Raw genomic sequence first — 121896 nt, forward strand, 5'->3', positions numbered from 1 at the left:
GACTGGACCAAATATCTGGGTACCCTATGGCTCAGTCAAGTTGGTACATAAAAATTAACCATCATAAATATCCTCTTTTGTGAAATACTTATTCAAGTTTTTTGCTCATTTCTATTTGGATTGTCCGTCTTATTGATTTCTAGAGTTCTTTATACATTCTGGATATAGTCTTGGAGAAATGTAGATTTCTTCCAATTCCTTTGCTCTCTCAATGGTATCTAATTTATCAGTCTTTTTCTTGTAGTTAAGGATTATTGTGTCTTATTTAAGAAATGCTTGCCAATCTCAGGTTGTGAATTCTACTATATTATCTTTCAGAAGTTTTATTGTGCTTTCTTTTCACAGCAGATCTATAATCCATATGAAATTTATTTTGGGTATATGGTATAATGTAGGGATGAAGTTTTCCCACCATAGTCAATAGGCTCATACTACTTACTGAAAATTCCATCCTTTCCCCCTCTGAATCACTTTTGCCATAAATCAGGTAACCATATAAGTCTGGGTCCATTTCTGGTCATTGGTTTATTTATCTATGCTTGGGCCAATTCTTTTAAAATTATTATAGCTTTAAATAGGTCTTAATATTTGGAAGTATAAAAAAGTCCCCTTCAACATTGTTTATCTTTTTTATGAATGTCTAGAAGGAACATTCTTGGCCTTTTGCATTTTCCAATACATTTTAGAAACACCTTATTCATTTTCTTAAAAAACTTCCTAGAATTAAGACTGGAAGTGCTTTGAATCTATAGATCACTTTAGGGAGAATTGACACTTTTATCATGGTGTGTCTTCAATCCAGGGAGTTCCCATTGTAACTCAGCAGGTCAAGAACCAGACATAGTGTCCATGAGGATGCAGGTTCGTTCCCTGGCCTCACTTAGTGGGCTAAGGGTCCAGCATTGCCACAGCTTTGCAGTGTAGGTCACAGGTGTGGCTTGGATCCTGTGCTGCTGTGCCTCTGGTATAGGCCAGCAGCTGCAGCTCTGATTCAACCCATAGCCTGGGAACTTCCATATGCTTTTTATAAAAATGAAGAAACAAAAACATAGTATATCCCTATGTTTATTTAGGTTTTCTTTTGTTGCTCTCAGCAGTGCCTTATAGTTTTTAGTACTGAGATTTTGGAGTTCCCCTTGTGGCTCAGAGGTAACAAACCTGACTAGTATCCATGAGGATGCAGGTTCCATGCCTGGCCTCACTCAGTTAAGGTCAAGGATCCGGCATTGCCGTGGCTGTGCTGTAGGCCAGCAGCTGCAGTTCTGATTGGATCCCTACCTGGGAACCTCCATATGATGCAAGTGTGGACCAAAAAAGAAAAAAAAAATTATTATTTATAATTGCTTCACCAAATAATTCCTTTGAAAAAGGGATTCTACTGTTAAAGTGTGTTTGGACACCAATAGACTAAATGGAGGAACTTAAGGATTCCCTGCTGCTCCCAGATCTCTTTAAGGAAGAAAGAGTGTGCAATTCCCAACTCTGGGAGAAAGGGCAGGTCTTACAAATACCCGGGAGCACATTCAGAACAATCCTCAGCGATGCTTGAAAGGTTCTGAACTCAGTTAAAAGCAAAGTTCGAGGAAACTCTAACAGACAGAAACAAATGACGGTGATAGTAACCATGTCATCAGGAGAAAGAAACTCGTGTCTGTGACATTTGGACAAGAAGACAGTTCAAGGAGTGGGAGGTACGTTTGATATCCTCAAAGGAAATTCTTTGGATTTTATATCTGAGAAGCTGATGGTAGTTTTAATTCTTGTGCAAACGAAATGCAAAGCCAAGTTTTTGTTATTTTTTCTGATTATGGGAGGAATGCACGGTCATTTCACTGGTGAGCTTTGAAAAGTGCACCAGCTTTTAAGGGCCTGTGAACCCTTAGAGACTCCATTCTTTATCATATTTCTTTCTCTCTCCTTTTCTAATGGGTATTTCTGACAAAGTTGAAATTATAGCTATATTGTTCTGCTTTTTTCTTCTTGAGAATTTTTCCCTTATTATTTAAAAATATTTTAGGGAGTTCTCCTCATGGCTCAGCAGTTAGAAAACCTGACCAGCATCCATGAGGACATGGGTTCGATCCCTGGCCTCACTCAGTGGGTTAAGGATCCGGCGTTGCCATGAGCTGTGGTTGTAGGTTGCGGATGTGGCTCGGATCCTGAGTTGCTGTGGCTGTGGGTGTAGGCTGGCAGCTACAGTTCTGATTGGACCCCTAGCCTGGGAACCTCCATATGCCACAGGTGTGGCCCTAAAAAGACAAAAAAACCATAAAAATATTTTATATATACAAAGTTATTTATATGTAATATATAGATAATAAGGAATAACAATGCAATCAACACCATGAACCAATTACCCAACCTAAAAACTAGAACATACGTTTCTTTCTTTTTTCCTTTTTAGGGCTTCACCTGTGGCATATGGAAGTTGCCGGGCTGGGGGCTGAATCAGAGCTGCAGCCGGCCTACACCACCTATGCCTTGTGGCAAGGCCGGATCCTTAAACCACTGAGCGAGGCCAAGGATGGAACCCACATCCTCACGGACAATGTTAGGTTCTTAACCCAATGAGCCACAGTGGGAACTCCTAAAACATATCTTATGTCTTCCCAGGTGATCCTCTCAATATGTTTCTATCCCTAGAGATACAGTCTTAAAATTCCTATTATTTCAGTGTTTTATAGTTTTATCACAATTGTATCTATGTATACATATATGTTTGGTTTTACTTTTTAGCTTTATTAGAATACTTGAGCTCATATTATATAGTCTTTTGCTACTTGCTTTTACCATTTAACATTATGTTTCCATGATCCGCCCATGTTGTCTTTATAACTATAGCATACTCATTTTCACTGCTGTGTGATAATAGTCCACTGTCATAATATCCACATTTTATTTATACTTTTTTTGTTAATGGACATTTGGCTTGCTGTTTTTTTTCCTCTGTCAGCATGCTGCTATAAAGATTCCTGCAAATATCTCCTGGTGCACATGCGTAAAAGTTTTTCTTGGGTGTGGATCAAGGAATGGAATAGCTGGGTTTTACAATATTGAGATACTCACCTTCAAAAGGTAAATGTCCTGATTTTTCATTTGGCAGTGTTACTTGAGTATTTGTCTCATTAAAAATTCTTCTTTACATAATGGAAAAAAAAAACAATGTAAAGGGATAAAACATTATTCAGATGCAAGATGCTGCTGTACTTGTAGTTATCATCTGACCACAACAGGATCTGGATATATTTGATAACTTTAGGACAAGGGCCATACCCATACATATTGTCAGTCAGCAACAATCATTTTTACAGAACCCACAATATGCTGGTATGAACTGTTAAACAAAGCTGGATACTAGTTAGAGTTGTAAGGACATATTTTAATCAGCAACGTACTGTTGCAGTAGGGAACAGAGTCCAGCATCAGTGGAACTCAACTTTGGTTTGCATAGAGATGACTGAGCTTTCCCCTTCCTTCCTCCCTCCTACTTCCCTCCCTCCCTTCCTTTCCTCCTTCCTTCCTTCCTTCTTTTTAGGGCTACACCTGCAGCATATGGAAGTTCCCAGGCTAGGGGTCAAATCAGAGCTGTAGCTGCTGGTGTATGTCACAGCCTCAGCAACACCACAGCCAAGGTGCATCTGTGACCCACAATGCAGCTTGTGGCAATGCTCGATCCTTAACCCACTGAGCAAGGCCAGGGACTGAATCGGGATTCTCATAGATACCAGTCAAATTCTTAATCTGCTGAGCCAAAATGGGAACTCCATGACTGGGCATTTCATAGGGGGAATCAGGGAATAGAGAGGGGGCTGAGCTCCACAGCATCCTTACATAGCTCTGGTCACGCACTAAGCACGTTACATGGAAATATACTTTTAAGGGGGAGTTCCCATCATGGCTCAGTGGTTAGCAAATCCAACTAGGAACCATGAGGTTGCGGGTTCAATCCCTGGCCTTGCTCAGTGGGTTAAGGATCCAGCGTTGCCATGCACTGTGGTGTAGGTCGCAGATGCGGCTCGGATCCTGAATTGCTGTCACTCTGGCATAGGCCGGTGGCTAAAGCTCTGATTCAGCCCCTAGCCTGGGAACCTCCATATGCCACGGGTGCGGCCTAGATAAAAAGACAAAAAAAAAAAAAAGATATACTTTTTAATTCCTGCTTTCTCACCGGATCATGACTGGGCCTTGTTCACTCTTGGCACATTGTGAGCACTAACATATGTTGTATGAGTGGGTACTGTGACAATTCTAGTCCCACAATCCTTATGTGTTGGACAAAGCAGTAGTCTCCTAGCTCCCATCTGCTGCCTACTGTCCATTCTCCACTCAGAGAGCTAGACGATTGTCCAGTGGCTTCCATTTGCACGAGGAATAATTTCAACTGCAAAGTCTGTCTTACTCCACCTAGCCTGGAGCATCCTCTTCCAGTCAAATTCTGTTCTTCAAACTCCATGGAGCCTTCAGTTTTGTTCCCTCTACTTGGAAAGTTCCGCAGCCAAGACTCAAGACTAGGCTGACTCTTGCTCCCTTCCTCCTTTCCTTTTCCTTCCTTCCTTCCATAGCCGCAGCCGCATGGTATGGAAGTTCTCAGGCTAGGCGTCAAACAGAATCAGAGCTGTAGGTGCCGGCCTACACCACAGCCCAGCAACACCAGATTCAAGGTGCACCTGCCACTTACGCTGCAGCTTGCGATGAGGCCAGATCCTTAACCCACTGAGCAAGGCCAGGGATCCAACCTGCGTCTTTGTGGATACTAGCTGGGATCTTAACCCGCTGAGCCACAACAGGAACTCCTGGGCCGCCCCTTTCTCATCAACGTTTCAGCTCAGCGGTCACCTCAGAGAAGCCTACTCTGACCATGTAGGCATTCTCTCTCCCATCACCCAGCTTTTTCCGAAATTGTCCTTAACAAACTCGAAGTGATTTATTCTATTGTGTTTTCCCTATCAGCCTGAGAACCTATTACGGCAGGATCTTGCCTGTCGTGATCACCACTGTGCCCCTCGGGGCCTAGAATAGTGCCTGGTACTCTGATGGCGCTCATAAAGGGCGAGAAATCCGCAGGCAATTGTAGAATCGCTTTCTCAGGCTATAGCTGACTAACCACTTGGGCGGGGTGAGGGCAGGGCCGCTGGCGTTCGGGGATTGACAACTCAGCCGAAGGCCCCGCCCCCACCCAGCACCCAGCTCCGCCCCAACCCCGTCCTTGTCCGTGTCTCCTCCTTGGGTCTCCATAAAGTTCATTTGGCGGCGCGCCGCGCGGGGGCTTCTGGGAAAGTCGGCCTTAGCCAATCAGGAAGCGCAGGCGCGCGGCGCGAGAACCGGCGGCCGCGTTCTCAAGCCCGGACCTGAGCGCGGACAAAGCTGCAGAGCCAGGTAAGGGTGGTTTTGGCCGGGTCCTTCCGACTCGAGGCATGTCCTTGAACCCAGGGCCCCGAGGCTAGGTAGAGCCCAGTCGCTAGTCTCAGAGCGGTGCTGCGCACACTTCCCGTTCGCCTCATGGCAGCCGGCACGCCTGACGCCGGCGACACAGCGCCCTGTCGAACCCCCCCCCCCCCCCCGCCCATTACAGCGTTAGGCTGCGCTTCAGCAGTGTCTTTTATCTGCCCTCATTCTGAATACAGAGCCTTGGCCTTCCGACTGCCCTCCTCCCGCGCTGCAGCGCTTTGCCGGCGTGCCACGCCCACCCCTACACTGCCAGCCCACCCCTCCACCACACTGCGCCTGATAACTTTCGTGCCTGCGCCCTGCCAACTCGCTCGCCCCTCGGGGATACACCCTGTTGGCAGGAAAAGGTTCTTTAGGCGAGGGTGATGACTCCGAGCCTTGGCCTGTCGTCTCTGTCTGCATCCAGGGGAAATGCTCCTTCTCATCCAGGGAGATAACTAGTGATTAGAACCTGGAGGTGGCCTTTACTTTCTCTGGGTTCACAGCACCTCATCCTCTGCAAAGGCAATGCCTATGTTTACCGGATCTCTTTTTAAGAAATTACGGGCCGACCACAGTGGTCTTTGTTCAAAATTTGGCTGACCCATTGACAGAGCCGCTGGTCGGGGTTTGCCCTTTATCGGGTGTGAGAAGACGGTTTCGATTTTTTTTTTGTTTTGACAGAAATGTCTTTCAGCATGAGTAAGGGTCACCTTTCTTTTCTGTCGTTGGGGGGGCGGGCGTGAGAGGATGTCCTTGGACATCTTAGCACATCTTTCTTTCAGCTATAATTCTTTGTGCATTTATTTGTGTTTGGGACATTTTCATTTTTCATTTATGGTGATCTCACTCAAAGCTTATAGTTCTGAATACCTATGTGTTAGGGAACAGGTCTCACATTTTAATCTCCAGCCTGAGCCTTTCCTTGATCTATATCCAGTTGCCTACTTAATATCTTCATTGAGATGGTTGGGAATCAAACGGAACCTATCAAGATAGCAAGCTCCCTTCCACCTCTCTTTCCAGACTCCTCTTGCTGTTTTTCCTTTTCTCAGTAGTGTAAAAGGCTCTGACCTATAACCAGTGAGTCATGCTTGACTGCTCTCTTTCTCGCCTGGATTTTTATTTATTTATTTATTTAATTTTACCACTGCACCTGTGGCATATGGCAGTTCCCGAGCTAGGGGTTGAATTGGAGCTGTAGCTGAGGCCTACGCCACAGCCATGGAATGCCAGATCAGAGCTGCATCTGCAATCTCTACTGCATTTGTGGCATCGCCGGATCTTTAACCCACTGAGGCAGGCAAGGGATCCACCCTGCATGTACATGGGTCCTTAACCTGCTGAGCCACTATGGGAACTCTCTCTTGGATAATTGAAATAGTCTCCCATGTCACCTTCTGACTTCTCTTTTAAACACAGCAGTTAGAAGGATCCTTTTATTTATTTTTTTAGGGCCACACCCGAGGCATAGGGAAGTTTCCAGGTCAGGGGTTGAATTGGAGCTGTAGCTGCTGGCCTATGCCATAGCCACAGCAACGCGGGATTCGAGCTGCATCTGCGACCTATACCATAGCTCATGGCAATGCTGACTGTACAAGGATCCTTTTGATACACAAGTCAGATCATATCACTCATTTACTTAAACCAACCAATGGGTCTTCTTCTCATTTAAAGATGAACTTACACTGAGCTGTAAGGTTTTATGTGATCTGACCCACTGATACTTTTCCACCTTGATTTTTTGCTACCCTCCTCTTCTTCTACATGGCAGATACACTTCAGCCTCAGACCTTTGTGCTTGCAGTTCAGTACTCATGGTTTGCTTCCTTAGTTCTTTCAGGTTTTTATTCAACGGTCATCTAGCGAGGCTTTTCTCGCTTCCTATCTTCCTTTACCACTTAGTTCTTATATTTTATTCACTTATCTTGTGTATTGTTTGTTTTCCCCTTCTAGAATGTGAAGTGGGTTTTTTTAAAATTATAACTTATTTATTTATTTTTTTGTCTTTTTGTCTTTTTCTAGGGCTGCACGCACGGTATATGGAGGTTCCCAGGCTAGGGGTCCAATTGGAGCTGTAGCCACCGGCCTACACCAGAGCCACAGCAACGTGGGAATCCGAGCCCCGTCTGTGACCTGCACCACAGCTCATGGCAATGCTGGATCCTTAACCCACTAAGCAAGGCCAGGGATGAACTGAAACATCATGATTCCTAGTTGGATTCATTAACCACTGAGCCACGACGGGAACTCCAAGGTTTTTTTTTTTCTTTTTTAATCTGTTTTGTTCCCTCATGTATCCTCAGCACCTAGACCTGGCACACAGTAGGTACTCAATAAATAGGAAATAAATCCGTGTACCTGGCACTGTTAGAGGCTTGGGGATCCGGCAGTGACTGAGATAGCCCTGCCCTCACTGAGCTGCTGTTTCTGTGGAGGACACCACCAGCAATAAACATGCAGGGATAGCATGTTGCAGCAGGGCTGTTTTTTAAAAAGATGACAAGTTATCTGAATAAAGACCCAATTGAAACCAGAGAGGGGCAAGAGCATTCCTGGAAGGGAATAGCAAGTGCAAATACTTGGAGATGTGGTGAGTTTGAGTGTCTCAACCTGCTTCCTGATGGACTGAAGTAGAAATAAGGTAGAAAGACAGATGTGCTAAGGAGAGGGAGGGCTCAGATCAAAGACCTGAAGGTGAAGACCCTAGGTATGTTTAGGGGTCAGGTCACTTTAATTCAGCAAACATTTATTTGGTACCTTTTTTTTTGGCTGCACCCACAGCATATGGAAGTTCCCAGGCCAGGGATCAAAGCTGAGCCTCAGTTGCAGCAGCACCAGATCCTTAACCCACTGCCCCCAGACAGTGCGGCTCCTTAACCCATTATGCCACAGTGGGAACTTCACATTTGGTATCTTTTTTTGTGCTTAACTTAGTAGCTGAGCAGTCTGTGGACCTTACCTGCAGGAATTCTCCATGTAGAAAGGAGGACAGACTTAGGAAGAAATCATCCTACGTCTTCCAGCTGGCCTGGGAAGAACAGTAACACAAGGTTCAGGATAGTGTGGGAGGGTTTGTGGTAGGTGGACTGTCCCAGCTGACTTTGCAAGATATATAGGAGTTCCCCTGCGACAGGGTGAGTTTGTGTTCTAGTAGTGTGTACCTGCATGTGCTGGGGTGTGGAGGGAGGAAACAGCATGGAGCACCCCAGGGAGTGCATTATTAGGGTGACTGCGGGGGTGGGGGGAGGGCAGTAAGATGTGAGGATGATAAGGGTGGCAGTGCCCATTATTTGGAGGGTGCCCTGTTTGGCCATGGTAAAGTGTGAGTGCTTCTCCTGTAGAGGATAGATAGAGTCCCTGAGGGGATAAAAGCAGGGGAGCACTTCAGAAAGACCTTTCTAGACAAGGGGAGTGTGAGTTAGAGGAATGAAAAGGTTTAGACTATTGATGTAATCAGGAGAAAAGCGAGAGGTTAGAGTGGGGGCAAAAGAAATGAGGGTTCACCTTTGCAAAAGATTTGAGAAGTAGAGCTGGAGATTGGCTCAGGTGACTCTCAGGTGGTTTCTGACTGAATTGACTGGGTCCGTTTTGCCAACAGAGATCACAAACGCAAGAGGAGGAAGTGGTGGTGCTGGTGGTGGCGGTGGCAGCTGAGAGGAGGGAGAAGTGAGGAGCTAGGAGTATGTGTAGTTCGAGGCACCCATTGATCAGCCAGGTGCAGGTGTCAGATGGACAGTTGGAAATAATTGGCCTGGGGAGAGCAGGGCTGGGCATAGAGATATGGAAGTCACCTTTGTTTAATGGGTCAGGATCCTTGCCTGACTCAGAGGTCCTTGGATGGACTTGCTGGGGAAGGGCAGTGTTGAGCCTCCTGACACTGCCTGCTCAAGAGTATGGGTGTGGTTCTGTTGTGTGCAGGTGTATGTGAACAGATTCAGAGAGGTCTGTAGCCATTGGAAGAATAATGGCCACTGGTCAGAATTGTAGTTGAAGCCATGGCCCAGGTGAATGTTATCCAGAGAAATACATAATGTGAGAAAAGGAGGTCCAAGGATAGAAGCTCGGCATATGAGAGCCCAGTAGGTAAAGAAGCCACAGCAGAGGAGGCTGAGAGAGGGAGGAGCTGGAAGAGCAGGAGAAGAACCGGGAGAAGGTAGAATCTCCAAGTCAAGGGAAGAGAGAGTTTCAGGAAGATAGGACTGGTCAGGTTGTCAGAGGGTATGAGAAAGGATTGACGAGTCCATTGGATTTGGCAGTTAGGTCATCGGTGACTGCCCAGGAATTCAGGATATGGGAGGGAGGCAAGCAGAAGTTAGATTGCAGTGGGTGATGAACGAATGAGGTATGGCAAAGAATGGCCATCTCTTTATGAAGAGATTGGGAGCCAGAGGAGGACATGGGGTTTAGGATTTTTTTTTTTTTTTTTAATATTGCTTTTTAGGGCTGTACCTGCAGCATATGGAAGTTCCCATGCTAGGGATCAAATTGGAGCTGCAGCCGCCATCCTGTGCCACAGCCACGCCAGATCTGAGCTGTGCCTGTGACCAGCTCGGGGCGATGCTGGATCCTTTAACCCACTGAATTAGACCAGGGATAGAATCTGCATCCTCATGGATACTAGTTGGGTTCTTAAACCGCTGAGCTACATTGGGAACTCCTTTAATAAACTTTTTAGTTTAAAATTAATTTAGATTTACAGAAAACATGCAAGATAGTATGGAGTCCTCTGTACCCCTCACCCAGTTTCCTCTATTGTGAGGAATTATTTTAGGGAAGGAGAGACCTAAGTTTTAGAAGAAACTAATGACAGTAGAAAAAAGGACAACAGTCACTTTTTGAGCTCTGGCTACATGTGAATCTCTGCCATGGGCTTTACTTATGTATTCTAATGCCATCCTCATGGCAGCCCTCTGATGCCAAGCCCGCTGCTTTTCCCATCTCCCCCATTTCAGTAAATGGCACGTTCATGGTCTGAGTTAATCAGGCCTAAAGCCTTGGTATTGTCTTGGACTTCTTTTTTCCTCTCACACTCAATATCAACAATTCACGTCTATACTAAATCTACTCTTAAAACATATGTAAAACATGTTCTTTTTTTGGTGCAGGGCAGGGGGTCTCATCTACCGCTGTTACTCTGTTCCACACTGTTCTCATTTATCGTGTCTTCTGAATGATAGATTAGCCTGGTTCGTTCTTTGTCCCCTCCCTCCTCTGGTCTCACACAGCAGTGGGAAGGAACCTTGGAGAAGACTCAACCCTTCACTAGCTCTCGTCACACACATAGGCTGAAATCAGAGTCCTAGCCTGGTACTGGGAAGCCTGTGAGGTCTGACCCTGCCCTGACCTCTTCTCCCACCACCCTTCCCCATTCCCCATGATTGTGTGCTTCAGCCCTCTGGCCTCCTGCTCTCAAAGAGTGAATACACTTGCCTTGTGTCCTTGATAGATGTCTCCATAGCTTACTCCCTTACTTCATTCAAGTCTCTGTTCAGAGCTTTCCTTTTTTTAATTTTTATTTTATTTTTTTGCTTTTTAGGTCTACATCTATGGAAGTTTCCAGGCTAGGGGTCAAATCATAGCTGTAGCTGCTGGCCTGTGCCACAGCCACAGCAATGCCAGATCCTGGCCGAGTCTGCCACCCACACCACAGCTCAGGGCAACCCCAGATCCTTAACCCTCTGAGCGAGGTCACCGATCAAACCCGCGTCCTCGTGGATACTAGTCGAATTTGTTTCCACTGCGCCAAAATGGGAACTCCCAAAGTTTCCTTTTAAAAGAAACTTCTCAGTTCTCTGGTGGCACAGTGGGTTAAGGATCTGGTGGTGTCACTGTAGTGGCATAGGTTACCGCTGTTGTGTGGGTTTGATCCCTGGCCTGGGAACTTCCATATGCTATGGTGCAGGCAAAAAAAAACAAAAAAAATAAGAAAACAAAAAAAAAACAAAAGCTTTTCAGAACACCCCAGCTAAAGCAGTCCCACCGTTCACTTTACCACATTTCCCTATTTTAGCTCCTTAATAGCACTTATTATTACCTGGTATCATGCATCTCTTTATGCATTTTTATTGTCTGTTTCCTAACAGACTTAAACTCCTCAAGACTGGGAACCTTGTCTGGTTTTTCCATAGCTCCACTCCTGTTGCTTTGAACAAACAGTATGTAGTAGATGCTCAATAAATATTTGTTTAATGAATGAAGGAAAGAAGGAAGATGGAGCTCTAACTTTGGTGGACTTTACAAGGCCTACAGGAATTTAGAAAATGAGTCAATTAGACATTTGGGGGAAGGTTTGCAGAACGTTATACTTACAGTTATTGACTGTATTGAGGACCTAGCTACTGTATTTAAGGGCACTGTTGGAATTATATATTTACCGAAAAGGAAAAGCTACAAAAATTTTTAAAAGTCGTTTGGGGGAGAAGGAATCTAGGTATTACTAGACAATGACATGAGGCAAGTTAGGAGAACGACGTCAGCAGGATGGTGGACGTACAGGTCCTGAATTGCTTGTCCCCCCATAAAAATGACAAAAACATCAAATAAATATATATTGATGAGAATAGCTCTGTGAGAGCTCTAGAACAAGGAGGCTGCAGAAACCCTGCGGAGCACAAGAATAGAGGATTTGGCCATATGAAAATGTATATGGCAAATAATAAATGTAGTAGAGAGGAATTTAGAAGAGGGGAGATTCCTGTGAGCTGGTATCAAGGAAAACCATGGAGGACCTGAGTTTGTTGTAAAAATGATGGCTAATGTTTGGTTACTGTGAGGCAGGTGGGAGAGAGACAACTATTTTTCCATTTCACAGATGAGGCCCAGAGGGAGTAATTAATTTGCCCAGAGTCACCCAGCTGGGGAGTAGAGTTCCTGGCTAGATCTCAGGGGTGCAGTGGAAGGTGAGCAGATGTTCCTGGTTGTGAAAAGTGGATGAGGAAGGGCAGAGCAGGCATGCTCAAGGATGGTCAGGGACAGAGTAAGTCACATCACTGATACACAGGGTTTTTCCAAGAGCAGCATCTCATCTGGATCCTGTGAGTGGGAGGCACTGAGGGCTTTGGAATGAGGGCAACATAGGGAAAATGATGGTAGAAAGATGAAGGTGGCCACACTGAGCAGAGCAAGATGTGCAGTGGCAGGGGCTAGAACTTGCATCTAGTAAGAACTTGGGCTTAAAGGGGTGGAGGTCTGGCTTTGAGTGATGGTGATGAGAATGGAAGCAACAGACTAGCGTTATTGTAATCATTTCACAGTATGATATGTCTATCAAATCATCACTTGATAGATGCCTTAAAATTCTACAATATTATATGTCAGTTATATCTTAATAAAGCTAGCAGAAGAGAAAAAAAAGCAACAGAAGATACTTCAAACATAAAGTATCTTTTGCTATCTCAATCTGTTTAGGTAATGAGAGATTTGGAGAGTGAGGGATAACATGTTACCTGAATCTCCAGTACTTGGTTTCCTGAGAGTAGGGAGTTAGGGAGGAGCAATAGTTTGGATAATGAGGAATACCTTCCTGCTTTCTCTTAAAAATGAATCTGTATCTTTTATGGTTTCTAAGCCTGGAGAGTGGAGTATAACCTGTAAATAAATATTACAAGGTCATGCACAGATGCCAGAAAGGGTCTTTTAGAACCTGAGAGAGAGAAGCCAGGATACAGGTGGAGGGGTTTAGGAGGGCAGCTGATGGTTGTGGCTGTGGGTGGATAACTGCATTTTGAGACATGCTGGGTGTGAGAGTTATGGGTTTGGGTGGATATGCATAGGCAGTGCCGGGAAACTCTTGGCTTGGAGTGGGGTGCAGAAGCAGGATGGGGATGTGGATTTAACATTCATTGCCATCACGGATTTAAGGGGCACTGGTGAGACAACATTCTGAAGCAGGGAGTTTAGAGGTTTTAAAATGAACAGGTTATTAAAAATTAGAAAAGATCACACACACTTATGAAAAAGCATTCGGATTGACAGTGTATGAAATGAAAAGTAGAAATCTTCCAACTCTTAGCTTTGCTCTTTCTGAAGGTAACGCCCAGCTTCTTTATATGCTGATGTTATGTTTCTTGCTATTTCTTCTAAATGGTGTCTGTAAACAAACCTTAATATGTGTATGTTATACCTTATATATAATATATATTGAATGTAGAGCTTGATTAATTTTTAAATATTCACTCATGTGACCACCCCCTGTATTGAGATACAGAATATTTCCAATACCCTAGTGTTCTAGCTTGGGCTGCCATATAAACTGCCATGACTTGAGTGGCTTAAACAACAGAAGTTTGTTTTTTTTCACAGTTGTGGAGACTGGCAGTCTGAGACCAGGGTGCCACATGGTTGGGTTCCTGTGAGGGCCCTCTTCGTGGCTTGGAGATGCACTACCTGTTCTTTCCTGGGTGAATGTGTGTGTGGTGTGGGGGAGGGAGATAGAGGAAATAGCCTTCAGGTGTCTTTTCTTAGGGCACTAATCCCATCCTGAGCCCCCCTCCCTCCATGACCTCATCTAAACCTGATTACCTCCCAAAGGCCCCTTCTCCAAATACCTTCACATTGAGGGTTAAGGCTTCAAAATATGAATTTTGGAGGGACATGTTTCACTTTCTGTAGTGCCAGGGAAGTTCTGTTGTGGTGCCCCCCAGTCATTCTCTTCCACTCCCCAATAACCAGGATTCTGATTTCTAGCACTACAGATTCATTTTTTTTCTGTTCTTAAAATCCAAATAAATGGATTCATGCAGTTTGTTTTTGTTGTTTTGTTTTTGTATCTGGCTATGTAGGTTTTTTGTTTTGTTTTGTTTTTTGTCTTTTTAGGGCCACACCGAGGCATGTGGAGGTTCCCAGGCTATGGGTACATCACAACCACAGAAATGCCAGATCCGAGCCACGTCTGTGACCTACACCACAGTTCATAGCAATGCCAGATCCTTAACTCAGCAAAATCGGGGATCAAACTTGCGTCCTCATGGATACTAGTCAGATTCGTTTTCGCTGAGCCATGACAGGAGCTCTTACTTTAGTTTTATGTCTGTGAGTGAGATGTGTCCCTTATTGTCTCAAGTAGTTGTAGTTTGATTTTTTTCATTGTTCTCTGGTATGGTGGGGTATGAACGAACATATCACTATAAAAAACACAAATGGTGTAATTCTGTATATACAGTGTTTTAAGATTATTTGGGGCAGGGAGAGGGACTGGGGACTAGACTTTTGTTAGAATCTGATAATGGCTATAGTGCTTTTCTTATATTTAAAAAAAATATTTCCAGAGGTGCCTTTGATGCTGTGTCATGGCTTTCAGGACAAGAAGCCTTCCTTAGTTCACAGCAGGGTTTCTCAACCTTGACGCTATGGATATTTTGGGCTGAGTAATCCTTTTTTATTTTTTTTTAAAGTTTTGTTGAACTATAGTTGATTTACAGTGTTGTGATCATTTTTGTTGTGTAGCAAAGTGACTCAGTTATACATACATCCATTCCTTTTTAGATTCTTTTCCCTTATAGATTATCACAGAGTATTGGGTAGAGTTCCCTGTGCTGTGCATCAGATCCCTGTTGGCCGGTCATTCCTTATACCGCAGCGTGCATATGCCAATCCCAGACTCCCAGTCCATCCCTTTTCCCCCTCCACCTGTCCTCTTTGGTAACCATAAGTTTGTTTTCAAAATCTGTGAGTCTTTTTCTGTTACATAAATAAATTGATTTGTATCCTTTTTAAAGATTCCACATACAAGTGATATCTTGTGATGTTTGTCTTTCACTGTCTAACTTAGTATGATAATCTCTGGGTCCATCCGTGTTGCTGCAAATGGCATTATTTCATTCTTTTTCATGACTGAGTAATATTCCTCTGTGTGTGTGTGTGTGTGTGTGTGTGTGTGTGTGTGTGTGTGTGTGTGTGGATGTCTTTATCCATTCCTCTGTCAGTGGGCGTTTAGTTTGCTTCCCAGTTTTGGCTATTGTAAAGAGTGTTGCAGTGAACATTGGGGGAGCATGTGTCTTTTTGAATTGTGGCTTCCTCCAGGTAGATGCCCAGGAGTGGGATTGCTGGATCATATGGTAGTTCTATTTTTAGTTTTATGAGGAACCTCCATACTGTTTTCCGTAGTGGTTGTACCAGTTTACATTTCCTAAGTGTAAGAGGGTTCCCTTTTCTCTGCACCCTTTCTAGCATTTGTTTGCAGCCTTTTTTTTTTTTCTTTTTAAGGGCCGCACCCTCAGCATGTGGAATTTCCCAGGCTAGAGGTAGAATCGCAGCTACAACTGACAGCCTATATCACAGCAACGCAGAATCCAAGCCGCATCTGCAGACTACACCACAGTCGACAGCAACACCAGATCCCCAACCCACTGAGCGAGGCCAGGGATCGAACCTGCATCCTCACGGATACTAGCTGGATTCGTTTCTACTGAGCCACAATAGGAACTCCCCTTCATAGTAGTTTTGATATGCATTTCTCTAGTGGTTAGTGAGTTGAGCATCTTTTCATGTATTTTTTTGTCATCCATATGTCTTTTTGGAGAAATGTCTATTTAAATCTTTTCATTTTTTGACTAGGTTGTTTGTGGGGTTTTTTGTTTGTTTGTTTGTTTTTTGATATTGGATAATTCTTTGTTGTGTAGGCTGTGCTGTGCATCATAGGTTGTTTAGCGACACTCCTGACCTCTGCCCTCTAGATGTCAGTAGCACATGGTCTCTCCCTCTCTCTCTCTCTCAGTTGTGACAACCAAAAATGCCCTAGATATTGCCAGTGCTTCCTTGGGAACAAAGCTGCCCCCATCTGAGAACTGCTGGTTTAGAGAAAAGAGCCAGAGCCTTTTGGAGATGGACTTGGTGATCCTGCCCTCTTTGTGCATATGGGGCCCATGTCTTTCCTAAGGTTCTATATACAGGTAATTTTCATCATCGCTAAAGCGGGGCTGCTCCTTCCGAGGACACATTCATTAAGTGAGTTGAAAGAGTGCATTAAGACATCCCTCATTTGTAAATTCTTCATGGCAAGCAGGACCTTAGAACTCACTTGAACCAACCCCGTCCTTCCACTGGTGGTGAAACTGGGATCCAGAGATGGAGAGGGACCAGTCCCAGGGTCAGAGGGCTGATGTGAGGCAAACCAGGGAGAGTCCACAGCTTTATCCCAGCTTTATCTATTCTGCTTAGAGCATTTGTCATAAAGTAGCCTGTGTGGATAGTTTCTGTGTGATTCCAGATTGCTTCTCTTTGCTCATTGAAGATGAAATGATACAAGTGTTATTTTATGTATCAGGAAAGCTGATACTACGCACTCCTTACTGCAAACACTGAGTCATCCAGGCCGGCATCTGTACTGAATCACCCAGGTCTTTAATTTCTCTTCTGTCTATGGTAATTTATTTTAGTTCTTTGTTTTCTCCAGAAGTCTCCCTTATGAATAATGATTAGGTCTAACTCTTTTAGTCTCACAGGACTATAAAGAATTATCCACAAGATACATTTTTTTTTAAATCATCTTTTTCCTCCTCTTCCAGAGATGTCTGAAACAGTAGTATCTGTTAAGATGTAATTTTCTTGTGGTTGTTGTAATTGACAGCTGACAGGTACAGTACAGAGTAGAATGATACTGTCATTAATCCATAGTTCATCTATTCAGAAGAGAGGAGAGCAGAACCAGCCTTCAGTTTTTGATACCTCTTGTGAAGCTTCCCTAATTAATCTTGGTGTTGAACATTGAACACTGTTCTTGTGTCTTAATCCTATTACAGTCCAATTAATAAGAAAGTTTGAGGGCAAGATTTCCCCTTGAAATTCGGTGCTAAATTTCTTTTGACTCACACCTTCATTGTGGAGATTTGGATTTGTAATAAAAACCATATTCGATAATGGATTTTCTTTTCTTTTTTTTGTCTTTTGTCTTTTTAGGGCTGCACCCGAGACATATGGAGGCTCCTAGGCTAGGGTTCTAATCGGAGCTGTAGCTGCCGGCCTATGCCACAGCCACAGCTACAGCAACGCCAGATCTGAGCCACATTTGTGACCTACACCACAGCTCATGGCAAATGCCAGGTCCTTAACCCACTGAGCAAGGCCAGGGATTGAACCTGCAACCTCATGTTTCCTAGTTGGATTTGTTTCCACTGTGCCTCGATGGAACTCCGATAATGGATTTTTTTACATTGTACATTCAAAAATTGTAACGGTCTCCCAGAAGTTCTTACTGAATGCATATGATGCTGTGATCAAATAAGTTGTAATTTAGTATCACATATTTACGGGAAGATTATTCGAAGCAGAGATGCTTATAATTAAGTGAAAAATGTTGCCAAATTGGCAAATTTGGAAATAAGCTATAATAGCATTTTACAATGACATAAATCAGGAGTTTATAAAATACTTTCTGTGTGTTATCAACCCTTTGAAATTGATAAGCATTATCATTTCCTTTTTAGCTGGATTGTTAACCCACTGCACTACAGCAGGAACTCCTGAAATATTTTTAGATTTATTTTACTGTCACATTAAAACTTCAAAAAAATAATAAAAAAAAGCATTGTACATTTTGAATAAAAAAGGTATAAGTAGCAGCATCAGTTATTTCCTCTGATGTAAATGAAATTCCCCCCTCTGACAACATTCGAAAGACAGCAGTACTAAATGTGCATTTGTTAGATTGTGAGATCTTTGTAATTGAAAGAGGTAGTATTTAGGTATGCGGTAAAAGCAGAATTCCACAGTGAGCTGTAATAAGTAATTGTTGGGGTATACTGACCTGCTGCAGGGAAAGTAGCTGGTGTCATCTCCCTGTGCACGTCAGTGAACTGAGAGAGAGAGTCTTTTAATGCTGAAGGAAAGACAGATGACCCTGTCTTTACCCTTTCATCTCTTTCGCAATCCACGGTATTTCTTGGATAACTGGTCTGTTTGGATGGTGGGCGGTAAGGAGAAGGGAAAGTTCACCTGGGTTGTTGAGTATGTTGTGGTGTCCTTGAAAAGGGCTGCGAGTTCCCCCTGGCACTCTGTGCTGGGTCAAAAGAACATGTACTGGACAGATTTCATCATTTACAAAACATTTCTTCTCCCACATATACTCTCTAAGTAAACAATTTAAAGAGGGAAGGGGGACTGGGGAGGGGCCAGTCCCAGGGTCAGAGGGCTGATGTGAGGCAAACCCGGGAGAGTCCACAGCTTTGGATTTTCCATACATCAAGCAAGTGTCAGTTTCTGGACAGCGGCTGGGTTCCCTACTATTTAACTCAGTCCTGACACTATCTGGAGATAGCACTGGATCCCACATGTTAAGGATCCAGTCCCATAGCCCCCACCCCCTTTAGATGCCAGTTGCCAAGTCCAGGTTGCTACTTGTGCTTCTGACCAATTGGCTACAAATCAGAGGTTCTCACCACTGCCCCCACCCCCTCAGGTTTGATTAGATTGCTAGGACAACTCACAGAACTCGGAGAACATCTAGTTTATTTATTTTTTTTGTTTTAGGGCCGCACGTTCGGCATATAGAGGTTCCCAGTCTAGGGGTCGAATCAGAGGTGGAGCAGCCGGCCCACACCACAGCCACAGCAGTTTGGGACCTGAGCTGAGTTGGTGACCTACACCACAGCTCACAGCAGTGCCGGATCTTTAACCCGCTGAGCGGAGCCAGGGATCAAACCTGTGTCTTCATTGATGCTAGTCAGATTCATTTCTGTTGAGCTACGGTGGGCACTCAAGAACAGTTACTTAACATTCACCAGTTTATTATAGATGATACAGATGAGTGGCCGGATAGAGAGGTACACAGGGCGAGGTCCGGAAGTGTCCTTAGTCCTCTGTCTCTGTGGAACCAGGGTGTGCCATTCTCCAGCCCTGAAGCTCATCAGATCTCATTGTTCAAGAGATTTCATTCAAGAGTTCCCTCTGTGGCCTAGCGGGTGAAGAACTCGACTAGAACCACGAGGGTGTGGGGTCCATCTCCGGCCTCGCTCAGTGGGTTAAGAATCCCACATTGCCATAAGCTGCGGTGTAAATCACAGATGCGACTTGAATCTGGCATGGCTGTGGCTTAGTCTGGCAGCTGCAGCTCCATTTCCACCCCTAGCCTGGGAATTCCCATATGCAGCAGGTGGGACCCTAAAAAGAAAAGAAAATAAAGTTTTCATGGAGCTTAATCTGTAGGACCACCGCCCCCCACTTCCCTTGGTGGGTGGGGCCGAAAGTTCTAACCTTCTAATCACTTGGTCTTTGTGGGGACCAGCCATCCTGAAGCTATCTAGCATAGCCCCTCCAGGTCACTGGATTTACATAAACTCAGGTGCACTTAAAAGGGGGGTTCCTTCTGAGTTACAAAAGACTCCTAACTTCAGGATGTTCTAGGGGTTTTAGAAGCTTTGTGCTAGGAACCCAGGGACAAAGACTAAATACATTTCTTCCTATACTAAACTACTCTTTTCTGGCTTGATTAAATATTTAACACGGTTATATTGGGAATGTGGAAATGACCATATTTTTCATAATTAAGGCATGTTAATGGCCAGTATACCGAAATTATTTAATGCATTTTTTTTTGTTCTGCCTTTTTTTTTTTTTTTTTTAATTTATTTCATCCTATGTGCAGCCTGGGGATTTTTTTTTCTCTTTCTTAAGAATGTTTATGTGCCCGAGAGGAGCAATTTTTTGGACACTGAATGGCAGGTGAATGCTGACTAATTTGAGGAAATGGAAGTCTGCCCAGCCTTTGGTTTTAGCTTTAGGTAGGAGCTGTCTCTCTAAAGCTGCAGGCTTTAATTTTTACCTCTAGTTAATTTTCCTTGCATCCTTTAGGTGTGGTGAAGAGGTCTGGATCTTGGAAATTTCCCACAAAGAACACCCACCATTTCTAATAGAGCAGGGTGTACTGCAGCCTCTGAAAAACAGTGGGTCATTGTCCTTTGTTTTGGGGGTGGGGGACCTTTTTTATTGAAGTACGATACGCAATGAGAAAAGTGTGTAAAATCATGAATCTAGCTCAATGAATGTTCTCAAAGTGAACACACTATTTATTAAGCAGAACCCAGAATAGAAAACCAAAATTACCAGCCCCCCAGAACCCTCCTTTCTGCCCTCCTCCCCCCAAGGGTAGCCCATCTTGCCTTCTGACAACAGTGGTAAGTTTGCTTTTCACTTTAATGCTTGTGATTTCCCGGGTGTCTGAGGAGGTCTTTGGAGGCTCAGTAGGACTTTTACCTAGAGGCATAAAGAGCAGTTTGTTGCTCAGGGAGCTGGTAGCCTGTGATGCTCTCTGCAGCAACTTCCAGTGTTTCTAGAGACCTCTCAACAGTCAGGCTCACAGTCATAGTGACAGCTAGGAGGCACCCTTCCCCTCATGCTGTGAGTTTGTCCATGCTGGCCTTTTCCTGTCCAGTCCCAGTTTTGCTGCATTTTATGTTCCACATACTCCTTCTAGGGTTCTCAGTGCAGCTTCTTCCTGGATCCCACCTCCATAGCTCCCCAGGGGTGCAGCCGGCATCCAGTCTCTGCATGCGTCCTGGCCAGATTTTCCCAACATCAAGCGTAGACTTCCCTCTCACATCTGGCCTCCCCCTGATCATTTTAGCTCTCTCTATTGGACAAAGCTAATGAGGTACTTTCATGATCAGTTTTCAGTATCTTGGGTCAAAATTGATATTTGGTTGGTTTAACCCCTATGTTTTGTGGCTAAGTTGATGTTTAAAATTTGTCTTTAATTTAATTTTATGCTTTTTTTGCTTTTTAGAGCCGCACACGGGGTATTATGGAAGTTCCCAGGCCAGGGGTCGAATTGGAGCTGCAGCTGCCAGCCTACGCTACAGTCACAGCCATGCGGGATCCAAGCCACGTCTATGACCTACACCACAGCTCATGGCAACACCAGATCCTTAACCCACTGAGCAAGGCCAGGGATCAAACCTGCATCCTCAGGTATTAGTCAGGTTCATTCAATTCACAACAGGAATTCTGTCTTTAATTAAGTTAATCATACATTTAAAAATTTTAATGAAATAGGATGATGACTACATCACAGTATAGATTTGTAAACTTTAATAACTTTTTTTGTAAATCAGTTTCCACTTGTTGAGTTATAATGCAAGACAGATCCAGTTTTTCCCAAATAGGGTATTATGTACATTTTTCTCTTCTCTCAGACAGACATGGAACAAGCTTATTTTCTACTCTGAAGTTACATAGCACAATTCTCCATGTATGTATATTCGTTCTTTTAGTTTGGAATTTGGTCACCTGAAAACTGGGCTATTCTAAAATACCACTGGGTTTTTGTCTGGGTATTTAGAGGGAAAGCACTAGTCTGCACCAAGTGTGATCTGAATTCGTGCCATTTGTACTGTCACTGCCTTATGCTGTGCAGCCTCAGAAATGTTAACTATCAGTTGGTAGTCAGAAGGAAATGTGTTTGCTCTGGTCTCTGCTTGCCAGTGGGTGCTGATTTGGCAAGGGTGTGTAGGACGCCTTCAAGAAGAACAGACTCTCCACAAATGGAAGAATAAAACTCCTCTGAGTCATTCAGCAGATGAGCACCTACTATGTGCCAGGCACTGTTCTAGGAACATGAGGTACCTCAGTGAACAAAACAGGCAAAAATCCCTGTCCATGTGGGGCTTACATTCTAGTCAAGGTAACAGACAGTAAAGGAGATGGGGGAGTGCTGGGGAAGTGGTTGCAGGTTACACTCATAAATATCTTGTTCTTGGAGTTCCCGTCGTGGTTCATGTAGTTAACAAATCCGACCAGGAACCATGAGGTTTCGGGTTTGATCCCTGGCCTTACTCAGTGGGTTAAGGATCCATCATTGCCATGAGCTGTGGTGTAGGTTGCAGATGCGGCTTGGATCCCGCGTTGCTGTGGCTGTGACGTAGGCTGGTGGCTACAGCTCTGATTGGACCCCTTGCCTGGGAACTCCATGTGCCATGGATGCGGCCCTAGAAAAAGACAAAAAGACCAAAACAAAACAAAACAAAAAATTGTTGGTTAGCATCAAAGGCAAAGTGACAATTTAGCTGAGAGAGTTAGGGAATGAGCTTATCTTGGACGGGCACTTTCCAGGTAGAGGAAGTAGGGAGTAGTACAAAGAAAGGCTCTAGGGCAGGAATGTGCTTGACCCATTAGGGGAGCAGCAAGGAGGCCCCAGGGTGACTGGAGCCCAGAAAAGCAAGGGGGACAGGCTGAAAATGAGTCTGGAAGGTCAAGAGAGGCGGGTTGCCTCTGTAGGGCTTCACTCTGTACAGAGGATGGATGTGATCAGACTTTTAAAGGATCACTGGTTGCTGGGTTGAGAAGAGACTATAGGAGGCAAGGGCTGAAGTGGGGAAGCCAGGAAAGAGTCAGCAGTGACTTGGATGGGAGGAGATGGTGGGAAGAGGAATATTCTGGATGTATTTTGATGGCAGATTTGAAAGGCTCTGTTGGCTTGTTAGGTGTGGGGTGTGAGTCATAGAGGCCCCCAAGGATTTTAAGCCAAGCAATTGAGTAACAGTCTCCACTCTGAGAAGGCTGAGGAGCAGGTTTTGTAAGCAAAAGGTTAGAGCTCAGTTTGGGGCATATTAAATTTAAGATGTTGTTTAGAGATTCAGCCTTTATTTACCGTAGTCAAAATTCTGTTTAATTAACTAAAAAAATCTTATTTATTGGACCATATTAAAGTAAATCATGACTTTTATTTTGCCTTTACTACTTAAATCTGTCACTTTAAATCTTTGTATGGGCAGGTCATTTGAGAAACAGCATTTTCTCTGTCTGAATTTGTCTGACTTGGAAATGTTATGTGAAATGTTAAATATGTTAGATGTATTTCTTTTTCTTTTTTTTCTTCTTTTTTTTTTAAACACAAAAAAGTTTTGTTTCATTCAGTATTTTATTCAGGGAGTTCAAAAATTTTCCTTATGGGAATTCCTGCTGTGGTGCAATGGGAATGGTGGCATTTCTGCAGTGCCAGGATGCAGATTTGATCTCCGGCACTGGGAGTGGATTAGAGAATCCCGTGCGGCCACAGCTGTGGTTTAGTTCACAGCTGCGGCTAGGATCTGATCCCTGATCCCCAGCCCTGGTCTGGGAACTCCGTATGCCGTGGGTCAGCCTAAAAACAAAAACAAAAAAAAATTTTTTTTTCCTTGTGAAGGAAAAAAGTATTTCCTTCTCCTTGACTCTGTTAGACAAATTATTTTTATCTTAGAATAAAAAAATGTATGGGGTCGGGGGAAGAGGCAGCATACTACTTTTCTTTCCTCTTTCTGATGAGCAGCCATGTTTCTGGTAGTTCATAGAATGGCATTGGCCCTATAGGTTTCTGAGGAAAAAGATCTGTCCATCAGGCAGGAGCCTTTGTTTAATAATACTCTTCTGTCTCCTGTCTCTGGGAACATCTTTCTTCTTCTGCCACCCCCATTTTCTCAGGTAGAGATAGCTAGTTAGTTACAGCCTAATTCTATTAGGTCAAAAAAAGGGACAATGATTATCTAGAAACTTTAGGTGAAGAGTTATAGCATATGTGATTTTTTGTCTAAAGATTAAAGTCAGCGTGGCACTTTAGGAAGAATATCAAAATGTTTACTCCAGCTGAGCTATTTTTGTGCCCTTGCCTTTAAGTTTAATGTCCTTTAATGTTCATTTTAAAAATAATTTATTTTTTGGAGTTCCCATCAAGGCTCAGTGGTTAGCGAATCCGACTAGGAACCATGAGGTTGCTGGTTCGATCCCTGGCCTTGCTCAGTGGGTTATGGATCCGGTGTTGCCATGAGCTGTGGTTTAGGTTACAGAGGTGGCTTGGATCCAGCGTTACTGTGGCTGTGGCGTAGGCCGGTGGCTACAGCTCCGATTAGACCCCTAGCCTGGGAACCTCCAGTTGCCTTGGGAGAAGCCCAAGAAATGGCAAAGAAGACAAAAAACAAAAAACAAAAAAACAAAAAAAATTATTTTTCTGCTGTGGATTTATGGCAGAAACTATGCCCTTTTAACATTAACTTGAGTTTCGTAGCTGAGATAAAATTAGACATTACATTAACATTGTAACTACAGTTCCAGACCAGAGGGATTTCAAAAGTGCAATAGAGCCATGGGTTTTAAAACAAAAAGTATAATCAACGTGAGCTACTATTTAAAGAATTTTTTCTTTTTTGGGGTAATGATTTTGTTAGCTTTTAAGCAATGTAATTTTTTTTTTTTTTTTTTCTTTTTTTAGGGCCATACCTGTCACATATGGAGCTTCCCAGACCAGGGGTCTAATTGGAGCTAGTTGCCAGCCTACCCCACAGCCATAGCAATGCCAGATCTGAGCCATGTCTTCGGCCTACACCACAGCTCACCACAATGCCAGATCATTAATCTACTGAGCTTGGCCAGGGATCGAACCCACAACCTCATGGTGATTAGTTGGATTCGTTTCTGCTGCACCGCAACAGGAGCTCCCAAGCAATGTATATTTTTTAAATGATTTTTATACTGTTTGTCTTTTGTTGACTAAATGGTAGTAAGAGTTCAAAACATTCTCTTGGTCAAGAACCTTATACAAGGATGGTAGAGCGTATAGACGATTCATAAATGTGTAATATCCATAAAGTATCAACACTGTAGGGCTTTTCTCAGTTTTTGAAGAAACAGGTGATCTTGCTAAAATTCATGGTCTAGAAGCCAGCTGCTGTTTATATTAGTAGAATTATTAGTAGCAATGGTATTTCTGTAAGTAGTAGGTATATTATAATATTTTGAAAGTCATGTATAACAAGACATGAACTCTGCTCTCAGTACCCTTGGAAGCTAAAGATCAAGTGAATGAAGACTTGGACATGAATTTTAAGACTGTCTTTTCTGTTAGCAAAGGAGCAGGTGTGTGAGACTAACATGGGATTAGTCAGAAGACCTGTGTTCTTCTGGTCTCAGTTCAAGCTCATTGCCGCAGAGTGTTCTGGGTACAGAGCTGAGCTCTGTGGACTGGAGTTGCTTCTCTGTCTTCTCAGGATCCTCATAGAGTTGTTGGGAATCTTAGGAGATAAGGGCCTTATAAATTGCCCAGCCCTCTGCGGGTGGCGGTGGTTTTCTGTCTAGGACAGGAGGAGGGAGAGGAGGTGTGGGTGATGGTAAGCCTCCCAGAGGTGGCCACCGTGGCTTCCGTTTTCTTGTTGGCTTTGAGTCTGTGGAGGCAGGCAGGAGTTCTCTCTGTGGCTTAATATCTTTATATTTGTCTAGTGGCAGAAATCAATCTTGGGGCTGTCAGTATGCACAGAAATGATGTACTCCGTCCCAGTCTGACTCATTTTCTCTGTCAGGCCTGTTGTTCTTGGGCTGTGTTCAGGAACAGATCCTGCTTGTTGATGAGCTGTCTTCTTGTCTGTTTACAAAAGTCCTAGTGTTTCGTTAAGCTGGTGACAGGTTCAGGCAGTGTTTGAAGCCCATCTTTCCCTTGATTTAGATCTTTTTTTTTCTCCCCGCCCAGGATCTGCCTCTCCAATGGATACTGATGGGTTTGGTGAGCTCCTTCAGCAAGCTGAACAGCTTGCCGCTGAGACCGAGGGCATCTCAGAGCTTCCCCATGTGGAACGGAACCTACAGGAGATCCAGCAGGCAGGCGAGCGCCTGCGTTCCCGTACCCTCACACGCACGTCCCAGGAGACAGCAGATGTCAAGGCGTGAGTACTGGTGGGGAGGCAGCACTGGTACTGGGTGGCTCGGGGGCAGGATCTGTTTCTTCTTTCCTGTCTTGGATTTCGATGCAGACTGTCAATGCAGGCGCAAGCCAGATTCTCGGGAATTCAAAAGAGGTTTTGTAAACAGGCCTTACTTTGTCTCCCTGCCTCCTGGGTTTTCCACCCTGTTTGCCTGCCCAAGCGCCGAGCCCCTGTCACAGGCAGAGATGATCATAGTGGGAAAGGGCAAAGAGCTTTGGGCCCCAGTAGTTCCTGCTTGGGTTGGGTCATAAATGGCTCACATAAGTATGTTGGTAAATGTAGGTCACACAGGTAAGTGTTCTCTTCAAAGCCAGAGAGCACTCAGCCGGGAGTAGAGTTTTTAAGAGCACTTGGAAGAAACTGATGAGCAGTTAGTGATAAGCCATCCAAGTGAGGTGGAGTTCTGTCTGCTTATTGTCAGTGACCCCAGAGGCTACTTCTGAAAGGCCTTAGAAATGCAGCACCTGCCAGTTGATTGTAGAAGAGGAAGTGGGTGAGCCCCAGGAGAGTGTAGCTGGAGAGCAGTGCAGACTGTCCGCCAGTGGTTGCTGCCACACAAATTGGGTTGTGGATTCCATGGACTTGTTTGAGGTCCTCAATGTGCCAGGCCTGGGCCATGTCTGGGGCTATAGCCATGAGTTAAACATGGTCCTTGCCCTCAGGAAACTTACAATTTGGTGAGGCAGAAAAACAAAACAAAACAAACCCACAGAAATGTAATTTACTCATTACTGAACTGTCTGTCAGTAAAATTTTGCTTAATCCTCACAGCAAATAGTAGGACTGTGGTCCGTGTGTTACAGTTGAGCAGCTAAGGCTTAGAGATGACACAGCTGGTGAGTGGTGAGTCAGGAGTCAAGCCCAGTGAGGTTGACCTCAGAGCATATGCTCCCTTAGCCCTGATGGGAAGATCATGGGAGGATGGAGGGGTGCTGTGATCATGCTGGTCCTGGAAAACAGCTGAGATTCTCTGTGGGAAACACTCCATGAGAAATTGTCAGTTGTCTGAGATCCTGCTTGGGAAATACTGTGTAAGAAATTGTTAGTTATCTGTTCAGTCTTTATTCCTTGAACTTGAGAAAGACCCAAGTGCTGGTGTGAAAGTGGGGACATTGCTTTGGATACATAGTAAATGTCATAGGCATGAGTATAAGGGCTATATTCTTTTTCCAACTAATGTTGAGAGTTGAATGTTTTGGCTTTTCTGCTGAGTCAGTAAGGATGTTGTGGAAATTCTTACGTAGGCCTTCCCAGAATTTTATTTTTTAAAATGTTGGTTAGTTGTTTGGGTTCTGTTGGTATTGGTAAAGGCAAGTCAGAGGAACTTTATTTTTTTAATTTTATCTTTCTTTTACTACAGTTAAAAGCAGCCAACTGCTCCCCTGTGCTATCCCCCAACACCCCAACCAGCCTTTAGATATTTCTGCTAACTTGCCCACCCTGCAGGCCCTTACTGCTATTGCTGCTTCTGGTTGCTTGCAGATACCTCAGGTCTTGAGCATACAGGCTTTTTCTTGTGTGCAAGGATGCTGCTGGAGCGAAAGGACTGTGATGCCAGCTGAGTTGCTATAGTTATAATTTAATTGCATCAGCCTTACAGCTTATTAAGAGCAAAAAGGGAAAATGTTTTCTTGGTAACAATTATCAGTCATGCTCTCTTTCTTGTAAATTTCCATTCTTCCTCTTCTCTTTCTACCTTAAATTCATCATTTTAGGGAGGTGGAAGTTGGAACATTTAAAGAATGGGTATAGGGTGGGGCAGGTGCTTAAAAAGAAACCAAAGGGCTGATGATTGTATTTTTCCATCTCCTTGATAGGCAGAGACATAAAGTGTGATGTGAATATTTTAGTACAGAATGAGGGCAGAGGAGAGAAGTGAATAGGGAAAATTTTCTTACCTGAAATAAATTGTGAAGGAAATCTTAAAGATTTTAGTTAAGATTAGATTGTAGGTTTGAGATTGAATTGTTCTATGCTGAAATTCATTTGTTTAAATATATTTTTTGGATTTTTCATTTTAGGGAACAGATTTGATTTTTTTCCACTAAAAGTTTCACTAAAAATTCATTTTTTTTTTGCATATGTGTTTGATATTTTTAAATTGTTAAAAATTTCTTTACACATAAAGAAGATTGTGTAACATAAATAAAGGTATAAATCAGGGGTTGGCAGACCAAGACCTAGGAGCCAAATCCAACCTATTGCCTGTTCAAGTCTTATTGGAACACAGCCACACTTACTTGTTTATGTATTGTCTTTCCTGCGTTTGTGCTACAATAGCAGTTGAGTAGTTATGACAGAGACTGTATAGCTGGCAAAGCCTGAAGTATTTACTCTCAGCTTTTTATAAAACAAGTTTGCTGACTTCTAGTGAAAATTGTAGTAAAATGAATGAATACCTCTGTGCACATTACACAGTTAGGACACAGAATATCATCAGTAGCTGAAAAGCCCTCCCTGGTACGCACCATCAGTTGCATTTCTCCCCGCCCCTTTCCCATCAAAGATGCCTCGTTGGATTTTTCCATTCAGCTCAGACGTCAAACAGTGTAGAGATGTACAAAGAAAAGGGCAGCAATCACTCTCCCTGACTTTACCCTCCAAGATAACCAGTGTTACTCATTTGCTCATTCTTTCACACTTTTCATCATGTTCGTGCAAAACACGCACATTTATTTGCCCAAAGTTATACAGCAAATTTTTTTGTGTGCTGATGCTACTAACCTACCTTTTGGAGCACTTAATATTTATCAGGCACTGTGCCAAGTACTTTAATGCATTATATACTTTCCTCTTAAAATAACCCTGTGAAATAAGTGTTACTGTCTCTGTTTTATAATTGAGGAAGGTCAGATAGCAGGTGGTTATACCAAAACTCAAATCCAGCTTGGGCAGTAACAATTTTACCCGGTTCATATGGCACTTTCAGTTTCCAAGGGATTATCATGGGCCTGAGAGGTGAGAGAGGCAGATTTTTCTTCACATTTAAAAGGGAGGAAAACGAAGCTTGGAAAAGTGATGTGTCCAAGATTTTCATTCTGTAAGTGACAAGGGGACTAACCCAGGCCTCCTGACTTTTTTCTGCTCCCCATGTGTACTGACGGAGAATAGCTTTTGTCCTCTTGTTCTGGGGCTGGAGTGTTTGACTCCAGCCTCTGTGGCTTTCTGCTCAATAGGACTGCCTGGCTTATAAAAATTGGGGCTGGTTGGGGGCAGGGAACCTTTGGATTTTTCCACTTAGAAGCTGAATGTTTTCTGGTACAGCCTTTATTTGTAAAACCATCCCTACCCTAGATTCCTCGCCTCCTTCATCATTCCTCCCTCGGCCTTCCCCTGTCAGGACTTCTGCAGACACATTGCACAAGCCATGTACTGCACAGTTCCTCCAGGCGCCAGCCACTTGGATGACCTTTTTTGTCTCATAATTTTAATAGCTAATTTTTAAATTCCAAGGTTCCAATCCTGGTATGCTTTAAAATCACTGGATGCTGGATACATTCTCACATATTGCTGGTAGAGATATAGTGCCTATGGGACAGAATTTGGCAATATCTAGTGAATTTACTTTTGACCCAGTAATCCCATGTCCAGGGATCTCTCCCAAAGATGCACTGGCAAAAATATGAAAAGATGTGTGCACATTATTTATAATAGCAAAAATTGGGAACCATGCCAACATCCATCAATATGGGACTGGTTGAGTAAATGTGGTACCTGTACAAAGTAGAGTGCTTTTTGGTAACACAAAAAACATGAGAATGTACATTACCATGCAGTGACTCCAGCTCATATTGTTAAGTAAAATAAAAATGCAATGTGGAAGAAAGTAGATAGTACTCTATCATTCCTATCAAAATCCCAACTGGCTTTTTTTCTTCTTTTTATGGCCGCATGTGGAAGTTTTCTTTTTACGGTGGCATATAGAAGTTCCCAGGCTAAAGGTTGAATCAGAGCTGCAGGCCTGTGCCACAGCCACCGCCACACCAGATCCGAGCCCCATCTGCGACCTATGACAAAGCATGTGGCAAGGCTGGATCCTTAACCCACTCTGCGAGGCCAGGGATTGAACTGTGTCCTCATGGATACTAGTTGGGTTGGTTACTGCTGAGCCACATTGGAACCCATGCTTATTTTTATTTATTTATTTTTTGTCTTTCTGCCTTTTCTAGGGCCACTTCCCGCGGCATATGGAGGTTCCCAGGCTAGGGGTCCAATAAAATCTGTAGCCGCCGGCCTACGCCACAGCCACAGCCACAGCCACAGCAATGGGGAATCCAAGCTATGTCTGCAACCTATACCACAGCTTATGGCAATGCTGGATCATTAACCCACTGAGCAAGGCCAGGGATTGAACCCACAGCCTCATGGTTCCTAGTCAGATTCGTTAACCACTGCGCCACAACAGGAAATCTGGAACCTCTGCTTATCTGTTTTATATAGAGTAGTTTGTATTTCTTAATCCCATAGCCCTAATTTGCCCCTCCGTCTCACCTCTCCCCTTTAGTAACCACTATTTTGTTTTCTATACCTGTGAGTCTGTTTCCATTTTGCATTTACATTCATTATTTTTCAGATTCTACAGATAAGTGATATCATACAGTATTTATTTCTATTTGTTTCTCTGATTTGTTTCACTAAGCATAATGTTCTCTCAGTCCATCCATGTTGCTGCAAATGGCAGATTTTTTTTTAATAATTAATAGTCTCTTGTATTTATATACTGCATCTTCTTTGTTGTCTCTGGATGGGGACTTGGGTTGCTTCCATATGTTGGCTATTGTAAATAGTGCTGCTGTGAACATTGGGGTGCATGTATTTTTTTGAATTATTGTTTTCCTTTTTTCTGGATATGTATATCCCAGGGTGGAATTGCTGGATCATATGGTAGTTCTATTTTTAGTTTTTGAGGAACCTCCATGTTGTTTTACATAGTAGCTGTACGAAAAGACAACCAACACAATTTTTAAATGAGCAAGTGATCTGAATAGGCATTTCTCCAAAGAAGATATATTAATGTCCAAAAAGTGAATGAAAAGATGCTCAACATCACTAACCATCAGAGAAATGCAAATCGAAACCGCAATAAGATGCTATTTCACATCCACTAGGAGGCTATAATTAGATGATAACAAACGTTGGTGAGAATGTGGAAAATACTGAAACCCTCATATACTGTTGGTAGGAATGTAAAGTGGTGTAGCCACTTTGGAAAATAGACTAGCAGTTCCTCGAAAGATTAAATATAGGGTTACCATTACAACTCATTAATTCCATTCCTAGGTGTATACCTGAGAGAAATGAAAACAATTTTCTGGAAGTCCCATCATGGCTCAGCAGAAATGAATCTGACTAGTCCACAAGGACAGCAGGTTCAATCCCTGGCCTCGCTCAGTGAGTTAAGGATCTGGCATTGCCATGAGCTGTGGTGTAGGTCACAGACACAACTTGGATCCCATGTTGTTATGGCTGTGGTGTAGGCCGGCAGCTACAGCTCTGATTTGACTCCTAGCCTGGGAACCTCCATATGCCATGGGTACAGCCTTAAGAAGACAAAAATTAAAAGAAAGAAAGAAAACAGCTTTCCACAGAAAAACCTGTACATGAGTATTCATAGCAGCATTACTCATAATTGCCAAAAAGTAGAGACAATCTAAATGTCTAACACTTTTATGACTAAAAGTGGCATATCCATATAATGGAATACCATTTGGCAATAAAAAAGAGAGAACTACTGATACGTGTTCTAATATGGATGAAGCTTGAAAGCATTAAGCTAAGTGAAAGACACCGGTCACAAAAGACTGTATATCGTATAGTTCCATTTATGTGCAGTGTCCACAATAGGCAAATCTATAGAAACAAAGTAGATTAGAGGTTGCCATGAAAGTGGGTAGATTAGGGGACATGGGGAATGACTTCTGTGGGGAGGGGGTTTCTTTCCTGGGTGATGAAAATATTCAGAAATCAGTTGTAGTGATGGTTGCACAACCCCAGTGAATATGCTAAAAACCCTTGAATTACACATATTAAGTGAGTGATTATATAGTATGTGAATTTATCTCAATAAAGCTGTGTTTAACAAAAGCAGATAACACAAACATATAAAAAAGAGGGAACGTGTTTAAAAGTACCTGAGATTTGGTATAATCAGTTATAGTAAGACTTGCACACATGGAAATGACTAAATACAGGAGGCAGGGCATGCCATGCAGGACCACTGAAGAAGCACTGAAGTTGGTCAAAAGGGGCAGAAGAAGCAAGAGGAAAACGTAGGCAAAGCCTTCCCTGTGGTTTCTGCAAGGAGGCAGGGCAAGGCAGGGTGAGCAGTTCAATCCCTAGCCTCGCTGAATGGGTTAAGGATCCAGCCTTGCCACATGCTTTGTCATAGGTCGCAGATGGGGCTCGGATCTGGTGTGGCGGTGGCTGTGGCACAGGCCTGCAGCTCTGATTCAACCTTTAGCCTGGGAACTTCCATATGCCACCGTAAAAAGAAAACTTCCACATGCGGCCATAAAAAGAAGAAAAAAAGCCAGTTGGGATTTTGATAGGAATGATAGAGTACTATCTACTTTCTTCCACATTGCATTTTTATTTTACTTAACAATATGAGCTGGAGTCACTGCATGGTAATGTACATTCTCATGTTTTTTGTGTTACCAAAAAGCACTCTACTTTGTACAGGTACCACATTTACTCAACCAGTCCCATATTGATGGATGTTGGCATGGTTCCCAATTTTTGCTATTATAAATTATCCATTTTGAGTTTATTTTTGTGTATGGTGTTAGGGAGCGTTGTAATTTCATTCTTTTACATGTAGCTGTCCAGTTTCCCCAGCACCATTTATTGAAGGGACTGTCTTTTCTCCATTGTATATTCTTACTTCCATTATCATAGATTGGTTGACCATAGGTACATGGGTTTAATCTATATTTCTGTTTTTGTGCCAGTACCATACTGTTTTGATGACTGTAGTTTTGTAGTATAGTCTGAAGGCAGGGAGCATGATTCCTCCAGTTCCATTTTTCTTTCTCAGTATTGCTTTGGTTATTCTGGGTCCTTTGTGCTTCCAAACAAACTTTGAGATACTTTGTTCTGGAGTTCCCGTCATGGCGCAGTGGTTAACGAATCCAACTAGGAACCATGAGGTTGTGGCTTCGATCCCTGCTCTTGCTCAGTGGGTTAACGATTCGGTGTTGCCGTGAGCTGTGGTGTAGTTTGCAGACACGGCTCAGATCCCGCATTGCTGTGGCTCTGGTGTAGGCCCTGGCGTAGGCCGGTGGCTGCAGCTCTGATTCGACCCCTAGCCTGGGACCTCCATATGCCACTGGAGCGGCCCAAGAAATGGCAAAAAGTCCAAAATAAATAAATTAATTTATTTATTTATAAAAAAAGATACTTTGTTCTAGTTCTGTGAAAAATACCATTGGTAATTTGATGAGGATTGCATTGAATATGTAGATTGCCTCGGGAAGGTATTGTCATTTTGACAATATGGATTCTTCTAATCCAAGAGCTTGGTATATCTTTCCATCTGTTTATGTCATGTTTGATTCCTTTCATCAGCATCTTATAGTTCTCACAGTACAGGTCTTTGTCTCTTTTAGTAGGTTTATCCCCCCACCTTTTTTTTTAAATTTATAATGATTTTTACTTTTCCCACTACAGCTGGTTTATAGTGTTCTATCAATTTTCTGCTGTACAGCAAGGTGACCCAGTTATACATACATGTATACATCTTTTTTCTCACATTATCATGCTCCATCATAAGTGACTAGATATTCCTCTTTTTGTTTTTTATGTGATGGTAAATGGGATTGCTTCCCTAATTTCTCTTTCCAATGTTTCATTGTTAGTATATAGAAATGCAGTCAATTTCTGTGTATTGATTTTGTATCCTGTAACTTTACCAAATTTCATTGATGAGTTCTAACAACAGTTTTCTAGTAGCATCTTTAGGATTTTCTAGGTATAGTATCATGTCATCTGCAAAAGTGATAGTTTTACTTCTTCCTGTCCAATTTGGATTCCTATTATTTCTTTTTCTTTATTGAATCCCATAGGATTTGGATTGTTGGGTCTTTGTTATCATTTGCTTCTAGGTGTATTTATTTATTTATTCATTTATTATTTATTTGTCTTTTTGTCTTTTTAGGGCCGCACCCACGGCACATGGAGGTTTTTTTGGCTAGGGGTCGAATCGGAGCTGTAGCCACTGGCCTGCACCAGAGCCACAGCAACTTGGAATCCAAACCAGTGACCTACACCACAGCTCATGGCAATGCTGGATCCTTAACCCACTGAGCGAGGCAAGGGATCCAACCCACGTCCTCATGGATGCTAGTCAGATTTGTTAACTGCTGAGCCATGATGGGAACTCCTGATTTCAATTTTCTTAAATTTATTTATTTATTTATTTATTTATTTTTTTAATTTTTTTTTTTTTTTTGTCTTTTTGCTATTTCTTGGGCCGCTCCCGCGCCATATGGAGGTTCCCAGGCTAGGGGTCGAATCGGAGCTGTAGCCACCGGCCTACGCCAGACCCACAGCAACGCGGGATCCGAGCCACGTCTGAGACCTATACCACAGCTCACGGCAACGCCGGACCCTTAACCCACTGAGCAAGGGCAGGGACCGAACCCGCAACCTCATGGTTCCTAGTCGGATTCGTTAACCACTGCGCCACGACGGGAACTCCAATTTTCTTAAATTTATTGAGGCTTGATTTGTGGCCCAGAATGTGATCTGTCCTAGAGAATGTTCCATGTGCACTTAAGAATATGTATTCTACTGCTTTTGGATGGAATGAATTGTAAGTATCTATTAAGTCCATCTCTTCTAATGCATCATTTAAGGCCTGTATTTCCTTGTTGATTTTCTGTCTGGATGATCTGCCCATTAATGTAAGTGGGGTGTTAAAGTCCCCCACAATTACTGTATTATTGTCAATTTCTGCTTTTAAGGCTTTAGCAGTTGCCTTTTATATTGAGGTGATCCTATGTTGGGTGCGTATGTATTTACAATTGTTATGTCTTCTTACTGGATTGATCCTTTGATCGTTATGTAATGTCCTTCTTTGTCTCTTATAATATTCTTTAAGTCTATGTTGTCTGATATGAGTATTGCTACTCCAGCTTTCTTGCGATTTCTGTTTGCATGGAATATTTTCTTCCATCGTCTCACTTTCAATTTGTATGTGTCCCTAGAACTGAAGTGGGTCTCTTGTTTTTGTATCCATTGTGCCAAGTGTATGTCTTTTGGTTGGGGCATTCAGTCCAATTACATTTAAGGTAATTATTAATATGTATGTTCTTATTTCCATTTTGTTAAATGTTTTGGATTTGTTCTCGTGGTTTGATGACTATCTTTAGTGTTTTGTTTGGATTGCTTTTTCCTATTTGTGTGTGTATCCATTGTAGATTTTTGGTTTGCAGTAACCATGAAGTTTTGATGTAGGATTCCATATATATACAAGATTGTTTTAAGTTGTTGGTCTCTTAACTGCAAGTGCATCTCCAGTATCCTGCATCTGTACTCCCCTCATCTCATGATTTCTGGTTTTGGTAGCGTATTTGGGTGGATAATTTCCTACCTTTACCACATGTATGCCTTTACCGTGAGTCCTGTAATTTGTGATATTTTTGTTTTAGTTGTGGCCTTTTCTTTTCTACCTAGAGAAGTTCCTGTAGTATTTGTTGTAAAACTGATTTAGTGGTGCTGAAATTCTCTTAGCTTTTGCTTGTCTGTATAGCTTTTGATTTCTCCTTCAAATCTGAATGAGAGCTTTGCTGGATAGAGTAATCTTGGTTGGCGGTTTTTTCCTTTCATGACTTTAAGTATATTATGCCACTCCTTTCTGGCCTGCAGAGTTTCTGCTGAAAAAAAATCTGCCAGTAACCTTATCAGGGTTTCCTTGTATGTTGTTTGTTTCCTTTCCCTAGCTGCTTTCAGTATTTTCTCTTTGTCTTTAATTTTGGTCAGTTTGATTAATATGTGTCCAGGGTGTTCCCCCTTGGGTTTATTTTATATAGTATTCGTTGTGTTCCTGGATTTGAATGAATGATTCCTTTCCCATGATAGGGAAATTTTCAGCTAGTATCTCTTCAAATATTTTCTCTGGCCCTTTCTCTCTCTCTTTTTTTCTGGCATACAGTATCATGTCATCCACAGACGGTGCATTTAACATTGTCCCAGAGTTCTCTTAGACTGTCTTCATTTCTTTTCAGTCTTTTTTCTCTTTTCTTTTCCACATCAGTGATTTCCTCCAGTCTGTCTTCCACCTGGCTTATTCATTTGTATGCCTCCTGTATTCTGCTGTTGGTTGTATTCTGCTTCTGGTAAGTTTTTTATTTCAGTTATCATATTTTGCATCTCTGCTTGCTTAATCCTTAGATCTTCTATTTCTTTGCTCAGTGTTTCTTATATCATCTTTGCCACCAGTTTATTTCCAAGATCTTGAATCATCTTTACTATCCTTAGTTTTAAGTCTTTTTCATGGAGGTTGGTAATCTCTGGATCACTTAGCTCTTTTTCTGGGTTTTTTCCGTGTTCTTTATCTGAGTGATAATTTTCTGCCTTTTCATTTTGTATAGATTTTTGCTGTGGCCTCCTTTTGCAGACAGTAGGGTTGTAGCCTCTCTTGCTTCTGATATCTGTCCCTTTGTGGTTGAAGTTGTTATGGGGGCTTCCTGCAGGCTTCCTGATTGGAGGGACTGGTGCCTGCCCACTGGTATGTGGAGCTGATTCTTATCCCTTTAGTGGGTGGGGCTTTGTCTCTGGGTGAGATTAGAGATGGCTGTGTGCTGGGGGGTCTTTAGGCAGCCTCTTTGCTGATGGGTTGGGCTGCGTGCTCACCAGATTTGTTATTTGGCTAGATTTTTCCAAAGTGGCCACCTCTAGAGTTCACACTGATGTTGATAATTATTTCCAAGACCTTCACTTCCAATGTTCTTCCCCCACACTGAGCCATAGTCATCCCCTGTTTTCCCAGGAGATCCTCCAAGAACCGAAGGTAGGTCTGACCCAGATTTCCATGGAGTCTGTGCTTTGCCCTGGGACCCAGTGCACATGAAATCCTATGTGTGCCTTTTCAAGAGTGGCGTCTCTTTTTTCCCCAGTGTTGTGGAGTTCCTGTGCACAAGCCCTGCTGTCCCTTAACACCAAATGCTCCAGGGGTTTACCTCCCAATGCCAGATCCCCAAGCATAGAAACCTGATGTGGGGCTCAGAACTCTCACTCCCCTGGGTGAGCCTCTGTGACATAGTCACTTTCCAGTCTGTGGACTGCTCACTCAGCAGGTATCGGATTGCTTATATCAGGTAATTGCCCCTCCTACCATCTCCATGTGGCCTTCTTTGTCTTCTGGAGTAGGATATCTTTCTTGAGTTTCCAGTCTATTTTGTTGAAGACTGTTCAGCAGCTGATTGTAATTTTGTTACTTTTATGAGAGGAGATGAGCTCCAGTCCTTCTGTTCAGCCATCTTAATTCCCCACCCCCAGACTTTATGTTTTTAGTTTTGAATTGGAAGTATGAGTATGAATTCATATGTAATATATCTTAAGGAAACTGAAACAAAAGTAAAAACTCTTTTTAGCTTTCCCTATTAAAAAGGCTTAGATACAGTGTATCATTGAGCAATCCTAGTACCCAAAGAGGGGTCTCTCAAAATCCATTTATTAATAAAAAGTAACTGGGGCTCTTGGAGAGTTGGCTGATTCCAGGTCTGGGGCAGGTCTTTGTAAGAGGAACATGTTTTGTCATACTAGATGGCAGGGCAGTTATGATGGTCTACTTGAGACCTGTCAAAAGAACTCAGAAACCAACTTGAAAAGGCTTCTTCTGGCCAAAGATGACATGACTGGAGCATTGTAGGGATAATAGCTGCAATGTGTTGAAATACATCAAATAGTTTAAATTCATGAGTTCATAATGATACTGAAGCAAAACTCATCAGTCACCTTTGGAGGATGCTAGAGAACCAACTCATTATTCAGAGTAACCACATAGTTGATGAAGAGGGTGTCTCTGAGGGGAAATATTGCAGCTAATAAAGATAGAATACCACCATTCTGCAACCTCTAAGGAATTAATGAATCTAAGCAATTTTTATCAATGTCTGGTAATGTTCCAAAAAGAGGCAATCAGACATGACGTGCCTCTTGATAAAAGTCTCAAGTAATCTAACCAAAAAATAATGCCACCTGAACCTGATCAAACTGTTAGAACTTTCAATTTACAGGAAGTTGGTTAGGAGAGGCCAGAGTGAGATGGTAGATTATATCTTGGGGATGCAATCTGTAAAACCTGTTATGTGGGAAACTACATCTTTGCTACATTGAATGTGGTCCATGGAACAACAGCATAGGCATCAGCTATGAGCCTTTTGGAAACAGAGAACCTCAGGCCCTATTCTAGACCTACTGAAACAGAATCTTATGTGATTTTAACCAGCTTCTTTTGTGATTCATGTGTACATTTCAAGTTTGAGTAGCACTGCTCTACAGGACAAATGATCCAGAGTCTCCAACAAAGAAATTGTAAGGGAGTTCCCATTGCAGCTCAATGGAAAAAAATCTGACTAGTATCCATGAGGACACAGATTCAATCCCTGGCCTCACTCAGTGGGTTAAGGATCTGGCGTTGCCATGATCTGTGGTGTAGCATGGCTCGGATCTGGCGTGGCTGTGGCGTAGGCCAACAGCTACAGCTCCAATTCGACCCCTAGCTGGGAGCCTCCATATGCCTCAGGTGTGGCCCTAAAAAAGACCAAAAAAAAAAAAAAAAGAAAGAAATTCTAAGAAAAAAAGAACTCAGATGGAAGGGCAACCTATAGATTAAAAGTCATTTGGAGACATATCAATTACTCACAAGTAGAGAACTTCTTTATATTCTATTCAAGCAAACACAAAATTTAAAATTATGAAATAATCAGGGAATGTCTTGCATCTTTTTTGAAATAATCTGGGTGGTGGAGAAAGGAAAGTAGGTAGGGATGTAGGTGAAACAGTTCGTTACAGCATGCTAATTGTGAAGCTGAGCAATGGGTACAGGGTTTATTATTTTAATTTTGTATTAAAAGTTTTTTTCTATAATAGTTTAAAAAAGGAGGGTTACTAAAATGGCAGTAATCAAAAAAGGTAATAACAGGTATTGGCAGAGATGGAAAAAAACTTGGAACCATTGTACTTGGCTCCTGGGAATTTAAAATGTTATAGCTGCTTTGGAAAGCAGTCTGACAGTTCTTCAGAAGGTTAAACAGGGAGTTAATGTATGATCTAGCAATCCCACCTCTAGCTATATATTCCCAAGAGAAATGAAATATATATACCCAATATATAATATATATATTTATATATATATATATAATATATAATTTATTATATATATTTTATAACAATATATATGTTATATATATTATGTAATATAATATATTATTTATATTATATAATATATATATATATAAATATATATACCCAAGAGAAATGAAAACATACGTTCACCCGAAAATCTGTATGTGAATGTTTATAGCAACTTTTTAAAATAATAGCCAAAAAGTAGAAGTAACCCAAATGTCCTTCAGGTGATGAATGCATATGTTCATAAATATGAAATGTAGCCTGTCTGTATAATGGAGTACTGTTCAGTAATAAAAAGAAATGAGGTACTGATACATGCTCCCATGGATGAACCTGAAAACATTATGCCAAGTTAAAGACGCCAGTCACAAAAGACTGCATATTGTATGATTTCATCTAGAAAATGTCCATAATAGGCAAATTTATAGAGACAGAAATTAAATTACTGGTTGTGAGGGATTGGGGGAAAGTTGGAGATATGAGCATTTTATATTCCCATGATGCTGATGGGTTGAGGGGTACTTTGAGGGGGTGATGAAAATCTTCTAAAATCAATCATGGTGATGGTTATACGACTCTGAATATACTAAAACCCATGGGATTCTATACTTTAAGTGGGTGAACTGTGTGATATGTGAATAATATCTCAGCAAAGTTGTTATAAAGAAGGAAAAGAGCGTTATACTGATAACCACGCTCCAGGCTTCCCCCAACACTGATCAGAATCGTGGGAGGAAAGTTGCCTAGGTGATTCTAATGTGTAACGAGGACCAGGAACCACTGTACTACAAAGTTATCTATGAAGGATTGTTAGAAGAAAGAGGCAGATTATCGGTTTGAAATGATGGGCCTGGAGGAGAAGCCTCAGGGATGGCACGGTAGCCGACCAGTGTACGTGGAAGAGAGAAAAACAGTGGGGAGCCTGCTGGGTGCACCTCATCTTTTCTCTAGTAATTGGTAGAATGGAAATAAGCACGAGAAGTCCTTTCTTTTATCCAGTAAGTCTGGTAGTTCAGAATTGGTCATCTTACCATAGATGTTAGGGTCACTTGTGCTGCCAGGTAGTCTGACTTCTTAGTTACTCAGAATGAACACTTTGTCAGTGGGATGTTGGGGTACTAAATCATAATCTAGAAACAATGTTCTAAACAGTTAATTTCCCTAAGGTTCTTTCTTCCAGAGAGTGGTCTAGATGTCAGTGAGACTGTAATTTTTTTCTCTCCCATTGTTAGATTGCCTCAGATGAGTAGACCTAAAGCCAGCTGTATTATTCCCATCTTTTCAAAAGGATTTATTAGTCAGGGGACAGCTTCCTGTTGGACTGGGCAGCAGAGAAAGAATTTGAAGGTGTGCTGCACATGATGTTTGGCTTTCGAAGAGAAACTTTGGAAAACTGACCTTGGATTCTGGTTTCATTGCCCTTTGTGACTTATTGATTGCACTGGACTTTTAGTTTCCTCAGTTAATGAATGAAGTTTAGACTGGGTTACTCTTGAAACTGCTAAAATTTGGTGGTTCACTGTATCGGTCTTTACAGAGGCTATAAATATAGGGTGGTGGTTAAGCATCTGTGCTCTGGAGCTTGGTGATCTGGCTCTGCTGCTTTATGGCTCTGTGACTTTGGATAAATTGGTTAATGCCTTTGTACCTTGGTTCCCCATCTGTAAAACAGGGATTGAAAATAGTATCTACCTCATGATTTTCTTTACTGTGAAATATTTGGAGCAGTCTAGCCCGTAATTGAAATACTGTAATTTTATCTGAGACAGGTCCCTCACTCTACTTAAGGCATGATCAGAACTCTCTCTTACTACCAAAATGCAAGGTTGTGTCTGTTATTCCAGGTGGTAGATCTTTTTGGAAAGGTGTACAACAACCATCCAAAAGTGTTCGGGCAGTATAGGAAGTTTTGAATTAAAAATACTCTCTAGCATTGTAGGAAGCATATTTGAAGTCCTCATTCTGTTTTTTCCTCCCCGCCCTGTATCCTCCTATAGGTCAGTTCTCCTTGGGTCTCGGGGACTTGACATATCTCACATCTCTCAGCGATTGGAGAGCCTGAGTGCAGCCACCACCTTTGAGCCTCTCGAGCCTGTGAAGGACACAGACATTCAGGTAAGGGCTGCCTGGAGCTGGGACTGGTGAGCTGGAATCCTGAGCATGCCACCAAGGCAGAAGGCCCTGGCCCTTTGCTGATCAGCTGATTTAGGAATTCCAGATTTCTTTGCTAACTTTCTTCATCCTCTGATATTAAGAGAATGGGAGGCTCAGCTTTGGAGGTATAATGAGGAACTTTGGATTATTTTCAGAGTGCTCTCTAAGACTGAATTTAGGAAAGCAGCTCCAACCTGTACTTTTAAAATTATTGTATTTGTGAGAACAGATTTCTCTTCCTTCTTTGAGCTTAATCCAAGGCACAGAGACATTAGTTGTAAGTTTCTCTTGCTTTCTTTGCTAGATCTCAGATAATTTTACTATTCATCTTCCACAATTTCTTTTCTGCATTTTGCCTGTATCAGTTGGCAAAGAACTGGAGGAAACTTAAAGTACTATTTACTGAAACCTACTCATCGATTTCTAGGAAGTATTTGGCTCCATTAGTGGCACCAGGAAATGGTCTAATAGAGCACTCCAGTCTCATTTAACCTAGCATGCCACTGGCACAATTGATTGCTATTTTAATCTAATCAGAAACTGATTTTGTGTGTGCGTGCGTGTGTGTGTGTGTGTGTGTGTGTGCGTGCTGTGTGTGTGTGTGTGTGTGTGTGTGTGTCCCTGAAATTAAGGACAATCTTGTAGTCCATTTAGTTTTGAGGAATTAGGACAATGATTTGTGTTAGAGTGAAGGGATGGAGGGATACCATTTTTACCATTGATTTACTTTGGAGATGAAAGGGTGTAGGACCTACAGAGACAAATCCCAGTACACATGGTTCTGTTATTTATTATTTGAGATCAGTTTGAATCATATTCTTTATCCTACTACTCTTCCCAAGAACTGTTTTAATCCATATAATGGTCATAATTCTGCATTTAGTCCAGTTGAGAAACCTAAGACTCTAGACTTTGAGTTGAAAGTTGAATAACTATAGATATTCATTATTTTCACTGTTACTGATATGTTCCCGGAGTATGAAAATCCAGTTTTGGAGCTCCCGCCATGGCTTAATGGGATCAGTAGTGTCTTGGGTTCAGTTGCCAGCCCAGCACAGTTTGTTAAGGGTTCGGCATTGCTGCACCTGTGGCTTAGATCACAGCTGTGGCTCGGATCTGATCCCTGGCCCAGGAGCTCCATATGCCGTGGGGGTGGCAAAAAAAAAAAAATAGATTCAGTTTTTCCCCAGTTTTATGTACTATATTTTATTTGCCTATCATCTTATTTCCATGTAATCTTAACATGGCATGTGTACTTGCATCACCCACCTCCCCCCCCCCTTTTTAAGTTTTAGCCATTTTCCCTCTACCTTCTATTTCAATTATTTGATGCACTAAAAACAGATACTTATAACAAGATTCAGGTGGGTGATTGAGCTAACGCTCAGGTAATTTGAATAATCACCATATATTTAGGGGATCATCCCTTATAGTGTGGAAAGAAATGGCACTTGCGGAGGTTGTTGTTTGTTTGAGTTGTTTTTAATGTTTGAAATGCAAAGTACACTGTTTTAAAAACTAACTGCTTTTAAGATTTTTTTTGATATATGTGTAATATATATTTGGACTACCCAGAAAAATTTAGTGATGCCCATCATGAATTCCCACTGATGTGGTGCATTCTTTGCTTTGAGGTATTAATGACAGGTTTATAAATGTATTGGGTCATAATGATCGTTTATCCTAATCTACTTAATGCATGCACACTGTCCTTCAACAGCCCCATTAGACAGCTTCCTAGCAATGCACATCAAAGAGTTTCTTAATTTGGAATGAGTATGGCTAAGAGCTTTGGTCCTGGCACTACTGGGAAATCTTTGAACTTCGGAGGAAGGATGCCTCCATTTCAAAATTTTACCTCTCAGTTGACCTTTCCTGGTATAGCTTTAAAAATGCAAAATAGTCAATCACAGATTAGTTTTGATTAATGGGGAATTGATTATCTACACCTTTTAAAGGAAAGATTTTAGATTATCTGCTTTCAAAGTAAAATCCTCTGTTGACTTCATCCTCTTGCCAGCAAAAGCTTAAAGGAGAAAATTAAACTTTTAAAGGATTGAGCCTTTTGCTTGATCTGCAATGGCTCTAGTGATTGATAGGGATTGGAAGTTTAAGTTGTATCGTGTGGCTCAGCTGACCTATGTTTGAATTCCCTATACACACGGTAATATCATGTCCTTGCCTGACTTCTTGTATAGTAGTCAGTATAGTAGTCAAACCAGCTTTTGACCTTAGGGTGAAGTTGTCCACCTTCTAGTTGTTCTCTTAATGTGTTGATTATCCAAGAAGAGTTAATTTGGACATTTTCCGTTTTTTGCTTTTAGAAAAGTCAAATACTTTTTTTTAAGGCCACACCTGTGGCATATGGAAGTTCCTGGTCCAGGGGTTGAACCTGAGTCGCAGCTGTGGCAACACCAGATCCTTTAACCCACTGTACCCAGCTGGGGAATGAACCCACACCTCTGCAGTGACTCCAGCTGCTGCAGTTGTATTCTTAACCCACTGCACCACAGTGGAAACTCCCAGGTATACTTTCTTTCTTTTTTTTTAACTCAATGAATTTTATTATATTTATAGTTGTAAACGATCATCACAACCCAATTTTATAGCATTTCCAACCTAAACCCCCAGCCCATCAGGTATACTTTCTGATGGATTTTTTTTTTCATTTATTTTTACGAGGTTTATTGAAATATTATTCACCTACCTTGATTCTTCATAGATGGTATTGAATAATATTTCATAAATGGATTTTTGTGTACAAATGTTTTCTTTCTAACTAATGCAGTTTTTGGGACTTGAAGGCACCTGAATCCCACATCCCAAGTATCAGTCAGAGTGAAGTGATTTTAATTTATAAATTCATAACAGGAAATGCTGAAGGATCCTTTGATAAATGCTGTCCAAGACTTTGTACCTTCCATTGTCTGTATTACTTATAAGCTCGAAAAGGCATTTTCCCATGAATAGATTGTCCTTCTTTGGTAAACACTGATTATATTTCCTTCTGTTTCTAATGGAGCTTGAAATTAATACTGGTTTTTTGTTACTGTTTTGTTGTTGTCATAATCAGTGATGTTGGCATGCGTTGAGAATACATTTTTAAAAGATTGCTGTGGTTGATAAAGGTAACATATTTAAATAAAGCCACTTAAATATATGTATGGCTGATGCTGCTAGAATTTTTTTAAATGTTTATTGATTTAATTTTTGAAAGTTGTCATAAAGAAGGCCTACATGTTTATGTAACAGAGGAGAAGAGCAGTAACCATTAAGAGGACATGGTGCTGAAACAATTGACATGGTGCTGAAACACTCTATTCTAAGTGTTAGAATAGACTCTGAGTACAGGTCCTCTCACAGAGATGAGCTTGCTTGTGAGTACAGGTCCTGTCACAGAGATGAGCTTGCTCACTTCTGTCCAAAGAAAAAAGTATCAAGGGCAGACTGCACTTTTTTACTGATGTCTGAATAGACCTAATGTACCATGGCTGATGTGTATTATATAGTAATAAAGTGCACAGTTACACAGTTCAGTTACATTCTGGACTTTTTCACTAGATTACATGTATCTTTCAAGAAGGCTGTGCAGAAATAGCCTGGATTGGCCATAAAAATGGGAGCTGCAGTTTCTTGGCATTAGGCTGTAATATTTCCAAATGACATTAGAGCAAAATATGATAATATTATTGCTAAACTTACTGTGTAAGATTCCTAGGGCTGCCACAACAAGTTATCACAGACTTAGTGGCTGAAAAGATGAGAATTCATTCTTTCAGTGTGAAGAAATTCATTCTTTCACAGTTCTGGAGCTCCGAACTTTAAATCGGGGTGTTGACAGCACCCTCCGAAGGCACTCCGGGAGACTCGTCCTCTCCCTCTGACTCCTGACATTCTTGGGTCTGTGGCAGCGTAAGTCCAGTCTCTGTCTCCATCTCTTTTTCCTCATGTATGTCAAATCCACTTCTCCCTTCTAAGGACACTAGCCATTGGGTTTAAGTCTCACCCTAAATCCATGGTGATCTCATCTTGAGATCCTTAACTTAATTACATTTGCAAGACTCTATTTCCCAATAGTTCTCATTCACTGGTACTAGGAGTTAGGACTTAGATCTTCTTGGTGGGACACACGCTTCAACCCACTATACTTACAGTGACAGAAAATTTAAAACTGTAAATTAACTGTAATTAGTGAAACATTTTCAAATCTAACTCTGTTTCACAGGTGAATGGAGTATTGGAATAAGGCACCTACTGCTAGTTGTTCCAGTAACTGCAAACCTCAACCGAGCATCTGATCTCATCCTCAATACTCTCTTTCAGGCCTTTGGAAAGTGAAGCTGACTACCTACCCCTGTCTGATTCCGGAGTTCAGCTGTAGTTACTCTGTCCAAACGGATTAAGACTCTGTAAATATGTTTAAGAGATTTCTGAAGAGACACTTTTCAACTAGAAACAGTCTGATTTTTAAAAGTATTTTTTAAGTTCCCTAGTTTTCAGGTTAAGTATAGGTGCATGTGTGTGTGGAAGGGAAGAGAGAGGGATTGATTTCTCCTTCAGCTAACCAGGTTATCTAACCCTTTCCTTTTCCTTTTATACCTTGGGGCCTTCGTTCCCCACCTTTGTCTAGCTTGGAGTAGCACCTCTGAAATGTCTGAGCCCTAGGCTTTCCTTAGATGCCACATCTTTCATAGTCTTCTCATATGTCCCTTTCCATGACCTTCAAATATAGCATGTTGGCTTTACTGCTTAGGAAAAAATAAAGCTTTCTGAATGTCACCCCACAAAGTAAACAGAAATTTAGATTGTGTTGTTGGAATTGACCTAGCAGCAAATTCAAATCTTGATTAATGAAAATTTAGCCTCTTCTATCAGAAAGACCAACCCTTTACTGAACTGAAAGCCTTCATAATCTGCTAAATTTCGAGATGGAAATCTGTTCTGTGTAAAGAGAAAAAAGTCTTAAAAGAGGATAAAGTAACTATAAGAAATTATAGTCAGAGAAACTGATCTATCGCACGTAAGACCAGTGGTGCAGTAATAATTGACCTGAAACTTGTTCTGCTTATCACACTGTATAATAAAATATTCATTATTTCCTTCCTTAGTCCTTGGAAATGTAGAATGTACTCAAACCACTCTTAGCTTATCTTTTAAATAATCAGAAGAAACTAAATGGCTTTGGTAAGTGTAAAAATGAGTCACGGGTGGTATAATCCCATATCATCTAAATCGTTGTTTTTGTGGTTTATCTTTTAATTTTATACCTTCAGAATTAAGGTACTGCTGCTTAAGTGCAGCTATTTACAACAGCTAAGAGGGAAAGTAGCTGTGTGGCTTACTAATTCTGTGTTTGTAGTACTGGCAAGTTTTTGATAGTGAATTGGTTTCAGAAATCCTGTGTTAGTCTGTTGAAGAGGGGGTCAGACTTGCCTAGAATGATAAGTACGCTAATAGCAGTTCTCAAGGATTAGTCCTGGCTAAGTGTTAATACTGAGGAAAAGTTGTGGTGAGCTTTCCCTTGCTCTAATTAGTTGAGGGAAGGTGCATGCTGAAACAGTATCTTAATTCTGGGATTATTTTTAAAGAAACAGTAGTTGTCATTTTCATCTGTTTCTAGAAATCGAAATGCTAAGTGTGTGTACCAGGGAGAGGTTTTGCCACAGATGCTTTAGTAAATTAGGGAAGAGAGATAGTTCATTCATAAGAGCTACATCTATTTGCATACTGATAATTTGTATAACAATTCTGAGAAATGGTTTAAGTAGACAAAACATACCTGTCTTCCTTATTGTTTCTGCTTCTAATATGCTTAAGCAGGCTTTTCTGCACATAATGGTGATCTCACCCAAAATGATGGTTAGAGACTTTTTCTCTCTCTCTCTTTTTTTTGGTCTTTTTAGAGCTGTACTCGCGGCGTATGGCAGTTCCTACACCAGGGTCGAATCTCCTGGCTGTAGCTGCTGTACTATGCCACAGCCACAGCAATGCCAGAGAGGACCCGCATTTGTGACCTACCCCACAGCTCACGGCAATGTTGGATCCTTAACCCACTGAGTGAGGCTGGAGATCGAACCTGTGTCCTCATGGATACTAATCAGATTGGTTTCTGCTGAGCCACGACAGGAACGCCAGAAATTTTCAGCTGATGTACTCTAAAGGAATAAGACTTTGTTCTGTAAATGTTTTCACATAATACAAACATGTAAGAGGAGTTCCTGCCATGGTGCAGTGGGTTAAGAATCTGACTACAGCAGCTTGGGTTGCTCTGGAGGTGCAGGATCAATCCCCAGCCCAGAGCAGTGGGTTAAAGGATCCGTTGTGACCACAGGTGTAGCATTGGTCACAGCTGTGGCTCAGATTCAGTCCCTGGCCTGGGAATTTCTATATGCTGCAGGTGTGGCCATAGCATTTTTTTTTTTTTTTTTTTAAAGAGACTGTTGCATGGAATCTAACAGTGTGAAGATTTTTAGTTAAGCATTTGTGTTTATTGACCTTTTTTATATTCCTCTTGCTCCTAAGAGAGTCATTGGGAGGTTCATGGTAACCTTATTTTGTATTTTTAAAAATTAAAAAGTAAGGTTACCATGTACCTCCTAGTTTATAATAGCTGCCTATCTTGGACTTAAGACAACCTATAGATAATGCTCTTGGGTTCACTAGCATTCAGTTCCCACCACATCCAAAGCGTATTAGAAACCCTTTCCTGGAACAAATACCAGGTAGGTTTCTGGCCAAAATGCATTTGTAGTGGCAGAGCTGCATGTGGAAAAGACACACATCTAACCGTGCCCTGTGTTCTTGTTCAGGGTAGTAGCTGTGCTAGGCTTTGTCTCTTATGTGAACACTGTGGTGCCCACATCACCCCCATTTAATAAACATGTTTGCTCTTCCTTTTCATTAAACCCTGACCCAGAGTAAATCTCAGAGCTGGTAAAAACCAGTAAATATGTAAAAAGGAAAAAATAGTGTCTTCACAGGGCAGGTTAATGTGCCATCCTATTTTGTGTTTATAATTAGGGGTAATGCTGATTACTGTGGTGTTGAAATGATTTCATTTTTCTGACTGTGATAAGGATAAAGGTACGCATTGTGGTCTGGTAGCAAAGTATGCAATTATTGTAAAGTGTCCTGTGAATGGAATTAAAAATGGTAACTTTGGAATAAAAATGGCTGTTAAAGGCATCGTCTGTGGAAAATGTGAAAAACTGCTTTTATGTGAGCCAAGGATATGAGATTTCAGCCTTTTTACTTATCCATTCACACTTACTTCTGAATGCAGGGCTTTCAGAACAAGCAAGTAAATGGATGCTGAATGCATTCTGAGCAGGCAGGAAATGACAGGCTTTTTTGTCTTCTCAGAGGTTTCTTATATCCTGGTAGTGAGCAGGGGAATATCAATTACCAACTTAAAGAAGAAAGAAGTTGGAATGGTTCTCTAAGAGTATTTTGGAGGAAGCCTATGGCTGAAATATTTATCTAACAATTGAATAGAGCACTTCAAATATTGGCCAGGCCCTGGTGCCTTTGAAGTGGACTTGCATCATCTCCTCCCTCCTTCACTAGCCTTCTCTTAACCTGCCAATATCTATTGATGCCCCAGTACTCTGGAGATGGGGAAACATCTGTTGTTATCGTCAGTGTGGTATATTTATGTTGCTTGGTTTCAGGAACCAGAAATGGGCTGAACTGTTTGATTTAAATGGAGGTTAAAACCTTGTCACATATTGAATGCAGTACCGTAGACCAGTCTGTCATTCTCAGATGGCAGCCCTTGACCCTGTGTGCCACTTTGATTTGCTTGCCACAGTGCCCTGTAATCTCTTATTTCTGTTTTGGAATGTTCCACCAAAAGCTTTCCAGCAGCCTGATGGGGCTCTTTCCATTGGTGGTGGTTGCAAAGTATGGCTCCCTAGTTACACAACTTTGGGGCCCAGGCTCTCACCATCTCCACTAAAAATCCACATTCTGTGAAGGACCTGAGAGAGAGGCTCAGACAGAAGAGACTCTTGATGTTGCTTCTTGTGTTTGTTGTTTGGTGAGGACAAAGAAGCTGTCAGGTAGAATGGGCAACATCCTCTTACTGACAAGACCGGTACTTAGGATTTCTTTTGCTGCAGAGCTCTCAGGACCAGTGTGTGTTGCTTTCTTTTTGAGCATTTCTGTGTCTCACAAATGACTGGCTCCCTTCTTGCACTTCAGATATAGAGAGGCTGAGTCCCCCAAGCTTAGGCTGCTGGCAGCTAAGCCGAGGCTAAGGTAGCTCCTGGTGTGTACCACTAACCATCAGCAGCGGTGCACGCACCGTGTTAATTATCCTGGAGGACAGAAGGGCGAGTCCCTGCTTCTCACTGTGGAGTGGCTGTGAGGCCAAGATGCCATCAGCAAAATCCTGCCTGTGCTTTTCAGAAAACTGCAGCACTTGAAGCACTGCGGCAGAATCTGCTGAGCAGGGCTGGGCGTGACACAGCTTCCAAGAAATTGTACAGAAAAAACCCTTGTCTTATAAAACATATTTACAACCAGGATTGGGTTGTTTAGTTTATAGAACAAAGGGGAGCATTAGGTTAGCAGGATGTAAGTGGGAATGTGGATTCACTGGCTGATTTTTTTTTTTTTTTTATTACTACCTGATTGGATTTGTTTTCTTTGAATGGCATGAGCAAAACGATATGGGGGAGAGTGTTCTCCACTCCTCTTTTTGCTTTTAAAAAAAAGTTGTCTATTTAAAAATGCTATTGCAAGTCAAGTATATTAAAACCTTCCAAGGCTGTTTCTACCTACCCTACAATAGCATTGTGTGTAATAGCATCTGGGAGTGCTTTCTCCTTTCTTACTAGGTTCTCTTTTGTTCACAGTGCATATCAGTCTGTCTCAGCAGGACCAGTCTCTAAATGAGCAGGGCTTGGTGGATCCTTGAAGGTTTAACGCTTCCACATAGCACTTGGTTCTGTAATGAGGTCCCAAACTGCCCCATGTCTTCATATTGAAGGAATGTGGTGATGGGTGTTGTATACACAAGAGTTCCTCCTGTGGCTCAGTGGGTTAAGTATCCGGTGTTGCTGCAGCTGCAGCTTGGATTTGATTCCTGGCCAGGGAAACTTCCATATGCCATGGGTGTGGCCAAAACAAAAGATTTCTACAGAATACATGCTTCTCAAGATTTTTGGTTTTTTTTTTTAGTACCAACTTAACCTGTACTTGAATAAAACACAGGAGAAATGAATTACTAAGAAAGAATGAAATAAAAGACATGCAAAATATAAGCTTAGTTTTTAAAGTTAAATTCAATAGATATAAAAATTACTCTGTCAGATTGCTATAAAAGTTTCTAAATGCTTCTTCTTAGTTTTTGTACTTATCTGCTGCAGCATGGGAACAGACTGTGTGCTGGTGCTCCTTCAGCCACACTTTGGGCAGTGCTGGTTTCTTTCTTTCTTTTTAGTCTATGTCCTCATGGATACTAGTCAGGTCATTTACTGCTGAGCCATGACGGGAACTCAGTGCTGGTTTCAATACCTGTGTTTTCTTCATCTCTCCCTTCTTATCCCCCTTCCTTCCCTTTAAGTGTTTCTTGCTGGTGCAGTGAAACATGGCACCAAAGACAAGTTTCAATTCCTGTCTTCTGCCTTACCCGTGCTAAAATTGAGGAGACAAAACTAAGGTTTAATGAACATTTCTTGTGTTCTGATACTACTAAGCACCTTCTGGGTTTTCTCATTCAGTCCTTCTAGTAACCCTCTGAGGTGGTTATTATCCTTAACCCTGCTTTCCCAAGGAGGAGCCCAAAGGCCTAAGAGGCAGGTATGCCAGACTGAAACTCTCTTCTGTGCATTTGAGTTCAGTACTGTGCCTTATTTCCCCTAGGTTTTAAATTTAGTTTGTAGACAAAGTCTATTTTAGTAAAGGGGTGAATTTTCAGGGTATATTTGAAGGAGGAAGGAGATAGAAATATGAAATAGAAGTGTAATTGATTGCTCATCTAGAGCAAAATGAGTAGATAGCCCATGGTGAATGGATGTGGTGAGCATTGCTCTTACTTATATATGCTTAGCAGTAAAATAATGTTGGTGGAGCGAGAAGCCGGAATGTGGTTTATACACCCTAATACAAACCCCTGCTGGTTGGGGGTTGGGGATGAGTTTTGCAGGAAGGCCAAACTTGCTTCCTCCGTTTATCTCCAGATGCTGGCTTCTTTGCCATAGTTTTCTCCTTGCTGAGCTGTCGGTTTAATGTCTAAAGCTCAGCCTATTATTTCTCAGTTTGCTGCCTTACAGGTACACGGTAAAGGATTTCTGTCAAATCCTGGAGCAGCTTTTAGTTTTGAAATGCCAGGGCTTTGTGCTTGTGAAAATAGGTTGTGCTCAGCTTCTTGCTTGATCATCTTTGTTTTGTTTTGCTTCTGAAGCTGAGCTCGAGTTAGAAGGATAATGCTAGAAGCAATTTAAAGGGCACATCAAATTTTTACTGTAATCCTGAACTATTGATTGTTGACTTATTTGTAGGTTTAATGCAGACCCATTTCCTTACTTAGCGTCTGACTGGCCATTAAGTTCTGGCAGTGTGCCGGAATGTTGAAATCTTACTTCTTGTAATATGATTTGGCTGTCTAAGGGTATTATGTGTGTTTGGTTTTTAAAGACACATGCAAAGCCCTCAACTTAGTGTGGGCTCCAGAATACCAGAAAGAATTTCTGCGTAGCAAAATTACTTCTAGGAGACAGCATAACATGAGAAGGTGACATTCAACAGAACATTAGCACCTGAAGTCATGCAGATTGGTACCCTATGGGCTAACTGGCTCTTAAAAATAAATGCAAATTAACATAACAGAATCTTGAAGAGAAGACCTGTCGGGGAGCTGAAGGGCCTGGTGGTGTTCCAGAGTAGGTCCCAGCTAAGCACTCTGTATGAGTGGCCTTCAGCAGGTCCCACTTTCCTAGCATGAAGTTGAAATTTGAGTCTAGCTGAGGGGCAGGTCCAGTGTCCTGCTTATGAAGGAAGCTGGGCTCAGAGTGGTTGGAAGAAAAGCAGTCATTGCCTGTAAAAATCATTGCCTATTTCACAACCTGGACCCTTCTTGACTGGAATTGAAGGCTGAATGAGGGCTGAGAGAGTTAGATGATGAGAAAACATTAAATTTTGGATTTTGAGTGTGTGAATGAGAAGTGAATAGCATTAGGAGAGAAAACTCACTTTTCCCTCTAATTACAAAAGCAAGACATGCTTAATTCAGAGAACTTGGAAATTGGCTCCATAGTGAACTTTCTTGACTATGACCATTTTGGGAGTGTTGAGTTGTTTGGACCACATACTTGAGGCTGTAGAACGTCTGTTTGAAATGACAAGGAAGATTGATTTAACAGGGTGGTAAGGAGTTAGTTCATGAAGCATGTGTTAGAGAGCAACCTGTACTTTAATAAAATTCACCCCTTTACTAAAATAAACAGAATACCCTTCATAGTTCTGAATTTGTCAGTTCCTATAAAGCAGTATACAGTCTTTTCCTTTATTCCCTAATGTAAAAACCTCCTAATGTGTGAAAAAGGATGCAGCTTTCATGAGTAACAATTATATCATTTCACTGTCCCCCTCAAACTGTTGGGGAAAAAATGGTTATTAAGAAATCCTGTGGCTTTGGAGTTGCCGTCGTGGCTCAGTGGTTAACGAGTCCGACTAGGAACCATGGGGTTGCGGGTTTGATCCCTGGCCTTGCTCAGTGGGTTAAGGATCCAGCGTTGCTGTGAGCTGCGGTGTAGGTTTCAGGCGTGGCCCGGATCCCGCGTTGCTGTGGCTCTGGTGTAGGCCGGTGGCTATGGCTCTGATTTGACCTCTAGCCTGGGAACTTCCATATGCCGGGAGCAGCCCAAGAAATGGCAAAAAGACAAAGAAAAAAAAAATAAAATAAGGAAATTGTGTGGCTTTGTCCTAACTTGGTGGATTTAGAGGGAAGTAACAGGGTGATAATTTTATGTGAACTTTGGTGAGCACACCATAATAATCCTTATGTTTATATTTTGCAGTGGTATTTGTGTAATACTTTGTCCATCACCATCTTGTTCCTCACTGCAGTGTTTGAGGTGAGGTGAATGAGTGTTGGTGTTGTCCAGGATAGATTAGTTATTGTCAAAGGTGGAACTTGAACCTGGATACTTCTTTTTTTTTTTTTGTCTTTTTGTCTTTGTTGTTGTTGTTGTTGCTATTTCTTGGGCCGCTCCCGCGGCATATGGAGGTTCCCAGGCTAGGGGTTGAATCGGAGCTGTAGCCACCGGCCTACGCCAGACCCACAGCAACGCGGGATCCGAGCCGCGTCTGCAACCTACACCACAGCTCACGGCAACGCCGGATCGTTAACCCACTGAGCAAGGGCAGGGACCGAACCCGCAACCTCATGGTTCCTAGTCGGATTCGTTAACCACTGCGCCACGACGGGAACTCCCTGGATACTTCTTAATAACTTTCTCTGTAGCCTTATTATCATGCCTTGCTTAGGAAGGCATCAAGGGGCGAACTGGTTAGGTAAATCCCACATTTCTTTTTTCCCCTCAAAGACCCTAAGCTAGTTCTCTTGCCACTGGTCAGATTTCTTGATGTTTTGGTCCTGTCTTTCCTCTTGGACCTCTTTTTACTTGTTTTTGTTTTCCTTGAAGTGTTTATTCCTTTCCATGTGAAAGATTTGCTGGCTAACTAAATTGTATGGATGAAAATGCTACCTAGAAGAGTAATACTGAGTTATGACAAACCTTGATTTTTCCATCTGAAATATACTTTGGAGCAAAAAGTGATACTGATGTTTGTTGCTGCTGCTGACAGTTTATAGATGCCCTTTAAGTGAAAGGGCTTAGGGTTTCTTGAAATTTGTCACACTAGAGACTATGAGCCTGGTTTATGCTGTCCGAATAGGTCACTGGTACCAGGCAAATGCAACGTGGCAGACCAGAACAAATGTCATATTTGAAACTTTAGATGGACTAGACTGTCAGGGTTCAGAGCAGGTCGGAGGAGAGGTTTGTTTTTGCTCGTTTTTTGGGGTTTTGTTGTTGTTGTTTGCCTTTTTAGGGCCGTACCCATGGCAAATGGAGGTTCCCAGGCTAGGGGTTGAATCGGAGCTGCAGCTGCCGGCCTACACCACAGCTTCAGCAACTCATCCAAGCCTTGTCTGTGACCTACACCACAGCTCATGGCAACACCGGATCTTTAACCCATTGAGCAAGTCCAGGGATTGAACCTGTATCCTCATGGATACTAGTCAGATTCGTTTCTGCTGAGCCACAGCAGGAACTCTGTTTTTTTGCTTTCTATTTCACCCTCCCTGTTTCCATCCTTCTTTCCTTTGGACTATCCTCCCATTGTCCACTCTTTTTGTCTTTGCTCCTTTTTTCTTTTCATTCTTGCTTTCCTCTGTCCTTTGCATCCCTCTTTCTTGGTCTCCCCCCACCCCCACCCCCAGCCTTTTAGACTGGCTGGTTTCTGGAGCAGCCATTTCTAATGGGAGCATACCCCCTTTTTTCCAACCCCCCTTTTTTAGCCATGAAATCTGTGGCTGTTAGGATGCTTCCTGCAACCTGGCAGCATGCATCCTTGCTTTGTAGGTTGAGTTCTAGGTATGAGGTTGAGCTGGGCCTGGTGGAGAGGTCGTTCTGTCGGAGCCTGGACTTGCCGCTGCCAGAGGTAGGCCTCTTCCTCATGTGCTACCATCATTCGTGTTTTCTGCACTTGCAAACCCAAAGAGGTGTAATTTAATTTATTCGTCTAGCTAATCTGCTCATGTTTTGCTCTTTTAATGGGTACCCTGAGGTGCATTTCCTTATTCTGGGGCCTTGCCTAAAGCTTCTGCTAATATTCTACTTTTGGTTTTCGTGGTGCCTAACTCAGCTTGATATTGAGAGTGTAAGAGTTTTTTGTTACAGTACATAGCAAACTGGGTGAGGCTGTTACAGCTTACTTGCTTTTTGAAGATTGATCGATCAATCATTAGAGCCAAATCCTAATAAGTAGGGGGGATGACAGGGAAGAAAATGACCGAGAAAAAAGGGCATATTTGATTTTGTTTCTCATGTTTTAGGAATGAAGTTATAAATTAATCTAGCTCTCAACTTCGTATGTAGTCTTCACTATTTGTTAACTGCTCATCCTAGTAGCTCATGTTGGGGAGGGGGAAAGAGGGATTTACGGAATAGGGTTTATTTTGGAGCAGCAAGCATTACAGAGTCCTTTAGGCCTCTGTGTTTTTCATTGGGGGTTAGGAAGGCAAGAGGAGCTACAGATCTCATCTTTGTCTTTGTACTTTCTACTTCAGGTTGGTTTTAATTTCCTCTTCCATTCCTCTCATGCCCTGAATGCCCTTGGCAATAGCAAAGAAGCTCTTTTGTCAGTGATTCTGAAATGTAGTGCCCAGACTGGCATCATCAGCATCACCAGGGAACTTGTTAGAAATGCAAATTCTCAGGCCCCACCCCAGACCTACTGAAACCAGATCTTTGGAGGTAGGGTCCAGAATCTATGCTTTAACAAGCCCTCTAGTGTGAGAGCCACTGGGTTAAGTGGTTACAGAAATCTAGTGTAGGTAAACTTGCTTTTCTAGCCATCTCCTCCAACTTTTTTTTTATTTAGTCTCCCTGTGGACCAGCCCTTAACTTTCAGCCTTCAAAACAATGTATTTATCTTTTAATTGTTTGAGTCTGTAAAGAATTTGTAACCACCCTTATTTTTATTTTTGCTTCATGAAGGACACAGTGGTTAATAAAATATGTTTAAAATTTTTATATATTAAAAACTTCTGACTTATTATTGGTCATTGATTATTTTTTTCACCATGGAGGTATTGACTCTGATACTGAGGCTGTACCTTAAAACACACTGTCTAAAAAACAATCCGAGGCCAGTGGGGTAATGCAGAAGAGAGGGAGACAGAGGAAAGGGAAGTGGAGGGATTAATAATCCCATCTTGGTTAATCATCGCTTTCCTCTCTGATGCTATGAGCGGATGTGCTACTGCTCTGCAAACGTTAATAATTCATGGATGGACTATGCCAAAGGGAGGCCTTAAATCTGTTCTCTCAGCAGATTAAATACACCGTCTGCCATCAGTAGGAGCCAGAAGAGATGAAAGATGGACTTGTTGTTTTTATTCATTAACCTGATTTTCTCTGCCTTTCTCCTCAGCTCCTCTCATCCTCATTTTGTTTACTTTTTCACTTGCTTCTCTGTAACCCCCTCCCGAATTGAGTGAGTGCTGGGGATCTTGCTCTGCTGTTAATGATGTTAGATTTTACTTTTCCTCAGCTGCTAGTAACAACAGATGCCATGAGAGAAAGCAGAGAGGCAGAATAAGTATTTCCTTGGAAGTGTCTAAATCAGTCTGCATATTTCAAAAATGTATTAAAATGTGCAGCCTGTGTCTTTGAAATCATTTGAAATGGCTTCTCTTTGCATTGAAGAGTAATTCTATTGTATAGGCATATACATAGTGTTCTTCATATAGATGTGCTGGCATTTTCCCATTTTACAGATGAGGAAATTGAGACTCAAAGTGAACGACTTATATAGGGTTCACTAGAACCCAGTTCTTTTGACTCCAGCTTGACTATGCTGTCCACGAGACTTAACCATCTCTTGGTTTTAGAAAGCATGTAGGTAGCCTTACATGGCATTTCACCCATAAGGCTTAAATAGAATTTAATTAGATTAAGTTCAAATAATATATAGGTAACTTCACAGTAACACTCCCGATTAAATTCTAAATGTGAGTTTGCACAGAAATAGCACAGTTGGAGAAGGCTGACAGTAAGCTGCAGTTATGCAGATATTTCTCGAGCCATTTGAGTAACAATCCTCAACAACTTACAGGTTAATCAATAAATATAGTTGAGCACGTAACCTTGTACACGATGCTTTGGTTAAGCACCATAAGTGGATATAATATAGTCCCCGTCTTCATTAGATTTTCAGTGTTTTAGGTATGCCCTAGGGGATTCAGCTACTTGAAATGTCCCAGTATTGACTTAAGGATGTGAGATGGCAAGGGAGTAGAACTGGAAATGTCTTAGTCATCTCAGTAGTTTTCTGGAGGACTTAGTGTGTAAGAAGCATGTTAATAAAACTGGACTGTTGTTTTTATTATTTTATTATTATTATTATTTTTTTTTTTTTTATGTCTTTTTGCTATCTCTTGGGCCTCTCCCTCCACATATGGAGGTTCCCAGGCTAGGGGTCGAATCGGAGCTGTAGCCACCGGCCTACGCCAGAGCCACAGCAACGCTGGATCCGAGCCGCGTCTGCAACCTACACCACAGCTCACAGCAACACCAAATCGTTAACCCACTGAGCAAGGGCAGGGACCGAACCCTCAACCTCATGGTTCCTAGTCGGATTCGCTAACCACTGCGCCATGACGGGAACTCCTGGACTGTTGTTTTTAAAATGACTTTCTCCAGTGTCACTGCTGGAAGCCTGGTGGAGAGAGTGATGTGGGAAGAGCAGATTTTAAAACCAGCATCGGCTTCAAAAACCTGTTTTAGAATTGCAGATCCCCAAGTTCCTGTTGAGATGTAGAGGGTGTGGTGCAAAGATGGAAACCTGAGCCAGTGGTTTTATAGGGCAGCATAAGTTCCTGCACAAGGTCACCCATCCCATTTGCCTTGGTTGTCTGTCCTGGCCTAAAGCAGTGGGTGATGAAAGGCAGGGCCTCCTCTCACCTCTCCTACTCCTTGATGTGGGACCAGGGCATCACCATGTTTTCTGTTGCAAATTCATTGAGTTGTTATTTCGCATATTTTTGTTAAAAATTATATGCAATTTTTAACTGCTTATTTTCTTAAATATTTTTAGAAAAATTTCAGGAACTTATATATGTCAGTAAATTTGAAATTCTGACCAGATAGCAAAATATGTACGCTTTTCCCCTTGTTTAAGCCATTGAGGATTGAATAATTTTAATAATCCTTTTCTTGCTATTGAGAAGTCTTTTTTTTTTAATTAATTTCTGGTCTCATCAGTGTTTTCCAGTTAATAACAGAAATAATAAATATATCCAGCAAAAAAAATTACATGAAAATTGAGGTTTTCACGTCTTTTCTTTAAAACAACGGTAATAATGTGGACTCCATATTAATAAGCAAATGCAAACTGATTATCTGCATTTATTAAGTCTTGGGGTGATATGTAACTTTAGTATTCCTTCAAATAACAGCCTCCCTACTGAATTTAAAATAGAAGTTGTTTAAAAGAATTCTATTTACAATCAACCTGGTAAGAAATACATCTGTTGTGTAAAGTACACTGGTAACAAGAACTCAAAAGCTAGAAGCTTTTCTTTTATATCCACTATCATCTTCCATGTAACAACTTCTGAGTCCATGAAATTGCATTTCATCAAGCACACACCTGGACAGTTTTTGTTGGTACAGTGTCACATTGTGTTGTGTAAAGAACTCTGTAAGCAAGAAACTAAGGTCCTGAATCTAGGACCTGGACCTGTGAGAATCTTGAGATTTTCTGTGCCTTATTTTCTTAACCTGTGCCACAAGGAACATGAATTGCCCCTGAAGTTTTATGGCTATGATGAAGATGAGTCTTTAATATACTTTGTTATCTCATGTATTATTATTGAGGGAAAGTCTTCATATAGTCTCTAAATTCTTGTCAAAATCACTTATTCCCTTTATCTAAGTACTAAGGCTTGATTCGAGGCTATGAGTATTTTTGTGTGTGTATGTGAGAGAGAGAGAGAGGCGGACAGACAGAGACCTAGACCCAAGCTGACAGAGAGCTCTCATTCTGAATTTCTGAAACCTGGGACGTCAGTGAATTACCCTGGAGGAATATTTGAGGAAATTGCTTCTGCTCCCATTTTAGCCCACTCCCATTAGTAACTGCACTTGCTGAGGTACAACTACTTGAAAATGTGTTTAAAGTGGAAATCTTACTTCTGAAGTTACTTTCATCTGCCTGACCTAAGTTTTCAGCCCACTTCTAAACTTAGCCTCCTCCCACCCTTTTGGACCTGTAGGCTTAGCAAGGTAGATCCCTGGTATGGGGCATCAGCTTCTCAATGCAGAGAGCTTCCTTTTCCCTTTTGTTCCCTGAGCAGACAGATTTGCATATAAGCAACAGAGAATGAACCTTAATTTATTTTACTGCTAAGTAAAACATGCAGAAATCATCTGATTTGTTTTTTATCAACTGCCTAAATCTAGTGATCCTTGCTTAATACTCAAGGTGAAATGTCATTATAAAATTAGCAGATTGCTTTTTCATCCTCAGCTGATTTGTTAGGGCAGATCAGCTGTGAAGGCCACACCACTGACTTTGGGCCAGGACCATCTCATTTTCCCTGAATCTCCTTGGCTCTAGATGCCGCTAAGAAGGAAGTTGCATCTTTGGGAATTGAATACTGTTGGTGATATTGCTTAGTCACAAAGAAGGAATTTGTGCCTCTATGTATTAGCCAAGAACCACCTCAGCATCTGACTTTAGTACCTAAGGCTGCAATTATCCCAAAGAGCTGAACAGATTTCAAAGTGCAAACAATAAGCAAAGGTATATTTAGCTCCCCTTTAAGTAGTTGCCTTCATCTCTCTGAATGGGGCCTAGTGAACACTAATAAAAATCAATGAAATGGTTTTGTTGAGTGCCCATTAAGGACAGCACTGTGGTAGGCACTGATGACAATAGAATAAACACAAAATCAGGATACTGCCCTCTGGAAGCTCATTGTTTTCTCTCTGGAGAGCTAAGACTAACATTCCTATAATAGGGTCACACTATCCAAGACAGTGTAAAGTGACTGGCAAAATTGAATGGAAATGGCTTGAGATTCTAACTGCCATATGGAGTTCAGAGGAAAGGAAGGGGGTCATGACTTCTAAATTCTGGGGTGGTTGGGGAAGACCCCCAGAATAGGCAGCATCCCAGTATAGGCCGTGAAAGGTTAAATGGGTTCAGCCTGCAGGAAGTGAAAGAGGATTTGAGAGTAATAACTTGAACAAAGTCAGGGAGGTGAGAAGTTATGTGCTGAGAAATAAAATCTGTCATTGAGGGGGGATCTGATGTGGAAGGAGTGACTGCCAGGCTGTGGGTTGTAGGCAGTACTCGCTGTTACGGGTTTTGGAGCAGGTGAATGTCAACAAAAAAGGAGGGAGAGTGTGGAAACACTTAGGGAAGTTGGCTTGGCCAGTGGAAGAATACCCGCCGAGGTGTTGTTCAGAGGCAACTGCAATAATCCAGGCACAGTGGTGACAGCCAGGACCAGGTTGGTGGCCGAGAAAACGGAGAGGAAAAGATGTGTGAGAGACGTTTGAAATAAAACATCTGTCGCACTTGGTGCCTGATGGGTTTAAGAAGATGTTTGGAAATAACTTGAGGTTTATAGCGAGGGAAGGATCGGTGCTATTGGTACTCTTAGTTGAGGCTGAGAAATTGGGAAGATTAACTAGATTAAGAGTCGAGATTTTGTTTCAGTTTTTGATGTTCTGGCTAAAGACATCACTGTGGAAATGGCCCTGAAACATTTAAAGACAGGATAAGAAATACTGCTCAGAAAATAGCTCCAGGCAGAATTTCCCAGAGCCATTGGTCTAGAGGTGAGAGTTGTGGCAGTACAGATGAATGTACTGGGGGAAAGTATAGCATGGGGCCAGGGAACAAGGGCTCAGCTAGGAGAGGGGAGCCGGAAGCAGGTTGGTGATGGCAGGCTGGGAGGGCAACTGGGAGCCAGCTGTGCCTCAGAAGGCCTGCAGGTAGCAGGCAGTGATTGCCTGACCTCACATGGCCTTTCATTTTTAACTCTTAAAAGAACTTACCCACTGGTGATATTACTTGATCTTCCCAACAGCCCAGTGAACCTGGCAGAAGGCAGAACAGAGCTCACCAGGGTTGTGTAAAAGTTTGATTATTGGGTAAAGCCCTGCACGTTGTTAATGTACTTTAGAGCTTTATGGTTGTTCACTTGAGCATGCTGACTTCACCTAGTGATTATTGTAATTCTACTTGAACCACAGAATTTCAGTGGCTTCCTTTTCCTATTCTGTAATCTTATTTATTAGTGGTAACAGGTTTAAAAAAAAAAAAAAGGAGTACTAATGCCTTCAAAAATGTCTCTGAATCCTTGGTGTGTTTCAAGTGTGGGCCTAAGGAACTTGGAACTGTCTCCACCCTCCTTTTTTTCCCCTACCCAGATCTTTCAAATCAGTTAACTACATGAGGGAGAAAGTCAGTCTTTAGAATCTGGCTATCTTAAGTTGGAGGAAGTTTTCCTACCGTTTTCAGAAAATTTTTTTTCTTTCTTTCTTGGTCCTATACCTCTTCTTTGCTAAGAAGTTCTTTGATGGACTAATTGGAAGAATCCGTAGAGAGATGGAAATAAAAAACTTGAAACTTTTCTATTATAGCTTATTACAGGGAATTCTAAGGAACTGTCTAAAGGCAGTCTTTGTTGAAATTTGTGTGGAATACTATTTAAAACTCAAGTCCTCACCTGAAATTTGGAGACCTTTCAAATCCACAAAGACCTTAATATACTTTGGCGTTGTGGTAGTAAGTTCCATCTGTCTTTACACTTTTGGGTGTCTGTGTTTTTTATATAAGTATGTGTGTGTGATATACAGGTTAGCTGCTGTTGCAGTTCAGAGCAGTGCAGTGCACAGAGGATTTTGAAAAGATTGTATCGATCCCCTTTGGTAGAAAGGGTCAGACATCATTCTGCATTTGTATAAGCAGGCTCAGTTATGTCCCTTATATCAAGAAATGCTGGGTCTACTAGTTGTCTACCCTTTTCTCTTTGTTTTAGTTTTTGGTGCTTAGGGCCATATAAAGCCAAAACACAGAATTAAACAACGGACTAACCAATAGGCATTTAGGAATGGATCACTTCATCTAGTGATAAAACAATTGGAGAAGCACTGCCTTTGTAAGGTGGCTTCTTTCCAGTGTTTTAACAACCTCCACATACATATTCTGGCTTGGGGTCAGAGGCAGGTTAGTTAACACTTCTCAGTACTCTCTACTGCGAGGTCCTTGCAGTCAGAATGTTCTGCAACTCATCTGATTTCCTTGGGATACTCATGGATTGGGAAGACAGAGGCTGGTTTACAGTTGACTCTAGCATAAAGACATGTCATCTTAATATACTTGGCCATGGTGGAAAAACACGATGCTGTGAGGTGGGGGTTTTTGTTTTTGTTTTTTGTTTGTTTTTTTAGTAATTTAAGGGGGTCTTCTCACTCCTCTGTAGTGAACTTCAGACGTCTCCCTCAGGAATAGGTTTTAATCGTCAGTGAAATGGTTTGACTGTAACCACACTGGGGTCTTTGAGTTCTTTTTTTTCTTGCCCCTTCCATCCCCAGGCAGAGACTCCTATTGCTGCATATCCACTAGGCTCCAGTGCTGTATTTATTTGATCAGAAACAAAAGAGTTTGCTTCTTGCACTGGTTCAGAGAAAGGTCCCCCAGGATTGTCTTTTGTTCGGTAATTGGAGCATAAGCTGAGCCTGGTTAATTTCAAAGCTACCCCCAGTGCACACTCCCTCCCTCCCTCCTTGTGCAGTTTCTGAGCTGCTAGTGGTACCTTGTATTGGGTCTGGAAAAAAAAGCTTGAATTGTTGAATGTTCGCTACAAGTACTGTGACATCTGCTATGGCACCGAATAGCACTGTTGGTGCCGTTAATTTTAAGTTAGGAGAAGAAACAAAACTAGAAAGCTCTTCAGTTTTACAGCTCTTGTTAACACATGCACCTCCAAATTATGCATTTGGTGCTATCACAATGAATAAAACAAAGGAAATCATGTGTTGATTTTTATGTTAGTAACATAAGTTCTTTCATTGTTATTCAGTCTTCAGACACCAATGTGTTCTTATGTTCATTCTTTTTAGTTTAGTTTTATTTCTTAAGGCAGAAACGTCTGAAACATCTCAACTCTGAACATTTAATTGGCAAAAGTTCTGATGTAAGAAATACAAGTTGATTATATTAATTGGTTTTCTTTTAAAGCAGCAAAGTCTGTGACTTGATTCTGCTTCTTTAAATACCAAGATGATTATTATAGATAAGAACCTTAAGTAGCCAAATTCTAGATGCTAAGTAGCCAAGTTAATATTTGTATAAATATATATATATATATTGTGAAATTGGCAAATCATGTGTCCTTCAGGTTCTGCAGTAAAGGTGTTGGTTTTGCAGCCAACAGATTGGAGCTGTAGGGTTTGTGGTTTTGCTTTTGAAGATGGAAGGTCTTTCTCTGGATTTTTCTTTTGCAATCTGCACTGTAATGATGGTCCACTACCTGACTGATCTGACTTTAATCATCTGGTGCCTGGTTTTCAGTGTGGTTTCATCTCTGCTTTTGCACAAGCTTTCCTGCAATTGCACAGTTGTTTGCTGCATCAAATTTCTTTTAGTGACAATAAAAAACACATGTTAGTATTTTAACGTAGTCTTTAATTTTCAGGTTATACATTAGAACATGGAGGAAAAAAATCTCTTTCTAAGGAACACTATAAAAAATCATTATGATAGAATGGGAATATTCATTACTTACACATTATATATTTTTTCCCTAAATGTTGTATAGAGGAGTGACAGTTGAGCTGAGCATATGTTAATAAAAGGTCTGCATTTTCCCGTGTCACTGTCAGTTTCATTGGCTGTGTATTCCTGAAATGCAAATAACCTCAGTTCTGTTCAAAGCTATAATTAATTTGAATAGTTATTTAAACATTATCAAAATCGTTTAACTACTGAGAGGCCAAACATATAAAATGGGGAATTTACTGTTGTGTTTGAAGGACAGCGCAGTTGATGAGGGCACAGTGATCTGAGATGCTTGTGGATGTTGGATCTATACATTCTGTAGGCTAAAATGGCAGAATCTGCCTGCTGCTGTATAAAATCTTTTAACGACCATTTATTTTAGCATCATGGCATGTGCAAATTCCTGCTGCTCAGTTAAGGGACCAGCTTCAGAACTGGTGTTACAATCTGTGGCCACAGCACTGCATCACAATGCAGCAAATGCATTTTCCACATTAACCAAACATGACAGCTGAAGCGATTATTAACCATGCAAGATGTCGGAAGTCATCAAAAATTCACATCAGAGTAATTGCAGTGGCTTGGGTCAAAAAAACAAGATGTATCATAGCATTCCTTGCCTACATGTTGTCTCTCCCCCTCTTAAATCTTAACTTGGTACAGTCCGTTAACAATAAAATACCCTTCTGTAACCTATAAACTGTTACTCCTATCAGTTTGTGCTTTCAAACTGATGGCAGACTTCTCTGAATCTGTATGGAGCAGCTTGAATGATGATGCTGTGCCCCTGGGGCTGCCTGCCCCCCTTTTAAGGGGACCTTGTAATCTTATTGTCTAATTGGACTCTTTAGTGCTTCTGTCATATCAACATTTGCAGGGTGTTCTCTTTTCCTGTTTCTTCTTTCTTTTTCTCTCTCTTCTCTCTCTCCTCTTCCCTCTTTTTCCCTCCCCCTTCCTCTTTGGCTGTTTGGAGTGGGAAAAACTTGAGCACTGGTTCCACCAGAGCTCATCCCACATTGAAGGTATGGAAGAGCTGCAGTGACCAACAGCGTCGACCGGTCTGTAACTCCTTAAATTTGAGAACTGCAGGTAGGATTACCTATGAAATTAAGATAAATGCACCCTGCTAAATTGACAGCATGTTGTTGCAGTGCCTCTGAAAGACAAGGTCTCAGTTTGTTTAAAATACTGAAATGAATTCAGAAACATTTAACTCATTTGATAGAAAAAGTACTTGATTCTCCTGAAGATTGTTCAGATTTGTGCCTTGTCATTCTAACATTTTTCTTAAAAAAAAATCTATTGGGTGGGGCAAAGGGGTATTTGCTTAAAGATTTAAATTGTTGATTATTTAGGATTTTTGCAGACCTTTAAGTAGTAAGTAGTGTGGACTTTGTTTTGGATTTTTTGAAAAGATGCATGTAAAGTACAGGATTCTTTTATGAAGTAAAATATTAAAATGGGATTTTTCTTTGCTAAAACCAGATCCTTCTTTGGGATTGTAGGGGTGTGTGTGTGTGTGTGTGTGTGTAATGCTTTACAAGAAATTCAGTCATTTAATATTTTGTGGGGAAAAGTACTATTAGAGGTATTTGTAATTATCTTGTAGGAAATACTTTAGCATAAGGCTTTAAGTTAGAAGAATTAAAGAGTAATTCTTAAGTCTTACCAAATGTAAGTAATTCAAATTAAGATACTTTTTCTATCCTAAATTCATCCTCAAAAGAGTATAAGACCTTTAAGTGTATTTCCAGTTTTTGGTGCAGCAAATGTGATTTGTGTAAGTGAAACGAAAACTTCCTAAGTCATGTGAGCATTATCTGGAGGGTGATAAAAATTATAAATATTGCCTATACTACTTTTAATATCAGAGAGAAAATGCTTTTAATTCAGCATTAAAGAGTAGCTTGATTATTGTCTTCCCTTAAAAAAAAAAAAGGTGATGTATAGCTTTTTATTCTAAGAAATGTGTTTGTATCATGGGACCTGTAGGGTCTGGACTTCTTTCTGAAGCATGGACTTGGAAATTGCTCACCTAGTTGAGAGATTGAGCTCCCTTCAGAGGTGTGGGACTTTTCTGTACTCTTAACAATAGGAAGACTTGAGGCTCTGTCAAGTGGGGAATGGAGTAGAGCTGCTGTGGGAAGGGAGAGGAACTGTGAGAATGTCACTTGTCTCGGCATTGGAAGTCTGGATTTAACCAGGGCTAAGATCCCTTTAAAACTCTGACCCAGTGCAGCATTGCAAAGAATTGATTTCTGAGATGAGACAATGAGCTGTGGTTTGCATTTTGTAAAGATGGAGGAAACCTCTAACACTGACCCTGTATGGGAGATGACTCAATTATCCATGCTTTGGTACAGTTGCAAATTATTTTCCTTTGTCTGAAGTGGGAGGATGCCAGTGCCTTCATCAGAGCTCCTAATTTAATGTATGGAAAAATGTCTCAGCCACCATTTTTAACAATTAGCTGTATCATGGTTGAGGTGAGCTGGGTTCTGAAGGCTGCTGCAGGGCCATTTCATTTACATTAGGTTCTGTGGCACTAGAGCTTTGTTACTGTAAAACTCAGAAAATGAATTTGCAGCCTGCATAGAAGAGTTCTCTAGGAGGGTGGAGAGCATTCCCGGAAAGAAAATGGAATCCTTTTGTCTACAGTAAGTATTTCTCATACTCAGATAGTGGTGAGAGGTTGAAAATTTATTTTTGGTTGAATGGGCAAAATAGACTTTAAAACAAATGCTGTAAATATTAAATGTGTAACACAGGTTGTTGGATGTATTTTTTATCTATGTGTTAGAAGGTAATGTGATGTATATGTACTTGAAATATAGGTTTTAACACATGCTTTTAATTAAATATTCATTGGTAATTTAAGTTAATGAGAGGTTTGAATTTATCACTTGTCAAAGATGAAAATGACACTTTGAGAGAAAAACGAAATCTGAATATGGTATATTTATAAGAGTTCAGGCTTCTTTTCACTGTCTTTTAGTTTGTTTGCCATACCTGAAGGAAATTGCTGGATTTTAGGGGTTTTATTGTTTTTTGGTTTTTAAGAAAATGCTTCCATGTGAGGTCTCTGTAGTAGTAGCTGATTAAAATATTTAAGAAAAAAATGTTTTAGCAAGATTTTCTCCTAAAAGATCAGTAGATTGATGCTTTCACTCTCATTAATGGGGATAATTTTTAGTGCCTTCTAATTAATTAATAGTTGTGACTTCAAAGCAATTTGTGGAAAACTCTTGTTTGTGATTGTAAGCCTAGAAACCTTGATTCTTAAAATTAATTAGATTTGACCTGGCTTATTCCTTTGTTCCTTGGCTGTTACTAAGGGGAAACAAGTGGATTTTAACTTTGATTTGTGTGCTTATCTTTTTAAAGGCACTTAACCCCAAAGAATTTATAGTAATTTTACAGTAAACTGTACCATGAAGAATTTGCTCAAAATGCTTTAGTAGCTATTTCAGAAGTTGAATCTTCACAGAACTGGATGTCTGAGACTCTTTTAGCTTGATATCAAATTTATAAAGCCAGGTGTTCTTCCAAGTCCTGTTGCACCAGCTGTTGTTCTCTGGTCACTGAATGCCCTTTTCTCCAACTAAGAGATGTTTTTGAAACTAGGAGAGAGGATTTTTCACATCAGTCTTTTCATTGAAATAGGAAGGCTCTGTTGTCCTAAACCCCGTTTAGAACCCCACAAAGATTCCATAAATCTTGCATTAAGCTTATGCTTGTAGCATAAGAGCCTAGATCTCAGTGTAATTTTGTTAATCCTGAGAGGGACATTTAATATATTAATTGTTTATTATATGGTAGAATGCAAAGGGATTTTTTTCCTTTGGTTTTTATAGGCTTGCACTTTGAAATCAAAGAGTTGTAGGATAGCACATTAGCACTCCATTTTGACTGCGTCTTTGCTTGCATAAAATGTTTAGTTGGATGACAGAAAGGGTGTCACAGAACCTTCCTTTGAAATATTTAAAGTAAAACTTGGTTGAAGCTTCTGGTCTTATTTTCTTTCCCTGGCTTTACGTTAAGCTGTGTGCCAGATAACTCTGGGGGCATGGCAGAGACCCAGTTAGTTGCCTCCCATTTTCTTTGCCTTCACCATGGTCTACCCAAGTTTGGCTGCTGAGAAGAGGCTTTCCCCTTTGGTACTTGTAGGGGATTCCTGAATCTCTTCACTCTGGAAATTTTAGCCTGGCTGGTAGTAGAGTTAGGGGCTGGTTCTTTTTGCTGCAAAAAAAGTGTATTCGTATCAAACCTTTGACTGCTCTGGCAGTGCCATAATGTAGATAAGCAAGCACGTCGGCCAGCCCGCTAGGAGACGTTCGTGGCCCTAAGATGGCAGCGAGGAAGGAGTAAAATGGCGTCACCAGGACACTGTGACAAGAGGCGGACCACGCGAGGCCTTTTCCTTTTCCTTTTTCAAGTTCGAAGATGCCTCTGGGAGCACTGCTTTGCCAATTTACAGTTACCCTTTACTCTCTTAGGAGACAGAAATTTTGAGATTTTCCTGAAGTAAAGATTTAATTAGCATTTACATCTAGATAGCTTCCGATTGTTGCCTTTGAGGAATTGGTGTGGGCAGGTATTGATAAAATAAAATTTTAAATAGATGTTTTCTATTAATACTTCTGAATTTCCTTGCTTTGTGCTTTTTCTTCTTCTTCTTTTTTTTTTTTTTTTTTTTTTTTTTTAATGTGAACACTTAGTCCTTTCAGTACAGGACGAATGTTTAGGAAACAGGCCATTATGCTTCTCCTTTATGGCAAATAAAACTATCATTCCAGTGAAAATATATTATTTGCCTTTGATTTTGGTTTCTGTTCTATCTCTTTGTGGGCTTTGGTTATGATAAAACATATATTAAATATATGTTGACTGCCTTCATAAACAAAGTATATTGTATTTCTTTTTGTGTTTTTAAGGTACGGATTATTTTGGAAGTGAATGATAGTCATCGTGGTAGTGACGATGCTAATTTCTTACCGTTCCCACCTCTTATGGAGTTAGAATTTCTGGAGCTTGCCTTAGAATTTATGTAGTGCAATCAGCTCATCTTATAGTTAAGCAAAGCAGGTTTTACTGTCGTTAAACCAGTTTCTCAAGGTCATAGATCTGGAAAGCAGTCCATTTTGCCTAAATCCAGGCCAGCTAACTCCTAATCTGTGCTGTGCCTCTGTCTACATTTGACCCTCTCTCTTTTGGGTTTATTGGCTGGTGATGATGGATCTAATGGACTGAGTTTGCAGCAGAGTCTGTCTTTGCTTTAGCAGCCTACTCACAGAGATGTTCTTTTCCAGTCTTCTCAGAAATGACTTACTGAGCCATGCTTGGAGTCTTCCTGGTCCTTTGCTGTAGGTAATATGTATTTATAAACAAACATTTAAAACAAGATATATCCTGCAGGTCGAGTTTCTAGGTCCACTCACTTTAGGCATGAAGGGTGCAAAGTGCCTGTCTTCTGGGGTGGGCACAGGCATCCTGACATGCCCTCCAGCACATCACTCCTTTATCTTGAGGAGGGCTGCCCCTTTTCCTAGTATGGATGGGCTGAGCAAAAGGTTTTAGCTCCTTGTCAATTTCCGGCAATTTGTGTTTGAAAATGGGCTTGCCCTCTCTCCTCCTGTTGAGTGTATTTGCCATTTTAGCCCAGCAATGTTTCATGTTTTCTGTACCCGTGGTGACAGTGGTGAGTGGTGCATCCTGCAGTATTCTCTCAGCTCTGACAGGGTAAAGTCAGAACGTTTCCAAACTTAATTACAGCTTTAGAGAGAGTGTGAAGTCCTAAGTACTGTTAGCAGAGGGGTACGATGACAAATTCCACTGAAGACAATGGGAAGTTATGAAGTCTCTTGTTTGTTTTAGTGGTCTCCAGACAAATTTTTGAAAAAGAATTTCTGAATAAGAAGAAACTGCAGCAAAACCAAAGCTCCCTTTTCTGTGACAGCCATGATGATCAGTGCTCCAGTCCCATCAGCATAAGCAATGCTGCATAGCGGGAGGAGCTGTGATTTTCAACTGCAGTGTAAATGACTGACACCATGTACCAGCAGGGAATTAATATGACACGTGGTCCCCAAACATTGTCTTGACTAACGGCTCTCCTTGTGCTTGCTAAGTAGAACTCATTTAGGCTTAATGCTGAGCGCTGTGGAAACCAGCCTGGCAAAAACCACCCAGCTTCCACCTGACTGCCTCGGAGACACACCCTCTGCTGTCTCTCCTTCTCATAGCCCCCAAATCTTGCTTTTGTTTCCTTTTTCCAAAGGAAAGAGACACTAGACCTGACAAAGCAGATGATTTGGGTTTTTTTTGTGTTTTTTTTGCTTTTAATATTGAATTCTTTTAACAAATTCTTTTAGGGTGGGTTTGGAGGCAGTGGGAGGGGACTTTGGCCATGATAAAGGCCATTATTGATGCATTCTCGTTTCATACTGCAGTGCGATTTTCATACCCAAAGTTCTTTGAATGTGGCCTCCTCTGTCTCCAAGACAGAAATCAAATTTCCTAAGACATTTAAACATTTTTTAATCATCCCTTAATGTATCTTATCTTTCCATCACCTAAGAGTGGCTATGGGATTAATATATTTTTTAGACCTGTTCATACTTTTGTGTGAGGATAGGGCTCTTTAGCTGCTTTTTGAAGTTAGGCATACTTTGGCACACTGTTTATTCCAGTCGCAAAGCTGGGTTGAAGAGTTTTCTCTTTAGGATCCTCCCTGTTCCTGTGTCCCCAAATGGTAGCTCTAGCCAGGTATGCTAGTTTGGGGTAGAGTGGGGCAGGAGGTGCGGGTTTGGGGGACAGGAGAGGAGATAAAGTGCTCAGAGTCGCTGTCCTTGCTTCCATCCGTGGGACCACCTCAGCAGTCTGGGAGCAGTTGGCTGGCTGCCCTCTCTCCCTTTCTTGGCTTCCGGTGTTCTTGCTGGTCTGTCCTCCTTTCCAGAAGTGGAAAGAGAGGATGGCCAGCAGAGGCCCAAGACTGCAGCATGGCACATCCTGCTGCATCAGTAGGGTGCAGGCTCTGGCGTGTTTGCTGGAAGTGGTAAGGTATTAGCACTGAGCAAGTCATGTCCCCTCCTCAGACCTCTTGTGACCAGCAGGGGAAAGGTGCTTACACAACCCTGAAAGGTTATTGCAGGGCTCCGCTAGATTTGGGAGGAGGGGAGAATTCTGCTGAAAAGCCTTTTTTCTGCTACTAGTTGACTAAATGGCCATCACTTTTTATTTTATTCATTTATACTATGCCCTTACTACTTGCTCCCACTTCCATGGAGTTTCCCAATAACTGAGTTGGAAAAATCACTTTCCTTTCCTGAATGGCCAGAGATAGATAACAGGAATACACTGGGCCCCCTAAAAGAGACAGAACTGGCTTTGTCACAGTAGCGCCAGAGACTTGAGTGGCCTCACAGGAGTGCAGACCTTACCTTAACCTTGGCCTTACTCTCCAAGTGCCGCAACTAGATATGCTAAGCAGCCCCAGTTTGATGCTTGGTGTATTAAGTAGGAAGAGGCATCTAGTAGTTAGGTACTTACATTGTGTTGGCAAAGGGAGGCGCGCACGCTCTGCCTCCTTCCCACAGGAATGACATGTCCCGTTCTCAAAGATGGCTTCTCCTTCTGGAGCATGGTGAGTCCTACCTCTTACATTTTTTCTTTACCCAGTGCTGAAAGTCTTGGAAACGGTGTGTTTGTTATAGGATAGTTATTCCCTCCACCTTCTCCCCTCCCTTCTCTGTTTGCCCTTCCTCCCCCCCCACCTCCTCCACTTTCTTCCCTTCCCCTCCCCTTCCCCTTTTCCTGCCCTCCCCTTCCCCAGAGACAGGAGGGCTAATTCCTGAGGGTATAAGCCTGAGGTCCTTGCTCCTTTTCTTCCTCCAGCTCCCCTTCCTCTCCTCTCCCCCTCTCCTTTTCTCCCTCCCCCTTCTTCTTCTAGTTCTTTCGTAGGGGTTATGATACAAGTCCCTCATAAAAGCCTTTTCCAGAAGGCACAGGTGAGATGGAATTGTGTCACGACTATATTGGCATGACTTGGAGAGACCAGTCATACCAGTACACTTGAGTCAGAATACTGCCCTTAAGACCATAGGTGGATCTGGGTGGAAGCTCTGCTCAGAGCTGTGTATTCTTGGGTTTAGAATGTATTTGCACACGTTTTCTCTTCAGCCTGTGAGAATTTGTAGATCATCATGTAAACCAATTTGAATTATGGGAGCAAGTGATTTGTTTTGCCTTAATGGGCCCAAATCTATCATGTAATTGTGTGACCCTTTGTTTAGCCCAGTAGCAGAAACCATGTACAAAATGGGGCCCTGCAGCCTGACAGTGACAGGTTGCCTGGTGCCCATACAGTGCCATGTTATATAGCACCAAGGTCGGCCACCTGTTGGCTCCAGAGCTGCCTGTAGGCCAGTTGGTCTGCTGAACTGGCAAATGGTGGGATGAATTCCACAGCCCCTCCTGCAGGGTCTGCTGCCACCTGCTGATGAGGGTGGCCAGGCTTTTGTATAAATGTGCAATGAGAAATCATTGCAACAGCATTAAAAATATATTACAGTGGCCCCATGTCAGACCTGCCCTGCTTTCTGTAGGGGTATTTTTTGAAGAGATAGATATTTAATGCAGTCCGGAAAAATATGCATGTTATTTAATGCAATCCATGAGCAAACAATTTAAAATACTGATTTTTTTGTGTGTGGAAAACAAGCAATGGAACTTACGCTAAATATCTGGGTGGAGAATAAAGTTTGGATTTGCTATTCAGTCTGTATTTCTTTTTTTTTTTTTTTGTCTTTTTTTTTTTTTTTTTTTTTTTTTTTTTTTTGTCTTTTTGTCTTTTTGCTATTTCTTTGGGCCACTCCCGCGGCATATGGAGGTTCCCAGGCTAGGGGTCGAATCGGAGCTGTAGCCACTGGCCTACGCCAGAGCCACAGCAACGCGGGATCCGAGCCGCATCTGCAACCTACATCACAGCTCACGGCAACGCCGGATTGTTAACCCACTGAGCAAGGGCAGGGACCGAACCCGCAACCTCATGGTTCCTAGTCGGATTCGTTAACCACTGCGCCACGACGGGAACTCCCTGACATTTTTATATACTTATTTTAATGCATTAAATATTGATCTAAGAAAATAACCAACCATGCTATAAAACTATATGAAAGTTCCCCAGATTTTGAAAATGCCCCAGACTTTAAATTTCTCTGTTCATCTTTTGGGCTTTATCAGTAATGAACATATCTTTGCACCTGAAAGATTCCTCGAGGCATTCTCTGTAGGCAACACAAAGGGAGCTTATGAAAAGCCGTCCACACCATCTGATAAGTGCGGCAGCTCCAGTGCAGGCAGGATTTCTGTTGTGCTCATCTGAAAACAGTATCTTGCTTTGTTCATCCTCACTTTCTCCATAAGTGGCGTTTTACCTTTGTAAAAATTTTACCCAAGAGAAGACTTCAGAAGAGGTCATTCATTCAGAAATTCGGAAGAAGCTTTGGGAGCAGTTAAGGGAGTGGTATTTTATTCAGAAGGAGCTGAAGCAAAATAATGAGTACAGCTCATATTCCTGTCTTGACAGAAACTGGCCACTTCTCCACTATCTAAGTTCTGAGGAATACTTGCAGTGCATATTGGAATTCTTGTTTCATCTTGGAGCAGACCCTCTTGATTATCCTGTTTTTCAAGTTTATTTTTTGCTCTGCTATATGATTCTTTCCTTCTTTGTTGCCTTCTAGCTCTTGCTTGAGTCTTGGCAATGTTTATTTCAACCACAGTGACTGATACCTATGGTCACTGCTTACATGCGGGAATATTATTTTGAGTGTTGGTTATTGACTTCCTACTAATTTGTATATATTGTATGGGTTAAATGAGAGAAGATGCAAGATTTTTTATAACGCTTATCACATTGTCAGATAGCTTCTCCCAGAAAGTCAGGCCAACTGTGGCTGCCTCACTTTAAAATTTGACAGGGTGGATTTCCAGTTGGTCTTTTGAAGGGGATGAGACCTATAGAATGTCTTTTGTGTTTTGAGGGCCATGTAAAATACGGCTTTTGTTTTGTGGGGCCAACTTAGACTAATTATTTTTTGTTTGTTTTATTTTTTAATGGTTAGAAAATCTGTGTGTTCCTCAGTTCCAATTGTTTACATAATCGTTCAACAAATCACTTACTTGGTGGTGGTGGGAAGCAAAGAACCGTGAAAGAATCAATGCAAGCTCTTTTTGCCATCATACTTTCCTAGCTAAAGTGGATACTGAAATATTTCTCACAGAGACCCTTATTTCTTACAGTTTTCACTTTTGGAAAGCAAATAAGCTAAGAGAATTTGGCCATTTGACAAAAATCCTTTTGCCCACTTGCTTTTTCTACAGTCATTTGTACTCTGAAACCCAGATTCTGAGTGGTGATTGAAATAAGGCAGTTTTTTGGAGTTCCTGTTGGGGCGCAGTGGTTAATGAATCCAACTAGGAACCATGAGGTTGCGGGTTCGATCCCTGGCCTTGCTCAGTGGGTTAACGCTCCAACATTGCCCTGAGCTGTGGTGGAGGTCGCAGACATGGCTCGGATCCTGTGTTGCTGTGGCTCTGGCGTAGGCCGGTGGCTACAGCTCTGATTCGACCCCTAAGCAGGAACTTCCATATGCGGTAGGAGCGGCCCAAGAAATTGCAAAAAAAAAAAAAAAAAAAGAGTTTTTTTATGCTTGTCTTTCTCAACCTGAGCCAGATAAAAGCCAGTTTGGCTTCCAGGTTCCTGAGATGTGACAATACTTTTTTTTTTTTTTTTTTTTTGTCTTTTGTTGTTGTTATTGTTGTTGCTATTTCTTGGGCCGCTCCCGCGGCATATGGAGGTTCCCAGGCTAGGGGTCGAATCGGAGCTGTAGCCACTGGCCTACGCCAGAGCCACAGCAACGCGGGATCCGAGCCGCATCTGCAACCTACATCACAGCTCACGGCAACGCCGGATTGTTAACCCACTGAGCAAGGGCAGGGACCGAACCCGCAACCTCATGGTTCCTAGTCGGATTCGTTAACCACTGCGCCACGACGGGAACTCCTTTTTTTTTTTTTTTTTTTTTTGTCTTTTGTTGTTGTTGTTGTTGCTATTATGACAACACTTTTGATAAGAAAATTGGCTTACCTTACAGTTACATTTTGGGTTGTTTTCAGCCAGTATACATGGCAAGGCAGCCCACTTCCTCTGGATGGAACACGTGGCTGGAGATATTGCTTGTGCATATGAATGGTGTTTATTGTTCCACAGCAATAATCAAAAATAGTACTTTGGAACGCCTTAGAATTGGCAGTCTAGAACACTTAATTTCTCCATCTTTTTTGCCTGTGACATTTAACACCATGATCCACTTCATACATGCAAATAAGTGTATATAATTGAAAGAAAATTTCATGAAACTGTATTTACCCATACTACATATCTCTGTTGCATTTTATTTCATTTAAAAAATGTTGGGAGTTTCCTGGTGGCCTAGCAGTTAAGGACTCACTGTTGTCACTGCTGTGGCTCAGATTACCGCCGTGATGTAGGTTCTGACCCATGTTTGAAAAACACCATTCTAAAGGAATGCCCCAAACTTAACGTTTATTGTTTCATTCCTCACCTACAGTGAGGTAGGGGAAGAGAGGAATAAATATGCAAGCATTAAATAGCTGTTTGTCTCATCTTGACTTGCATGGGAGAATGGGAAAAGGTAGAAAAGGGTTCAGAAAATATGAATTTTAAGTCTGAACTTTGCTGCTTATGAACCAGGTGATCTTAATATGGAACTATAACATTTTTAGAGTTAGTAGAAGCTCTGGAAACCATCTCACACAGCCCTTTCAACGTTTAAACCGATATTAGGAACATGCTTTCAAGGATGATTCACTTGAGTAGTATTGAGAGACAGTTCAGCATTGGGTTAAAAGTGAGGACTAGAACCAGATGTGTGTAACACACAGCTAGCACAAAATAATCACCACATCCGTGTAAGCATTAGCTCTTATTAGTACCAGTATAACAATTAGTAACTCTGAGCCTTCAACTTCATCATCTGTAAAAGGGAACTAATAACTGATGAAGGAAGCAAATTTAAAGATAATATTTTTTCCTCTCCTCCTGGACTCGTTCTTATAGAGAGAAAAGGACATTTATCTTTATTTTCCAAATTTAGAAGTTTGCTATTCCCTAAGTATTTCAGAAACAGTTGGTCTTTTGAGAGTTAGTGCTGTGTTTGAATTCTGCCTCTGCCTCTGCCTTTTCCTGGTCAGTCGGGAACCCTTGTCAAGTTAGTTAAATGCTGAAATCTGTTTCTTACCTGTAGAACGGGATTGGGGGTGGCGGTGGGGAGAATGCAGCGGTCTTGTCTATTCTTTCGTATTGTTAAAAGATTAGCAGTAATGTCTTTGAATTGCTTAGAGCAGTGTCTAGCCCTTAATTGCTTCCTGAATGGAGGCTATTATATGTTACAAAAAACCTGAAACCAAAACCCATTCAAGGAGCCAGTTAGAAGAGTGTCTGTTTCCAGGACTCTGGCAGCGAGGAGCAGTATACATACAGATGGGAAGTCCAGAGTAGTTATCTTACTTACTTAGAAAGCTTGCAGATGTTTATGTAATGTTCTTTATTCAGTGGTCCAGCAATCAAAGGGGCTGGGTGGGAGACTGTGAGCAAATAAAAAGCACTCATTGGCAAAAAGAGGGGATATTAGTGATGAACTCTGAGGGTCACAGATAGAGGATGGTATCTCCAAGTAGGAAGTAAGTTTTTGGGCCTTCTCCACAATCAGGAACCTTCACTGCGGCAGGGAGTCCACCCAGTGAAAGAAGGCACCTCCTAATACCCAGCACACCTCTACAGAACCCATTTTCTGATAAGCTCTGAGAGTGTATCTCCGAGATGAGGGGCCTGAGAGGTGCCTCACAGGAGTGGGAAGGAAAGGAAACACACCTGGAAAAGGAAAGTCAAGGAAAGACCCATGGGAATCTTGGGCTAAGGCAGGTATTTTCCTGCCCAACTTATTAGTTCTTTAATTTATTTTTCCTTAAAATATGTGTTATTTGCAAGAAACTAACTGCCACTAGATGGCACACAGATCCCAACACTATTAGGACTGTGTATTAACTATATTTTTTCTAGATACCAGAGTCTTTTCAAAAGATAGGTCACTAATATATGTTTTTAAAAATAAAATACATGTAGCCTATTTTATTAAGTGAGCTTTTTGGGTTTTTTTGTTTGTTTGTTTGTTTATACTCCAATAAAATTTGTTTTTTTCCCCACTGTACAGCAAGGGGACCAAGTTATCCTTACATGTATACATTACGATTACAGTTTTTCCCCCACCCTTTCTTCTGTTGCAGCATGAGTATCTAGACAAAGTTCTCAATGCTATTCAGCAGGATCTCCTTGTAAATCTATTCTAAGTTGTGTCTGATAAGCCCAAGCTCCCAATCCTTCCCATTCCCTCCCTCTCCCATCAGGCAGCCACAAGTCTTTTCTCCAAGTCTATGATTTTCTTTTCTGAGGAGATGTTCATTTGTGCTGGATATTAGATTCCAGTTATAAGTGATATCATATGGTATTTGTCTTTGTCTTTCTGGCTCATTTCGCTCAGTATGAGATTCTCTAGTTCCATCCATGTTGCTGCAAATGGCATTATGTCGTTCTTTTTTATGGCTGAGTAGTATTCCATTGTGTATATATACCACATCTTCTGAATCCAATCATCTGTTGATGGACAAGTGAGCTTTTTGGAAGGTAGGTTTATAAAGAAGAGAATAGTCTGCCCCCAAAGCAATATCTTTTTTTTCCTTCACCACTACTTGAAATTTCATTTTTTAGAAATTTTGAAATTGTGTTTCTTATTGAATATTGTGTTTCTTTTAAACGAATGTGTCTGAAGTAATAAGCTTTGCATTTGTGTTCGAATAGTGTGTACAGGTTATATGCAGACGTGGATGGGCTGGGCTGGTCACTGACTGGGAAGAGCACAGAAGCTCAGAGAGGGAGTGGGGCACTTAGCACAGCCCCTCCCCCTGACCCTGAAAGAACAAAATGAGACCAGGCTTTCTCAGACAGTGGTTGTCACCACCACTCCCCATCTTAAATGTGCCTTGTTTAGACAATCAGCAGTAACTACGAAAAGGTACAACAGAGCACAGGCTGTACAACTCTTTGTTCAAGAACAACAACCAGAGATAATAGTTCTGTAGCTTTGTTGATAAACTGTGGCGCTAAAGCCTTTTGCTTTAGCTGATGAAGAACCCACCCAGGAAAAGGAAAATCATGACAAAGCTTTGTGGACTTGATGCAGTTATTTGCTGTGAAGACTATGAACATGGTCCATTAAAATCCTTCCCATGATTTTGGGTCTGGTTCCCCTGCAATGGCCAGAAACAGGCATGGAGTGACAGGTTGCCCCCTCCTGAATGGATTACCTGGGGTCCTAGCTTTCTGTGCTCTGGTTTACTGATGCCATTACATTGGTAGACAAGTGGTGGGTGCCTCTCTCCACCCCACCCCCAATTAGCAGTATAGGTATCTGGTGCCACCTCCATGTTGTGATAGCTGCCTCAGGGACTGCCCTGGAGGAGCCTGTGAGGGAACTGTTTCTCGACTGCTGGCTGTTGTCCCTGTCCATTCCAGTGCACTGCCCTAGTTGGGGTGTGACAGCAGGATATGGAGAACTGTGGGCCAACACATAAAAGATCTGAGGATTCTATAAAGATGAGCAATATGTTATTTAAATTTCTGTCCCCAAGACATAATCCAGCCCCCTATTCTTGTTTTAAGAATTGCAGCCTTATATCTGAGACTATTTGAATAAAACATTACAGTTGTTGAAATATAAATGTGATCAATAAATTAATCAATTAACCATGACAGTAAGTTTTCACGAAAACTCTCAGATGTTTTAAAATTTAGCATGTCACTTATAAAACTTTAGCTTAATTCTACTTTGTATCATATTCCCATAAAGAATTCCTAAAACAAAAAGAGCAAAAACATGATTCTGAAAAAAACAGGTGATTTTGGACATGTATAAATATATGTATAGTGTGCTCGACATGAAGATACCTTGCGTTCCAATGTATAGTTGGATCTCACATATAGGGTGAATTCTTTCATATTACAACTAAGACTTTGATCTCTACCTGTTAATTGATGGCTCATCTTCCTTATGCCTGTTTGGCCCCAAACCCCAGGCTGTGGGGAAAAAGCTGCATCCTTGTCTGGAGGGCAAGGCGTTGGCATGGAGGCAGGCATGGAAGCCCACTCTGTCTGCACCTGTCCCACCCTCCTCCCCAAGATCTCAGGTTGAGCAGTGAGAACAATGAATAGCAAGAGGGAGCCACCTGTGCATCTCTTTCATTACCGTCACCAGTAGATCTAAACCTGATCTGTCCTAGCAAGAGATAGAGCTGCATGCATGGAACCTTGGGTAAAGCATTTGATTACATCATATCACTTAATAGTCATTTTACATACGAGTAAACTAAAATTTAGGGAGTCTGAGTGAAAAAAAAAAAAAAAAAAAGGAAAAAGAGTTCCTTTCGTGGCGCAGAGGAAATGAATCTGACTAGGAACCATGAGGTTGCGGGTTCGATCCCTGGCCTTGCTCAGTGGGTTAAGGATCTGGCGTTGCCGTGAGCTGTGGTGTAGGTCACAGACATGGCTCGGATCCTGCGTTGCTGTGGCTCTGGTGTAGGCTGGCAGCTACAGCTCCGATTGGACCCCTAGCCTGGGAACAAGGCAAAAAGACAAAAAAAAAGAAAAGAAAAAGAGAGTCTGGATGTCTTGTGTTAAATCAAGTCGTCTATGCAAGTAGTAAATGGAAGCACCATGCTGTAAAGCTAGGTTTGTTGTCTGTTATTATGAAGTTGTGTTTTGCAGGTATTTAACCTTGCATGTATTCAGCTAGACTTGTGAGCCCTGGTCTCATCACCCGACCCCACCTGTATTAAGTAAGCAGTAGACGTCATTTGGCCTGAAATAGGGAGTGCACGTGGCAAAACCCCAGAAGCACTGTGTAAATAAATGATTTTTTCAGGTATCCCAGCCATTGACAAACAAGTGGAAAATACCCAAAGGGGATGGCTGATGGCTTCCTCAACGTTAGGAAGAAACTGAAGAATTAACTCAAAGCAACAGAGAAATATAAACTGAAGAACACTTACAGGCACTGTGACTGGCTGCATAGCCAAAGCTGTATCTGTAATATGGGTTTCTTTTTTTTCTTTTCTTTCTTTCATCTTTTTTTTTTTTTTTTTTTTTTTTTTTTTTTTTTTTTTGTCTTTTTGCTATTTCTTGGGCTGCTCCTGCGGCATATGGAGGTTCCCAGGCTAGGGGTTGAATCGGAGCCGTAGCCACCGGCCTATGCCAGAGCCACAGCAACGCGGGATCTGAGCCACATCTGCAACCTACACCACAGCTCACAGCAACGCCGGATCGTTAACCCACTGAGGAAGGCCAGGAATCGAACCCGCAACCTTATGGTTCCTAGTCAGATTCGTTAACCACTGCGCCACGACGGGAACTCCTCTTTCATCTTTTTTAGGGCCACACCCACGGCGTATGGAAGTTCCCAGGCTAGGGGTCAAATAGGAACTGTAGCCGCTGGCATACCCCACAGTCATAGATAGCAACGCCAGATCCAAGCCACATCTGCAACCTACACCACAGGTCACGGCAAGGCCAGATCCTTAACCCACTGAGCGAGGCCAGGGCTGGAACCTGCATCTTCATGGATACTAGTCAGATTCGTTTCTGCCGAGCCGTGACGGAAACTCCAGTATGGGTCATTTTCAAGTTGAGGTTTTTGTAAGGGTAGCAGATAATGTCTATGTTTTTTGTTTTTGTTTTTTTCTGTACTTTTGGGTATTTGAGGTTAATTTTGTTAATTGTAATCTAAGTTATGTCATTTCTCTCCTCTTTCCTAGGGCTTCCTAAAGAATGAAAAGGACAATGCCCTGCTGTCTGCCATCGAAGAGTCCCGGAAGAGGGTAAGAAATGAACCAAAGGTATATGTGTATTGTTGTGAGGGCAACATGTATACCAGGTTGTGCGGGTTCTGAAGCTGGTTTCCCAGGCCGAGCTCTCCTGCTTAGTTCATCAGAGAGAGTTCTACAGGAACCATTTTTGAGGAAAATACCGTGCTTGTAACTCTGTGTGTGTTTAGTGACTACATCTGAAACACTGGAATGGTCAGTTAATTATTAAATTAATCTTAGAATGGAAGGGTCAGACAGTTCTTTGGTTTCATTGTTACAGTATAAATAGTATTTTGGTTGCTGCTGAATTAGCATTTCAGAAAAGCAGTTATGATCAGTGATAATTTTACTCAGTTTCTTTTCCTTTTATCGCACAATTTGACTTTGTACGCCACCTTTTAAACTAACAATTTCTCCAAGCTCTTTAAAACAGACAACAGCTTGATGCTCAAGTGGACAGTAAATAAATCAGTCAGAACAGCTATTATATGTGCAGCAATATTTTGCAACAAGCATTCCCTCAAGATACTCAGAGATCATGTGACTTAACATGTGAATTATCTCCATTTGTTTCTGACAAGGATTAAAAGAGCAAAACCTTTCTAGATCATTGCATTATGGAGTAAGAGATTCTCAAGCCCCTGGGTCTTTGGAGGAGGGAGGAAGAAGGTTAGTGATCATGTGGAGTTGATTCTAAAAATGCACCTTTTCCCAGGAAGGAGACTGGATGCTCACACTAGTCTGGAGGCGGTAGCTCTCCTGCAAGGGTGGGTAGGGGTTTTGCTGTTTATTTATATAACCCTTATATCAAGTGAAATATATCTGTGAATTATTTATGTGGTTCAAAAATAAGAAAGTAAAAAAATAATGCTGCTTCTCAGTGTGCTTAATTAAAATATTCCATACAGGTATCCACACATATCTTCAGTAGCGCCCATGTGAGTGAAACAGGACACTTGGGGGGCTGCCAGCTCTAATGTGTAAGAAAATGTTTCAGAGACATTATTTCAATGACTGGTATGTTTAGTTATCAGAGTAAAATTCCCTAAAATTTAAGTAATTATATTTTTGGCAGTAGTACTTATCCTTAGAAATAGAGAAATTTACTTGATTCAGATTTGGAAATATTTTAAGGTTGTTGTTGTTGTTGTTGTTGTTGTTGTTGCTGCTGTTGCTGTTGTTCACACTCTGAATTACTCAACAACATTGATTCTCCTGGTGTAAAGGACCAATGAAATTAAATTAGGATTGTCGAATGCCACCGAGCCTTATTAATCCATTTACCCTGAGGAATGTGTTTCTGAAATTGGCAGGCTCTGAACGTTGTGCCATACTGAGACTAAATGTGCAGCCAGCCAAAACATTTAAGTGACATACCACAGTGCAAAATGTGTGCACACGTGTTTGTGAGGGAGAGGTTCCGGTGTTGGGAGCCGGCCTAGGGGGAGACCTTTCACCTGTCAGGACACAGGGAGGCTGCCGCTGAGCAAGAATCGTTTTTCAATAAAAAGTGAGCAGCTTCCTGGCATTTTGGTGGTAATTTCACGTTTGAATAACTTGCCAATGTCCTGCTGAAATGCCAAGAAAACAAGCTACAAAACCATAAATGTGTCCTATCTTTTCCCATTTGGTGCGTCCCAGCAAAAACAGAACAACATTATCGGAACATATGTAGAGTTTCTAAAAGCCAGCAACAGCTCAGTAGTAAGCGGGTGTGAAGTCAAAGCATATTGCCCTCTTCCCTTTATGAAAATGGGGTTCGAGTGCTCCCCACCTGTTCTTAATTCAGTTGCCCAGTTCTTCCCCTGCCTTCCTTTCTTAACTGTGTTCGGAGAGATTTATTTCCCACGTAACTTGAAAGATTCCGATTTGCTCTGTAATAGTTTCTCCACTACTTTTTCATTTTCTCTGGTTTGCCTTCCCTTCCTTATAATGTTTAGACCTCTGCACATCCTTTCAGTCTATCCCTTTTTCTTTTCCCTTGGGTTTCTTTCCTTCCTGTCACTGCTGTTCCTATCTCTCACATTGCCTCAGACTCTCTCGCAATCCTCTTAGTTCTGAGTTGAGTAGCTGTTGATTCTTGCTCGTTAGCTCCTCTGGTTGACATTCTTCTTTGTACCTAATCCGCTGGTTCAGATTTGAATAGGGAATAGGCTAGAAGAGGCCAGATGAGTAGCTGATCATCCCTGATTAGCCCACAAATTGGATGTTCCATTATCTCTAATGTAATTAAGATAAGCTGGGGGTGACATGGTCAAGGGAAGAGAATTTTTATGTTGGGCCATTTATTTTTATTCGAAGCTCCTTATCACACTGACAACGAATGGAACAACAATGCTATTTGTTCAGGTTGTGAGCTGTTTCTAAATAAGTAGCCTTGAACAATTCTCATATATATCTGAGGATTTGAGCCCAGAAAGCTGCCAGTTTTCAGAGTTCTTCCTGTGTTCTTGAAGCAGTGCTTGGCACACAGGTGGCCAGCTTGATTCACAGGGGATGGTTAATTCCCATGTTGTCACTCTCACAGTTACGTGATGCTTGAAGTTTGCCTCTGCCATCTTCATCCACGGTGTCTCTGCGATAGCTTGTGTTTTCTTCAGTTGCTTTTATTGCTCTGCCATTCTTTATCAGACAGAGGACTTGTCCCTAAGAAAAATTCTTTTTTTTTTTTTTTTTTTTTTGGTCTTTTTGCTATTTCTTGGGCCGTTCCCGCGGCATATGGAGGTTCCCAGGCTAGGGGTCGAATCGGAGCTGTAGCCACTGGCCTACGCCAGAGCCACAGCAACGCGGGATCCGAGCCGCGTCTGCAACCTACACCACAGCTCACGGCAACGCCGGATCGTTAACCCACTGAGCAAGGGCAGGGATCGAACCCGTAACCTTGTGGTTCCTAGTCAGATTCGTTAACCACTGCGCCACGACGGGAGCTCCTAAGAAAAATTCTTATGACACTGTGATGTCTTGGGTGAGTGCTACAGCTTAGTTAGTGCTTCAGTTCCTTTTGCGAGTTTGGAAAGCTGTATGATGCACCAGCCCTCCACCTGCTTATTTCTACCCACCCTGGTCCTCCAGCCCTGTGGCCCTCTGTTTTCCCTTTAGGACAGGTTGAAGGTTGTGGAGGTAGTTAACCACTAGGTAGGAAGAGTTTTAGAAGAAATTGTGGTTCGCTTGTGTACTGTTTCTGGACAGATTCTAGGGAAGCTACCCCTTCTCCTCCCCTCTGCCTCACCTCTCTGTTCTAGCATACTTCTGTCTATTCAAAATGCATAGCTTTTAAGTTCACTGAGGTAACAAGAGAAAATATTTTTCTCAGGTTATTTTTTTCAACCCAGGCTAAATGGAATGATCTATTCTGCCTGATTCTCAGTGAGAATAAAACCAGGTGAAAGACTCATTTTTGAAGTTTTGATTGTCATTTCTTCTTTTGTCTTCAGAATGTGTATTAGAAAAGAGATCTGTTGATAGATGGACCAAATCAAATTTGCAAAATGTGCCAACCCTTTTCCTAATCATTTTTGTGCGTCTTCTTTCTTTTTCACATTCTAATAAATATTGCTCCATACTGGAACACCCCATTGGTAGGAAGAGTACATGATTCTTCTGACAGTTTCCCAGAGCTCACGTGTATGAATATTATCAGTATAAATTATCTGCTTTGCCAAAAGTAAAGCAGGCATTACTAATACTCATTCCCTGGTGCTGCCTAAATCGATACCAATCTGATTGTAAATGAAATGGCTTTTTGAAAAGTGGGCTTAAGCTGATGGGAAACCTCATCTGCCAGTTAAAGAATAATAGGCTAAGAGTGGGCATGACTCAGTATGTCTCTGTAAATTGCTTTAATCTCTTCCTCACAGGGTTCTTTGGGTGTTTTGGTTTTGTTTTGGTTTTTTGTCTCCTTTCTCCATCCCGTCCTTCTTTTCTTTGTTTTCCTTCTTTGTCTTTCTTCTTCTTTTTTTTTTTTTTTTTTTTTTTTGGTCTTTTTAGGGCCATACCTGTAGCATACAGAGGTTCCCAGGCTAGGGGTTGAATCGCAGCTGTAGCCGCTGGCCTACACCACAGCCACGGCAACTTGGGATCCAAGCTGCATCTGCAACCTACACCACAGCTCATGGCAGCAACACCAGATCATTAACCCACTGAGCAAGGCCAGGGATCAAACCTGTGCCCTCATGGATACTAGTCAGATTCGTTTCCACTGAGCCATGATGGGAACTCCCTCTTTTTTCTTTTCCTTCTGAGTGACTGTGTTTTGGCAACAACCTGCAGTGTTACCAGCAGATAGGAATGAGGTTTGCCAAATGTTTCAGTAGTGACTTTGAGTAGACTCCGTTTTTCCTTTTCTGGTTTGCTTCCTCCTATGAAAATATTAGTTTCTTAAAAAAACAAAGACACTATGAGACTCTTTTTTTTTTTTTTTTTTTGGTCTTATTTTAGATGCTCATCAAATCTTAAGATAATCATTGATTTTTATAGTCCATCATTTTATGTACTACAAAGAAAAATTACTTCTATTTAAACTTTTGACATGTTATCAATTGTAATACGCAGCCTGATTTCAGAAATGTTAAGGTTTTAAGAAGATGTTTGTCTTAATAAGCGTAAGAAAAGGTGTTCATCACTACCCATTAAAGAAATGCAGATTATCACCTCATACCCATTAACCTAGCTACAATAAAAAAACAAAAACAAAAACAGAAAATATATATTGGAGAGGATGTAGAGACATTGGAACCTTTGTGCACTGTTGGTGGGATTGAAAAATGATACAGCCTCTTTGGAAATATGCCACTGATCAAAAAATTAAATATAGGATGACTATGTGATGCAGCAGTTTCCTTCCTGGGTATGTACCCCCAAAGAACTGAATGCAGGAACTTGAAGAGATGTTTTTACACCCATGTTCACAGCAGCGTTATTCATAACAACCAAAAGTTGGAAGCACCTCAGATGTCCATGGACAGATGAATGGATATAAACTAAATGTGGTGTATACATATAGTGGAGTATTATTCAGCCTTAAAAAGGAGGGAGACTCTGCGTATGCTGTACCTTGGATACATCTTGAGGACATGATGCTAAAGGAAATAAGCCACTCACAAAAAGGCAAATACTGTATGATTGCACTTACATGGGGTACCTGGAGGTGGTCAGAATCATAGAGACAAAAATACAGTGGTGGATATCTATTGCTTGGGGCAGGAAGGAATGAAGTTATTGTTTAATGAGTGCAGAATTTCAGTTTTGCATGATAAAAAGAGTTCTGGAGATGTATGGTGATGAGCTGCACAACTGTGTGAATGTACTGAATACCACTCAACCGTATACTTAAAAATGGTTAAAATGTACATTTTTCCCACAATTAAAAAAATTTTTTAATGTGTTCGACTTGATGGAATAGGGCATGTGGCAAACAGTTGTCAGTAAATTCTCTAGGATAATTTAAAATAGATTGCTTCTGCTCAGGGAAGGATGGTAGATCTGAAGGGCTTTGAATTTCTGGGGCACTGCAAGGAAAACTGTTCTTTGTTTCTTGTTTGGGTCATTTCTCCCTGCTCCTCTTTGACAGACCTTCGGTATGGCTGAGGAGTACCATCGAGAGTCAATGCTGGTTGAGTGGGAGCAAGTGAAACAGCGGATTCTCCACACACTGCTGGCATCAGGAGAAGATGCCCTTGACTTTACTCAGGAAAGTGAGGTAGGTTGAGTCCAGAAGGTAAACCGCTATGGCAAATGTGAGGTTTCCATGTGAGAATGCTAATCTGCTTGACTGCTGGCAGTCCTGGCGCAGTGGATGACTATCTCCCCCTTGAAGCCCTTTCTTCATTCACTTCCAGACGCCCACACTTGTCTGGATTTCCTCCAACATGTCTGGCTGCTTCTCTGCTCAGCCTCTTTTACTGAATTTTCTTCAAATTCCTTGACCTCTAGATGTTTGAGTGGCCCAGTGCTCAATCCTTGACCTATTCTTGTTTCTCCCTCAGTCACTGCCCTGTTGATCTCATCTGGACTTAGCGTGTTAAATGCCATCTGTGTACTGAATATTCAAATTTATATCGTAGCCCCAAGCCCCCTACCCACCCAGACTCATTTTTCTAGTGGCCTTCTTGGCTCCACTCAGGTGTCTCAGAGCCATCAAGCCAAACATGTTTAGAATTTATAAAGGGCAGTTCTAGTTTTTCACTTGCTCAAGTCACACACCTCAGATGCACTTTTTTTTTTTTTGGTCTTTTTGTCTTTTTTTTTTTTAGAGCCGCACCAGTGGCTCATAGAGATTCCCAGGCTAGGTGTCTAATCAGAGCTTATTGCTGCTGGCCTATGCCACAGCCACAGCAACACCAGATCCTTAACCCACTGAACGAGGCCAGGATTGAACCTGTGTCCTCATGGTTCCTAGTCGGATTCGTTTCCGCTGTGCCACGATGGGCGAGAACTCCAATCTCAGATTCACTTTTGTCCTTCCCTTTTTCCACCTAGTCTCTCTCACATGTTGGCAAATCCACTTAAACCTATTCTTAAAATATACCCAGAATCCAGCCACTTCGTACTGCTTCCACTGTTAGCACTCTGGTCCAGGCCACCATCATTCATTGCTTGTTCACATTATTGGACTAACTTCCTGACTGGTTTTTTTCCATTATCTACTGCTGTGTAACCAACCATTTCAAACCGTAGTGACTGAAAACTAGCATTTAGCCTAGCTGCGCATTTCTGGCTCAGAGTCTCTTAAGGCGGTGGTCAAGGTCCTGGCTGAGGTTATACTCATCTCAAGGCTCAATTCAAGGAGGATCCACTCCCAGGCTCACCCATGTGCCTCTCGGCAAGCCTCAGGTCCTCTCCCCAGAAGTAAAGAAAGACCGTCGTGCTTGACTGGTGATGTCTGCCCTTGCGCCGATGGGGAGTGTGACTTCCCACACATTTAGTACACTGGTGCCGAGGAGAGACAGCTCTAAGGTTCAGATCCTGGCTTCACCACTGACTAGTTCTGAGACCTTGTCCAAGTTATTTAACCTGCAGGCATTCACTGTCTTTATTGATGAAATGGAATTCCTGGGAAGATTAGTATTCATGTAAAGCACCTGACCCATTCCTTACTGTTGTTTTAAAATAAGTGCCCTCAGGGAGTTCTCTGGTGGCTCAGTGTTTTAAGGAGCTGCTGTTCCTGCTGGGCTCAGGTTGCCATTATGGCATGGGTTCGATTGCTGGCCCTGGAATTTCCACATGTCAAGGCATGGCCAAAAAAAAATATAAAGTAGTTTCAGAGAATTTGGAGGTACGGGTTAAAAATTATAATGTCACAGAAACTATACTGTTAGACTCATATTTCAAGTAATATTACCAGTGCTTCCTGATAAATCTTTTCCCCGGCAGTTGTATCATGATTATCTAGCATTCTTTCTCATGAGAGAGAGAACAAGTGAGGCTCAGAGAGCTCGGTAATATGCTGGTAAGACCCAGGACTGTTGACTTCTAGATCGTCGTTCTATTGAAGTATGGGTCAAAGTGGAGTTATTCCTGGAGGATAACTTCACACATCCCTTATCTATAACTTTGTTCCTGATTCGAAACTCTGTTTTTCTATTAAATTAGCCCCCAAATAGATACCAAAGTCGTTTATCTTAGAAATTAGTCATTCGTAATTACCATGTGCACATTTCGTAGACCCCAAGTCTTCAAAGCAGAGTGGTCTTGGGAAAGAAGAGCTGATGTTTAAAACCGTTGGCCAGCCTAGTGTTTTTCTCCATTTCCTGTGAATCTGGGCAGATAAGTAGAACAGCTCATGGTTTTATAAACTTCATTTTAAAAATTGTGTTAATAGGTTGTGGTTTGTATTGGGATTTGGAAGTAATTATAAGCTGTTAATGAGCTATTCTTTCTTGATTGCTCTTCTCGTAAAAATAGACTAGTCTATTTAGTAGACTCTTCTTCCTTGACCTCAAGTCCTCTTGGAAGGGAATTACCAATATCTTTGCTGTCCTCTATTGTGACACCTAACATAATGGATAGCTTTACTGAAAATGCTGGCCTGTGAGGCACATGGTTCCCTCTTCAGATTATCCTGGAGACTGCCATTTCCTGGAACCTTGTTTTGTTTTTTGTTGCTGTTTTGAACTTTTTTATTGAAGTATAATATATATACAGAAAAGATCAATGAATTACTGATAGTGAAACACCCCCAGATGAAGAAACATTACTGACACCCTAGCAACCCTCCCCTCCACCCGCCGCCACTACTGTGTCTTTTCATTCATTGCTTCTCCCCACTGCCAACAAGAGAAACACTGTCCTGACCTCTGAGACATCAGAGATTAATTTTGCCTGTTTTTGAACTCTCTGTAAATGGAGTCATAACAGCATATACTCTTGTTTCTGGATTCTCTTGCTTTAAAATTCTGTATATTGTTACACGTAGTCGAAGGCCATTCATTCTCCTGGCCAAATAGTATGAGACTGCAATCTATTTATCCATTCTGGTGTTGATGGACACTTGGATAGTTTCCAGTTCTTGCCTTTTATAAATAGAGCTATTGGAAACACTCTCATATGTGTTTTTTTGGTGAACATGTTTTCACCTCTATTGGGTACACCTTAAGAGGGCAATTGCTAGGGCAGAGGGTACACGTGCATTCAGCTTCAGTAGATGCTGCCAAACCGTTTTCTAAAATAGTATACCAGTGTGCCCTCACACCAGTACTATGAGAATTCTATTTGTTCTATATCTTTGCCAGACTTGGTTTTTTTTTTCTTTTTCATTTCAACCATTCTTGTGGATGTGTGGAAGAACCATGTGTTTTTAAAGGCTTTTTCCATGTAATTTTCTTGAAAATGATGGAAAGGTGGTATTATCTCCACTTGGGCAGGCACTTTCTCTAACCTCTTTGTTGGAAACCAAAGAGTGTGAAGGCCAGACGCAGGCTTTGGAATCGGCAGGCCTGGGATTCCAGGCCTCTCCCCAGAACCTCATTGTTCTCATCCTCATTGTAAAAGGCCTCCTTGCAGAACCATTGGAAGGAATGTAAGTGTGTAAGGCGCCTGGCCCAGTGCTGACATAGAGTGTGTTCTCAGCACATCCTAGCAGTGTTTTAGTGGTGCTTAGTATTTAGTAAGCTGCACGTTATTGCTTATTTTTATCATTTTAATGTGGATCTGTCCTTTTTTAAGTGTCCATTGATTTATAAACTGTCACTAGCAATGGCAAAAAAAAAAAAAAATGCTGAAACAAAAAACTTGACATAAATAGAATAATTAAAGTATGACTTGCTATCTAAACCACTCTTTTCTGGTCACTTTATTGTCAAGAATAAACCAAAGAGTCATTAGTTAGGAAAGAGGCTTCCTGATCTTTTTAGGCTGACCTTATATTTGAAAACCAGTGTCCAAATTTGGGTAATTTAATATAAAGAGAGGCTTGAGGATTTTTTTGGTTTTTGTTTTTTTTTAAAGCAAAATGAACTAGGATAGGAGTTTCCTGGTTGCTCAGCAGGTTAAGGATCTGATATTGGCACTGCTGTGGCGAGGGTTCCATCCCTGGCATGGGAACTTCTGTGTACCTCGGGTGCAGCCAAAAAAATTTAAAAAAACAAACTATGGATATGGTGGTTCCTAAAACATTTTTCCTCCAAGTCTTCCTCTAACAGAAAAGGAAAAACACATTGATAGTATCTATTGCCTGGCAAGTTTTAGTAAGGGAAATGATACTTCAATAACATAAATTTAATTTGGGAAATAAATTTCCTTTGGATATCATTGAAGAAAAAGGTTTAACTTTTAACGGAAGGTAGGAATCAAAAAATTGTTAATAACTTTCCAAGTTGTGGTCTGAATAAAAATAATGTGCTTTGAAGCAAGAAAGAGACTGCTGACTAAGAAGCCCCGTGCCCTTGTTCCTTGAGTGTGGCCTGTGGGAAAGAACACTCCCAGTGTGCACTGCTTGTGTGACAGCACGCGGGGTTTGAGCAGTTTGGGAATCTTTGATCTATCTCAACCAACTTGTAAAACATTTAGAAGTAAATTTTTATCTAACCTCAGTATGTAGTAGCTGTATTGATATTAGACATAAATGATGATGCTTGAAAGTATTGTCTGGAAAAAGACTCAGCCTAGCAAGCAGTAGGCTTGGTAGAGAAGCTAAGTTGTAACTTAACCACTGCAGTTGATGATGTGACATGTGAACTGTGTATATTGAACAGAGTCTCTAATTTTGATAACTGACTTAATACTGTATTTCTTCAATTCCCAGTTACATATCTTTTCTGTATTTTAACATCTCTGAAATCAAGACATCTTAAATTCAGTAGTTGCCAGCGTTTTCCTTTCCTATTGCTTTATAATAAATGGTGTACTAGATTCGATGGAATACAGCAAAAATATAGACGGACAGAGTATGAATTTGAAAACCCCAGACTAGATGATTCCAAGCTCTATTTTATGGTTCCCTGTTAGTTTCCTAAGGGGGTGGTTTTGTTTCACATGTTGGAATTTGAGTAGGATTTTAAGTATGGAAAGTGCTCTGCTCTTTCAAAAAAGTCTAAACTCAACAGGCCCTTCATTTTAACATCAGCTGCTCTCCTCCACCTCCAACCCAAATATAACCTCTGGCACTCTTTGCTTCTAATTCCTTCTCAAGTATTTATGTGCACATATATACATATATGTCCACCCGATCAATTTATTGTAAGTTTATTCAGTAAATGGTACCGTTTTATATAAAAGATGCTACAACATAGCATTATTTTTTTATTTTAACTTATTGTACAGCTTTTTCTAGGTTAGTACTCTAGGTTCTGTCATTTTTTTAGTTGCTGTAATAGATTTCATTGTGTAAATGGCCCAAGTATTCTTCCCATTTTATTCATGAAGAATTATGCTCCAGAGAAGTAAGATATAATTACCCAGGGTCACACAGTTGGGTTGCATTTAGAACCTGGGTCTTCTGGTCCCCAGGTGGTGTTTTTTTCCTAGTAGTACTGGGCCTCTGTGTACAGCTTTTGTAGACAACTATTGTACATTGATTACTTTGGTTCTGTTTTGCTTTATTTGCCAAGCCGTTCTTCCAGTTGGAAATTAAAAACTCTCTTCTATAGTATCATCTCTTTTTCTTTTTACTCTGTATTTGTTTGGCTGGAAGTGAGTGCCTGTTACATTCCTTTTTCCCTACCTAAAATGTGCTCTCCTTGGGAAAAGAGATTTATTCATCCCTGGGTATACTATGTACAAAAGCAGTTGCTTAATAAAAGTTTGTGATTCCCTCCTGCCACTTTGCAACCACATCCCACCTGCTCTAGAATGCTCTCTTAGAAGGGCTCTTTGGGGAACATCAGCTATACCGAGTGTTCCCCAAACAGCCTTCTCATGTCTGTGCTCGTAGAGGCTGCTGTTTCTCCACATTATCTCCGGACAGCAAGGTGAGCCCCTTGTTGTCCTCTCCGGCCGACCCTCCCATCTTCCTGCCTTTCGGTCTCTGATTCGCTGCTCCGCTGCTCCTTTTATCCCCACTGACGTCTGATCAGCCCCCAGTACCGAGGAAACCTGAGGAGTTGGGAATGTTACTCCCACACAGCAAAGGGCTTCTACTTTCCCAGCCCGCTGGCAACCCCCGGCTTTGAAATTCCAATGACTGTTTGCTGGTTCCTCTGCTCAGGAATGTTGATGGATAATTGACTTTAAGTGTGGTGAAATAGAGGCTTGACCAAGGGCAAATGAAGGAAAGGTACTTTGGAAAACAAGCACGATAGGCAAAATTAATTTAAATGGAAATTTGAAGGCTGAAAACCAACTACTTTTTAAATGGATAATTTTTAAAATTAGGTTTTGAGTAGTACTGGGAAATATTTCTCAAGGCTGTTTATGTATATTTAGCCGAAACAACTGTTTCCTTGCAGAATTGTTTAGTGCTGTTCCCCTTTTCATCCTCCTGTTTATTCCCCCCAGTTAGGTTACTGTAATTAACAGACTTTGTGCTCTTTACTTTCAGAAGACTGGGAACCTTAGGAACTTAGAAACTTAGTTCTTTTCCAGAAAGATGGCTGTGTTATAGAACAGTCCTCAATTGTGTTACTCAGAATTAGTTCAGAAGTAGAAAATGAGCTGGTGGGGGCTTCTGTTCATACAAGGAATGTGTGTTCACTGTAGAAAAATGAGATGAGAATCCCCAGCCAGCACAATGTAAAATATTTTACGTTATGTTTCTGCAGTGCCCATATCTACCCATATCTGTCCATAGTTCAATGTCGGATTTATTCCTGTGTTCATTATGGTTGTTTATTTTTTATTTAAAAAATACCAGCTAGTCCTTATTGGTCAGCTGTTGGGCAGTGAGCTCCTTCTACTTATTCCTAACAATCATGCTGTGAAGTAAGTCCTGTTTTCTTCCCATTTAATCCTCTTACAAACCTATGAGGTGGGTACCACTCCTGCCCCTGTGTTGCAGCTGAAGAAACCCAGGCCCGAAAGAAGCAGTTTACTCAATCAAGATCATGTAGCCAGTGAGCAGTGGAGCCAGGATTTCTATCCAGTACTCTTTCTTGTTCTTTGATGGGGGTTCTTGGACAGTTGCCCCAGGCTGCCCTGGCAGGCAGTGTGGGCCCCAGGCTGGGGACACAAACCATGGCTCCACTGCCTTCCTCTTGAGTGACCTCAGGGCAAGTTGCTTGCTATGTGCTGTGGTGTCTTCATCTGTAATATTGATATAATAAAAGTAGGTCTCATAAGGTTGTGGAGTTAATAGAAATTAAGACAGTGCTTGACAAACAGTAGTTTGCTCAGTAAGAGTAGCCGTTGTTATTGTAACCTCGTTTTCAGTCATTTGGGATAGGAATGCTTTCAGCTGTGAGTAACAGAAAACTTGAGTTTCAGTAGCTTGAATAGGGAGTTATTTTTCTCACCTAACAAGAAGTCTGCAGGTGTGGAGAGTGGGCCTTAACTCAGTTGCTCTGCGGTGCCGTCTGAGACACCTCCTTGTCTCCATACACCATTTTTAGCATGGCCACTTACGTTAGGCTCACAAGATGATTGCTGCAGCTCTAGACATCCTGTTTGCATTCAGAGGAGAAAGCTGAAAGGCCAAGCCAGACTCTTCTTTCTCCCTTTATCAGAAAAAGCACTAGCTGCACTAAGCCAGAATGTACTACCAGGCCTGTGCTTTCATCTCATTGGCTAAAATTAGGGTGCATGGCTGTTCCTAGCTGCGGCAGAGGCTGGGGAAGGGTAGTGTATAGGTGTCAGCTCATGAGGACCTGTCATTAAATTTTCAGAAAATTTGTAGTATAGTTGATTCCACTTGGAATAGCTTGAATTCTGCCATGGCGGGAGAATTTATGCGACGGAAACCATCAAACGCTGCAAAGGTCCTCTTCCCCAAGCCAGCACACCATTGGATATATTGAAAAAGTGACAGGGAGTAGAGGTAAGAGGTAGGGATTTGAAATGATCATTGGGTCAGCCAGGCAGCATCACCTACCACACTTACCATCTGATGGGGAGAGTTAGATGCCAACATAAGGAAAATTTATTAGTCTTTTTTTTAGAAAGACTAAAGTTTAACCTTCAGTCAAACTTTTCCCCCTACTGTAGTAAACGAATGTAGATCAAAATCAGGTATGTCCTACTAGAAATATTAGCTTTATTCTTTTTTTTTTTTTTTTTTTTGTCTTTTGTCTTTTTTAGGGCCACACTCATGGCATATGGAAGTTCCCAGGCTAGGGGTCCAATCGGAGCTGTTGCTGCCGGCCTATGCCAGAGCCACAGCAATGCCAGATCCGAGCCACACCTGTGACCTACACCACATCTCACTGCAATGCTGGATCATTAACCCACTGAGCAAGGCCAGGGATTGAACCCTCAACCTCATGGTTCCTAGTCGGATTCGTTTCCACTGCGCCATGATGGGAACTCCTAGTTTTATTCTTAATGTTCATTCAATACATTGGTTTTTACTATATTGTAGCAGAGATCAAATTGGATATTTTGAACAGTAAACTGTTTAAAGCTCTATTAATACCAGTGATTGCAGAAAACCAGAGCTGAAGAGGATCCTTTGAGATGATCTAAGAGCGCCTTCATCAACTGACGTGAATCTGAGGCTCCAGGTCTCCACAGCCAGGGAGTGGAGTGGTCCTCCAGGAACCCAGGTGTCCACACAGTCCATTGAGGGTTTATAACTCAGCTTTCTGCCTCCTGCCTCTCTCCTCTCTGTCCTGTCTAGTGCGTGCTCAAGCTGGAATCCCTTTACCAGCTGTGGTAGTGCTAGGGAGTTTTGCTGCTATCCTCCATTTGTCTCCCAGGAAGCCTACTTTAAACTGCCTTGTTTTAGATTTTAGAGAATAGAGCGTTTTATTTTTCTGGTTTTTTTGTTTGTTTGTTTGTTTGTTTTTTAAGGGCTGCACCCTCAGCATATGGAGGTTCCCAGGCTAGGGGTCAAATCAGAGTTGCAGCTGCCAGCCTGTGCCACAGCCACAGCAATGCCATTGTTCTCTATGTCTGTGAATCTGTTTCTGTTCTATAGATAGGTTCTTCTGTGCCATATTTTAGATTCCACGTATAAGTGATTTCTTATGGTATTTGTCTTTTTCTTTCTGACTTACTTCACTTAGTATGATAATCTCTAGTAGCATCCATGTTGCTGCCAGTGACATAATTTTGTTCTTTTTTCATGGCCAAGTAGTATTCTATTGTGTGTATGTACCACATCTTTTTTGTTTGTTTGTTTGTTTGTTTTGGGTTTTTTTTTTTTGGTCTTTTTGCCTTTTTCTAGGGCCGCTCCTGCAGCATATGGAGTTCCCAGGCTAGGGGTTGAATCGGAGCTGTAGCCACTGGCCTACGCCAGAGACACAGCAATGCCAGATCCGAGCCGCATCTGCGACCTACACCACAGCGCACGGCAACACTTGATCCTTAACCCACTGAGCAAGGCCAGGAATCAAACCCGCCACCTCATGGTTCCTAGTCGGATTCCTTAACCACTGCGCCACAACAGGAACTCCCACATCTTCTTAATACATTTATCTGTCAAGGGACATTTAGGTTGTTTCCTTGTTTTTGTTTTATTTTAAATGAGAGAAACTCAAGGAATTTGATCTCTGCTACAGTACAGTACAAACTAACGTTGGACATTTAAGAATATGCCTACTAGGGAGTCCCATTGTGGCTCAGTGGTAACAAACCCAGCTAGTATCCGTAAGGACGCAGGTTTGATGCCTGGTTTCACTCAGTGGGTTAAGATCCAGTGTTGCCATGATGTGTGGTATAGGTCACAGATGCAGCCTAGATCCCACTTGCCTTGGCTATGGTGTAGGCCAGCAGCTGTAGCTCTGATTCAACCCCTAGCCTGGAAATTTCCATATGCCCCAGGTGTGGCCCTAAAAAAAAAAAAAGAATATGCCTACTATACCTAATTAGAACATAGCTAATTTTGATCCATATTTATTTACAGTAGGAAATAAACTTAAGATAACTTTGGTTTCTCTTTAAAAAGACTGGTATGAGTTCCTGTCATAGCTTAGTGGTTAATGAACCTAACTAGTATCCTGAGGACACGGGTTCGATCCCTGGCCTTGCTCAGTGGGTTAAGGATCCGGCATTGCTGTGAGTTGTGATGTAGGTCACAGATGCGGCTCTGCTCCCATGTTGCTGTGGCTGTGGTGTAGGCTGGCAGCTATAGGTCCAATTCGCCCGCTAGCCTGGGAACCTCCATATGCCACATGTGTGGCCCTAAAAAGACAGACAAAAAAGACTGTGATCAGCTTTTCCATATGTCAGTGTCTAACTCCACCCACCAGATGGTAAGCTCTTTGGGGACAGCCTCCATGGGCTAGCATGTTATCCCTGCGTGGTGGATGTGTACACAGCTATGCATGCGGCAGGCAGGCACTTAGCACATGTTTACTGAATGAATGAATAACTGCCCAACTTAGACTGGCTCCATTGTCTTCAGATGCAGAATATTAATCAGCAGCTGTTGTCTTAGTGTGGACTCTAGATTGGAATGTCTGAATCCCAGAGTTGTGACCCTAGAAACTCCATTTTCTCAGCTGTCTGATATGACTGATAGAGGCTCACGCATAGAACAACATGGAGAGAGAAGATGAGGTGGAGCGGGCTTGGCATTGAAACCGAATAATACAAAGATATGCCTTTCCAGAAGCAGACACTGAGATACCCTTATAGCCTCTTTGACCTCCCGTTATTTTTGAGTTAATTGAGTCCCCATGCCTGCTCCCGTCTCATGTGTTCATGGTAAGAGATTGTCTTCTATTGAAACCCCTAAGTCTTCATCTTGAGGAAATCTGACTAGGAAACAGACTCCTAACAGCTTTGTTAATGACAAGCATATGTTTATGAGGTTTTGTTTTTTTTCTTTACCTGAATGAATGCTGTTCTGAACCGGTTTTGAATGTCTGTTTATCTATAGCCAAGTTATATCAGTGATGTGGGACCCCCTGGTCGAAGCTCTCTGGACAGCATCGAGATGGCCTACGCCCGGCAGGTGAGTGTGTTTTCAAGAAAGATCAAATCCAGGAAAATCCTACGGGGGCCCTCTGAGGAGTAAAAAAGAACACAGACTTCATGTGAAAGACAAACCATGAAAAAGCAAGTTGGGTTTTCACTGAGAGGACTTGTTAATATTTTACCATCTAGGTCCCTGGAGAAGTCTGTCAAATTGGGTAATAAAATGACTCAGGTTTGATTTAAGGAAATTGAAATCTGCCTCATACATTGAACCAAAGCATCTCATTTTACATTTGGCAACAGCCCATGTACAGTAAAGCTCTGAGTAACTGCCCCACTAAGCAAATGGAGTTCTGAATTAACTGATCACCTGGTCAGCAGGTGGTATTGCCAGAAACCTCCTTCAGCTCTTGCTGTTGAGAGAAATTTTCTAAATGCTTTTCTGCCTTGGTAAGCATAGTATATTCACTGTTACCTCATATTACTGTCCTGGAGAAGCTCATGATATCTTGGGGGTCATGGTTCTGGCTGTATATTATGACCATGAGATAGTGGGAGTGTGGATTGAGATGCTTTGTGGTAAAGGGACCCCACTGACTGAAACTGCCCTTAGGACACTACCTACGTGGAATTAACTTTTGAATAAAGCAGTGCTGGCCATCTGTGTATTTTATTATAATATGTCACATTCCTGCACAGAGTACCAAGAAGAGAAAACAGTCTTGTTTCTAGAATTGAGGGTGGTGGCCTTCTCTTCCCTGTAACTCATCCTGCACCACCAGTGACCAAAGAACATGTGCACAGTCATGACCAACTCCGTGGTTCCCGCGTGACCCCGAGCGTTACCCACTTCTCCCTTCCCTCCAACCTGGAGTGGGTGGGTGGAGGCAAAAACATACAGCAACTATGGAGATGAACAGGGCACAGGGAGAAACCTTTAGACCCTGTGCCTTTAACAGAGGTCTCTACCTTCAGTTGCCAGTTATTTAGCAAATGGAGTGTGGCCTTAACTGACCTACTTGGTGAGCTGACGGTATTATCAGAAATCCTTCTTGCACCCCTTGTTTGGAAAATTTCCCTGAATGTTCTTTATAAGCCTCTCTCCTTCAGCATACTGTTGCCACTTCTAACTCCAGGCATCTGAAGCCAGTTGCATTGGCCTCTCGCATACCAGTCCCCATCCTTCCAACTCCCTCATGTTTTATGACTGTGCCTTGATTTATTTACTTCTCCAATTTTTAAATCTCTTTGTTTCTCCCACATTTTAAAAAAATGTACTTTCAGATTTTTAAAAATTTCCCTTTCATTATATGGTTTACTTATTCCATTGCCACAGGCACCTCCAGAGTTTAGGCTTAATGAAATTATAAGCTTCTGAGGAGGGAGACTATGGTATCTTCTGTGTCTGTGAAGATGAAAGCTTTGTAAAACTAAAGACACTGTAATATCATGTATCTGTTTACTTGGCTGTCCCTTCCAGTGGAGAGTGGATGTTTATATCCCATATTGAACATAGTACCCAAGGGAAGGCCCCTTGTAGATGCTTGTTGAGCGGATAAACACCTTATGGTTTAAAAAACATTTTTTAGTAAGTTCCCGTGGGTTAGACCTGACATTGTTTCTGTGAGGATGTGGGTTCGATCCCTGGCCTCCCTCAGTGTGTTAAGCATCCGGCGTTGCTGCATGGTTGCCGCACACTGTGGTGCAGGTCGCAAATGTGGCTAGAATCTGGTGTTGCTGTGGCTGTGGTGTTGACTGGCAGTTGCAGCTCCAGTTCGACCCCTAGCCTGGGAACTTCCACATGCAGCAAGTGCAGCCATTAAAAAAAAGTAGAGGGAAGTAAGGTTTGATGGAGTCCTGATTTGTGTGACATCCCTACCTTGTTCAGACCTCGGTAGAACAAGCACTTCACATGCAAAGACTAGAACGTACTAGTTGTTACCATCATGATATTGGTTCTTTTAAAATAAAATGCAGAGTAATAATGGCTTTTCCATACTATAAACATCCTATATTCCTTTTTTTTTTTTTTGTCTTTTTGCCTTTTCTAGGGCCGCTCCTGTGGCATACGGAGGTTCCCAGGCTAAGGGTCTAATCGGAGCTGTACCTGCTGGCCTATGCCAGAGGAGCCACGACGCCACAGCCAACAGCGGGATGCGGGATCCGAGCCGCATCTGTGACCTACGCCACAGCTCATGGCAACACCAGATCCCTAACCCACTGAGTGAGTCCAGGGATCGAACCCGCAACCTCATGGTTCCTAGTCGGATTCATTAACCACTGAGCCACGATGGGAACTCCCTATATTCCTTTTTCTTGACAAGATTGTACTAGAGAACTGGGATTCTTTCCTAGAGAAACAGGTACCCCAAATATGCAGCAGCTGCTCTTCTAACACATGTGGAAGGCTCCGACCCTTCACTCCTTATTCATTCCACAAACCCTGGGCCTGGGGCCTTTCTTTCAGTCCTTTTGCCAGAAAGATTTACCAAACTTTGCCTCGGATTCATGGGAAGCAGTAGCAGGAGACCTTCCATCGTCCCATCTTCCCCCTTTGGTCCTTGCTCACTAGGACTGAGGGTGTACTGGGCAGAGCAGCACAGTCCTGCCGGTGGTACTCCTCCCCCGGCTCCACCCTCCTCCCATTCCTCGGTGTTAGGAAAACTTGGGTCACAGTTAACTTTGGTGTGTGTTCATGCTGTTGCTCAAAGCTCAGACACAGAACTGGAAGCCAGCCAGAGGCCTTACCCTCCAGGCAGTGAGGCTACCCAGCTACTCTGAGACAAGAAAGGTTGGCTAACGCTTCTGCTGACCATTGGGCAGAAAAGCTGGTTTCAGAACTGCTTCAAGGTATTCTAAAAAGAAGGGATGAAAATAAAATCTGTGGCATTTACTTTGCTTTTCATTTCAGATTTATATCTATAATGAGAAGATTGTAAATGGACACCTGCAGCCTAATCTCGTGGACCTCTGTGCCTCTGTCGCAGAGCTGGATGATAAGGTAGTGCCCAGAGCTGACCTGAGTAGACCCATGTGATCTGGTGTTCTGATGGGATTAGCGCTTGCCAACTTTGCAGAAATAATGCTAAGAGAGGCTCTGCGCCATGGAATAAGATGTTAACTGCTCTTCAAAGGTTTATTTTACTATTTTGGGATGGTTTTTGATGATGATGCTATACACACACACACACATATATTTATTTTTAGGGCTACAGGTACAGCATATGGAGGTTCCCAGGCTAGGGGTCGAATTGGAGCTATAGCTGCCAGCCTACACCACAGCTCACGGCAGCACCAGATCCTTAACCCGCCATGCAAGGCCAGAGATTGAACTTGCATCCTCATGGATACTAGTCGGGTTCGTAACCCCCTGAGCCACAATGGGAACTCCAAATTTATGTATTTTAAATGCATCTTTAATAGGCCCAGTGAGCCCCTTGAACTTGACTCAGGTGGGGTCTTTACAAGCATTATTCTTATGCCACTGTCTCCATTCTTCTCTGGCTCTTCATCTTTATTCCTGTCCCTCAGTTCTTATCCTTGGCCAATTTTCTCCCCCTAGGGGAGAAAATTTTTTTAAAGTGGATGAATAGATTGATAGGTGGCCAGGATGGGAAAAGGAGGGAAGGCTATAACAGAAGCAGGCACTCATACACACTTTTTTCTCTTTAAAAATTTATCCAACTTTTTTTTTTTTTTTTTTTTTTTTTTTTGTCTTCCATATGCCGCACCTGCGGCGTATGGAAGTTCCCAGGCTAGGCGTCAAATTGGAGCTATGTCTGCAGCTGCCAGCCTCACCACAGCAATGCCAGATCAAGCCGTATCTGCTACCTCTGCTGCAGCGTGCAGCAGCACTGCATCCTTAACCCACTGAGCCCCAATGGGAATTCCTAACTATTTTTTTTAAGTAGTAAAGTATAAGGCAATATAAACTGATCTAAAGGAGAAAGTAAGAATTTATCTACCATCTTACCACCTAGAAAGAGTCATTTAGGTGGATTTTCTACAGTTTTTTAATTTTTGAGAGAGACAATAAAAAGGGGGTTTTTTTTCTTTTCCTTTGGAAACAGTGTAAACATGCTTTTGTCTAATCGCCGCTGTCTTCCAAGGATTCTTCTTAACTTTGTAAGCAGAGGGTTCAGGGAACACGTTTCTAAGGAGAGGTTTATAGCCAGGAGGATTCTGGGAGAAGAGGGGGTCCAGCTGTGTGGTGCTAACACACAGGAGAGAACGCCCATGCCTTTCCTAGGCGGCCGCGTGGGAGGCGTCTTTTGAAAGGAGTGAGTAGGCAGAAAAATGGGAGGCCGTGACACTCACAAAATGGGATAGCAGCGGTGGCCCCTGGAGAGTCTCTGGGAGGACAAAACCTGTATTATGTAGGTTAAACTCTTATTTTAAGCCTTAAAAAACTCATATGACCTTGTAAGGACTGAAATGCAGCTACTTGAGTTTCAACTCCTAGATCTTTGGATGATTATAAATGTATTCACTCTTCTTAAGGGATAACCCACTGAGATTCAGTGTTTTTGTTACTTTTGTGTGGTCTTAATTATGTACGTGGGTATGTCAGACCTGGTATAGTAATTAATCTGAAAACCAACCCGCAAACAGGGGCTGCCAGTAGGAAGACGGGAGCCTAGTATCTGGCGGGGCAGAGGTGGGTCTTTTGTACTGGACCTGAGCCTGAGGGTCTCAGGACATTGACCAGTCCCCTCCACATCCTGCCTGCCTTTGAGTCAGAACACCTTGAAGAACCAGTTTCCCCACCCTGCAGCCATGTCACACGCGGTCTTGTTTATGTGCAGAACATCTCTGACATGTGGGCCATGGTAAAACAAATGACAGATGTGCTTTTGGCGCCGGCAACCGACGCCCTGAAGAGCCGTAACAGCGTGGAGGTGCGCATGGAGTTCGTCAGGCAGGCCTTGGGGTACCTGGAGCAGAGGTAAGGCGGCAGCAGCACAGAGGGGCCTTTACAATCCCCTGAAGTCAGCTGATCGCGTGTTTCAGGTAGTCCTCAAGCTAAGTGCTCTGTAGCTGGTATAATTTACAAGGTTGAGCAAGTCTGAGAGGTGTTATCCTGTTTTCAGAAACACTTCTCTACCAGAACTGTTTCTACACTGATATAAAATCAGGGTGAGTGGGAGCCCGGAACATGGCTAGGCTTTTCTTCTTCTCTCTCTGCTCTTTGTCCCTCAGTACAGAGACATGACTATTAGGCCATGATGCCTTGGGTCAGGATCCTGGTCCCTAATGTGATTCAACAATTCTCCTTAGGCTCTGTGTTTTCTCTCAGCGTTCTGATTTTCTCACCCAGCACTACCACCCTTAAACCTTAGGAAGGCCCTTTGATCCTTTATTTTCCACCCAGCTCTGCTCGGTTAATCTTTGTGAGTCCGGGTCCTTCCTGGCTGCTGACGCCTCTGCTTTGTGCCTGGGTTTCTTTGCCACCTCCTCCCTAGTTGGATTTGGCCACCGAGGTGTTTGTGGCTGTGCCCTTGTGCCCTAACCATTGTCTCTCTCACTGGTAGGGCCCCTGCCATTCAGCACTCCCTGTCGACACTCCTTCTAGCTCTGAATTGCCCAGCGGGGGTTGTCATGAGTGTGCAGCAGACCCTCTGTATTTCAGAGATAGGGTGCTGGGTCTCTCTCCGCTGGCTCAAGAAAAGAAAGCCAAGCTGAATACGCTTGCTCAGTTGCAGTTCGTTGCTGCCGAGCCCGTGCAGCTGCCAGTGGTCTTGTAGTGTGGTCACCCTTTGTCAACAAAATAATACTTCATTAGGAAGTCAAGGTAATTCAGACTTGGTACAGCAGAGAAAGAACAGGTTTTTGTACCAAATACTGTAATAATTATATAATAGCTACATAAGATGAACACCATCAGACATATTAAACTCACTAGCTTCCATTCCTTTGTTATGAAAAATCTGAAACTCCAAATGGTTTTTTATTCTTTCTGGCACAGGCACAAGGAATTCATAATTATATCAGACTTTCACTAAATTTTTATAATGTAGGTTTTGGGCATATTGATCTTCAGCCATAAAGAACCTAATGTATAGAGTTGTATTTATTTGCTACTAGTCAGCAAAATATCAGTCAGAATTTCTTACAGTGTTTGAAAACCATTAGGATTTTTTTTTAATGGGTGTAAGTATATAACTGCTCATGACTGCTTTTTCTTTAATAAACCTAACCTTAACATTGGTGCTGAACTTCCCTAGTGGTACCAGCTGCATTTTTTAGTTTTATATATGTAACCCATCCCATTTATTTTTCATTTACTGTTTTAGAATTATCTTGTTCCACTAATTCCTTTAGCAGCACTTGGGACTACTTGGAAGTTTCCTTGGCACGATTATTGTACCTTATTCTCTTTTTTCATACTAGTGACATCACTCTGATGGCATCCTTTTTAAGGATTTGTTGTCCCTTTTGATAAAGGGAGTATTTCAAATAATTGTATTCGCTTTAAAAAATATTTTTGCTGGCATTCCTGTTGTGGCTCAGTGGAAACGAATCTGGCTAGCATCCATGAGGATTCAGGTTCGACCCCTGGCCTCACTCAGTGGGTTAAGGATCTAGAGTTGCCATGAGCTATGGTGCAGGTCACAGACGCAGCTTGGATCTGGCGTGGCTGTGGCTGTGGCACAGACTGGCAGCTATAGCTCCAATTTGACCCCAGTCTGGGAACTTCCGTGTGCCATGGGTGCAGCCCTAAAAGACAAAAGACAGAAAAATTTTTTTTTTTTTTTGCTGATGCTAATCCACTGACAGTATAGCATATAATATTTCAAGTGATATAATGTACCAGGTGGCACAGTAAACCCAGTCCCAAATGGTATTTTGAGTATAAGGCTAAAAATGTTGAGAAAATAGAGTTGGTCTGTCGGTTTCCTGCCGCATTCTAAATTTGAAGCAGGATATGTGTTTCTTAGCCCTCAGCAGTTTAGGCTCCTTTTCCAACTGAGGCGCTTTCCAGCATGTGGGTTGTCTTCATTCAAGTTGGAAGAGACCGAACTGGGCAGCATCTGTTTGTCCCGGTTGCTACAGGACTCTTCTCTCATCTCTTTTCCAACCTTTGCTTTTAAATACTCCCAGTGATGGGAGCTCATTACATTTGTTCAATTGAATTGTGTTTATTTTTCACTATAAAAAAATGCTACGTGATTATTATAGAACTATTGAAGATGCCAAAAAGAGGATCTGAAAAAAGGAGTGATCTCCTCTCCCACATCCAGAGGCTCCTTTTACCTTGTTGTATTTCCTCACCCCACCCCACCCCAGCTTTTTGGGACATAAGAGCATTTTGTTTGATTTTTATCTTTTACACAGTTTATAATCCAGATATGTACAATACATGGTTTTAAATAGTTTTTCAAGTTTTTTGTCAGTATCATTTTTTACAACTACAGCAAATTCTGTTGAGGTGTGTGTGTGTGTGTGTGTGTGGTGTGTGTGTGTGTGTCTTTTCTAGGGCTGATCCTGCAGCATATGGAGATTCCCAGGCTAGGGGTCTTAATCGGAGCTATAGCCTCGCAAGCCACAGCAACAGAATCCAAGCCGAGTCTGCAGCCTACATTGCAGCTCACGGCAACGCCAGATCTTTAACCCACTGAGCAAGGCCAGGGATCAAACCCGCAACCTCATGGTTCCTAGTCGGATTCCTTAACCACTGCGCCATGCAGAACTCCGATTGAGTGTTTTTCCATAACTGACATTCAGTTGTTTTTCTCTGTGTCTCCCTCTCTTTCTCTTGTCTCCACTCACTCTCGCTCTCAATCTGTTATCATACTTAATCTGGTGTTGAATATCTTTGTGTACATGGAGCACCTGACTTTTTGAGGCAGTCTTTTGTTTTGGACAGAAAACATATTTAGAAAGCTCTTCATTGTATTAACGCCATGTTTAGATGTCTGTAACTCAGACCTTTTAATCTTAATGTAAAAACAATTTTACAACGCTGTAGAGGATTATAAGAAGCATTTAACATATAAATGATGAGGGAATAGTAGAAAGTTATCACTTGACCCACCAATGTGACAGTAGAGGACCATCAGCGGAAACTATTGGGTGAAAGATTATTGGTGAACACAATAATCACATGACTTCCAAATATTGCCCCGTAGAGTACTTCTTAATTACAAAGAGAAAAGGAGGTGTTTTTACAGCAGTAAAATCTGATGGACAACACCTTTTAACCAAGTGATCAAAATGAAATGTTACTAGAGTTCCTGCTGTGGGTCAACCGGATTGGCCTCGTCTTGGGAATATCGGGACACATGTTCGCTCCCTGGCCCAGCACATGGGTTAGGGATCCAGTATTGCCACAGCCGCAGTTTAGGTCGCAACTACGGCTTGGATCTAATCCCTGGCCCAGGAACTCATACGCTGTGGAGAGGCCAAAAAAAAAAAAAAGAGAGAGAGAACAACTAAATATTACCATGAATGGGACAAAATGGTATAACCTGCCTCACTGGGGGACTCAGTGGCAGTACCAGCATCAGCTTTTGTGAGATTCGTGACGAAAAAAGTTGAACCTGGGAGTTCCCTCGTGGCTCAGTGGTTAACGAATTCAACTAGGAACCATGAGGTTGCAGATTTGATCCCTGGCCTCGCTCAGTGTGTTAAGGATCCAGCATTGCCATGAGCTGTGGTGAAGGTCACAGATGTGGCTTGGATCCAGCGTGGCTGTGGCCCTGGCGTAGGCCGGCAGCTACGATTAGACCCCTAGCCTGGGAATCTCCATATGCCACGGGAGTGGCCCTAGAAAAGGCAAAAAGACAAAAAAAAAAAGTTGAACTTGGATGAGATTACAAGGAACTATCCAGCTTGTGGGATGTTGTAACCAGGTAGCTGCCTGGATTCTTTTTAAAAGGTCAGTGCCATAAAAAGTTGGTAGAATTACCCTAGAGTAAGGGAAATGGAAGTGGGATGACCACTAAATTTCAGGCATTCACCTGACTGGACCCTGGGTTATTTAAAAAAAAAAAAAATTATTGAACATTATTAAGAGGTTTGAATATAGGTTATATTTTAGATAATAACAGTACATAATGTTAAATTTCCTGCTATCATGATAGTGTTGAGGTTAGGTAGGCAATTCGTCCTAATTAGGAGATACATGGTGAAGTACTTAAGATTAGGTAGCCCCGATTCCTAAATTTTTGTAACATTTTCAAATAGTTCAGATGAAAAGTGCACATATGTAAACATGTGTATGCATGCATACATAGAGAAACATGCCTGCAAAGATTAACAGTTGGTGAGTCTAAGTAAAGGCTATATGAGCATTCATTGGACTATTCTTTTAATTTTCTGTAGCTTTAAATTTTTTCCAAGCTAAAAGTTTAAAAAGATCTCACTAGAGCATTAGGCTCTGAGCTGGAGCAATTATTATTCTACATGTTAGCCTTTAATGCATTTGAAGTCCACAATTACATTGCTCTAGGGATTCTTTTGAGAATCTGCTGTGATGAGAAATCTTCACAATTATCCACCACCCACTGAATAAATAATGCAGTACGCTTCATCAGGCATGCGCTGTTTCCTCTTCTGCGTTAGGTTGAAGTCCAAGCCCTTCTCTGTGGAGTTCACAGTCTAATGTAGTGCGTAGGGACACAGATGTGTGTAATACGTGTTTTCAGTCTGCCTCTTCTTTACCTTTAAATTTTTTCCAGTTATAAGAATTACACCCTTGTGACTGTCTTTGGAAACTTGCATCAGGCCCAGCTGGGCGGGGTGCCTGGGACTTACCAGTTGGTTCGAAGTTTCCTGAACATCAAACTTCCAGCTCCCTTGCCTGGACTTCAGGTACTGGCATCTTTCTCTGTGTGGTCAGTTAACACTCCCAGAGCAGTCGTGCATGCATAGATGTTTTCAGTTTAAATGAGGTTATGTGTGGATACTGCTTTTTGGAGAAGAGACCAGAGGGGGCGAGGAGAAAAGCTGGGAGACCTTGGGAGGCTAGTGGTGCAGGAATCCAGGTTGCTCATAGAGGAGGTGCAGGCTGTGGGGGTGGTGATGACGTCATTGGGTTCTGGACATAGACCCAGTAGAACTTGTCTGTGGGTATGAGCGGCAGAGTCAGGCATGACTTCAGAGATGGTTGGCTCAAACAGCTGGAAGAACAGAGTTGCATAAGGTTCCCAGAATGTGCCTTTCTTCTCAGCTCACAGCCCAGTTATGTTAGATACCATGCTGTGTGCGGAGTGTTTTGTACCGAGGGTGGTAGGATGCACAGAAGGCTGCCTTCATACAGGAGGTGAAGGCCGCACTTGTGCTTGAAGAATAGGCACTCACCAGCCAGGGGTTTGGGAAAGGGTGTTCCTGAGGAGGGAGCAGCGTGGACAAATGCATGACACCTGGTAGGGCGGGGCCTCGAATGCCAGGCTGAGCACTTGGGATAATAAACAGCTCAGAGGGGTTTAAGTAGGGAGTGACACGATCAGATCTGGGTTTTGGAAAGAGTCCTGTCAAGGGAAGGGTGGAAGAGCCGAGAAAGGAAGTCTGAGGTCCACTTTTGTGAGGGAGTTGGGGAGAAGCAGAGGGGAGTAACCAGAGGGCTCCTTGGTGATGCTTCGCAGGTTTTGATGAAACTACTTTTAGGAGAGAGAAGCTCTGGTGCTGAGTGGGACAGCTGCCTTCTTAGATGCCCAGTGCCTAGCACGGCATCCAAAACAGAGATACTCAGGAACTGAATGAACAGCTCAGGGGCCATTTGGCTAATGGCCAACATTTTATAAACTGAATTTGATGATAAGTCTCTCATTGGTCAGTGAACATCTTCAGCCTTGGCTTGTGGGGGTTGCAAGAGTGCACACCTGTAATGATCACAGAAGGTGTCACCTGAGTGCTGTGGGGGACTGGGGCTCCAAGGGAAGCTCACTGGCTGGCTTTGAGTCATGTGGGGCACAGAGTGCTGTGGAGGAAAGGCTCTGCAGCTGCAGTGCCACTTACCAGCTTACCTTGGGCACATTATTTAACATCCCCATGCCTCGGTTTCTTGGTTTGGAAAACAGAGGAGACCATTCACGGTCCCTGCCTAATGGAGTCATGAGAGTAAGTGACTCAATACAAGAAGAGGGCTTAGCTGAGGGCCAGCGCATCGAAAGCCATCACTTAGCTTTGGTTGCCTGTTTATTCAAGCACCATTCCTCTTTTAGGATGGAGAGGTGGAAGGCCATCCCGTGTGGGCCTTAATTTATTACTGCATGCGCTGTGGAGACCTGCTTGCCGCCTCACAGGTGGTTAACCGCGCTCAGCACCAGCTGGGAGAGTTTAAAACTTGGTTCCAGGAGTACATGAACAGCAAGGACAGAAGGTACGGTCAGTGAGACGGTGCATCTACAGGGCAGCCTCCGCTGGCATTGCTCTCTCCCTTGTGCATGGCTCCAGATAAGTTTCTCCTTGGGAAGAAATGAAGTTTAGAAAACAAGTAGAACTCTGGAGAATAACAGTTGAAAACATTAAAAGAGCCCCATTCTGACACCAATGTCTAGACTTACAAAATCCAAGGCATAGCATAGACACTCTATAAAATGAAACCTTGTTGTTACACTTGGTTTATTCTTGTTCAGTGCTTTTCTGGTTGGCCCAAATAAAAATATGTTGTCAGAGTTCCCTCATGGCTCAGCAGGTTAAAGATTGGCATTGTCACTGCTGTGGCTGTGGTTACAGCTGTGGCACAGGTTCGATCCCTGGCCTGCATGCCGTGGGTGCAGCCAGAAAAAAAAAAGAAAAAGAATAAGAAAATAGGTTGTCATACATTTCATAGCTCAAAGGACAGAATTAGAAGTTAGCAAACTTGAGGTGTAATCATTGAATGAATTCACTAAGGTTTTTGTTGTTGTTTATTAGTTCCCTTGCATTAAAGGAACTGCTAAGCATTATTTTTTCTCTGGATTTTGTTAATGTAATTGGACTTAAGTTCATATCTGAACTCAATTTAAATATATGCACTTGCATGTAGAAGAAATAATGTTACCCGAGCAATACTTCTGGAAAACTAGGGTTACTTTTTTAGGCAGTGTCAGTTGTCTTGTTCGTAAGCCCTTGTCTTGCTGACATTAGAGAGTGTAAAGTAGAATTAACGTCTTAGCGTTCCCCCAGTGGGAGACCCTGAGGCGAGGACTTGAGTGTAGGGAGGTGACCTCTCAGGGACAAGGGAGTGGAGAGGCCAGCTTGGGACTGAGAGAGGAACTGACTGCCCTTGGCCATCACTGCTTGAGGACTGCTGGGGAGTGGGGTGGAGGACTGATTCCCCAGAGAGTCTCACGTGCCCCTGAAGGCTGCTACTTGAGAAAGAAGCCAGCAGCCAGAGGCGCCGGTGCTGGTACCTACCTGCAGGTCAGGTTAAAGCGAGGGTACCCAGGGGAGTGTGGGCAGGACCGTTCTGTTACCCTCTCTGAAGTAAGGCTTTGTGCCCCTGTTCCGTGGTTGGGACCTGGGTGCTGTCAGATGCCCTTGGGGACCCTCAGCATGTGTGCATGTGTATCTGTTCCTTTGTCTTTAGATTGTCCCCAGCTACAGAGAACAAGCTCCGGCTGCATTACCGCAGGGCCCTCAGGAACAACACGGATCCCTACAAACGGGCCGTGTACTGTATCATCGGCAGATGTGATGTCACCGACAACCAGAGCGAGGTGGCCGACAAAACCGAGGACTACCTGTGGCTCAAGGCAGGCGCTGCTTCCCTTGCCCAGTAGAACATTTGCCCCCTCCCCCTTCTCGTGCTCTGCAAGCAGATTTTACTGTTTAATGCATGACGCCAGTAAGGTGGCCTGACTGGTGGATTTCCTGTCTCCTGGCCCATTTTTTACGGTGTAATATTCCCAACAAGTAAATTGCAGTTAGCAGAGCCTCGAGCATGGCTGCTGACTGGCTACAACGCCACACCCGGCTTGGGAAGTAGTTTATACCAATGCCTGTGTTTCTCTTGGGGGTTTAGTTGAACCAGGTGTGTTTTGATGACGACGGCACCAGCTCCCCACAAGACAGGCTCACTCTCTCTCAGTTCCAGAAACAGTTGTTGGAAGACTATGGTAAGATACCGTGAACATAACTGCCTTATCGCTCTTGTGCACCTAAGGTTACTGCTTCGCTTTTTTCTGGAAATTCCTTCCTCTCTAAACACTGTCTTTCCTTCAGAATGCAGTGGATCTTCAAAACAGAATGCAACAGAGCAGTGATTTCAAATTTGAGTAGACGCCATATGGCCTTAAGCAGCGTATTGTGACTCATATGGTTGTTTACAGTAAACTCTTTCCTCTAGTTCTTAGACCTGCTCTGGTAGACATTTGCTCAGAGAGACGTAACGGACCTGGCCATTGCTTCCTCACATCTCAACAGTGGCTGTATCTGAGCACAAACAAGGGAGAAATAGCTTTCCTTTTTTGTCCTTCTCTCATTGTTTAAAAATTCTGGAAAGAAAAGGTTCCAACTAGTGGTCGGCAATGTTGAATGCAAACATCTGTGAACCTCAGTGAACTGAAGCCTTGAAATCTTCATTCCTCTCCTATTGAGTGACTCTTAACAGGTTAAAGAAGATAAACAGCCCCCTTTGTATTTTAAGGTCCTGAACTGATACAGGCAGTTTGGGTTTTACAGCGTGGCCGCCACTCAGCTGTGTGGTGAGGTCTGGAGGACGTGGAAGCTGGGCGAGGCTGGAGTAGCGTCCGCTGTGTCCAGAGCCCCTGCCACCAGCTCAGGCGGAGCTGGGGCTTTCGTCCTGCCCAGCAAGTCCTGAGCACACAGGCCTCTGCCTGGGCTCGGGGCTGCCCGTAGGCTGGCTCCTTCTGAGTCAGTTTGACCTCCTCTCCCTCTAGGCGAGTCCCACTTCACGGTGAACCAGCAGCCCTTCCTCTACTTCCAAGTGCTCTTCCTGACAGCGCAGTTTGAAGCTGCAATTGCCTTTCTCTTCCGCATGGAGCGGCTGCGCTGCCATGCTGTCCACGTGGCACTGGTGCTCTTTGAGCTGAAGCTGCTTTTAAAATCCTCGGGACAGAGCGCCCAGCTCCGTAAGTATTTGTTGACAGTGGCATAGCCATAACGCATCCCCATGGCTGGCGGTGGACATAGAGTGCAGCCAGCAAGGATTTGGACAAATAAATAGTTTAGAGTGTTAGAGACAGTTGGGCTTCTGTAGGATGATTAGTGTGAGAGTTCATGCCTGCCCCTCTCCCCCAGTTAGTATTCCCTGGGGTGTTTAATATATTAAATGCTGTGCAGAGTGCTAGTTTATAGTGGCCAGTCAGGTTGCCTAGAGGGTAGTGCAGGAGAAGCAGCCCCTGGAGTCGTGATTCTGGTTCCCATTAGGGCTCTGACTGGGGACCCTGGAAGCCCCACCAGCCATCTTCTGCTCGTACCTGCCTGGGTGGGAGTCAGGCGAGGAGAGAAGATAAATATTCGGGAGGGGCTGCCGCTTCCTTAGCACGGCAGCATCACCCCAGAGCACATGTCTTATTGGTCGGTTGTCTCCCTCTTTTCATTCAGAGCCTAGCCTGCTGGTAGTTTACTACCATGCTGTTTCCTCCACTCTGTACTTGGGATGAAATTGAGGACAGGGTAGTGAAGGGACTTGGCCAAAGCTCTCCTTTCCAAACACTGGCTGGGCTGCAGGAGCAGGTGCTGCTGGGTCTTTGGAGTCAGTTCCTATAGTTCCTGGTGGGGTGGGCTGGCGGGGGGGGGGGGTGAGGGTCAGAAGGCAGTGTGGTTGTGACCCATTCTGTCCCCCTTGGTGCAGTCAGCCATGAGCCCGGTGACCCTCCCTGCATGCGGAGGCTGAACTTTGTGAGGCTGCTCATGCTCTACACCCGCAAGTTTGAGTCCACGGACCCGAGGGAGGCCCTCCAGTACTTTTACTTCCTCAGGTTAGACTGGCTTTTGAACATTTACTTCAGCTGGTTTTGATTTCTGCCATTGTGGGAATGACAGAGTCCTTGAGGCCACACCTGAAACCAGGTTGTTTGTGTCCATTCCAGGGATGAGAAGGATAGTCAAGGAGAAAATATGTTTCTGCGCTGTGTGAGCGAGCTGGTGGTAGAAAGTCGAGAGGTATGTCTATTTCGTTTTCCACCCTCTGATTTCCAGTATACATGTTCTCAAGCTAATGTGATACCTGATGAGGTCTGAGTTTGGTGGATGTGGCCAGGAGGGCTTTGGAGTTTTCTTTGCTTTCTGACTGTGAAAATATTGATTCAGTCTCATTGTTCTTGTCTCCAAAGAATTGTGGATTATGTGTATATCCTCATTCAGTAAATTGAGTAAACTTTTTTTGTCTCTGCAGTTTGATATGATTCTTGGGAAACTAGAGAATGATGGAAGTAGAAAGGTGAGTAAAATGCACCGCTAGAGATGTGTGAATTTACAATTGGGGGTTTATAATTGTCAAAGGAATATAGTTAGATTTTGGAAGTCAAGGTACTGAAGATGCAAATTGGAATGAAGTTGCCTCTTTTTAAAAACAAAGAATGAAAATTACGGGCCCCAAACGATGGCCTTGATTTTGCGCACATTGATGTTTCTCCTTAAAATGTGTAAATTTGTGATTCGAGAGCGTTTTAAATTACGTTCAGAATACTGAATCTGTTCATGCCTGCCATTTTTTACCTGAGAAGGCTACGTTCTGCCATTCTTAATTTAGAATATATGCAAGAAAGGAATAGATTATGGCACTTACTCTCCCCAGATGGGAAAGTTAGAAATCCACTTGACCTGTCTCAAAAGGTAGTTTCCGAGGACTCAGAACCCTACACTACCCCAGAGATGCAGCTGCTGCTGTGGGCCTTAGATTCCCTGAGACCCATCATGCCTATTGGGCAATGTAGCAGAAGGGGCAGAGGCCCTGGTGTCACAGACCAGTCCTGACCCCACTCAGTCATGCTCCTTGTGGGGTCACCTGCCTCTCTCTTGTCACTGCTGTGGCTCACATTTGATTCCTGGCCCAGGAACTTATGCATGCCAAAGGTGTGACTTACAGCCAGCAATTGCAAGATGAGCTCACACCACGTACACTGTCCAGTGTAGAAGACCAGTTGGCAGTGCTGGTGACAGTGGCCATGCTTATTGAGTAGTGACAGCTGCCTGTGTTGAATGCTTAACATGAATTATCTCACCTAATTGCCACAGTAACCTAAGACAGTGGGAACCCTTATCTTTTTTCCAAGGGAGGAAGTAGAGACAAGAGAGGTTAATTATATACTCAAGGTCGTATAGCTAGTAAGAAAGGGAGCTGGAATTTGAACCCAGTCCTTTTTAACCCCAGAACCTCTTCACTGATCTCTCGAGCTGCCATCGTCGGGGGAGCAGGTCACCCTGATTGGTCCAGCTCAGATGGAGAATCAGACGGCCAATCAGACGTCACGCTATCTCCCCTCTCTCTGTGGTTCCTAAGGCCTCTCCCATAGTCTCTTGACCATTTGGTTGCAGCTGAGTGATTTTTTTTTTTTTTAAATATCCTGACACCACTTGCCATATGTTTTTTCAGGACTGGGTTTCTTTTGCCATCTGTCTTAGCAAATTCAAAATCTTTCAGATATTTTCTCTAAGCCTCCTAATTTTTTCCCCCTACTCATCAGCAAAGTTGAAATCACTGATAATTTCTCCTACTCTGGATCATTTTTTAGAAAATCAGAAAACCCAGAGTCTTATTGCTGACTCCTCTGTACCGCCTGTGAGTCTGCCTCTTCGTGTATAGTTTCTTTGGTCCTTTTCATATTTTCAAGAAAGCCAGAGTCTAGCTGATGAAATACATGCATTGCCCAGGGCAAGCATTTTCAGTTAAAGAAGTTTTCGGATCCCAGTTGCTTCTCTGTGTTTAAAATAACAGTTCTATTCCCCCGTTTCTCTCTTCCTCTCCTCCATAATTTGTTTTGTCAGCCTGGAGTCATAGATAAGTTTACTAGTGACACAAAGCCTATTATCAACAAAGTTGCTTCTGTGGCAGAAAACAAAGGACTGTTTGAAGAAGCAGCAAAGCTTTATGACCTTGCCAAGGTAAAATGTGCCCTTTCCTTCTTCTGCACTTTATAGATCTGTCAGCCTTTGGGCATTAAATGCACAAACATTTCGGAGGTGCTGTTGTTGTACCCCTCTCCCTGCTAAGGCATTTTCTCCTAGTGCTCAGGCAGTTCATGGTCCAGTCAAGGCGAAATTCCCATTTTACAGAATTGTTTCTGCCCATAAGGTATTTCTGGCCAAACAAAAGCAACATATTGAGAGGACATCCTGAAGGCCTTGAGCTGTCGTCTCACTGGCAGCAGAGTAAGCATCCATCATGTTTGGGTAGTGAAGCTACCGGTGCAGATGCCCGGTGCTCCCCCTCTGGGCAGCCGCAGACGGGCTGGTGATGGGGGTGTGCTAGGGAACAAAACAGCAGCCCAGGAGTTCTGAGAGAGCTGGAGTAAGCAGTGCTTCCTCAGAACATGCATGAACACTGATGACTCTGTGGCTTCAAGATTGCATTCTCTCCTTTTACCAACTGAGAAAAGTGGGCAAAAAGAGAGTTGTAATTCATTTTTTAAATTTAAAAATGTTTTGATTGTGGTCTGATTAAAAGGTATAAAAATGTAGTAATAGGGAGTTCCCGTCGTGGCGCAGTGGTTAGCGAATCCGACTGGGAACCATGAGGTTGCGGGTTCGGTCCCTGCCCTTGCTCAGTGGGTTAACGATCCGGCATTGCCATGAGCAGTGGTGTAGGTTGCAGACGCGGCTCGGATCCTGCGTTGCGGTGGCTCTGGCCTAGGCCGGTGGCTACAGCTCCGATTCAACCCCTAGCCTGGGAACCTCCATATGCCTCGGGAGCGGCCCAAAGAAATAGCAAAAAGACAAAAAGACCAAAAAAAAAATATATATATATATAGTTATAATCCAGTGTACCTCTTGATGGCCTTCCCAGAGGTATATATCCATGTCATCACCATCCAGTCAAGAAACAACAGAAATTCCCGCTTTTGCTTTGGTTATTTAGTTTTTTCCCTCTTACTGATTATTTTTTAATTGATTCCTCCCTTAATTTACCAAAATCGAACAGAATGCTGACAAGGTGCTGGAGCTGATGAACAAACTGCTCAGCCCTGTCGTCCCCCAGATCAGTGCGCCACAGTCCAACAAGGAGAGGCTGAAGAACATGGCGCTCTCCATCGCAGAACGGTAAGAGCCGGCTCCCAGGGGCCCTGGGGCTCCCAGCACCCACCCAGCTGCATCTTCGGCTTTACTGTAACGTCTAAGTTCCCCAGAGTGGCTCTACTGCCTCGTCACTGCACCAGCAATGAGTTCCTGATCCCCTACATCATAACCAACACTTGGTCCTGTCACTTGGTAAACATTTTTGCCAAGAAGAAGGGTATGAAAGCATTTTAATCCTACCTAATTCTAGGCATTGTACCCATCTGCATACCATTAGCAGCCATCCCAAAGGCATTTTGGAATGGAGCTAGTGATGGATGGATGGGGGAATTCTTAGAGGTGTAGTGGCCAGTGTTTCAGGATCTACTTTTATCCCCATGACTTAGCGGAGTTATCCTACTTCAACTGGTGTAACTCCCAGGCTGTGGTGACAGGCCTCACTTTCTGTGCCCTCTACAGATATACCTAGTGAAGTTGACCCAGAGAAAACTGGGTTGGAGCTGCTCACTGAAAGGGAGGCCGAATATTTATAGGTGGATTTCTATCAAGTCCACCATTAAATGCTTGACCATTTCAAAGGAAACACTATTTTCTACACCCTCGTTCATCTCATCTAGAGAGGTTTTGACATTAATCACATGCTATCCTCAAGTTATAGATTGCACCGAAATTCCTCATCTACTCATACTTCCCTTCCCTCTTTTTGTGCTTCAGGTATAGGGCTCAGGGAATCAGTGCAAATAAATTTGTGGACTCCACGTTCTATCTTCTGTTGGACTTGATCACCTTTTTTGACGAGTATCACAGTGGGCATATTGACAGAGCCTTTGATGTAAGTTTCAGGAGGGGTGTTTGAAGTGCAAGTTAATGTATGCCCTTGAAAAATGAGAATGTTTCATGGGACTCATTTAAAACAAAGGAAATGTCACTGATAGGCCTGTTAAGTGAAGAAGGACAAGTATGATCCTGGGAATTTTAAAAGGATTTCTGTGTTGCTCTTTTTTTTTTCTTTTTCTTTTTTCTATTCCTTTCTTCTTTAGTCTAAAAGCAGAATGGTTTCTCGGAGTAATTTGAAATCTCTCAATTGTGAAACTACCTCAGAAAACAAGGATAGGAATTGAGTCAGTCAGCAAGTAAGAATCAAAGCCTTTGTACTAGGGGGTAGCATTTGCTATTAAGAAGCCCGTTATGAACATGTTAGATGCTGACTATGTGTTTAAGGAAATGAAATGACTCTGATGGTTGTATCTTATGGGGATGCTGGGGTTTGTTTTAAACAGATAATTGATCGCTTGAAGCTAGTGCCTCTGAATCAGGAAAGTGTGGAAGAAAGAGTGGCTGCCTTCAGAAATTTCAGTGATGAGGTGAGTCCTTTTCTTCCTGAAATAAAAAATTCCTTTTTCCCCACTTCCACTGAAAGCTTTTGTTTTAATGTAGCCAGTCACTTTAAGAGTCCTACTGCAGTCACCGTCCACACTCAGATGAGTCCAATTCCAGGCTTCCTGGGCTGGTTTTTCTGCAAGTAAACGTATCCCCATTAGATTATTGTCTCAGAAAAGATACTTGCCTTAGTGATCAAACATGTTCTTGGGAGAAATAGGTTTTTTTGTTGATCCTTTGAGATCTGGTTTAATTCTTTATTATCCACTTGTCCTAGAGGTTATGTCAGTGATCTTATCTGAGTAGTTCCATTGGGCATAGAAACGTGCGTCATGATACACTTGCTTCCTTCCCTTCTCTGAGCTGTTTTGTCTCAAGAAGCAGGTGCAGTGACCATGGACTCACTTAGCCCCAGAGCCACCACCATCTCTGTAGGGTCTATCACATGTGTCGATGCCTAGCCCAGGGTGCTCGTCTGGGCTGCACACTGGAATTGCTAGACCTTTAAAAAAATCTTCATGCACAAGCCCAAAAATTCTGGTTTCCCTGATCTGGACTGCAGCCCAGACCTCTGCTGGGTATTCCCATGTGAACCTGGGGTAAGACTCTTCTCTAGAATCACAGGCAGCAGGGCCAGCTGCCTAGTTCAGGGATGTTGCTGACAGTGTTTCAACTTAAAACAGTTACTCTATAGGCACATGCCTTTCGTTTCTCTGCTAGAGGAAGAAGGAAGGCAGCTTCTGCATGTGGGCTGGGGCCCTGCCTGCTGTGGTATGCACAGTTCTGGAGGTCCTGCCTCTTGGCAGCCTTCCCTTCACACCTGCTGCAGGTCAACCCCCAGCCACTCCTTTGGTTGTTTTCTTGCCTTCCCTTGGTTACATCATGCATCGTGTCACCTGAAGTGGTGTCCCAGGGCCTGTCCTCATAGACACTCCCAAGGACTCTGCTGGGGCTGTGTAGGGCCACTGGAGACAGTGTGGTAGGTGGGAGGCAGTGCGGAGTGGTGGGACTGGAGAACTTAGCACAGGCAGCCCTACCTACTGACGTTTAGATGAAGCCTTTTTTTTTTTCGGTGATGGCTCTGCTGACCAGATGCAGTCAGCATGCTTTCACCTAGAAGGACTGGCTCAAGAAGGGAGCAGAAGAGTGACCCACCTGACCTGAGCAGCGCTGCCCGGGCTGTGCTCTCACACTTGATGTTTCAGTGCCGTCAGCTCCTCTCCGGTGGCTGTGTAGCGCCCCATCTGGCAGCTGTAGAGATGGGATGGGACCAGGCGCAACGTGTTCTTTACTTTATGTCCTTCTCTCTGCCCAGATCAGGCACAACCTCTCAGAGGTGCTTCTCGCCACCATGAACATCTTGTTCACACAGTTTAAGAGGCTCAAGGGGACGAGTCCATCCTCGGCATCCAGGCCCCAGCGAGTCATCGAGGACCGTGATTCTGTAAGATCCCAGCGTTGGCCAGAGCCATCGCTGAGAACTACCTTTCTGGTTTGCCGTCCATTGCACCGTCTGACACCATTGCTCTGACCCTAATCTACTCGGGTTTTTTCTTTTTCATTATTGCTGCCTGACACCTGTGTAAAGCTTGTGTCAGGGGACTCTCAGGAGAAATCCAACATTAATGGGGTTGCTACTCTTCTCAAGGTGGCGGGAGGGGGAATGTGCTGAGTCAGTGAATATCTCCCTTAGAGAAATCGAACGAAATGCAAATTTATAGTGATTCCACAAGAATTCCTCCTATTTTAAAGCGCAAGGTGACTTTATGAGTCTCAGTTCAGCACTTTCATGAAAACCGTACGTATGTTTGGTCACCAATTTAGCGAATCCGACTAGGAACCATGAGGTTGCGGGTTCGGTCCCTGCCCTTGCTCAGTGGGTTAACGATCCAGCGTTGCCATGAGCTGTGGTGTAGGTTGCAGATGCCGTTCGGATCCCAGTTGCTGTGGCTCTGGCATAGGCCGGAGGCCACAGCTCCGATTGGACCCCTAGCCTGGGAACCTCCATATGCCGCGGGAGCGGCCCGAGAAACAGCAAAAAGACAAAAAAAAAAAAAAAAAAAAAGAAAAAAAAAAGAAACCAGAGCCTTGAAAACTACCTTCTGCCTCCAGGGATGTCTGTGGGCTCTCTCTGCTCTGACCCCACAGGCACTGTCGTTGTCAGAATGTCTGCCTCCTGAGTAATGGTAGAAGTTTTCACCTTAGGCAGCACACATGCAGTGCTCGGGAGTGGCCCATGGACATGGTGGTCCATCCATGGTGGGCACCAGAGGCAGCTGCTGGTCCACCATCTGCACTTGGACAGGCAAGAGCCTAAACAGGAGATGTGCCAGCGGTGGGCTTGCTTTGGCTGCAGAGTTTTTATGATGAAAGAAACCCAGGGCGGTGCCGTCATGAATATGAGTCCTGAAATGGTGGGTGTTTTGGTATTCTGTGTGCTGCTCACAGGTCAGAGCAGGGCTTGCTCACAGAGAAAGAAAATGTAGCCATTTTCCACATCTGAAGGGAACGGTTGAAAGACGAGCTGGACTCACATTCTGTGTGTGTTTTAATCTCTTTTTTAGGCACTTAGTTTTTACATATGATGGATAGAGCCATCTCCTGTCTTCCTCTTGCCCACCACTCTCCTTTGTAATGACAGGTAGGGTCGAGGAGAGGCTTATGTGTAAAAGCTGCCTGCCCAAGGAGTTGGCTTCATGGTTTAAGTTGCAGTGCTGTTCAGTGAGGGGATGGATTCCTTGGTCTGAACACCCCTGGAGCTCATTTAAAGGAGCTTCAAGTTAGGCATGAGAGCCTGTGCACATTTATGCAGTTTTAAGGGAAATCTAATGTTGCTCTTATCATAAAATTTCTTTTGGTTTGGACATTAATTGGACCTGTACTTGCCAATTCATTTCACGTATCACATGAAAGGCACTTGCCTTTCTATTTTCTTCCTGAATGGTCCCTAAGAGACCAAGGAAGTAATCCTCAATTTTCCTTTAAAGTCTTGTTGCTGGTCCAAAAGATGTGTGTAAACCACCCCCTTCTATTGCACGTACGGTTTCCTTTCTTGCTGGTATGAACATCCAGTGCATCTCAGTATGGGGCAGCCTGAAGCCCTCCTCCTACATTTCTTTTATTCCTTATTCAGTAATTTATCACTTGGAAATTGGAGTGAAGGGTCTTCTTTCTATAGTTGAAACACCTGACAAAAATCTTCTTCCATTCCGGAGCGATCCAGGAATCCCAGAAATACTGTTGTCTGCGAGAAGAGGGCCAAGCCCTTCAGTCAGGAGGGTAGAAATGGAAGGAGTGCAAGGAAAGGGAAGGAAGACGTAGGAGAGGAAAACTGGCAGGGGCTGCACTCAGGTACGGCCTTGCCTCTGGTAGTGCAGATGCTTCGTGAAGGTTCTGCAAACTCTGGTCCCTGTGGCAGCAGGTGGACAGAAACCAGCCAGGGGAGAGAGAGAGGCTCAGGGCGGTGTTGGCAGCTGGTCAGATGTGGCAGGCGAGGCAGCTTGCCTGGCAAGCCCATCCATCTTTTACTAAGTAGGAGGGCTTTGGGATTGGGCCCCAGTGGAAGAGCCTAACTAACTGTGCTGGAGGAACGCACGTGACAGTGGAGGGGTAAGACTGTCATCCACCGCCAGGAATCTGCCCTGGCACCAAGGGGTAGGAGATGGAAGGGGACAGGGTGGTGGTTCCCAGGACAGTGCCCCAAGCTGGAAGTTAACAGGGTTTCTTCTCTGCTTCCCCTTTCTTTCAGCAACTCCGCAGTCAAGCCCGGGCCCTGATTACCTTGCTGGGATGATACCCTACCGGACGTCTGGGGACACCAATGCGAGGCTGGTGCAGATGGAGGTCCTCATGAATTAAGTGCGATGCTCTGAGGGTTCCTGGGGCTGCTGGCTGTCAGTACCTCGGGCGCGGGGCCCCGCCGCAGGGGGAGTCTCTGGTTTTGTTTCTGTTGTGTTTGTTTTGTTTTTTGTATTATGTATTTTTGTCAACACCAATAAATTTCTTTGATTTGTATTTCTTTTCACATTCTTTTACTTTCATTGTTTTTTTTTTTTTTTTTTCCTTTGAAATTTTGTTTCAATTTTTATTTGTGTGGAAGGAAATGTCTTTATTAGTGCTTGGGCTAGAAAATGATAGGCTTATATAGGCATCTATGATTTGGTTAAAGTTGACCTTAAATGATTAAAAATTCACCCAAAATGAGCAAGGAAATGAAGCCTTTGGGAGTTGCTTTTATTTAGATATAATATTCCCTGTAACAGGGTCACAGTTCACTGCATAGTTTCATTTGAATGCGAAAGCCAACCTCAGCCTTGGGCTAGTTAGTCTTTTGGTGTGAAATGCCAAGCAGTCCTTGTCCTCTCTCTTCTCTCGGCTGTGCCTTGGGGTCCAGGGCAGGTCCAAGATCATCCTGCAGATTATCTGCTCTGATCTCAGGATTAATTGAAATCCCACTGGAGATGAAAACATAGGCTAGAAAATGCTGTCCTAAAAAATGAACATTGTCAGTGTCCAAGCCAGAGCTCGAGGAAGGGCAGACCTCACCGCTTCTCCCTCCATAGCTGCCCCACAAGAGGCAGCTGCCTGGGCTTGTGTTCTCCCCTCTTCGCAAGGGCTTCTGAGCCCTTCTGTTCCTTTTTCTAGTGGCTGGTTCCTCTGCTTGGACAGCCCCTCCTTCCTTTCCCCACTCATGTGGCCAGGCCAGCTCGGGCCTCTCTCCGAGTGTCTGATGTACAGGACCCAGACACCAGCAGCCTGGGTATCTGGGCCCTGAGCAGAGGTTGTCCCCCATTGTTGGCCCTGTTTTTCCCGCCACTGGCCC

The 121896-nt window shown here is 42.6% G+C and overlaps 1 protein-coding gene across 5 annotated transcripts; it reads left to right on the forward strand.

Moving 5' to 3' along the window:
- Positions 5261–121097, forward strand: NUP93 (nucleoporin 93). Of its 5 annotated transcripts, NM_001244152.1 has the most exon segments (23): positions 5284–5376; positions 25853–26045; positions 41438–41555; positions 81072–81134; positions 86692–86820; positions 97531–97605; positions 100480–100569; positions 102374–102513; positions 107249–107381; positions 108734–108891; positions 110083–110248; positions 110518–110611; positions 111395–111586; positions 112312–112438; positions 112550–112622; positions 112855–112899; positions 114447–114563; positions 115600–115718; positions 116409–116526; positions 116975–117058; positions 118390–118518; positions 120823–120855; positions 120858–121093. In NM_001244152.1, coding segments are annotated over 22 exon segments (2457 nt in total). In that variant the 5' UTR covers positions 5284–5376; positions 25853–25866; the 3' UTR covers positions 120933–121093.

This window comes from Sus scrofa, chromosome 6 (genome assembly GCF_000003025.6).
Source record: "Sus scrofa isolate TJ Tabasco breed Duroc chromosome 6, Sscrofa11.1, whole genome shotgun sequence".
NCBI lineage: Eukaryota > Metazoa > Chordata > Mammalia > Artiodactyla > Suidae > Sus > Sus scrofa.

Bases quoted from the DNA above. Each gene is read 5' to 3' on its own strand.
- NUP93 (XM_021093394.1), top strand. From the start codon at position 25,867: ATGGATACTGATGGGTTTGGTGAGCTCCTTCAGCAAGCTGAACAGCTT. The intron at 112,900-114,446 runs GTGAGTAAAATG...TTGTTTTGTCAG, and splicing joins AGAATGATGGAAGTAGAAAG to CCTGGAGTCATAGATAAGTT. The intron at 116,527-116,974 runs GTAAGTTTCAGG...TGTTTTAAACAG, and splicing joins ATATTGACAGAGCCTTTGAT to ATAATTGATCGCTTGAAGCT.